Source organism: Tenrec ecaudatus, chromosome 2, assembly GCF_050624435.1.
Source record: "Tenrec ecaudatus isolate mTenEca1 chromosome 2, mTenEca1.hap1, whole genome shotgun sequence".
Taxonomy (NCBI): Eukaryota; Metazoa; Chordata; class Mammalia; order Afrosoricida; family Tenrecidae; genus Tenrec; species Tenrec ecaudatus.
In genome coordinates, this window is record NC_134531.1 from 3,010,835 (window position 1) to 3,139,067 (window position 128,233).

Consider the following 128,233-nt stretch of genomic DNA (forward strand, 5'->3'; position numbering starts at 1 on the left):
CCGGAGACCCCTGTTGGGCCCCATCCTCTGTGTTTGTAGAGACCTTTGTCCTTGCCTTTGTGGGCCAGTCATTTGCTGGAATCAGCGAGCACACCACGGGGGCTGAGAGCAGCGGGGCTGGCTGAGGGGCAGTGTCCCTCTGACCAGGACCCCGGGGTCAGTCGGGGGTGGCCGCTGGAGAGAAGCAGTAGTCCTGTGGGTTTCCACCCTCCCCACTCCCCCTGCCCTATAGCTGAGGGTGAGGAGCACATCGTGTGGGGCAGTGAGTCAGGGTTTGACCCAGCAGGACCACTCTCCCTGAACGACTTTGGCACACATTGGCCCGTGAAGGACACAGGATTCTTCAGAGGAGGCTGAGTGACCCCTGAGTGATCCATGGTTGCCAGGGACCTCAGTGACAGGAATGACCCTGTGGCGTGGGGTAGGCCTGCCCCAGGGGGTTCCCCTCCTCACCATCTTTAGGAAGCAGGGCCCCAGGTTTCCTCCCGGGCAGCCGCTGGGTGAGTCTGACCCCTGGCCCATTTGCGTGGCAGCCAAGGCCATGACCGTCCTTGGTACCACCTGGGCTCCTTGCCCAGCAGCTCCGTGGTCTTAAAGAAGCAAACGCCCTGCCGCTCAGGGGTACCCAGTCCCCACCTCCATCACCTAGAGGCTGAGGGGTGGGACTCGCCCCACCTGGAGGGGACCACAGGAGCACAACAAGGAGTCCTTGGGGCCCCACAGGGCCCCGCCTGCTGGCACATGGAGTCAGCTTCAGAACATGGACACGGCACCAGGGTCGTTCAGGCCACATCTCCTTCCGGGTGCTTTGTCACCACTGTCCACCCAGTCCTCCCCAGCGGCACCGCCACAGCTGCTGCTACTCTGGTGCAGAGTGTGCAGGGCAAGGCACCTCCCGGGGCTGGAGGGCACAGTCTGAGGGGACCCTTCGCCTGGGCTCTCCCTGCCAGCCCTGGTGTGAACCTCTGGCCTACAGGTCCTGCCCCCAGGGCATGGCTACACCTGCGCAACATACCTGGGGACCTTCTCCAGGTGAGCACAAGAAGGGAGTTCACCCTGCACCCACAACTGGACAAAGCTGTGTGAGATGCTGTGAGTTCGGCAGGAGCTGGGCTGGTCACTGCAGTCCCTCCAGTCCCTCTGGGCCTGAGACTTGTTGCACACAGCTCCTGGTGACAGCCCCACACTCCAAAGAGGCTCATGTCCTCATCCCAGGGGCCGCTGAGAACAGTCCTGGGTCACACTCAGCCCGCAAGTGGACGGATGCCTTGTCATAGGGGGCAAAGAGTATTAGGAAACAAGAGAGAGGGAGATAAAGGAGAAAGAAGAAGGGGGAGGGAGGACCCATCTCTGCTATGTCCTGGTCTCTTCCCAGAAGATTCCCGAACCATCAGCAGGGATGTGCTCACTCACTAATCTGACGGAACAGTTTCATGGACACCGAAGCCCCCTGCTTCCCCTCCTGAGCGCATCCTCCATCCCTGGCAGGGGTTACACCTTTGAAAAGTGGTGTGGATTCTGCAGGGGGTGATTCCGCGGGGCTGGGAGAGAGGCGGGCATCAGCCGGCCTGAGAAGCAGCCTCTGTTGGTGTGGCCACGAACGTGCAGTTGTTTCAGACAGGCTCACAGCGAAGCACAGCGAGCTTTCCCTGTCGGAGAACCCGGCACCAGCCCCAAAGTGGAATAGTCCTCGGATGGGGCAGTCCGTGACCATTTCGTCTGTGGGCACACAGTTTTCCAGCATAGCGGCACTCGAGCCCAAGTCTGTCTACCAAGGGGATGTTCTGTCTTCTCTCTCAGGTGGAGGAAGGCGGCCAATGCAGGCAGCCCATTTTTGGCCCTCGAGTCGACGCTGACTCACAGCGACCCTGTGGAAAGGTGTGGGGGCCCGGTATGTGGAGAAGCAGATCCAGTAACACTGTGTGTGTCTAAGAAAGAGCTTTCTATCAATAGGGCAGCGGACAGCGACCGAAGACTTCCTGGCCCAGATCAGCGCAAGTCCACAAGGCCAGAGCAAGCCAGGGCCGCTGCCATGCTCCTGCAGCTGCAGCCTGGAATGCACACTGCCACAGGAAGACCACAGACCGGTGGGCCGGAGGTCCTGTGGACCCAGGGTGGATGGAAACCTGGGGGGTGGGGGACACTGACAGTTCTTAGGGTCAGGCGGCCCAGACCACCCCTTCCCCCCTCTGGAGACAGGCAGGGTTCCAGCAGAGCGAGAGCAAGAGAGTAGGAGAGCAAGAGAGAGAGATTGTCTCCGTTCATCTTGCTATTTTGCAAAAGACCTATGATGTCAAGGAGGTTGTCATTAGGCTGCGACTTGATTGACAGGTTTGACTCCACCCCTAGCCAGGAGCGTCTAGTTTGACACCGGCCCTCACTACCACAGGCAGGGTAGCACTGTCCCCGTGTGTTTCCGAAAGGGCGACTGGACAGAAGTCAACATCCTCCTCTCTTCCTCCCACAAAGCAGCTGCTGGCTTCGAACTGCTGCCCTTGTAGTTAGCAGCCCAACACATAACTACTGTGCCACACAGCACAGCCCCCATGGCCAGCTTTGGCCGTTGTCAGCTCATGGTCAATCTATGGCCTCCTTCCTCTTTTGGTCACTGTAGGTGACCCTTCTGGCACCCGAAATCCCAGTGACACAGCTTCCAGCATCACAGCAACACACAAACCACCGCAGTACGACACACGGATAGACCGATGCAGTACTGGTGCGAGATCAATTAGCCCACACACAATGTTAATGACAGTTAATTAACTTTTATTAGCCAGCGGTCAAGGGCAGCTAGAGCCCAATTCACCTTTGACACGGAGTGCTTTCCGGTCAGTCCTGAGAGCTGAGGCCCCGTTCTGAAGCCGAGCTGTACTACTGCCATCTTCAACATGACGAGTCCCCGCGACTTGCCCCATGTCTTCAAATGTCCTGCCTGAGCATCCCAACAACCCAGTCGTGCTGAGTAAATTCTTACTGGGAGAGGCCCTACAGGCCTGGAGACACAGGCCTGGTGTTTCGAGGGCTGGACTCTTAGGGAGGCAGATTGGCACCGCTTTCTCCCTTGGGGTAGCTGGGGGCCTCGAACCACCAGCGAGAGCTTAACACCGAGCCCTGAACATTCAGTGCTGATGCAATAAGCCTCCGGGACTCTGTCAGATACACAGCTCACGTTAAAAATAGATTTGATTCCTTTACAACCTTTTAAAATTGTTCCAACAAGGATTCCAACAGGGCTTTCCAATGAATTGTTTAATTTGCATCCTGTCGAACAGGATCAGTGCTAGATAATATCCATACACCACCCTCCCTTCCTGCTACGGAGTTGATGCTGACTCACAGTGCAGAGCAGTGGTTCTCAACCTTCCTCAGGCCGCGACCCTTTCATACAGTTCCTCATGTTGTGGTGACCCCCCAATCATAAAATTATTTTCATTGCTACTTCATCACTGTAATTTTGCTACTCTTATGAATTGGGCGACCCCTGTGAAAGGGTCTTTCGACCCCCAAAGGGGTTGTGACCCACAAGTTGAAGACCGCTGTTATAGAGCAAGGGACAACTCTCCGTGAGTTTCAAGATTATAACACGTGATGAGCGTTGAAAGCCCCATCTTTCTCTTGAACAGGGGCTGGGGGTCTTGAACTGCTGACTTTGTTTGTTTGTTTGAAACCATTAATTTATCAAGGACAGTTGTGAGACATTTGAAGCGTTCATAAGAAACTGCATACACATCTTGCGGTGGAGTGATTACTGAATAAATGATTCTTGACAGACGTGTCGATATCGAGTCTAAACAGAAGGACAAAGGACAGTGCAGAATGACCCTGGACAAGATGGGTTGGTACAGTGGTTGCAACAGGAGACTCCAAGGGGGCCGTGGCTGGTGAGGGTAGAGTGGGGGAGGGAACGCTCTGCTCCGGTGTGTGCATCACTGCATCAGAGCCAGCCGGTGGCAGAGTGGGTGGTCAGTGGGAGTTCAGTGGTAGGATTTCCCTCCCTTGTGGGAGACCTGCGTTGGATTCTTGGCCAGCGGATCTCACCCACAAGCCACCACCTGTGGGGTCCAGTGAAGCTTACAGCCAGGAAAAACGCCCGGATGTCCGACTTCTCAAAACCAGCCCAAACCTGATCAATCACGAGGACTCCATCCATAATTGATCATGAGCGTGGCACAAGAGACCAGGGAACATTTCAACCCCTGGGCCATCGATTGCCAGGAGTCCGCGGCCCCTCGAAACAGGGAAACTGTCATAAGGAATGCATGCATTCCAGCGAAGTCTAAGCACGAATTCAAGTGGGAAAAGAATGCCCCTCACTCACCCTTGGCATTCATTTATGAGTTTAGGATCTCCTCCCCCTCCCCACCCACCGCGGGCTATGCTCAGCACAGTGTAATGCTCTCAGTGGGCTTATTTATTGATATCGCTCTGAACGCTATCCCTAGTCTGGAAAGAAGTTACTTTTAAAGCAAAGAAATAGCCTGAGGTATGAATGCCAGAAGCCCTCGGCAGTGTGCCAGGTCACCTCCCAACACTGAGAAGGTGAGGTAGTCACATAATTTCATGTTAGCTTGATATATAGAAGTGTAGGGGTGGAGTCTAGCCTGTCAATCAGGTCACAGCCTGATAGTACCTCTTTGTGGGTATGGCCTCCTCTTATCCAGGCCCCTGGGGACATCTCTCTCTCTGTGCCTTCATCTTCATGTTGGCTGATCCTGATGGTGGCCAAAGCCCTGGAGATGCGTCTACCACCATTGGATCCGCAAGACATTGCACCCACCGGCCTGTGATCTTCCTGCATTCTGCACTATTGCTTGTGACTGTGTGCGTCTGAAGAGGGCCTTTGGAGTAGTGTTGGGCTTGATCTGGACTGGGATGGGATGTTGCTTTCTTGGTCTACAATCACTTCTTGATATAAAGCGCTCTCTTACAGATATTTGAGTGTCACTGGATTTATTTCTTCCATCAACCTGGCCTCATGCAGAGGGTGACGGGAGGCCATGCCTCTGCAGGTAGGGGTGGTACCACGTGGCTATCTATTCAAGAAGCCCAAGACCTATACCTGTCCTAGCAGGCTGAGCTGTTTCCGTGACCCAATGGGAGAGAAGGGGACCACCCGTGGATGGAGCCACCAGTAGACCCCCTCTGACTATAGGCCAGGGATGTGAATCACCCTGCTCTCAGGCAGAGTCCACTGGGAAGCGGACTATCACCGGTGCAGGTAGGTTAAGGTGGCACAGCTTATCATCTGTTCTTCACTCTGGCCCACTTTAAATTTGTCCTGGTTTTGAATATTTCCTGATTTCTTCTCCAGTGGCGCAATTCTCCAGTTGTACTTTGTGATTGCTGTTGGGTTGTTGTTTGTTTTTGTATGTGAGATCCAGGTTAGGTTTCAGTGACTGGATTACTGGTCCCTTGGGGGTCTGTGTGGAAGTCACCTAATCTGGTGTCAATTTGAGGATTAAGAGTCTAGGGGTGGCGTTTAGCCTGTCGATCTGGAGGTAGCCAGTGAGACCTCTGTGTGGCCATGACCTTCTCCTGAGAATTCTGGGAAACCCACTATTCCTTCTTGGAGGCGGGAGACACTGTCTCACTCTGCTGACTTCCTGGGAGACATTGCAGCTGAGGAGACATATGGAACTACCCTAGTGCCCTGAGCCGGACAAGCCACATAGCTGCAATCCAACCTCTGAAGCCAGGCAAGCCACAGAGAGACCCCCTACCAGTGCTGAGAAGCTTACACCACCACTGGACCCAAAGACTTTCTACCCACTACCTTGTGATCGTCCTGCATTCGGTATCATTGCATGTGTTTCATGAGTCTGAAGAGGACTTTATAGATTGATATTGGGCATATGGGCTAAGATCAAACTTATGGCCTTGGACTGGATTGGGCTGGGATGTTTTCTTAATATTTAATTGCTCTTGTATATAAACCTCCCTTCTATACATATGTGTGTCCATGGATTTGTTTCTCTAGTCTACCCAGACTAACACAGTCTGGAAGGGGAGGTTGGGGGGAACTGGGGAGCTAATAGCAATGAGAATGAGAAAAAATAAAAGGATGATGTCCAAACATCCTCTGTGGCGATGATTGTACAGGGTTGAATGACTGCGTTGCACGATATGTGAATTATATGCCAAAAAACTGCTTAAAAATAACAAATAAAAATGGGAACAATGGCCCATCCGTTGGGAATCAGTCTGAGAAAGGGCCTGTGAGGGGCTGGGGGAAGGGTCCCCAGCATTCTCTGAGGCCTCTGAGGACTCGGCTGGAGCGGCAAGCCTCCGGGTGTCCTCGGGCGCGATGGCGGCACGCCTCCCCCAGGGGGCGCGAGGCACCACACTACTGGATCTCAGCAGCTCCTCGCCGACGGGAGAGGGCGGTCCTAGAACCAGCACGGTGACCATTGACAGGCGCCCCACAGCGCCGATATTGGGGACAAGCGCGTCCCCCAGCTGGGTGGCCCGCTGGAGGAGCCTCTCTGGTTGAATGTGACCCCAGCTGTGGGGGATGCTCTGGGAGTCAGCACCCTTGTTTCCAGGAATCACCCACTGCGGGGCATCTGCCCCTTGGCTCCCTTGGCTACATCCCATGCTGGTTTCCAGCCCCCCCCACCCGCCGCCCCACTAGAGAAAGACTGCTGAGAGCCAAAAGCCCTCTCTCTCCACTTAACGCCACGGCCATCCGTCGTGATGACTCCCCTTTATGTGACCCTGCAGGACAGAATAGAGCTGATGGCCCCATGTAGCCTGAGCCATTTTGGGAGTGGAAAGCCTTGTCTTTCTCAAGGGTACTTTTAGTTGATAATAGGACTCCCCCCCCCACCACATACTCCCCCCACCATGCTTCTGAGCTCAGGCCCACCCGTGATGAGGTGGTAGGCCAGAGTAGCACTGCTCCACCGGGCTTCTGAGACTGCTTATCTTCATGGGAGCAGACGGCCTCATCTTTCTCCCGAGGAGCTGCAGGTGGGTTCGATCCGCCAATCCTTCAGCTAGGAACCCAACACCCCACGGTGTTCGGGGCTCTAGGGACTGCTGTTGGTGGTAGGTTTGTGTTTGTTTTGCTTGTTTTTTCCCTCTGAAAGACTTTAATTTTTCAAGAGTTGTTTACGCCCTGCCATCAAATGGATTCTGACTCACCTCGACCCTACGGCCAGGATAGGACTGGCCCCGGGGTTTCCAAGACTGAAGTAACATTTGGGAGTAGAAAGCCCTGTCTTTCGCCCATAGAGAGACTGCGGGTGTCTGTCTCACTGTGGACCTGATGGTTCTCCGCCAAATGCATCATCCGTTTTAGGGTTAGAGAAACCATGCATCTGCGACAAAAATAGTTTCCACCTAAGCCTGGGCCTTCAGACCCAGTGTCCCTGGGCCAGGATGGTAAATCATCCCTGGCTTCGCCCTGCACTGTGCAGTCCTGTGTCTGACAAGTACACCACGCCACGTGCCCACCATGACGGTGCCACCCAGGAGTCCCCCTGCCCAGCAACAGTGCCTGGTCCCCCCCCCCCCCCCCGTTCATTCCAGACACACCAGTGTTCCTGGTGGCTTCATCTGTAATCTGCAGCAGTGGGGAGAGTGACAAGTCCATCATCAGTGAACGCATGAACACGTAGAGGGAGGTCTGTGCCCCAGGAAACGGTGCGGGGGCCACAGCTGACCACCTCTGGGTTCCCTCACCCCAGCCTCCAGCCTCCAGCCTTCCTTGCCGACTCTGACACCAACAGTCCCTCTCCTGCCTCGACGTCTCCGCAGCGTTTCCTAAGTCGGTGCAACAGCCACACAGAGCTCAGCAGTCATGATTCGGAGTTTCCAGGGGAGTCCTCAGATCACCCCGCGTGAACGGCAAGGCTGCAGTTGTTGGCCCACAGCAACACCTCTGGCCAGCCAGCACCCAGTTTCCTCTCTGGTCCTCAGACTCTCAGCCATGGTCCCTTGGCCTCAGGCTCTGAGGCCAGGAAGTTTGCCTGTTGCTCTGATCCCAGTCCCTTGGTGTCAGGGGTGACCCTCTGCTTTGTCCCCTGGTCTCAGAGCTGCCCCTCTGCTCTGTCCCCTGGTGTCAGCCCTGCCCCTCTGTCCCCGGGTCTGTGGCACCCTCTCTGGACTTGGTGCCTCTACTTTTGGCCTGTCACTGGAGACAGCCATCTGCAACATGTTATTTGATGGTCTCAGCCTGTGTCCCTCTGCTCTCACTTGGAAGGTGGCTCTACCTTATAACCTTGAAGGAGGGGGGAAAGGCTTGGTCACTAACATCGACCAATGCCCTCTCTTAGTTTTAAACATGACCTATTTGCATAGACCTTCCACCCCCAATCACTGGGTGGGAGTCACAAAGACATGGTTCAAAGGGTCACAGTGAGATGTTCCACCCCACCACACATATGGAGGAGACCCCTCCCTTGATTCTGACCATGGCTGTCTGTTCCCTGTGTAATAAAGTTAAATTTCTCCATAGGATTCTCTTAGTTGTATTCAACATGAAAAACACCACTGCGTCGGAGGTGGGATCTGAACCATCAGCCTTTGGGTAGATAGCTGATTTCACACAACTTTTCCTACCTGGAGACCTGAGTGGAGTCATTACTATTGGGACCGAAAATGGCCCTGAATAAGCGACAGCCTGGTGCTGGGCTGGTCTCCGATGGGGGCATGCCTGAGCTCTCAGTGCAGCCAGCGTGTGGAGGTCTCCCCTTGGTCATGGCCCTTCCGCCTTCCCAGGCATGACGGACTTCCCTATACTGGTCTCGCTCAATAACCTGTCCAAAATACACGAGACAAGTTCCCTCCATCTTTGCTTCGAAGGCCATGTGGACTGGACTTCATCCAACCCACGCTGGTTCACGTGTCCAGCAGCCCACGTGAGTCCACACTTTGGCCACACAACTGGTAGAATTCAATGTGTCCATATGTCTTGAGTCGTCCGTGTTCATCGTCAGGTTTAGCACGCAAGAGGTGCCTTTTAAGGTATGCAATTCAAGAGTCAACTATATATAAATAGTAATATCTATGCTGGATACGTGGTTATAATAGATGTTCTGTGTGTATCATTGTAATTTCCAATGGAAAACAGAGGGGAGTCCAGAAGGAGTGTGGGCACCAGGCTGTGAGGAGAGGGGAGCCAGGTCACAAGAGAAGAGGGGCAGGGAGGTCCTGTCCCTATCAGGGAGACCAGAAGCTCACGTTTCCACAGGCACACGGCTGGTCATGGGTGTCGGCTCACCTGTTAGCCCTTTCCAGAGAGGACTCTCAGGACCATGGACAGGGGCCTACGGCCCCCAGGGCAGCCCTGGCTCCTGAAGGCACAGCTCTCTGTCCCTCCAGGCTTTATTGTGGGGGGGAAGGGGAGGTGTGCACCCTGTGAGGGCCCCAGGGACAATCCCTGTCTTTGCACTGTCTCCTAACACTGTCCAGATGACGGGAAGGGTCCTCTGCCAGCAACCATCAGGCTCACCTTGGGGAGAAGGTCGGCGCCCTGTCAGACTGGGGAAGCAGGGAGGGGGGCACTGCCCTCAGGAGCCCTGGGCTCAGTGTGCAGAACGATGGGCCAGCACAACGCAGCCTGCTGTTTCCTCAGAGAGGACTTGGTGTCTCAGCCCCCTGCGGGGGGAGCAGTCTGGAGACCCATGGGCAGAGGGCCCCCATGGGGGTGGGAGCCTGGAGGGGCAAGGGGCTTCCTGAGGCTGTGTGTACCACCATGCTGTGGAACTGAAATAGGAAGCAGACACGAGGGGCACTGTCAGACACAGGCAGGTGTGAAGCACACTGAGATGCCCCTGCCCTGGTGAGCAAGAACGTTGGAAAGATCCTGTGACTGAGGGCCTTGGGGACGTGGTTAGAGACCGGCTTCCTGTCAGAGTTGCCCCATGAGATGAGCTCTCTGGGAGCCCCTGAAAGAGGAATTGGGGGAGGCTGTGGCAGGGCTGGGGGTCAGGGAGGAGAGAGTGCTGAGGTCCAGCTGAGAGAAAAGGAAGGTCCAACAGGAGAGGGGGTAGGGGGAGCAGGAGGTAGGGGAGCTGGGAGTGAAAGTGTAAGGCAGGGTCTCCAGATGGGCAGAGAACAGTGCCAGCTCTTGTCTGCAGAAGAGAGATGGATGCTAGGCCAGCCCATGGGGAGCTTACCGTCTTCACTCATAGGCATGGGGCGGGTTCTGAATCAAGGCCACCTTCTGGGACAGAGTGACCGCTATCCACAGGCTTTCCAGGAACGCGAGCCTCTTCAGAAACGGGCTGCCAGACTGCTCTCCCCGGAACAGCAGTGAGCAGGACCATCAGCCTGTGCTTAGCAGCCAGGGGCCCAGCTCAGGCGATACCTGTGCACAAGTAAAGCGGCTGCTGCTCGGCCGGGATGCCTGCTCCTGTGACCAGGCCTGATGGGCCTGTCTGCGCCGGGAGCTGCAGCAGCTGAGACCTGCAGACGGGACTGATGGGCATGTAGAGACAATACGGAGGACAGCCAGTTACAATTCCGTCAGCACCCACCCCAGTGACCCCGCTATATCACACTACAAACGGGTTGGTCGGTCTTCAACACTTTACTCTCAGGGAATCAGACCTCTGAGTCTTTCCTCAAAAGCAACTTCCTGGGGGATTGAACCTGGAGTCTTTACATAACAGCTGAGCCTGGGGTCATTGGTTCCAACCACTGACACCCAAATAGTGCAATCGTGCAATGACTTCCAGCCAGGCCAGCAACCACTCCCGCCCTCAAGCCACTCCCTCTCCCCTGGGCCTCTCCAGTCCTCCCTCCCTCCCCCTGTGCTCAGAAGGCACCCTCCTGGTCAGCACCACGGGGACATGGCCAACAGGCAGTGTTTGTCTCCAACGCACCATCTATTGGCACGAAAGCACCACATCATCTTCGCTTTCAGCTCCAGTCCTGGGAAGTCCCTCATCGTGTCTGACTCCTGAACCACACACAAAGGATGAGACTTCTTCTTCCTGTGCTTCCCCTTTGAGGATGACTGACAGGTGGGAAATGTAATAAATGCCACAACGCCAACTTCACAAGGGTTCCTTGATCGAAATGAGACAACACGCATGCAAACGAGCGAGAGCCCGGCTCCATGGCCAGAGCCCAGAGCTGGGTCCCCTTTGCCTTGCACTGCTCAGCGTCGGCACGTCGGTTCCAACACACATCAACTCAGAGGCCACACGATGAGAGCAGCCGTGCCTGTGTCACGTTGCCATCACGGTGACATCAGAGCCACGACTGGAGACACCGTGCTGAGGGTCTGCCTCCTCGAGGCTGGGCCTGTGCTGGACTGACGGGAATGAGCTCCCCGATGTGACAACAGGAAGAGAGAGCACTAGAGAGACAGGGAGAACCAGGGAAGGGAAAAGAAGTCGGGGCAAGGACAGGATGGCAGACTTGTCTGAAATGTGGGCACGGAGCTTGTCCTCGGGTCACTGACAGTCCTGTGCACTCCTGTGATCGTCACGTGTGGCTCCTGGGCGTCTGTGTGGAGTGTTTCTTGCAGGGTTGCAGTGAGGTTTCCAGCTGCTCTGTTCTTTCTGTGGTCAGACGCTGTCCCCATCTGCTTCTGCATCTCTCTTCACTCACGCTACCGCCCCTGCAATCCAGTCAGTTCCTTCAGGTCTGGCTGTGGCCCACCTGAATGTGTCTGCTTCCCTTGGCTTCTCTGTGGGTGCGTGTGTGTGTGTGTGTGTGTGTGTGTGTGTGTGTTTGAGGACATCCCAGTATTTTTTATCAGTAGTTCATTGAAAGAGACTCACAGGGGTAGTGTGGCCTTTTCCTAGTCAGAGTGACAGAAAGAGAGAGCGAGACAGTGAGAGAGCAAGAGCGAGAGCGAGAGCGAGAGAGAGAGAGGGAGAGAGAGAGAGAGAAGGTTTGGAGAAGCGTGAGAGAGAAAGAGTGAGAGGTCGAGAAGGGAGAGAGAGAGAGAGAGAGAGAGAGGCGGTTTGGAGAAGAGTGAGAGAGAAAGGGGGAAGGAGCTCTTGGTGCTGGCAGGGTTCTAAGCAATGTCACTGACGTGGGCGAGAGAAAGGTGAGCTTCCTGGAGCAGGGTGGGAGCGTAGGTGGAGTCAGGACCTGTGCCCAAAACACAGAGCGGGAGTTTACAACCGGATCCATGGGGGAGCGACCCCACCGGGCCGGGTCCTGGGGTGGCGGGATATACTTACCTTCTACTAGGCCTGCACATGAAGGACCTGGTTGAAGGACATGGGGAAGTGTCTCTTGGGGTTCTGGGATGGGTGGGTGTGGAGTGTATGGGGCACACACCTTCTGAGAGGCAGGTGTCTCTGGGAAGGCTCAGGGAGGGTGTAGCCGGCTGGGCACCTCTGAACGGGATGACCCAGGGGGAAGGTGTGGAGCATGAGTCATCCCAGCACAGGCTGCTGCTCTGTACAGCCTGGGGGGCAGAAGGGTGTCCAATTAGGCTGGTGACCAAGGACACAGTTCAGCAGGGACCAGCCTCAAGGAAGTGCTAGCTGGGAGGGGCAGGTATTGCTACCTTGAGGACTGTAGAGGTGGCAGAGAAAAATGCTTGTTAAGAAGGGCAGCAGAAGCAAACGCACTGACTAAAAGGTATCACAGAACAGTTCATGGTTTTGTGTGCAAGAAGGAGAAGCAGAAAAACAAACTAGCTGGGCGGTCTCCACGCTGCCCTGGGAGGGTCAGGCACAGGCACCACAGCGGGCAGAGGGCAGTTGGCAGCCGTGCCGAGCAGTGATTGGCTCTGCCCTTTTGCGTGCTTGGACAGGCAGGAATAGTTGCAGGTAGACTCCGGGAGAGGGGAAGGTGTCCAGTGGGGCTGAAAGATCTAAGAGCACAGAGGTCTTGTAATCTGGGAGGCAGGGTGGCTTGATAGATCTGGGGTTGGGGGAGCTCTTAGGAGTCTATTGGGAGGAAGCCAGGAGGAGGGCTCAGGGCAGGCACCTTCCTGGGGGCCGTGGGGGGCTCAGGGGTGAGTCATGAGCAGGCCAGGGGAAGGGGGTGGCTCTGAATGACCAGGAGGGGTCGAAGTGACACGTGGGCATTGTGGACCGAAGCATGGTAGAGAAGGCAGAAAACTATGTTCGTTGAAAAGCAGAAAAGGCAGGCTCCCAGTGATTGTAAAGACATGACAGGCAGACACCAGCACAAGATTTTGTTTTAGGGAAGAGGAAGTAAAAGAAACACAGGGCTGGGGCAGAACTCTGTGAATCTCCTGACCTCTTGATGGTCTGGATGCTGCATCTTACTCATTAACCTCTAGTTTTTGAGATTTCAAAACCAGATGGCTCACCTGGGTTTCCCCAGCTCAAGGGCTATAGGAGAGCATCATTCCCACCAGCCTCCATTCCCCAAACCCTCCATGTGGACTTGGGTCCTCTGGTCAGCAGCTGACCCCAACATGGGGACAGCACTCTGTCCAGTCCCTTATCACCTCCTCCCTCCCACTCAGTCCCCTTCCAGGTTCTCCCTCCTGCTTTCCCTTCAAGGCCTTGGCGGGGTCATGCCAACACATGGTCCAGCCAGGAGAGCACCTGTGTGGAGGGGCAGCCAACACCGCGTGTCTGTCACATTCCACGTATTCTGAAAATGCCATCATAGGTTCCCAGTGGGTGACCCTGGTTCTGACTCAGAATTCATGGCATCTTCCCCCACCCTCCCCTAAATGATGAGATTTCTCCGTGGGCTTGTTTCCTGTTTCCTTCTTCACCACGGAACTATCAGAAGTCCACCTCTGGAAATCTGAAAAAGCACTCCCTCCCATAAGCGTTGAGCCAGGACAGAGAACATCAGATGCGCGAGGTCACACCTTCCTTGTCCAGGAGGGGTCTCTCCCTGGACACGTTGCTGTGGTTAGGTGGCCTTCAGGAGGTTCCTGATCACATGGACCCCACACGCACACGGAACGGAATGTCCCCAGCCCTGCACGGTCGTCACAACCTTGCTGACTTTGAACAGATGGTTGCAGCCACTGTGTCAGTCCACCTCCTGGAGGGGCTCCTGGTTTTGCTCTCCCCTCCTTACCCACCTGATGTCCTCTCCAACCAAACCAACCCGCCAACAAGCCACCCCGCTGTCGCGCAGTCCTGTAGCCCCTGCCGGCCCTCCACAGCGTTCCTGAGACTCTCGGTCTCTCGAGGGGACAGCAGTCCCCTCCCCCCCGTCCTGTGGGGGAGCTCATGGGCTCTGGCTTGTCCACCCTGCAGCTGTGGGCCCACGATGTCCCCAGGCCTCTTTCTCCGGCTGGCTGACTGGGCCCAGAAGTTCGGTGTCTGAGGTGGAGGGCAGGGGGCAGCACACACAGGAGAGGGCCGGCCTGCCCTCACTGGGCCTTGGGGCAGGCCGGCTCCCTTCCTCCTGCCAATTGGGCAGGTTCCCTGCAGGCCGTGCCGAGCATCCCGGGCACACCCTTTGTGGCTGCAAACGTCCTGGGGAAGGGGGAGGGCCATCCCAACTGCCCGCCGGCCTTTCCATCCTCAGCCTTTCCCGTGGGCTCTGAACAGAAACGCAGGGTTCCTGAAGTGAGACATGTGCAGCGTGGGTGCATGGAGACTCGTGAGGTGGCAGGTCAAGCAAGGTAGGAGCTCAGGTGGCTCTACGGCTACACACGCGACCACCACTGTGTGGTGACTTGAACCCACGAGGGGCTCTCTGGAGAAGAGCAGAGGGGCTTCTGCTCCCACGAACACTGCTGTCCAGGAAACCCCACAGGCAGGTGCACCCTGTCCCGCAGGGCTGCCACGGTCAGAATCAGCTCAACCACCCCCAATGGTAGCCTGCACGCGCCCACCACATGGGGGGTGGGGGGGTGTCACGGACTCTTGCTCAGCCCCTGGCCACCATGGCTGTGTCCCTCCCACACTGCAAATCTAGTTCTTCCGGACTTGGGCTTATCAGAGCACCCGGGCCCCCACGGGCAGCCAACTGGGGCAGGCAATACCCCCACACCCCAGTCCCACAGCAGCAAAGCCGGCGCCCCAGGAGCAGCTCTGGCGGCAGGACATGGTGAGCCGCTCTCTCCATTCTCCAGGTATCAGGGTGGCCTGTCACCTCACGGAACATTGCGGCCTTCCTTCTGCTCTTGCTGTCCGTAGGTGTCAGCTCACAGGGACCTTGTGCTCCCAGCCGAACAAGATGCTGCCCTCACCTGCAACCTCTGCCTGAGCTGGCTGTGTCTGAACCACGGTTACGGCCAATGCACTCGCCCGTCTCATGCACCATCTCCCTGGACATGCTGGGCAGGAAGCCTGGCGCTCGGGCCTGTGAGTGCCAGATCACGTACCAAATACAGACCGTAATGCCAAGGAGCGTCCAGCTCAGGGAGACCATTGCACCTGAGACTTCGAGTGCCATATCTCAAAGGACAGGACCCAGGACAACTGGTGTGAGGAACAGCTATTGTGCTCGTCAGGTCTGGGCTCCGTGAAGAATGGGGGCCTGGGGCAAGGCTGTGCTTACACAATTGTCCCTGCTTGTTCTTACTGGTTCCGTTTCTATGAAGACACAGAAGCACTCTGGCCTTGGGCGAAGGCCGCCTACCAGTTAGCCTTGAGCACAGCCTCTGTGCCTGATGTTGACACCCACTGCTCCTGCCCGAGCCAGGGGCACCCCACGGTCAGTGACATGGATCACACATCTATCTCCCCATGACATGTCTCTGTGTTCACTCCAAACAGACGGAAACCCTCTCTACCCCCGCCCCCGAAATGACTGCTCTTCCTGGACCATGGCGGAAGCTATGAGCAAGAGGCCCACAGAGATTCCCTGGTGATTCAGGGCAGCCTTTGCAGACTTGCAGCCCCACAGAGCCAGAGTCTCATGGTTCTACAAAGGTCACCCTGACATGCGAGCAAGAGAACACTGAGCCAGCTCCTACCAGAGACAGGGGATTGACACAATCCACCCCTTCCTCCGGGCTCCTGGCTCAGCTGCTCCAGCAACCTGAGAAAGCAGCACCTACAGGATACAAGACGTCTTGTGTGCTAATTTGAAGTTTGTTTGTAATGGATGAAAGGTAAGTTGGAAATTTCTGGGTAAAGATTTCACGCTTGCTTGATCAAGGCTCAGTCCCATGCCTGCACAAACTGCTTTACCCAGAGTCCTGCTTTACTCAGGTTGCTGGAGCAGCTGAGCCAGGAGCCCGGAGGAAGGGGTAGATTGTGTCAACCCCCTGTCTCTGGTAGGAGCTGGCTCAGTGTTCTCTTGCTCGCATGTCAGGGTGACCTTTGTAGAACCATGAGACTCTGGCTCTGTGGGGCTGCAAGTCTGCAAAGGCTGCCCTGAATCACCAGGGAATCTCTGTGGGCCTCTTGCTCATAGCTTCCGCCATGGTCCAGGAAGAGCGGTCATTTCGGGGGCGGGGGTAGAGAGGGTTTCCGTCTGTTTGGAGTGAACACAGAGACATGTCATGGGGAGATAGATGTGTGATCCATGTCACTGACCGTGGGGTGCCCCTGGCTCGGGCGGGAGCAGTGGGTGTCAACATCAGGCACAGAGGCTGTGCTCAAGGCTAACTGGTAGGCGGCCTTCGCCCAAGGCCAGAGTGCTTCTGTGTCTTCATAGAAACGGAACCAGTAAGAACAAGCAGGGACAATTGTGTAAGCACAGCCTTGCCCCAGGCCCCCATTCTTCACGGAGCCCAGACCTGACGAGCACAATAGCTGTTCCTCACACCAGTTGTCCTGGGTCCTGTCCTTTGAGATATGGCACTCGAAGTCTCAGGTGCAATGGTCTCCCTGAGCTGGACGCTCCTTGGCATTACGGTCTGTATTTGGTACGTGATCTGGCACTCACAGGCCCGAGCGCCAGGCTTCCTGCCCAGCATGTCCAGGGAGATGGTGCATGAGACGGGCGAGTGCATTGGCCGTAACCGTGGTTCAGACACAGCCAGCTCAGGCAGAGGTTGCAGGTGAGGGCAGCATCTTGTTCGGCTGGGAGCACAAGGTCCCTGTGAGCTGACACCTACGGACAGCAAGAGCAGAAGGAAGGCCGCAATGTTCCGTGAGGTGACAGGCCACCCTGATACCTGGAGAATGGAGAGAGCGGCTCACCATGTCCTGCCGCCAGAGCTGCTCCTGGGGCGCCGGCTTTGCTGCTGTGGGACTGGGGTGTGGGGGTATTGCCTGCCCCAGTTGGCTGCCCGTGGGGGCCCGGGTGCTCTGATAAGCCCAAGTCCGGAAGAACTAGATTTGCAGTGTGGGAGGGACACAGCCATGGTGGCCAGGGGCTGAGCAAGAGTCCGTGACACCCCCCCACCCCCCATGTGGTGGGCGCGTGCAGGCTACCATTGGGGGTGGTTGAGCTGATTCTGACCGTGGCAGCCCTGCGGGACAGGGTGCACCTGCCTGTGGGGTTTCCTGGACAGCAGTGTTCGTGGGAGCAGAAGCCCCTCTGCTCTTCTCCAGAGAGCCCCTCGTGGGTTCAAGTCACCACACAGTGGTGGTCGCGTGTGTAGCCGTAGAGCCACCTGAGCTCCTACCTTGCTTGACCTGCCACCTCACGAGTCTCCATGCACCCACGCTGCACATGTCTCACTTCAGGAACCCTGCGTTTCTGTTCAGAGCCCACGGGAAAGGCTGAGGATGGAAAGGCCGGCGGGCAGTTGGGATGGCCCTCCCCCTTCCCCAGGACGTTTGCAGCCACAAAGGGTGTGCCCGGGATGCTCGGCACGGCCTGCAGGGAACCTGCCCAATTGGCAGGAGGAAGGGAGCCGGCCTGCCCCAAGGCCCAGTGAGGGCAGGCCGGCCCTCTCCTGTGTGTGCTGCCCCCTGCCCTCCACCTCAGACACCGAACTTCTGGGCCCAGTCAGCCAGCCGGAGAAAGAGGCCTGGGGACATCGTGGGCCCACAGCTGCAGGGTGGACAAGCCAGAGCCCATGAGCTCCCCCACAGGACGGGGGGGAGGGGACTGCTGTCCCCTCGAGAGACCGAGAGTCTCAGGAACGCTGTGGAGGGCCGGCAGGGGCTACAGGACTGCGCGACAGCGGGGTGGCTTGTTGGCGGGTTGGTTTGGTTGGAGAGGACATCAGGTGGGTAAGGAGGGGAGAGCAAAACCAGGAGCCCCTCCAGGAGGTGGACTGACACAGTGGCTGCAACCATCTGTTCAAAGTCAGCAAGGTTGTGACGACCGTGCAGGGCTGGGGACATTCCGTTCCGTGTGCGTGTGGGGTCCATGTGATCAGGAACCTCCTGAAGGCCACCTAACCACAGCAACGTGTCCAGGGAGAGACCCCTCCTGGACAAGGAAGGTGTGACCTCGCGCATCTGATGTTCTCTGTCCTGGCTCAACGCTTATGGGAGGGAGTGCTTTTTCAGATTTCCAGAGGTGGACTTCTGATAGTTCCGTGGTGAAGAAGGAAACAGGAAACAAGCCCACGGAGAAATCTCATCATTTAGGGGAGGGTGGGGGAAGATGCCATGAATTCTGAGTCAGAACCAGGGTCACCCACTGGGAACCTATGATGGCATTTTCAGAATACGTGGAATGTGACAGACACGCGGTGTTGGCTGCCCCTCCACACAGGTGCTCTCCTGGCTGGACCATGTGTTGGCATGACCCCGCCAAGGCCTTGAAGGGAAAGCAGGAGGGAGAACCTGGAAGGGGACTGAGTGGGAGGGAGGAGGTGATAAGGGACTGGACAGAGTGCTGTCCCCATGTTGGGGTCAGCTGCTGACCAGAGGACCCAAGTCCACATGGAGGGTTTGGGGAATGGAGGCTGGTGGGAATGATGCTCTCCTATAGCCCTTGAGCTGGGGAAACCCAGGTGAGCCATCTGGTTTTGAAATCTCAAAAACTAGAGGTTAATGAGTAAGATGCAGCATCCAGACCATCAAGAGGTCAGGAGATTCACAGAGTTCTGCCCCAGCCCTGTGTTTCTTTTACTTCCTCTTCCCTAAAACAAAATCTTGTGCTGGTGTCTGCCTGTCATGTCTTTACAATCACTGGGAGCCTGCCTTTTCTGCTTTTCAACGAACATAGTTTTCTGCCTTCTCTACCATGCTTCGGTCCACAATGCCCACGTGTCACTTCGACCCCTCCTGGTCATTCAGAGCCACCCCCTTCCCCTGGCCTGCTCATGACTCACCCCTGAGCCCCCCACGGCCCCCAGGAAGGTGCCTGCCCTGAGCCCTCCTCCTGGCTTCCTCCCAATAGACTCCTAAGAGCTCCCCCAACCCCAGATCTATCAAGCCACCCTGCCTCCCAGATTACAAGACCTCTGTGCTCTTAGATCTTTCAGCCCCACTGGACACCTTCCCCTCTCCCGGAGTCTACCTGCAACTATTCCTGCCTGTCCAAGCACGCAAAAGGGCAGAGCCAATCACTGCTCGGCACGGCTGCCAACTGCCCTCTGCCCGCTGTGGTGCCTGTGCCTGACCCTCCCAGGGCAGCGTGGAGACCGCCCAGCTAGTTTGTTTTTCTGCTTCTCCTTCTTGCACACAAAACCATGAACTGTTCTGTGATACCTTTTAGTCAGTGCGTTTGCTTCTGCTGCCCTTCTTAACAAGCATTTTTCTCTGCCACCTCTACAGTCCTCAAGGTAGCAATACCTGCCCCTCCCAGCTAGCACTTCCTTGAGGCTGGTCCCTGCTGAACTGTGTCCTTGGTCACCAGCCTAATTGGACACCCTTCTGCCCCCCAGGCTGTACAGAGCAGCAGCCTGTGCTGGGATGACTCATGCTCCACACCTTCCCCCTGGGTCATCCCGTTCAGAGGTGCCCAGCCGGCTACACCCTCCCTGAGCCTTCCCAGAGACACCTGCCTCTCAGAAGGTGTGTGCCCCATACACTCCACACCCACCCATCCCAGAACCCCAAGAGACACTTCCCCATGTCCTTCAACCAGGTCCTTCATGTGCAGGCCTAGTAGAAGGTAAGTATATCCCGCCACCCCAGGACCCGGCCCGGTGGGGTCGCTCCCCCATGGATCCGGTTGTAAACTCCCGCTCTGTGTTTTGGGCACAGGTCCTGACTCCACCTACGCTCCCACCCTGCTCCAGGAAGCTCACCTTTCTCTCGCCCACGTCAGTGACATTGCTTAGAACCCTGCCAGCACCAAGAGCTCCTTCCCCCTTTCTCTCTCACTCTTCTCCAAACCGCCTCTCTCTCTCTCTCTCTCTCTCTCCCTTCTCGACCTCTCACTCTTTCTCTCTCACGCTTCTCCAAACCTTCTCTCTCTCTCTCTCGCTCTCGCTCTCGCTCTTGCTCTCTCACTGTCTCGCTCTCTCTTTCTGTCACTCTGACTAGGAAAAGGCCACACTACCCCTGTGAGTCTCTTTCAATGAACTACTGATAAAAAATACTGGGATGTCCTCAAACACACACACACACACACACACACACGCACCCACAGAGAAGCCAAGGGAAGCAGACACATTCAGGTGGGCCACAGCCAGACCTGAAGGAACTGACTGGATTGCAGGGGCGGTAGCGTGAGTGAAGAGAGATGCAGAAGCAGATGGGGACAGCGTCTGACCACAGAAAGAACAGAGCAGCTGGAAACCTCACTGCAGCCCTGCAAGAAACACTCCACACAGACGCCCAGGAGCCACACGTGACGATCACAGGAGTGCACAGGACTGTCAGTGACCCGAGGACAAGCTCCGTGCCCACATTTCAGACAAGTCTGCCATCCTGTCCTTGCCCCGACTTCTTTTCCCTTCCCTGGTTCTCCCTGTCTCTCTAGTGCTCTCTCTTCCTGTTGTCACATCGGGGAGCTCATTCCCGTCAGTCCAGCACAGGCCCAGCCTCGAGGAGGCAGACCCTCAGCACGGTGTCTCCAGTCGTGGCTCTGATGTCACCGTGATGGCAACGTGACACAGGCACGGCTGCTCTCATCGTGTGGCCTCTGAGTTGATGTGTGTTGGAACCGACGTGCCGACGCTGAGCAGTGCAAGGCAAAGGGGACCCAGCTCTGGGCTCTGGCCATGGAGCCGGGCTCTCGCTCGTTTGCATGCGTGTTGTCTCATTTCGATCAAGGAACCCTTGTGAAGTTGGCGTTGTGGCATTTATTACATTTCCCACCTGTCAGTCATCCTCAAAGGGGAAGCACAGGAAGAAGAAGTCTCATCCTTTGTGTGTGGTTCAGGAGTCAGACACGATGAGGGACTTCCCAGGACTGGAGCTGAAAGCGAAGATGATGTGTTGCTTTCGTGCCAATAGATGGTGCGTTGGGGACAAACACTGCCTGTTGGCCATGTCCCCGTGGTGCTGACCAGGAGGGTGCCTTCTGAGCACAGGGGGAGGGAGGGAGGACTGGAGAGGCCCAGGGGAGAGGGAGTGGCTTGAGGGCGGGAGTGGTTGCTGGCCTGGCTGGAAGTCATTGCACGATTGCACTATTTGGGTGTCAGTGGTTGGAACCAATGACCCCAGGCTCAGCTGTTATGTAAAGACTCCAGGTTCAATCCCCCAGGAAGTTGCTTTTGAGGAAAGACTCAGAGGTCTGATTCCCTGAGAGTAAAGTGTTGAAGACCGACCGACCCGTTTGTAGTGTGATATAGCGGGGTCACTGGGGTGGGTGCTGACGGAATTGTAACTGGCTGTCCTCCGTATTGTCTCTACATGCCCATCAGTCCCGTCTGCAGGTCTCAGCTGCTGCAGCTCCCGGCGCAGACAGGCCCATCAGGCCTGGTCACAGGAGCAGGCATCCCGGCCGAGCAGCAGCCGCTTTACTTGTGCACAGGTATCGCCTGAGCTGGGCCCCTGGCTGCTAAGCACAGGCTGATGGTCCTGCTCACTGCTGTTCCGGGGAGAGCGGTCTGGCAGCCCGTTTCTGAAGAGGCTCGCGTTCCTGGAAAGCCTGTGGATAGCGGTCACTCTGTCCCAGAAGGTGGCCTTGATTCAGAACCCGCCCCATGCCTATGAGTGAAGACGGTAAGCTCCCCATGGCTGGCCTAGCACCCATCTCTCTTCTGCAGAGAAGAGCTGGCACTGTTCTCTGCCCATCTGGAGACCCTGCCTTACACTTTCACTCCCAGCTCCCCCACCTCCTGCTCCCCCTACCCCCTCTCCTGTTGGACCTTCCTTTTCTTTCAGCTGGACCTCAGCACTCCTCCCTGACCCCCAGCCCCGCCACAGCCTTCCCCACTTCCTCTTTCAGGGGCTCCCAGAGAGCTCATTTCATGGGGCAACTCTGACAGGAAGCCGGTCTCTAGCCACATCCCCAAGGCCCTCAGTCACAGGATCTTTCCAACGTTCTTGCTCACCAGGGCAGGGGCATCTCAGTGTGCTTCACACCTGCCTGTGTCTGACAGTGCCCCTCGTGTCTGCTTCCTATTTCAGGTCCACAGCATGGTGGTACACACAGCCTCAGGAAGCCCCTTGCCCATCCCGCCTCTCACCCCCATGCGGGTCCTCTGCCCATGGGTCTCGGGACTGCTCCCACCGCAGGGGGCTGAAACACCAAGCCCTCTCTGAGGAAAGCCCTGCCCTTCCTCCTCACAGAGCAAACAGCAGGCTGTGTTGTTGTGCTGGGCCCAGTAGTCTGCACACAGCACAGGGCTCCTGAGGGCAGTGCCCCCCTCCCTGCTTCCCCAGTCTGACAGGGCGCCGACCTTCTCTCCAAGGTGAGCCTGATGGTTGCTGGCAGAGGACCCTTCCAGTCATCTGGACAGTGTTAGGAGACAGTGCAAAGACAGGGATTGTCCCTGGGGCCCTCACAGGGTGCACACCTCCCCCTCCCCCCCAGCAACAAAGCCTGGAGGGACAGAGAGCTGTGCCTTCAGGAGCCAGGGTTGTCCTGGGGGCCGTGTGCCCTTGTCCGTTGTCCTGAGAGTCCTCTCTGGACAGGGCTAACAGGTGAGCCGACACCCGTGACCAGCCCGTGTGCCCGAGGAGACGTGAACTTCTGGTCTCCCTGATAGGGACAGGACCTCACTTCCCCTCTTCTCTTGTGACCCGGCTCCCCTCTCCTCACAGCCTGGGACCCATGCTCCTTCTGGGCTCTCCTCTGTTTCCACCGACATGTGGTAGAGTTTACCAGCACGTGTCTTGTAACCATCCGCATAAACACTGCTGTTTAGACACATATAAACATTCTCCTTGTTTCTTTTATCTCAAGCGAACAAGATAGGACATGTGTATTAACTGGCCTCCCGTCCCCTCTCCTTCCTGATTGAGTCAGTGCTGTTGCAGATCCTCATTGCAGGGACTTCACGCCAATCTAATCCTCCTGGGTGTATTCCAGCTACAGCCTGGGATCCCATGCCTCCCTCCCCCATCCCCACGCCCCCCGCCCCGTCTGCTGCAGGCCCTGCATCATGCACTAGCTAATCGCAGTGCTTCTGTTCTTCCCCCAAGGGCCCGGGCCATCCTGGTGCCCTTGTTCCTTGGGGCACTGTGACACTGACCCCACAGCCCACATTTGTGAGGGGGCTGTGCCCGGATGGTGCTGGTCCGAGAAGGCTTGGAGAGAGTGCTTCTTTGTAACTGCCACATGGTAGTGAATGTTCTACCCACTCAGCTAGAGCACGTTTCCCCCATGGTCTGAGGGGAGGCTAGCCGTGGCGGTGTGCTCTCCCGTGAGGTCATCAGTCCATCAGGAAGAGGTTTGTCTCCTCTGCACTGACATTTTGATAGAACTCACTCACACTCTCTCTATTCTTTCCCCATCATCTCCCCTGTGGAACTCAAGGACAAAGTTTGCAGCCTGTAAGCCAACGTCAAAGTAACTCTCTCTTCTTCTGCCTCTCTGCGTGACACCGGATTGTCCAGAGAAAGGAATCCAGCGACACTCATCTATGTACAAGAGAGCACTTCATATCAAAAAGGAATTATATATGAAGAAAGAGCCCCAGCCAAGTCCAACTCTCTAAGTCTGATACTAGTCCACCGGTCCTTCTTCAGACTCAGGCAGCCACCTGCAATGATGCAGGGTGCAGGAAGATCACAGGCCAGTGCTTGCGGAGATGTGTGGATCCAAGGTTGGTGGACACATGGCGGGCAGGTGGTACCTTCAGGGGAGCCACCAGAGTCCCAGTAGGCAGGAGGGCAGAGTGACAGAGAGAGGGGGAGGTTCCGGGGTTTCTTCTTAAATGGAGGCCACATCCCCAAAGGGAAAGCATTAGGCTGTGACCTCATTGACAGGCCTGACTCCACCCCAAGCCAGGGCTGTCTCTCCCTGCCATCGAGGCAGTGCTGGCTCATCATGACCCACCCCTGGAGATTTGGCCTAGTCTTTCTCCCCCTGAGCTGCTTGTGGTTCGAACTTTCTACCATGTGGCTCTAGGCCCCGCACATCCCCACCACATGCCCAGGCGCCCTTCATGAGGCTTGTCTAGTTGATTTAAAATCATGTCACTTCTGCGCGCTCCGACGGTGCTGTCACTCCCGAGTGGCTGTCCCGTGGTCCTGCTTTATTGCTGCTGTTCTAAGAGAACCCTCAGTTTACCTCCCACCGACCTTTGACCTTCAGACTTCTTCGAGCATTCTGTTGTTCTTAGGCAGGCTTGTTCTCTCGATGCAGTGATTTAGTCTTTCCTACACTGAGGCGTGACGGGTGTACAGCGAGCTACGTCCCTTTGAAGTGCGTGGTTCGATGGGCTTTGACACGTGTGTGCTCCTGGTCAAGACTGTGAAGGTCTCCCTCAAGTCCGTCCCGTGTCCTCATGACTGTTCTGTAAATCCTTCCTTCTCCATGTCCCCAGCCAACACGGCCCTGGCTGCAGTTCAGGAGGTGCTGCTTTGGGACGGGCCTCTTTCACTCAGCGGGGCTCTGAGACTCCCCAGTGTGATGGCTGGTGCCAACCCCCCCCCCCCCCCAGTTTCTTAGGGCGGGGAAGTATTCCATTTCCATAGACAGACCAGTGTCTATTTACTCAAGACAACTGGGTTGCTGCGAGTTTTAGACCAATAAAGCTGCCGTTAAACCATTTGCTTTTATTTCTCTTGGGCAAATAGCCTGGAGTGGCGTGGCACAACCTGTCGTGAACTATTTTGGAACCGGAACTGAGTGGCTCTGAGTGCACTTCCCACTCCCCTTCTCCCCAGCAGAGTAGGGCGGCCCCAGCGGGCTCCTCGGTGTTCTTGCTGGCGCATGGTGCCCTCATGATTTTGAGTCAGCTGGTCTAACCGCAGGCGGAGCAGTCATGTCTTGCAGGGCTTGATCAGCCTGGGCCTGGCCATCCTGAGCTCTTTCCCATGTCCCCATCACTCAATCGTCTGTGGGTCTGTCATACAGGGTGGCCTGGCTGTTGCTAAGATGCCTGAAGCTCTGCTGTTTGCATTTCACACAGCAGCCGAGCTGCCCTAAGTCACTGGTTCTCCACCTTCCTAATGCCGAGCCCCTTTAGTCATAGTGACCCCCAACCATAAAATTATATTCATTGCTACTTCATCACTGTCATTTTGCTACTCTTATGAATCTGGCGACCCCTGTGAAAGTGTCATTCGAACCCCCACCCCAAGGGGTCACGACCCTCAGACTGAGAACCGCTGTTCTAAGTGAACATGCTTGGGCGGGGCTCCCAGGCTGAGAACAGACTCCGGGGACGGAATGAGTTGTCCACTGCGGAGCGCATCCACAGCGTCCTCCGTGAAGATGGTCAAGACCATGAGAAAGACGGGAGAAGGAACATGCCGAGGGATGTCCGGAGAGACTCTGAAGCTTGCTTTTGCCCCTGGAGGAGCTCGGGTGGGTGGAAGGCGGGACAAAGTCCAACGGCGGAGCAGAAAATGTAGAGGGCAGCTGGAGGAGACGGAGCCGTGTCTCCATGAAACCTGTCGCAGAGGCCGCGGTCGGAAAACCCAAGAGGACGCACTCTCAGCATGGGGGAAACCGAAAGGGTTTTGAGTGGCAGACTGAGAGTCTGCATGCGTGTGTGTGTGTGTGGTGTGTGTGTGGGGGGGCACTGGATGACACAGGGAGCATCCGGGAGCATCTGAAGAAGATGGAGAGTACACAGAGCCACTGTGCCCCAAGGAGCCGGTCCCCAACAGCTGTGAGGGTGGGGCAGGACCAGGCAGTGTTGGTTTTGTTCTATTATCAAGGTTGCCACGTGTGGGAACCCGCTTGATGACGGCCTCTAACCACATTCTCCCCACCACTGCTGGGCCGCTCAGCAGAAGAGCCCATCATGGAGCTGACCATGCTCTGGTAGGGTCACATCCTGGGCGAACCCTGGCCGCCTGAGGTGACTCCCTGCTGAGAAGTTGTATCCCGCCCCACCCTGAATCAGAAGACCTCCTCCCCCTCTTCGGGCGGGGGACGGGGACCTGAGGCTATCTATCTATCTATCATCTATCTATCATCTATCTATCTATCTATCTATCTATCTATCTATCTATCTATCTATCTATCTATCTATCTATCTCTGTGTGTGTGCACGTGCGCCCAAGCAAGTGACAATTCTCAGCAGGGGGATGAAGAAGGCTGCTGTTGGGAGGCACAAAGACAGAGCAACCAGAATCATTCATTTCTTCACTGTTCATTTTATTCATCTCTGCATTATCCTGATTCACATTGATCCAAGGCAATTCGGGGAGCTGGTTTTTGGGGAGGGGGGTGCAGGGCAGAGTAGTACCCTTCTCTACTAGCCAGCGGGCCACAACAATTAGGTGGTACTGCACCCTGAGTTTCATCTCCGATCAACCCAGGTTTTGTGCAGTTGGGCTGCAGGCCCTGCCCGAAATTCACAGTGAAGGGGCTTCTTTGGGCACATAGCACCCAAACCCTTCCAGGCTTCCTTCAGTTCCCGCGTGTCCCAGAGGAAGGTAGGGGTGACCAGGAGTCTGGTTGTAGGGGTCCAAGCAATGGTCTGGACAGAAAGGGCGCCTGGCGGCACCTGTTAGTGCTGCAATGCCAGCAGACAAGCCAGCGGGTTTGGCCACTCCAGGAGTCTAACACCCATAGCCCTCGTCGCTGCTGGGTGCCACTGCGTGGCCTCTGGCTCATTGAGACCCTGCAGGGCAAAGTGGAACTACCCCCCAGGGGAGCGTTCTCCACCTCTCGGGGTCTCCACGAGTCGGGACACACGCCGTCATTGCCGTCACTTAGCCGGCGGCCAGTGCTCCTCTCCTGCCCAGTGTTTCTGGTCAGGGGAGAAAGGCATCCAGGACACTGTACCGACTCGGGCCCGGGGGAGGAGTGAGCTCCGGGCTTGGAGGCGCTCAGCCTCCTCTGGGCTCTGGATGGAGGGTGGAGTGGCCACCCAGGGCCTGGGAGCAGAGGCAGCTTCTTGCCTGCATGTCCCCTCCAGCACCGACATCTGCAGAGGAGATGCAGGGGGAACAGGGGCTGCGACCTGGGTGCCCCGTGTGCTTGGGGGAGGTGTTTCTTCCGTGGGCCTCTGGGGCGAGCCAGGACGCCACGTCCACGTGTTGGCAGCACTCTGACTGGTGTTCCTTCCAGGGTCCTTCGAGCAAGCCCAGGGTGTGAAAGTGTTTCAGGGCCTCTTTGCCCCAGGAAGGGACACATTGAAATCACCAACTGCGCAGCACACAGTCAGTCCTCATGGGATGCAGACCAGAGGGGGATGACCCAGGGGTGCTCTTGGGTCAGGGAGATGAGGCTGGATGTGGGTCTGCTGTCGGGGCAGCCTGTCCACAGTCAAGTCCCACGCACGTGGATTGCACTCCTTAGAACCAGCCCCTCACTGGGCTGTGTCCTCCGAGGGCCTGCCCGGGAATAGCACAGGTCCCTCTGAGCCCTGAGAGGTGGTGGTGGTTGCTGGGAACAGCCATGACTCTGGCCTTAACATACAGCTGATTCTGATGCACAGCACCTCCTGTAGGGCACAGTAGAACTGCCCCATGGGGCCCCCAGCTGTACATCTGTACTGGAGCAGGCAGCCCCGGTCTTCTGTGGAGTGCCTGGTGATGTCCAGGTGCCGGCCTTATAGATCATAAGACCAGGGCTCAGGTGGCTGGGAAGGGGGTGGGGAGAATCTACTGGTCCACAAGGCCACCCAACGGACTCATGAACATGGCTCTTGGGAACCTTAAGCCACCCCAGCCACATGAGATGGGGAGGAGTTCACAATCTGAGAAATAAGCTGCAGGAGTCACCAGGGCTGGCCGCCACCCCGGGACAGTGAATTCCTAGACAAATCTGGGAAGAGAGGGAGCATGAGGGAATCACAGGGGTCATATTCAGTTAGCACGGCTCCCACACAGGGGTCCTCCCAGCTCGCTGCAGGAACCCCGGAGGTGCTTGGCAAGGTGCTTAATAGATAAATGGAAATATGATCTTCCTGGACTTGGGGTAGTCTTTGAACTTCTTGAGGTACCACCTGGAAAGAGAGAAGGGCATCTGCAAAGGGCAACGACCTCATCACATAGCCAATGTGACAATGCTTGTGATTTATCAAACAGACCACGTGCATTCGCTCTGCCCCTTTCCTTCGACGGCGGGGAGCTCCGGTCTACTCTCATTAGAGAGGCGCACCGAGCTGCTGTGTGGCTAGGCCGCGACGACGACTATTTGGTATGACAGACCCATGGTGTGATTTTCTCTGTTTGGAGGGCAATTACATATATCTCATTAAGGAGTCCCCTGTCTTGGAAGAAGTACAGCCAGAGCACTCCTCAGGGAACTCTCGCACTTTGGACGCGTTGCCAGGGGAGACCAGTCCCTGGAGAAGGACACCATGCTCGGTAAAGTGAGGAAGGCCCTCGAGATGGGCAGACACAGTGGCTGCAGCAATGAGCTCTGCCACGGGAACAATGATGAGGATGGACCAGGACCAGCTGGTGCTTCCTTCTGTTGGGCACGGGGTCACTGTGGGTCAGAATGGACTCGATGGTGCCTCACAATGACCACAGCAGTTATGGAATGAGACCCAGAGGCCGTTGCTCCAGACACCATCTTCCTGTTGGCAGGCACAGGTACTGGGGTGGTAAGGAGCTGACCAATGCTCCAAGGAGAGAACATGCCTTGGGGGAAAGGGTGCTGAGAGGGTGTCCTGAAGATCTTCTGGGGGTGGAGGAGGTGGGGGTAAAGGGGGTGGAGGAGGTGGTGGTAAAGGGGGTGGAGGTGGTGGTGGTGGATGAGGTGGTGGTAAAGGGGGTGGAGGTGGTGGTGGTGGAGGTGGTGGTGGTAAAGGGGGTGGAGGATGTGGGGGTAAAGGGGGTGGAGGAGGTGGTGGTGGAGGAGGTGGTGGTAAAGGGGGTGGAGGTGGTGGTGGTGGAGGTGGTGGTGGTAAAGGGGGTGGAGGTGGTGGTGGTAGAGGAGGTGGTGGTAAAGGGGGTGGAGGAGGTGGTGGTGGAGGAGGTGGTGGTAAAGGGGGTGGAGGTGGTGGTGGTGGAGGTGGTGGTGGTAAAGGGGGTGGAGGTGGTGGTGGTGGAGGAGGTGGTGGTAAAGGGGGTGGAGGTGGTGGTGGTGGAGGAGGTGGTGGTAAAGGGGGTGGAGGAGGTGGTGGTGGTACAGGGGGTGGTGGTGGAGGTGGTGGTGGTAAAGGGGGTGGAGGTGGTGGTGGTGGAGGAGGTGGTGGTAAAGGGGGTGGAGGTGGTGGTGGTGGAGGAGGTGGTGGTAAAGGGGGTGGAGGAGGTGGTGGTGGTACAGGGGGTGGTGGTGGAGGTGGTGGTGGTAAAGGGGGTGGAGGAGGTGGTGGTGGTACAGGGGGTGGTGGTGGTGGTGGAGGTGGTGGTGGTAAAGGGGGTGGAGGAGGTGGTGGTGGTACAGGGGGTGGTGGTGGAGGTGGAGGGGGTGGTGGTAAAGGGGGTGGAGGAGGTGGTGGTGGTACAGGGGGTGGTGGTGGTGGAGGTGGAGGGGGTGGTGGTAAAGGGGGTGGAGGTGGTGGTAAAGGGGGTGGTGGTAAAGGTGTTGATGGAGGTGGTGGTGGTGGTAAAGTGGTAGTGGAGGTGGTGGTGGTTGATAGAGGTGGTGATTATGGTGGTAAAGGTGGTAGTGGCAGTCGTAGTGGTGGTGGTGGTAAAGGTGGAGGTGGTGTTGATGGAGGGGGTTGAAGTAGTAAAGGTAAAGGTGGAGGTAGTGGTATTAATAGAGGTGGTGGTATTGATGGAGGTGGAGCTGGTGTTGGTGGAGGTTGTGGTAAAGGTGGAGGTGGTGGTAGTGGTGATGGTGATGGAGGTGGAGGTGGTGGTGGTGATGGAGGTGGAGGTGGTAGTAAAGGTGGAGGTGGTGGTAGTGGTGGTGGTGATGGAGGTGGTGGTGGTGGTGGTGATGGAGGTGGAGGTGGTGGTGGTGATGGAGGTGGAGGTGGTAGTAAAGGTGGAGGTGGTGGTAGTGGTGGTGGTGATGGAGGTGGTAGTAAAGGTGGAGGTGGTGGTAGTGGTGGTGGTGATAGAGGTGGTGGTGGTGGTAAAAGTGAAGGTGGTGTTGATGGAGGTGGTGGCAAAGGTGGAGGTGGTATTGATGGAGGTGGAGGTAGAGGTGGTGGTGGTGGTGGTAAAGGTCGAGGTGGTGTTGATGGAGGTGGTGTTGGTGGAAGTGGTGGTGGTACAGGTGGAGGTGGCAGTGGTGGCGGTACAGGTGGAGGTGGCCTGGGATCTCCTGGCATCCTGTTTCAGCAGCCTGCAGCTAGGTGGGTCTGAAGTGGGCTCCAGCTCGTGTCGAACAAGGGACTTCCGTTGGACTGAGCCAGAACGCCTTCTGGCTATAAAACAAGTCTTTACACAAGGATGAGTGTCATTGGTTTCCTTTCTTTGGACAACCCAGCCTACCACGCTAACCCAGACAGAAAACATGTATTTCCTCAGGACCAGGCATCCCTGGTTGCACCTGGGTATTAAACTGCAAAGTTGGTGGTTTCGACCCAGCAGCCACCCCACGGGAGGATGAAGAGCCCGTCTACCCCGTCATGAGTTACAGGCTCAGAAGCCTTAGAAGGCTGTTGTGAGTCACAACTGACAGCACGGCAGTGGCTATTAAACAGGAATAAAATATTCTCTGTTGATAATTACATAGAGCCATTTTTCATTCACATCGTCACTGGATTCACACAGCCACCACAAGAAATCATGTCTTAAAAATGTCCTGGCAAACAAACCCTTCCTTGTCTCTATCTAACAGGTAAGCCTCATCTCTTTTAGGATTTTCAGTTTCGTTCAACATTTCCCGCCAGCTCTATCGGCAGTTGGCAGTGCCAGTAACAGCTGGGTGGTGGCTGCACAAGGTGGGCACACTGGCTGGGAAGGGACCTGGCTCTGCCACACAGAAGGTAGGCTCCTGTCTCCTCTGGATGCCCACTACAAGCTCCCTCCATCCCACCGCCCCTTCCAGCCCTCCCCATCCCCGACATCTCTCAGAGCTGGCTTTCTTTGCAGATACTTGCCCCCTTTGCACCTGCTTAGCTAACGCGTGCCTTACAGCAGAGGCGGGCTTACCGGTGGTGATGCTCAGCTCTGCGCAACAGAATGCAGAAGGTGAACAGGGCGAAGGCACTGCTCTGGATGGACCAGCCGGCTAGTGCAAAGCCTAGCCACTCCACGATCTCGCCAAAGTAGTTGGCTGCGGTCACATACTCAAACAGGCCTCCTGGGAGAAAGAGGGACCAGACCATTTACAATGAGACTGTGCCTGCCTAACAGGTGGCCCAGGGGAGGTGAGTGACTACAAGGGTAATTCCTTAGGGTGCCGGTGAAGGTGTCATATCAGCTTGGCTGGGCCAGGATTCTCAGTAGTTTGGCAGCTAAGGGGTAGTGGTTTCTGATGCTGAGGTCCAACATAATGTAATCATTGACATCATGAATCTGCCAGGGGCAGCCAACCAATGGAAAGAAAGTTTCCTTGGAGGTGCAGGGCTGCTTCCCAAACACGTGGATGCTGTGGAAAAGCTTGCTTGCTTCTTGCTGGGCCTAGACCCTGCATCTGGCTCATGGCCTGACTTCTGGTTCTTTGAGTTTGCACCATAGATCTGCTGTGTTGCCTAGTGCCAGATGACTAGATGGCCTTTTGTTCAGTTGTCCCTTCAGCCTGAGGCTTACTGCCTCACCTGCTGATCATGGGACCATAAGCCCCCTGCAGCTACGTGGGCCAGGAGAAGCCTACAGCTTGATATTTGATCAGGGACTTGGAACTTGCCCACCTCTACAACTGTGTGAGATATTTCCCTTTTATAAACCCCTCCCCCCCCCAACACACACACCCCTTCTCTAGAAAATCCAGTCTAAGATATGCTGTTGTTATGGTTAGAGGCCACCAAGTCCGTTCTGACCCATAATGATCTGATATACTATAGAGCACCATCCTCACCCTGTGTTGATGCATCTCTCAAGGGCCTTCCTCTCTTGCTTTCTTTCTTGTTGACCAAGCATGGTGTCCTTTTCTGGGGACTGTCCTGTCCTGATAATACAGTCCAAAGTACGTGAGACCAAGTCTTGTCATCCCACTTCCAAGGAGCATCCTGGTTCGATTTCTTCCAAGACAAGATTTGCTTGTGCATTTAGAAGGCTGTGGCAGTTACATACTCTGGCGTCAACTTGAGACTATTGAGAGTGAAGGGATGGAGTTGAGCCTGTCAATCAGGTCGCAGCTTGATGACCTCATTTGGAGGCGCTACAGAAATAAATAGCTGACTGAAGACCAGATGCACTGTCTCCCTGCTGTTGACAAGCCAGACGGAGCTACGCTGATAGAGACACAGCCCTGGAGGAGCCACGTGGAGACCCACGCCAGCACTGAGATGCTTCCACTGCCACTGGATCCACAAGACTTTCCACCCACCGGCCTGTGATCTTCCTGCATTCAAAGTCATCGCATGGCTGTGTAAGTCTAAAGAGGAATTTATGGACTAGTACAGATAGATGGGGTGATATCGGACTTATGGACTGGTCTGGGATGTTTTCTTAATCTTTGGTAGAAATCTTTGATCTTTGGTAGAAAGCTTTTTCTTATACCCATATGAGTGTCTAAGAGTTTGTTTCTCTCATTCACCCAGACTGACACAAAGGCCATGGCACTTTAAGTATTCTTCGGCAGTGCCATGTCTCAGATGCCTAGCTCCTCCTTCAGTCTTCCTTACTCAGTGTACACCTTTCACAGGCACAGGGACCACTGACAACACCACAGCCTGCGTCCGACACAGCTTGGTCCTCGAAGTGATGTCCTTGCTCTTTCCTGTGAAGAAGTCTTGTGTGGTGGATTTACCCACTGCAACATGCTATTTGATTCTTGACGGCTGCTTCCATGAGCATATGGTGTAGATCGAGCAAGATGAAAATCCTTGACCACTCCAGTCTTTTCTCCATCGGTCACCGTGTCACCGAGGACCTTTGGTTTCCGCTGAGTTGTAATCCATTCTGGAGGCCACCATCTTTGGTGTTCGCCAGCAAGTGCTTCAAGTCCTCCTCGCTTTCAGCAGGCACAGTTGTGTCCCCTGCACAAGGCGGGTTGTGAATCAGCCTTCCTCCAATCCCAATGCTGCGGGCTTCCTTAGATTGTCCAGCTTCTCTGTTTGCTCAGCCTGCAAGTATGGCCAGAGGATAGAACTCTGACACATACCTTTCCAGACTTTAAACCATGCGGCAGTCTCATATCTGGTCCAGACCACTGCCTTTTCTGTATCAGCATGATGAAGTGTTCCGGAGTTCCTGTTCCTCTCAAGGCTATCCATAGCTTCCTGTGCGCCACACAGCCGAATGCCTCGGCACACACAATGAAACGCAAGCAAGCATCTTCCTGGTGTTCTCTGCTTTGAGCCAAGAGCCATCTGACATCAGCCACGGCATTCCCCTGGCCTGTCCCACGTCCCTGTCTGAGTCTATTTGGTACTTCTGGCAGCTATTTGTCAATGCACTGCTACAGGAGTTGCTGAATGATCTTCAGCAAAATTCTACTTGCTTGTGACAGTGATCATCTTGCTAGATGATTTCCACATTCTGCAGGGCCACCTTTTTAGAGAAGGGGCATAAGTAAGGCTCCCTTCCAGCCTATTCTAGTCCAGGGTGCCGTCTTTCAAATTTCTTGGTGGGGACAAGTGAGTGCTTTCCAGCACTTCATCAGCTTCTTGAAACATTTTAATGAGCACCCTGCCAGTCCCCGGGACCCTGGTGGTGCGGGGGCTATGCGCTGGGCTGCCAATGGCAAGGTCCACAGTTCGAAACCACCAGCGGCTCTGTGGGCGAAAGCAGGGCTTTCTACTCCCCCGAAGTGTTACAGTCTCAGAAACTCGCAGGGGCAGTTTGGGTGACCATGAGTCAGCATCCCTCCGTGGGAGTGAGCTTTCACCTTCTTTTGCTTTTTGGTTTGGTCAACTGCTGCAGCTCTGCTTTGCACGAGTGCCTCTAGTGGAGCTTGGGCTTCTTCCTTCGGCCCCATTGGCTCCTGACCGCATACCAACACTTACGCTGGCTGAGTGTCACCCAATTCTTTCTGGGCACAGGGACTGTGTATCCCTTAGGTACTGTCGGGTCGGTTCTGATTCACAGCGACCCTACAGACAAAAGACTGAGACTCAGCTCCAGTCCTGCACCATCCTCACAGTCCTTACTTGCTATCTTTGAGGCCCCCTTTGGTAGCCACTGGGCCCATGCAGCTCATTGAAGGCCACGCTCTTTCTCGACGACTCTCTAGTTCACCAAGCCTGTGGCCCCTCTCCAGGGACTGGACTCTGCTGATAACAGCCTGGACAATGTGACACGGGGTCCCTTCCAAGGAGCACTCTGGAGGGACTTCTGAGACGGAGTTGTTTGTTCTTTTGGCTGTCCGTGGTGCTATCGATGTTCCTCACCAACATCACAATTTGTGAGTATCAGTTCTTGGGGCGGGGTGGGCGGGGGAGCTCCATGATCCTGCTTTCACAGGCAGATGGGGAGACTGAAAACACCATGGTTGGGTCAGGTGCACCTCAGATCTCAGGGTGACACATTGGTGGAGGCTTCTGGTGGACTTGTGAAGTCCCAAGTTCACAGGTGAAGTATCCACCTGAGGCCTCTCTTCCCTCATGTGGCTGCAGCGGCCTGGGGTCCCGCCTCCAGCTTTTGGCACGGTCACTGTGCACAGGTCGCCTCCTCTGTGCCCTGCTGGTGTCCTCATGTCCTGCCACCCTGCCTTTCCGAGGACACATGTCCTGCCATTCTTGGCCAGGCCCAGGGCCCTCTCTCCCTGCCACAGGAGGGAGCTGGGTTGGGAAGCCGGTGGGGACCACAGCCTGGTGGGTCCTCTGAGGTGGGGCTGTACCTTCCCTTTCACTAAATGTCTACCCAGAGGGCTCTTTCCACCCCACTCTCAGGCCTGCCTGGGACATGGGGGGGGGTCATCTGAGACTCCCGGCTTTCTCATCCTCCCCACCACAGGCAGCAGCAGTGGGCAGCACCACCAGGAACTCTGCAGGGGGTTTCTGCATGCCACAGTCTGCGCTGATGGGAGGGCTTGTGGGTGCTCAGTTCCTCTGTTTGGCTTCCCACTGTTCTCCTCGTCTGCTGCCCAGGACCGTGGGGGGAGGCCTCCAGCCAGGTGCTGCCCAGTGAGCACCAGCTCCCTCAGTGTTCAGCTTCACCGACTGGACTCCCCACTTGCAGGAGCTCTTAGCTTTATGGAGGATCCGGAAGGAGCAGTGGGTGAAACACAGAGCTGCCAACCTCTAGGCTGGTGGTTCAAACCCACCACCTGCTCTGCTGGGGAAGGAAGAGGCTGGTGCTCCTGTAACAGTGTCGTCTCGGACCCCTCGGCAGGACAGACGTCCTCCTTCGCCGTCCTTCGGGGTGACGGCGGCAGGCTGGGGCTCAGCTCCTGGCTCTTTCTCCCAGGGGCTCCTCACTCCTCCGCTGGTAGCACGTCAACCCTGCTCTGTTTTCTAGCACCTTTCCAGCCCTCGCTCTGAGATCAGTCTTTATATTATATATTGTATTATATTAGCCCCGTCTACCCTGGGACCCTTCAGGTCTCAGCAGGCTCCTCCTTGTGGGGGGGGAGAGAGAGGACACCCAAGTTCCCCGTGGCTTCTGTGCCTGCTCAGCGGGGCCGCTTCTCCTTGGAACCTGCCTTACCAGGATTCCTTGAGGCAGCAGGTGAAGGCAGCTTCCCCTGGGACCCCGGGGCCTGCCTCCTCCAGGGCCTGGGAGAGCAGCTGGGCCCACCGGGCATTCCTCACACCATTCAAGGGTGTGAAGCGTGGCCACATGGCACAGCGGGAGCAGCTGCCTTTCACCGAGTCCCCACAGGGGCTCCTGGACTTGTCCCAGGAGCCTAGATCTTGTCCCCTGGGGACCTTTTCTCTCCCTCGTCACAGCAAGAGAGTCTAAATGGTTTTGGAGAGAGGTCGTTCAGGGCTTCAGCCGTGCTCAGAGGGCCAGAAAAGGAGGCGATGGCTTCATCACCCTGCTTTCTGCTTCTCGCTCTCTTTGCCAGCAGAGCTGGGACAGGGCTTCCTGTTCTCCCTGATGACCCCCTGGGGACCCAGTGGATGAAGTGTTGGGCTGTTCACCTCAAGGTTGGCGGTTCAAATCCACCAGCCACCCCGTGGGAGAAAGACAAGGCAGTTGGCTCATGTAAAGGTGCCAAGCCTCGGACACCCACAGGGCAGCCCAGCTCTGCCCTGCCGAGTGGCTGTGAGTTGGAACGGAGGGCTTTCTGGCTGTCCCTTGGGCCAGGCCGGGTGAGATCCTTTGCTAAGTCTAGGAAACTTGAATGGCAGTGAGGGCCACAGTCACAGCAACTCTCCAGGAAACTCACGGCTGACCAACACCGGCCCCATCCCCGGCCCTGCCGCCAGTGGCACTCAGACCCCAGACACCATGCACGCCACTTGGAGACAGAAGCCTGTGCTCGTACGTACCCCTGGGTATTCTGTATCCAGTCTCCGTGGATTCCCTGAGGCTCCGTAGGATGTGGTCCGAGTGGATGTTGATGACCATGCCCACTAGCCACAGGCTAGAACCTGCAAGGAGACATGGGCTGGCTGGTCAGTGGCCTGTCTGGACAGGACAGGACATGCCCCCCATTCCCAACGGCAAAGGTGAGCCCAGCGTTGGGGCCAGCAGAGCTGACTGAAACCACCGGTGTATCCTTTCTCTGTCTCTGAAGAAACAGACGTGAAGCCGTGTCGAGCTTTGCGTCCCTGGGGTGTGTTACTCAGGGTACATTAGAGAAACAAATCCACAGAAACTCATGTATAAGAGAGTTTTATATAAAGGGTAAGTGCACATCTAGAAAACATCCCAACCCAGTGCTGCCCAAGCCCACAAGTCCAACACTAGCCCATATGTCCGATACCAATCTACAAAGTCTTCCTCCATCTCACAAAGCACACACTATGATACCAACTGCAGGAGGAAAGCTGAATCAGTGAACATATAAGCATCTCAGCACTGGCAGGGGTCTCCATGTGGCTGCTCCAGCACCCAGGGCTGCATCAGGGTAGGTCTATGTGGTTCTCCTCAAGGATGTCTTGCAGGAAGTGAGCCTTGCCAGCTGAAGCAGGGAACTGGCTAAGGCAGCTGCACCCTGGTTTGACCATCAGAAAGCAAGAGATCCGAGAACTAGAAAGGCGAGACTCACTGAGCCATTGATCCCTTCGACCTTCAATTAACTTCACGCGTGTTTATCGGCCAGGTTGGCACAATAAACTTTAACTATCTCATGGGGGTACTGGTAAGTCCTCTTACCCACCGGAAATCTCGACCTTATGTTGAAGGTGAATGTTGGGAGGGTGGCTGGGTAAATGGGAAGCCTGGTTCAGCAGGGTGGGGTGGGGTAAGGTGCCCATGGGGTTAATTGACTGGACACATCTCATGGCCCCTCAGGAACCAGAGGCTGCTGTCTCTGGACCCCTGGTATCCCTGGGACCTGTGTCCCCGGGGCTCTGGGGACTAGGGACTAAAAATGCTGGGCTGCCAATGGAAAGACTGGTGGTTAGAGCCCCTGCCCCCATGATCTGTGAGAGAGACATGACAGCCGTGGAAGTCCCCTGAGGCATTTCCACTCTGTCCGCTGGGGCTGCTCTGAGTCGGAAATGACCCTGCGACAATGGGGTTTGACTTGGTTTCTGGCACTATGTCTACCTCGTGGAGGAAGAGGGCAGAAATTCTAGCACCTGCCTCTCATTCTTAGCTGTCTCTGGAGAGAGACTGGAGAAAGGCGCCTGGCTTGGTAAAGTGGTGGGGCTCTGCAGAGGAAGAAGGGTGGATGAATACCGTGGCTGCAGCCATGGGCTCACACCTGAGTCCAGCTGTGGGATGGTGCAGGACTGGGTGGTGTCTGGTTCTGTTGTCCACAGGGCCGTTGTGGGTCTGGACCACCATCAAGAGACAAGGGAAGAGGAACGTCCGACCCTCGGACCACAGAAGGCCTGGGAAGTCATCCACACCAGCTCACATCACACGCTTCACCCAAGAGAAGCAGCTCCAGCCACCCCATCCTAGGGGTGGCCTCAGTGGATGCTTGGCCAGTGTGGCCTGAGTGCTGTTGTGAACATGTAAATGGCCCATGGAAGACAATCCCTTCCCCCAAGCCAGACGGACAAGTCAATCTTAGGATCCATGCAGGAGGGGCTTAGAAAAGAGGGTAGGTCCCTTCATTTGGAGAGGCCATCGGGAAGACTAACTGCAAGGGAAGAACATCCGACGGAAGACCATGGCGGGGGTGTGGGGCCCAGCAGCATGTCTGTGAGTGGGACTGGGCTGGACCAACTAGAAGCAATCGCATGGGCATGGGACCCCTGGCTGTGGGAGGTGCACAAATCCACTTGCCGAGAAGCAAGGAAGACAAGCCTCAGCCTCACTTTGGACAGGCTGCTCCTTCACCCTCCCTCCCAGCCATTGGAGAGGGTAGAGCTGCCCCTGTGGGTTTTCCGAGACTGTAACTCCTTACGGGAGTGAAAAGCCCGGTCTTTCTCCCGTGGACATGTCACCAGGAGGGCCAAACTGCTGGAGGAGGACATCGCGATGGGTAGAGCATCAGTGAAGATGAAGGTGACCCCCAGGTGGCATCATGGCCACAGCAATGGCCTCACATGTGCCACCACAACCAGGAGGACAGAGGTGGAGGACCAGGTGGTGTCCCGTCCTCTTACACAATGGGCGGTCACCATGAGTTGGAGCCGATAGAGGGCAGTCAACTAACGAGAGCAGCCAAAGACCCTTTGTAGGGTGGACAGCCCCCTCCTCCTGGGTCCCTCTGGTCCTTTGCTCACTGTCTTTGCAGACGTGTTTAGAAAGGCTCAGTGAGTGCCCATGGCTTCCTTCAGCCTTGGTCTCCTCCCGACTCTCCTACCAGCAAGCCCCGAGCACTTCTTCCGCCTTGGCCTAGCCCAGCTGCCCACCTGGTGGGGGCAGGGAAGGGGCTTGGCTCACCTGTGGGCCTCCCTAGCTGTCCCTCGGCACCCTGAACACAGCATCTCCCTTTCTCCCACATCCCCTTCGCCACACCAGGGAGTGCCAACCAGGAATGGGAAATTGCCAAAGTATTGTTTCATGAAGGGAACAACTCCGTTTTATACCAAGAGGTTGATTCGATGATTCAGAGATCTTCAATGATTTCCTTAAGGGAGGTATGTTTACCCGTGATGGTCAATTCACTGTCAAAGAGATGTACATCTTGGATGATTTTATTAATGGCTCCCCAGCCATCCTGTAGGCATTAAGTGATGCTTCTTAGGGAAGAACTGGGGTGCTGAGAACCTTCTGGTCTACAGGAAGGGTTTGAAGGTTTCTGCCTTCTGATTTCACTGATGGAAGCAGCTCCTAGGGCCAGGACAGCCCCAGCCAGGCTTTGAAAGAGACCTTACCAGACCTCACCCCACTCCCCCACTTCCCATGCACTCCCTGTACCTGCAGGGGGTAGGTGTGGCGTCTGACTGTGAGCCCAGGCTCTAAGACTTCCCATGTGCAGCCGGAGATGAAACCACATCCCTGGAATGCCACAGTCAGCTTCTCTCCCTCCTGGGAGACATGGTCCCTGTGCTGTTTAAGCCAGTAAGAAACCAACACAAACAAGTATTTCTGCTTCCCTCCATCAAATGCTGGATTAATTCCATTTGTATAAACCTTAAGAGCTTTGCAGAAAATCCTTAAGAGGATCCATTTCAGTTGGTATGGGAAGCTTTCTGTTAGACTTTTACTTTTTTTTTGCTTAGTTCTTTGTAGTATCACGGTGTCCGGTTCCAGTATAATGAGCTGCACTTCTGTACCGCTGGTCCTTAATACCTGAGGATTTGGACTCTGTGCAGGGTGGGGGTGGAGGGTGTGGTGGGAACAGAAGAAGCAATGAAGCAGTCTAAGCAGTACTGTAAAGGCAACGGGAAAGATGAACCAGTGACGGGAAATGCGCAGGGCCAATTCCAGCCTCTGCGGCGGGTTCACTGCCAGTTGGTATCGACTCTGTGGCAGCGAGCGTGACTGCTTGGTTTCACATTGGAGAAGCAGGTCGGGGTGAAGCTTCAAAAAACACAGGGCAACAGGAAATGAGAAGACAAGAGAATTTGGATCTCCTGAGGAGGTGGCATTGCCGCCCCGGTGCTTCCGCTGTTAGATTGGACAGTTAAGAGGTAAGGAGGCCAGCACTGGGCAGCTGGGTGCTAGACATGGAATTCTGGTTGTACTAGGGCTCGTGGGTCAGACCTCCCCTTGAGATTTTCACCCATGGAGCAATTCGAGGGCTCACGGTGATGCTCTAACTTCACCGTGTCTGCCTGCGTGCTCTCCACATCCCTTGCCACCCCTTCCTGTGCCTGAGATCCAAGACCCGCAGCATGCAGTCATTTCCCCAGAGTGCTGTCTACAGGTGACCATAACACAGGCTCCCCTCCCCATCACAGACTGTACACTTCCCCCACCCCTGCCCAGGGAGAGGGCAACCACACCTGCCACTCCCTGTTCCCCTCCCCCCAGGTCTGCTCTCGGTGTGCCAGTGTGGGTCATGATAATGAGACACTAATCTGCTGCCATCAGAGAGCTCCTGGGCTACTTATCCTTTGCAGAGTGCAGCTGCCCTGAGCATAGCCTACGGAGCCTGGCAGGAGTAAGCTGGGAAAAGGAGGGCAGTTGGGATAACGCACACCCAGTGGGCCCCAAATCCACTCAGCCAATCTAAGTCCCCTTTCCTGGGGGACAGCACTGTGAAGCCCAGATACCAGGATACCCTGCAGACCCCTGAAACCAAACCAAACCAAACCTTAGAAATCAGTCATTCTGAGACTGTGTTCCTTTTTGTAACTTTGAATCTAAGCCACCATACACCTGGTCCATTAACAAAACTCTAACATAACAAAACAGGAAAAGTCACTAGGAGCTAAAGTCTGAGGCCATGCCCAAACCAGTTTTCACCAGTTTGGGGCTTGACAAAGAGTCATTAAAAGACCATTCAAAGATCAGGTAATAGTAAGGCAGCAAAACAAGTCTTTCACCTAAGACACCAGCATGCTGAGTAAGACACTGCTATACTCCACCCCTCTACCCTCTAGGCTCCCTAGGGAGATGACAGGAAAAGACCCCACCCCCCACTCTCACTTGGCCACCTCTACCATCCCCATCTCCTCTGACCTGATTCACCAGAGGGACATTCTATCAAGATAATTAACTCAATCACAAGAAGACATCTCTCACTCACAGCCATACCAGACAGCAAATCAACCCCCTAGCCTGAATCTCAACCCCTCTGACACCAAACAAGACCACAAGGCAGCAAAACATCATTCGACCAAACACTGTCCCTACATAACACGCAGGATCAACAAGGGACCCTGGCAGATTTATTGTTCTCCTCCGTTACCCCAACCACGGTAACCTCTGGAACCTGTTCCCTTCACGTCAGCAACACACAACCTCCTTGAAACTCATCAAGTACAGCTGCAGCTTTCTAGGGAGGGAGCCAGCCCCCAGGGAGACAGAGAGACCACTTGAACTTGTGTCTTAGGTAGCTCCAGATAGTTGTTACACCTATTGCCTTAGCTTCTGAGTGGAAAACACAGGGCTCCTTTCCCTGCCACTGGAGTTGGACTCATCATGTCAGGGTTACTTGGCAACCTTCCCCACCCCTGGCAAGGTAGCCAGCAAACAGAGTTCCACTGACCCGGCCCAGAGCACCTTTGAACAGATGTTCCTCCTCACAGGGGCACTCACAATAGTAGCCCGAATGTACCTAAGGAGAGGAGAACTTGGAGTTTCACAACAACCTACTGTAAAGGGGTCTTCTGTTATAAACACAAACAGTTAAAGGTATGCACTCTCCCTTTCACAATCTTTAGGGTTGGTTTGGGATCCTGGTAGATTTAACATACCCATTAGGCACCCCAACCACCACATTGAGAACCTGCTTCCTATACCTCGACAGTGCTTGTTCTCCACCAACTTACCAGCTAAACACATATGCCCCATAACTCTCTGCGCCCAGGTCCCTGTGAACGCTGGTCTACCCATGTACGATCAGCCTGCCTGGTGCCACCCTTGCTGCTCGAGTACATAGAAGAAGCAGACTTTGAACTGCCACAGAAAGAAATCTTCAGTATGCTGCATAGAGTCATACAGGATATAAGGGAATTGATAGAGAACAGGGATTAAAGAAAAGAGAGGATAGAGTCCACTTACTGTAGGGAAATATAAGAGCTAAAAGAAAATGCAGCAGAAGCAAAGCAAATGGTAAAAGACTTTACCACCATTCTGGGAGAGGCGGAGAATCATACCAGTGACCTCAAAGATAACCAATAAGAATTCAACAAATGTGAAAGACAATCAAATAAGACAACGAAAGAAGCTGAAGAAAACCTAAGGACAAATGAACGATGCTATGTAGAGATACAATATTTGAACAATTGGGTTACTAGAGCAAGATCTACAGCCAAGATAGTGAGGGAATTCCTGGAAGAAAACGTCCCCAATATAATGAAGGAGAATCAGACAATAATCCATGAAGCAGAGAGGACACCAATTAGACTGAACCCCAAGAAGCACATACCAAAACATATTGTAGTCAAATTATCCAACTTTGAGGAAAAGGAGAAGAGCTGCTAGAGGGAAAAAAAATGCAGTCACCTCTAAGGGTAATCAGATAGGAATATGTTCAGATTTATCAGCAGAAATCATGAAGAAGAGGAGAGATGGGATAGCATCTTCCAAAAGCTGAAGGAGGGTAATGGTAACCCAAGAATCCTCTATCCTGCCCAACTCCCCATCAAAATAGAGAGGTAAGGGTTTCCAGATCAGGGAAAATTTAAAGGCTACACTAAAAACAAACAAACAACCCCCCTTCCCCCAAAAAACCCAGTACTACAAAAAATTACTTTCCAACTCAATTTGGTCAGATGATCAACATCCACAGAGCACAAGCACAAGACCACCACGTAGTGCAACACTATCCAGAAGTCAGAGCACTGAAAACAATGCATAACACGTCTTTGACCCAATGTGAGAAGAAGGCAAGAATGAATCTCCCCTACAAATATAACACATGGCAAAGGAGGGAGGGGGAAAATGTCCATCACAAAAGGTAAAGGGATGGTGGCAAAAATTCCACAGATGATGTAATAACTCTGAATGTTGATGGTCTGAATTCCACCATCAAACGACAAAGGCTAGCAGACTGGTTTAGGAAACAAAACAAAACAACACCCAGCAACCTGCTGTCTGCAAGAGACAGTCCTGAATCTCACAGACAAAAACAGGTTGAGGACCAAAGGTTGGCAGAAGGTATATCAAATGGCAATCTAACAAAAAGCAGGAAATGCAATTCTAATCTCTGACAAAATTGATTTCAAGGTTTAGGATATAACAAGCTACAAGGATGGGCATTATGTAATGCTTAAGAGATCAGTAGACCAAGAGGCACTGAGCATACTAAACACATACGCATCCAATGAGACCCATGAAAGACGTCAATTAAATCTTCCAAATGATGAAGAAAAGAAATCACAGGATCAATAACCATAGTAGGAGACTTCAATATACTGCTCTCCAAGGATAGATCAGTGTGAAAGAAGCTCAAGAAGGGGCCTACAGAACCAAACTCTACTTGACCTGAGAGTCATTTAGAGCTCTCCCCACAACTGCAAAAAAGAAATTCACATTCTTTTCACGTTCACATGGCATGCAGTCGAAAATAGACCACATGCTGGGACACAAGTCAAGTTCTCTGACCACTACACCATAAAGCTGGGAAACAACAAAATAAAAACAAACAAACAAAAAACAAGGGCAAATACTTGGAGGATGAATAACTTAGCTCTTCAAAAGTAGTGGGCATTGACAAAAATTAGGGATGAAATTTGTAAGTTTCTAAAAACCAATGAGAATGAGAATACAACATACCCAAACTTATTGGATACAGCAAAGGCAGTTATAAGAGGATGCATGATAGTGATAAAGGTGCACATGAAGATGGCAGAGAGACTTCTGGTGTATACCCTCTCATAAAAGCTTCAGCAGTTGGAACTGAGTCAACAGAACAATCCTTCTAATAGCAAAAGAAAATAAATGATAAAACTCAGGGTAGCGATAAATGAGTGGGAAAACAAAAAGTCAATGGAGAAAATCAACTCAGTAAAAAGCTGGCTCTTCAGCAAGGGGAGCAGAGCAAGCAAGTCCTGAGGGAATACCAAAAGGAGACTTTGGGGCCAGGTTGTGGCACCCCATCAGAGTCGACCATAAAACACTTTTTAAATTTAATCATTTTTATTGGGGGCTCCTACAATTCTTATTACAATCCATACATACATCCATTGTGTCAAGAACATATGTACATTTGTTGCCATCATCATTCTCAAAACATTTGCCTTCTACTTAATATCTGCTGCTCATTTTTTCCCTCCCTCCCCACTGTCCCCTACCTCATGAACCCTTCATAATTCATAAATTATTATTTTATCATATATTACACTGTCCAATGTCTCTCACCACCTTCTTCTCTGCTGTCCCTCCCTCAGGGAGGAGGCTATACGTAGATTCTTGTAATCAGTTGCCCCTTTCTACCCCACATTCTCTCCACCCTCCAGGCATCGCCACTCTCACTACTGGCCCTGAAGGAGTCATCTGTCCTGGATTCCCTGTGTTTCCAGTTGCTCTCTGTACCAATGTACATCCTCTGGTATAGCCAGATTTGTAAGGGAGAATTGGGATCATGATAGTGGGGGGGGGGGGGGGAGGAAGCATTTAAGAATGAGAGGAAAGTTATATGTTTCATCGTTGCTACCTTGCACCCCGACTGGTTCATCTCCTCCCCACAACTCTTCAGTAAGGGGGTGTCCGGTTGGCTACCAATGGGCTTTGAGTCTCCACTCTGCACTCACCCACATTTTCAATGATATGATTTTTTTGTTCCTTGATGCTTGATACCTGATCCCTTTGACAGCTCGTGGTCACACAGGCTGGTGTGTTTCTTCCATGTGGGCTTTGTTGCTTCTGAGCTAGATGGCCACTTGTTTATCTTCGAGCCTTGAAGACCCCAGCCACTATATCTTTTGATAGCTGGGCACCATCAGATTTTTTTCACCATATTTGCTTATGCACACGTTTGTCTTCATTGATCGTATCAGGGAGTTGGGCACCCATTGATATGATTTTTAGTTCTTTGATGTCTGATAACTGGTCCTTTCTGCACCATGTGATCAGACAGGCTGGTGTGCTTCTTCCACGTGGGCTTTGATGCTTCTCAGCTAGATGACCGCTTGTTTATCTTTAAGCCTTTAAGACCCCAGATGCTATATCTTTTGATAGCCTGGCACCGTCAGCTCAGAAAACTCTCTTAAAGGTCAATAAACAGAACTTGAACTATTTACAGGCTTTTCTTTTTTGTCACTGTTATTTTGTTGGTTTTTTATTTTCTTTTGTTGCTTTGTTTTGCTCTGTCTTGTTTTTTTGTGAATATTATTATCTCTGCAGGTCTATCTGGATAAGATAGGTGAAACAAAAAATCGGGAGGAGAAAACAACGGGACTAACAGTTCCAGTGGGACATGGGAGAGGGGGAGGCAGGGGAAAGAAAGTGAGTGGGTGTTAACAAACCCAGGGACAAGGGAACAACAAGTGATCCAAATCCGTGGTGAGGAGGGTGTAGGAGACCTGGTAGGGTGTGATCAAGGGTAATGTAACTGAGAGGACTTACTGAAACCCAAATGAAGGCTGAGCATGATAGTGGGACAAGAGGAAAGTAAAAGGAATTAGAGGAAAGAACTAGCAGGCAAAGGGCATTTATAGAGGTCTAAATATAGGCATGCACACATGTAAATATAATTATATACGATAATTGGAAAATCTAACTGAGAAGCAAAAAATCCCACATGGAACAAGCATACCAGCCTGTGTGATCATGACATGTCGATGGGATAATGTATCAGGTATCAAAGAACAAAAAATCATATCATTGTGAATGATGGGGAGGACGAGCCAGACAGGGTGGTGTAGTACTGATGAAACATACAACTTTCCTCTCGTGACTAAATGCTTCCTCCCCATCACTATCATGATCCCCATTCTACCTTACAAATTCGGCTAGACCATAGCATGTACACTGGTACAGATAAGAACTGGAAGCACAGGGAATTCAGGATAAATAAACCCCTCAGGACCAACAATGAGAGTAGCGATACCAGGAGGGTAAGGTGAAGGTGGGATAGAAAGGGGGAACCAATCATGATGATCTACCTATAACTCCCTCTCAGGGTGATGGACAACAGAAAAGTGGGCAAAGGGAGAAATCGGACAGTGTAAGACATGACAAAATTATAATTTTTTAATTATCAAGGGTTTGTGAAGGAGGTAGGAGGGAAGTGGGGTATAAAATTTAGGAGCTAATACCAAGGGCACAAGTAGAAAGCAAATGTTTTGAGAATGATGATGGAACAAATGTACAAATGTGCTTGATACAATGGATGGCTGTATGGATTGTGATAAGAGTTGTACGAGCCCCTAAAAAATGATTTTTTAAAAGAAGCTTGCTCTTTGAAAGGATTAACAGGAATGACAAACCGTTGGTAAACGTAACAAAAGGTAGGAAGGAGTAGATGTCAATATACAGGTTGAGAGATGAAACATGGAATATTAAAATGGACCCCAATGAAATTAAAAGACAGATCACAAAGGACTATATTCCAAGGAATACAACAACTTGGAAGAAATGGACAAATACCTGGAAAAACAAACCGTCCTCCAATGACCTCACACAGACGTTAAGAACTGGAACAGATCCATTGCAAAGAAGAAATAGATAAGGTCATCAAGGGATTGCCAACTGGAAAAAGCTCTGGCCCAGATGGCTTCCAGGAGAATCCTACCAAGCATTCAGGGAAGCTCTTCCATATCATAGAAAAAGAAGGTAAACTCCCAAACACATTCTATGAAACTAGTATAACACTGACACCCAAACTGGGCAAGAATCCCTCAAGAATAGAGAAGTACCCAGTCAATTGAATACAAAGCTATATAAATACTGTAATTCATCATGACCAAGTGGATTCATACCAGGGATGCAGGGATGGTGCAACACCCAAAAATCCATCCACATTATCCACAACATTGAGAAGAAAAAGGACAAAGAACTCATGATCATATCAATAGATGCAGAAGATGCATTCAACAACATTCAACACTCCTTCCTAATTAAGACACTTAAGAAGATAGGACTGGAAGGGAATTACTTCAATATAATTAAAGCTATATATGAAAATGCAACAGCCAGCATTACTATCAATGGAGAAAAGATGAAAACATTCCCATAGAAAAAGGAGACTGGACAAGGGTGACTCTTGTCCCCACTTTTATTCAACGTAGTCCTGGAGGTCCTAGCTGATAATATAAGGCATCAGAAGGATATCAAAGGTATATGTCGACATACCAGAGGGACTCCTCAGAAATCAGCCAAGAAGAGTCACTTAGAAGGAAATTCAACACCGCTGAATCTTAGGAGGAGCATCATAAAATTAAGTAGGCATAGATCCACAAGGTTTTCAGGGGCTAGGAGCGTTTGGATTACCACAGTGGAGGCCACCTAGGGCTTGATCTTAGCCCTGCTACTGTCTCAGCCAGAGCAGGGACCATTTGGAGTCTGCAGGGGCTTAATCTCAACCCAGATAAACCCTTGCAGCTCCATGACAGGGATCAGGGATCAGCTACATTGTTACTTTTGTTTCCCTCTCTTCTCTCCATCCCCTCACAGTCTCAGAGGGCTTACTTTTTCCATTTGTTTCTCCTCTTTGTCTCTTTCCTGTTCTCTCACACTCCACTGCTGACCTCCAGACCACTCCCCTTAACCTAGGGTATTTATGCCTGTGCCACACCCAGCTAGGTGAGCTCCACACTGTGGAGCTAGCCCGAGGCTGGAGAAAGCCCTGCCAACCTCCACTAGAGGATACTTTGTCCAACTTCTAACCGAGGAATTCCTGCTTGTGTGGCTGGGGGAGCTCCTATTTTTCTTTCCTCTGTAGTCCCACGTGACTGAGGGAACTTCCTCCCACCTACCTTAGTGCCTCATGAGGCCTAAGATAGCTGGACCAACACTCATCAATGTTCCAAGCTGCTGCAGGATCCTCTGTCAAACCTCTGCAACACCAAATCAGGCAATCCACCAGCCTTCTGTGCACTCACCTGAGAGGGAAGCCACAGGAGGATAAAGTAGTAGGTTAATTCCATAGTGAAATTATCTGTAGGCAGTTCAAAAAGCATTCCTACAAGTTTCCCAGAGAGAGCCAGTGCTCTTCAACTCCCTGGAAAATAGCACCTGGCTCCTCTAAAACAACGCAACACAAACAGCCATTAGCCCCAACAACCTCAATGAAAAAATGGGAGAAACAAAAGGCAATGGCAGAAGATGTCCTGAACATAATGACATGTATAGAAGAAGCAGACATTGAGCTGGCACAGAAAGAAATTTTCAGAATGCCACTTAGAGTCATACAGGATATGAGGGAAAGAATACAGAAAAAGGATGTAATGATGGAGGAGATAAGAGCCATAAACCAAAGGGAAATACAGGAGCTTAGGGAGGAGATAACAAAAACCAGTAGCAGAAACATGGACCTCGAGAATTGACTGGAGGAAGCAGAGAACCTCATCAATGACTTGAAGGGCAGCCAAGCAGACTTTAACAAATGCGAACAAAATTCTAATAAGATCATCAGAGAAGTTCAAGAAAACTTAAGAGCTATGTCTGATGCTATGAAGAGAAACAATGTTAGAATTATTGGCTTACCGGAGGAAGATACAACAAAGAAGTCATCTGCAACAATAGTGAGAGAATTATTGGAGGAAAACTTCCCCAGCTTAATGAATGAAAACCAGGCAATCATTCAGGATGCTGAAAGAACACCAGCCAGACTGAATCCCAAGAAGAAATCACCAAGGCACATAATAGTTAAACTATCCAACTTTGAGGAAAACAAGAAAAACACGAGAGCAGCTGGGGAAAAACAAGCAATCACATATAAAGGTTCCCAAATAAGAATGTGCTCAGACTTATCAGCAGAAACTATGAAGAAGAGGTGAGAGTGCAGTAACATATTCTGAAAATTGAAGGAAAACAATGCAAACCCAAGAATACTCTACCTAGCCAAATTATTGATCAAGATAGATGGAGAAGTAAGAGTCGTCCCAGACAAGAAAAAACTCAACGAATACGTAAGAAGAAATCCAGCCCTACAATAGATCCTTGCTGACCCAGTATCGGGAGAAGAACAACACTCACCAATCATAAATAAGAGACTGCCACATAGAACAACCTCACCCAGAGGGCAACAAAGAGAAAACAGACCCCAAGATAGCATTGGCTTAAGGATGCAAATAAATCAGGAATGATACACACACAAACACACATGCACAACATACTAATAAGAAAGGAAGGTAGGGAAACACCCAACACAAAAAGTATAAGATGACATCACAGAGTCCGCAGATTGAGATAATAACCCTGAATATCAATGGCCTGAACTCAGACATTAAAAGACTGAGGCTAGCAGACTGGCTTAGAAAACACAACCCAGCAATCTGCTGCCTACAGGAGACACATCTCAAGGCTACAGTCAAAAATAGGCTGAGAATCAAAGCTGGAGAAAGGTATACCAAACAAACAGCAATTCAAAAAAAGCAGGGGTTGCAATCCAAATCTCAGATAAAATTGATCTCAAAGTGCAAACCATAAAAAGAGTTAAGGAGGGACACTATGTAATGCGCAAGGGAATGGTAGACAAAGAACCGCTAAGCACTGTAAGCATATATTCCCCAAATGAGAGACTCACTGAAGATGTCATCCAAATACTCCAAAAGATGAAAAAAGAAGTCACAGCCTCAACAATTATAGTGGGTGACTTCAATACACCGCTCTCTAAGAATGATAGAGCCCAGAGAAAGAAACTCAACAAAGAGGCTAAAGATCTAACCACTACAATTAGGTAATTTGACCTGATATATATTTACAGTGCGTTTCATCCAAATATTCACATTCTTTTCAAGCCCGCATGACAAATAATCAAAGATAGACCACATGCTGGGGCATAAGGTGAATCTACATACATTTAAGCACATTGATATCATACAGACCTCTCTCTCTAACCACTGCCATAAGGCTGGAAATGAACAAAAGGAAGACGAAGAAAACAAGAGCAAGCAATTGGAGGATAAGTACCTCTCTATTGCAAAAGGAGTGCGTACTGGTACTGATCAGAGATGAAATTAGAAACCAATGAGAATGAGAACACAACGTACCAAAGCGTATGGGACACAACAAGGCAGTTATCAGAGGAAGTTTCATAGCAATACATTCACACCTGAGAAAGGAAGAGAGACTCATGATTGATATGCTGGCACAAAATTTACAACTAGAGCAGAGTCAGCAGGACAATCCTACTAATAGCAAAAGAAAAGAAATAATAAAAATCAAGGCTGAGATTCAGGAGAGGGAAAATAAGAAAACTATGGGAAAAATTAATTCTGCTAAAAGTTGGTTCTTTGAAAGAATAAACAAAATCGACAGACCGCTGGCAAACCTATCCAAAGAAAGGAGGGAACAAATTTCAATAGCAAGAATGAGGGATGAAAGAAGGGATATTACAACAGATCCTAATGTAATCAAAAGGATAATTACAAAGTACTATGAAGGCTTGTACTCCAAAGAATTCAACAACTTGGAAGACATGGACATATTATTGGGGAAAAAAAATCCTTCCCTGGACTGCCCCCAAAGGATGTCACGAATCTCAACAGACCCATAGCAACAGAAGAAATAGACAAGGCTATCAAGGATTTACAAAAAAAACAAAAAAATCCCCTGGACCAGATGTCTTCACTGAAGATTTCTAACAAGCATTTAGGGAAGAACTAACACCAATCCTACAAAAACTCTTCCAGAACATAGACAAGATGGAAAATGCCTGAACTCCTTCTATGAAGCTAGTATAACTGATACCCAAATCTGGGCAAGGATGCCACAAGAATTGAGAATTACAAACCTCTATCCCTAAAGAACATCGATGCCAAAATCCTTAACAAAATATTAGCCAACAGAATACAAAACTATATAAAACAAATAATTCACCATGACCAAGTGGGATTCATACCAGGGATGCAGGGATTGTTCAACATACCAAAGACCATTAGTATCGTATCATTTGCCACATTGATATGAAAAACTGTAAGAACCACATGATAATATCGATAGATGCAGAAAAGCATTCGACAACATCCAATACCAATTCCTGTTTAAGACACTTGAGAAGATATAAATGGAAGGAAAATTCCTCAAGACAATACAAGCTATATATGAAAAACCAACAGCCAATGTTGTAGTCAATGGGGAAAAGACAGGCACAATCCCACTGAAAAAGGGTACCAGACAAAGAAGCCCCTTGTCCCCACTCTTATTTGATATCATGCTGGAAGTTTTATCTAACAGTATAAGGCAAAGAAAAGACATCAAAGGTATTTGTCTGGGGAAGGAAGAGGTGAAACTATCTTTATTTGTATAGTATACGATTTTATATATGGAAAATCCCAAAAGCTCCACAAAAGGAGTACTGGAAGCAATAGAGGAATTTGGCAGAGTGGCAGGATACAAGATCAACAAACAGAAGTCCATCGGACTGTTATACACATTGGATAAGACCACAGAGGAGGAGATCAAAAAGATGGTACCCTTCACAATAGCCAAACACAAATAGAAATATCTAGGTACATACCTGACTGAAAAAACAAAAGATCTATATGGGGAAAACTACAGAACACTATTACAAGAAACCAAAGTGACCTCAACAAATGGAAGAAAATCCCATGCTCATGGATTGGAAGATTCAATATAGTAAAGATGTCAGTTCTGCCCAAGGCACTATATAAGTTTAATGCAATCCTAATACAATTACCCTCATCTTTCTTCAAAGAAATGGAAAAACTGATGACCAACTTCATATGGAGAGGGAAGATGCCCAGAATTAGCAGAGATCTCCTCAAGAAGAAGGACACAGTGGGAGGGCTTGCTTTACCTGACTTTGGCACATACCATACAGCCACAGTTGTCAAAACCGCACGGTATTGGTACAATGACAGAGACTCAGACCAATGGAAAAAAACTGAAAACCCAGAAATAAAACCATCAGCATGCAGGCAACTGATCTTTGATAAGGGTCCAAAAAGTATCTAAAGGGAGGCAGATGCTCTTTAACAAGTGGTGCTGGAAAAAATTGGATGTTTACCTGCAGAAAAATGAAGCAAAACCCTTATCTCACTCCATGCACAAGAATAAACTCAAGGTGGATCACAGACCTTGAAGTTAAACCCCAAACTATTAGGGCCATCAATGAGGGAACTGGGACAAACCTGAGAACTTTGGCACAGGGAATACACAGGCTGTCAGAAATAGGGAAGGACACAAACACAGAGGAGACACAACTTGACAAATGGGATATACTGAAGATAAAACACCTGTGTACATTGAAAGAATTTACCAAGAGAGTTCACGGACTGGGAAAGTATCTTTAGCAATGACACATCAGACAAAGGCCTTATTACTAAAATCTACAATGCTCTGCTAGCTTCCAAAAAGAAAAAAAACTAATTGCCCACTGAGGAGGTGGGCAAAGGACCTGAACAGAAATTTCACAGGGGCAGAAATCCGAATGGCCAACAAGCATATGAGAAAATGGTCCTGATCTTTAGCCATAAGAGAAATGCAGATGAAAACATCAATGAGGTACCACCTAACACCCTCAAAGATAGTCCAATTAAAAAAATCAGAAAGTAACAAGTGTTGGAGGAGCTGTTGGGAGACAGGAACTCCCATCCACTGCTGGTGGACCTATAAGTTTGTACAGCCACTCTGGAAATCGATCTGGCGATATCCAAAGCAGATGGAAATTGAGTTACCATACAACCCAGCAACCCCTCTACTGGGCATATACCCAGAAGAGGCAAGAAACAAACCAAGGCCAGACATCTGTGCTCCAATGTTCATTGTGGCATAGTTCACAATTGCAAGGAGTTGGAAACAACTCAAATTTCCATCAACTGAGGAGTGGATTAAAAAGCTGTGGTATATGCATGCAATGGAGTACTACACATCACTAATAAGCAGAGATGAATGTATGAAGCATATCACTGCATGGAACAAACTGGAGGAAATAATGCTAAGCGAAGGAAGCCAAGCACAAAAGGTCAAGTACAACATGAGTACACTGAGGTAAGCTTTTTAAAAAAATGCAAAGGGGGCATAAGGAAAAAGCTACTGTAGACAAACATACTGGGGTGAGGACCAGGTAGTATGACAGGGACCAGAACAAATACAGGGATACATATGGCAGCCAACTGAAAAGGAGGTGGGGAAAGGGAAAAAATAGATAAATGAAAAAAATAATAAAAAAGAAATGGGTAGCGGGGGCACAGGGCACTAATCCACCTAAGGGGAGGATATTATTTCTATTTCCACAGGGAAAAACAGACCAGACTTCAACCCAGTGCTCCAAGATGTGAATGCAATATGCCGGCATGGAGTAGGGAATCAGTGGAGAGGTCTGAGGGGCTTGCCCCAATCCCAACTCTGTGGATACTTGCCCTTTCCCCCAGAAGAATTTATTTTAGAGGACAGCACTGAATCTGCAGCTCGGGGTTGGGGGTTGGGGGAGGGACATATCTGATTGGAGCACACAGGAACAGATGAAGGGGGAGGAGGAGAGAGCGGAGCATATCCTGGCCCACCAGGCTTTCAGGATGATGTTCCCGCTCAGAGCAGCCAGTCCACAGAGAAGACCACATGGCCGGTCCCACTATGTGACACAACATCCCTCACTGACCCATAGCCCTACAGGGAATTGCGCTGGATCTGATCCCACCACACTGAGGCAAAACACTAAGGGGGTGCAACAGAACAGCAAGGGAACAGAGCAGCGAGTTCCCCAGGGAATGCTGAATGTGTACTTTGGTGCCAGGGCTTAGTGCCCCAAGAGACTGGATGGGAAAACCCTCCTAAAGGCCAACAAACAGTCCTTGAACTAACTACAAGCTTTTTTTAAATTGTTGTGATTTGTCATTGTTGTTTTGTTGTATATTGTTGCTTGGTTTTGCTCTGTCTTCTTTTTGTGCATGTTATTATCTCCACAGGTCTGTCTATATAAGATAGACTGGATGAACAATCTGGGGGAGAAAACAATGGGACCGACAGTTCCGGGGGGACATGGGCGAGGGGGATGTGGGGGGAAAGGTAGTGGTGTTAAGAAATCCAGGGACAAGGGAACAACATGTGGTCCAAATCGGTGGTGAGGAGGGTGTAGGAGGCCTGGTAGGGCATGACCAAGGGTAATGTAACTTAGAGGAATTACTGAAACCCAAATGAAGACTGAGCATGATAGTGGGACAAGGGGAAAGTCAAAGGAAATAGAGGAAAGAGCTAGGAGGCAAAGGGCATTTATAGAAGTCTAAAGAAAGGCATGTACAAATGTAAATATGTTTATATATGAGGATGGGGAAATAGATCTATGTGCATATATTTATAGGTTTAGTATTAAGGTAGCAGATGGACATTGGGCCTCCATTCAAGTACTCCTCATTTAAAGAATACTTTGTTCTATTAAATTGGCATTCTATGATGCTCACCTTCCTGACACAATCTCTGAAGAAAAAGCAGGTGAATAAGCAAATGTGGTGAAGAAAGCTGATGGTGTCCGGCTATCAAAAGATGTAGCATCTGGGGTCTGAAAGACTTGAAGATAAACAAGTGGCCATCTAGCTGAGAAGCAACAATGCCCACATGGAAGAAGCACACTAGCCTGGGTGATCATGAGGTGACAAAGGGATCATTTATCAGACATCAAAGACCCAAAAATCATATCATTGCATGCTCCCCTCCCCGAAACAATCGCTGAAGACAAATGGGTGCATAAGCAAATGTGGCGAAGAAAGCTGATGGTGCCCGGCTATCAAAAGATATAGCATCTGGGGTCTTAAAGGCTTGAAGGTAAACAAGTGGCCATCTGGCTCAGAAGCAACAAAGTCCACATGGAGGAAGCACACCAGACTGTGCGATCATGAGGTGTCGAAGGGATCAGGTATCAGGCATCATCAGAACAAAAAATCATATTATTGTGAATGAGATTGGGAGTGTGGAGTGGGGACCCAAAACCCATTTGTAGGTCACTGGACATCCCCTTATAGAAGGGTCTCGGGGAGGAGACGAGCCAGCCAGGGTGCGATGTAGCAAGGTTGAAACATAACAACTTCCCTCTAGTTCCTAAATGTTTCCTCCCCACTCACTATCATGATCCCAATTCTACTTTACAAATCTGGCTAGACCAGAGGATATACACTGGTACAGATAGGAACTGGAAACACAGGGAATCCAGGGCGGATGATCCCTGCAGGACCAGTGGTGGGAGTGGCGATACTGGGAAGGTGGGTTTGGAAAGGGGGAACTGATTACAAGGATCTACATATAACCTCCTCCCTGGGGGACAGACAACAGAAAAGTGGGTGAAGGAAGATGTCAGACAGTGCAAGATATGACAAAATAATAATTTGTAAATTATCAAGGGTTCATGATGGAGTGGGGAGTGGGGAGGAAGGGGAAAAATGAGGAACTGATGTTAGGGGCTTGGGTGGAGAGCAGATGTTTTGAGGATGATGAGGGCAATGAATGTACAAATGTGCTTCACACAATTGATGTATGTATGGACTGTGATAAGAATTGTGTGAGTCCCTAATACATTGATTAGAAAAAAAAGGAGGAAGAACAACACAAAGGTATCTGTCTGGGGAAAGAAGAAGTGAAATCATTGTTATTTGAAGATGTATATGATTTTATATATTGAGAACCCCTAAGGCTGGAAGTGCTGGAAGTGATCAAAGAATAAGATAGAGTGGCAGAATATAAGATCAACAATCCGAAGTCAGTTGGATTGCTATACACAACTAAGGGGATTACAGAAAAGGGATCAATAAGGTAGTGCACTTAGCAATAGTCAAGCATAAATTGAAATATCTAGGGATATACCTAACAAAAGCAACAAAAAACGCTGAAAGATCTGTACGAGGAAAATTACAGGACATTAGTCCAAGAAACCAAAAGGGACCTTCACAAATGGAAGATTATCCCATGCTCATGGAGTGGAAGACTTGATATTGTAGAGATGTTTATCCTACCTAAGGCACTATATAGGTTCCATGAAATCCTGATACAACTACCAGCAGCATTTTTCAAAGACTACCAACTTCCTATGGAAAGTGAAGAAGCACAGAATTGGCAAAGAACTCCTCAAGAAGAAGAATAAAGTTGGAGTGTTTGCATTACCTGACTTTAAAAGTTATTGTACAGCCACAGTTGTCAAAGCAGCATGTTACTGTTTTCATGACAGATATTCAGACCAATGGATAAGAACGACCATCCAGAAATGAAAACAGCAGAATCCAGACAATTGCTCTTCAATAAGGATCCCACCCCCAAATCAAATGGGAAGCAGATGCCCTCTTTAACAAACGGTACTGGGAAAAGTAGATATCAACCTGCAGAAGAATGAAGCAAGACCCCTATCTTACATCATACACAAGGACAAATTCAAGGTGAATCACAGACGTCTAGGTAAAACCTCAAACTAGCAGGATCATCAATGAAAAAAATTGGGGCAAAGCTAAGAACCTCAACACAGGGAATACCCGGGCTATCAGCAATAATGAAGGATACACACTCAGAGGAAGTTAAAATAGATGTGTGGGACATACTAAAGATAAAACACTTGTGTGCATCAAAAGACTTCATTAAGAGAGTAATCAGAGAGCTCACAGACTGGGAAAAGATATTTAGTGATGAGATATCAGACAAAGGTCTTATTACTAAAATCGACAGAACCCTGCAACCTTACAATAAGTAAAAAAAAAAAAAAAGCCAACTGTGGAGATGGGCAAAGACATGGATGGAAGACTCACCAAGGCGAACACCTGAATGGTCAATGAACATATGAGAAAAGGGTCCCGATCCTCAGCCACCTGGAGCAGGCAAATCAAAATGACCATGAGCTATGACCTGACCCCACACGGACAGGCCCTTTCAAAAAACCAGAAAGCAGCAAATGTCGGAGGGGGTGTGGTGAGATAGGCACTCTCCTTCACTGCTGGTGGTCTTATGTGTACAGCCACTGTGGAAAGCGATTTGGTGATACCTAAAACAGATGGAAACAGAGTTGCCTTTAGACCCAGCAATCCCACTAGTGGGCACACACCCACAAGAAATAAGAAACTGGCCACGGCAAGACATCTGTGCTCCAATGTTCATCGCTGCGCAGTTCATAATCGCAAAGAGTTGGAAGCAGTGAACATTTCCATCAATAGATGAAAGGATTTTAAAACTCTGTACATACACACAATGGAGTACTACAACTCACTAAAAAACAGTGCTGACAGATTAAACCCCTCAGGACCAATAATGAGAGTAGTGATACCAGGAGGGGAAGGGGAAGGTGGGGTGGAAAGGGGAAACCCATCACAAGGATCTACATATAACCTCCTCCCTGGGGACTGGACAACAGAAAAATGGGTGAACGGAGATGTTGGACCATGTAAAACATGACAAAATAATAATAATTTATAAATTATCAAAGGTGCGTGAGGAAGAGGTGAGGGGAGGGAGGAGGGAATGAGGAGCTAATACCAAGGGCTTAAGTAGAAAGCAAATGTTTTGAGAATGGTGATGACAACAAATGTGCAAATGTACTTAACCAACTGATGGATGTATGGATTGTGATAAGAGTTGGATGAGCCCTCAATAAAATGATTAAAAAAAACAGTGCTGAAATGATGAAGCACCTCATATGGTGGAAAGAGTTGGAGGATATCATGGTGAGTGAAGTTAGCCAAGCACAAAAGGCCAAGTACAGCATGCATCCACGGAGATCAGTTCAAATAGCAGAACCAACCCAGGGGAAAATGCACATATTGCACAGTTCCCCGGCTGAGGACCAGAGACTTGGGCAAGAGCCAGACCAAACCCAATGATGCATTCATCATACACACACGAAAGAAAAAAGATGCAGACAACACCTGTGTGGAATGGCATCCACCCCCCCTCCAATATGCCTTTACAGCCCACAGAGGGGTGGGGGAAGAAAAAAGATGGCAAGGGGGGGGGCCCAGGGCACTCATCCACCCAGGGGGAGGGTATTGTCTATGTCTCCACAGGAAAGGGAGAGGGAGAGCAGACCTCACTCCGGTGCGCCAAGCCATGAGGGTGATGTCCCTGCTTAGAGAAGCTCATGCGCAGAGGGGACAGCAGGTTGGCCTCAGCTCGAGGCATGGTGTCCCGTCCGTCAAGGACAGCGCGTCAGAGGGAAGCCCTGAAAATACAGTTCTGGGAGAGCAGCCAGTCTGATCCACCCACATGCGGAAAAACCAAGAGGGGAGGCGCATCAGACCAGCAATGGGAGCAAAGCCAGGAATTTCCTGAGGAATCCTGATTGTAGACTTCTGACTCGGGGGGTGGGTGGGTTGGGGGGCAGCGCTTGGTACCCCATCTTAACTGGTTGGGGTTTACTCACAGGGGGCCACACTGAAAGTCTAAAGGTGTTTAACAGAGTCGGGGTGGAACACTAGACTGCTTCATCCCTCACAGCAGGCAGAGCAATGGGGTCTTGTAGAAAGTTTGCCCCTCGGACACGAGTGCTGAGGACGAGAAGGGTCTAAGTTTGGTGAGTGGGCCCTGGGATAGGGGCCTCTGAAAGAAAAGGGGATTGGACTGATGGATGACGACAGGGCCTGCTTACGACATGACAGAGAAGCACTCATCTACTCTGGGTCAGGTCAGCAGTTAGGGTTGGAACTGTATGCATGCTCTCTCTTCTTTTGTTTTTCTTTTTGGTCTCAATCTCTATAAGATCGGCAGGGTAAGCAATCCTAAGGAGACAGCCACTGGACTGATGACTGGGGAGGGAAGTGGTGAGAATGACAGGGACAGGGGAAGAGCAAGGGACCTGAAATCGAAGGTGAGGAGGGAGGAGGGTTCCTGGTGGTGTTTGATCAATTGAAATGCACCTGAGAGGAATTGCTGAGAGATGAATGATGGGTGAACATGATAATGGGGCAGGAGGAAAGAAAAAAGAAAATGGGGATAGAACAAGAAAATAAAAATTATGTATTTAGGAATAAATATAGCTATGCATATATGTGAATATATCAAGATGGGTGTATTTGTGTGTGTGTACACACACACACACACACACACACACACACACACACACACACGAAGCTGATGGACTTTGGGCCTCTGCTTAAATCTTACCTCAGTACAAGAGCGATTTGTTCTAATAATGTGGCAGTGTATGACACTAACCTTCCCAACATGATCGCTGAAAACAAAATGTGTGCATAAGTAAATGTGAAGAAAGCTGAAGGTGCTTGGCTGTTAAAAGATATAGTGCCGGGGGTCTTAAAGATGTGAAGTTAAACAAGTGGCCATCTAGCAAGGAAGCAGCAAAGCCCACATGGAAGCACCCCAGCCTGTGTGATCATGAGGTGCTGACAGGAATAGGTACCAGAAGTTCAAAAACACGCAATCAGATGGGTGCGAAGGCAAAGTGGGAGACCAAGCCCAGACAGGACCTCACACAAGGGATGATACATCCAGGGTGAAGTATACCACTGCTGAAACATGTCACTATCCTCCAGTTCTTTAATATTTCCTCCCCTTACTCTTAAGGTCTTAGTTTCACCTCATGAATCGTGTTAGATCTGTGTATGTTCATTTGTATAATTAAGATCCTTCAATGCATGAAGTCAAAGAAATAGTACCGGGAAGAGGCAGGGGTGGGGGCTGGGGGTGAGGAAGGGGGAACTGAGAGTAATGACTGTATTACCCCACTCAAGGGGAACGAAGAGCAGAACTGTAGGTGAACGGACACATTGGATGGTGTGAGATACCGGGGAAAATAATAATTACAATAATATGTAATATAATAATATGGGTACTGGGGGGTAAAGAGGGGGGAAGGGAGGGGGATAAAGGGGAACAGATATCAAAGAGTTTAAGAAGAAAAAATGTTTTGAAACTGATGGTGGCAGCAGTTGTACAATTATGCTTGATCTAATTGAATTATAGATTGTTATAATCTCAATAAGAGATCCCCAAAATATTTTTTTTAAAGACAAAGGAATTTTTCCAGGAACTTTCTGAAGACACCTCACATTGTCTTAAAAGTCCCCTAGAGGTGACTGATATGCTAAGAGTGTGCGTAGACGTGTGCAGACATGATACTGTGTTATCTAAGGGCCTTGAGTGTCTGTGGATTCTGGTATCCGTGGGGGTCCTGGCACCAAGACGACCGAGGACATGGAGAAACTCCCTGCCTACCCAAAGAGTCCCTACGGGACAGGGTAAAACAGCCCCCTGTGGGTTTGTGAGCCTATAAATCTTTACAAGAGCAGAAAGCCTCAATCTCTTTCCCAAGGAGTGGCTGGTGGCTTCGAACTGCCAGCCTTGTGGTTAGCAGGCCAATGCTTCACCACTGCACCACCAGGGTTTCCTGCAGGATACCGAGGGGCGACTGCAATTTCTCATTTGTCTCCAAACAAAACCTACAGACACACAAGAGGAAGGGAAACAAAACCTGGGACCTCTCTGTTCCCGAAAAACCAGAAGACGCTGTCGCTGCCGGCTGCACATGGTCCCTGGGCAGGTGGTGTGGTGGTGGGTGCTTCTGGGCACCATGATGGCTCGCCGTGTGCCAGCCTGATCCCAGGGGCAAGGCCCTCTGTCCTGCGTGGGGACCACTCCTGGCCAGTGGCCTGACACCACACGCACACCTCAAGGACCCAAAACCCTGGCTGTCATTCATTGAAGCACCCCCCATCCCTAAAAAAGGCTCCCCCAGAAAAGATGGCTGTAACAATCGGGCACCAGGGTAGCATACACAAAGTCTGGATTGGGGATGGGGGTGGGTTCTCGCTGGTCTACTTCCATCAGCGCCCACTCCGCTGGCCACCAGCATCAGACCTTAGATGGGCCTTCCAGCTTCCTGGCCTCCTGCTCCTCATCTGCCAGGGGTCCTCGTCCTGCCCTGGGGGCCTGTGGGTTTGGCTGCTCACTGCCTGTGAGTGAACCCAATGCTTCTTGCCTCCGCTGACCTCGGGGACAGAGGGGAATGCCACGGTGACAGAGCAGGCCACCCCCGGGTCACCTGGACTCTGGGCAAGCAGCCACCTGGATTCACGTTTCCTGGCATCACAGGATCTGGAGCCAGAGCCTGTATGTCCTCAGCTGATCACATTGGATAGGGAACACTGACCCTCTTATCTTAGCAATTATCGGTACTTGGAGTCACTGCTCTTGGGACAGAATGTGATGGGTCACAGTGTTGTGTCATCAACAAAGTACACAGTGAGTACTGGACCTTCTCACGGTCCCAACTCTCCACGGCGAAGTAGGTGGTCTCCCTGACCCACCCAGTGAAACCCACGACCGTCCAGTCCACTTTCGGACTCACCGTGACCCAACGGGACAGGGCAGGATGGTCCCCGTTGGTCCCTGAGACAGTCACCCTTTACAGGAGCAGAGAGCCTCATCAGGAGAAGAGAGAAAAGACTGAAGGGGCCACAGAGCTCATCCTCCTAGTCCATAATCCATGCTCACGGAAGCAGCCATCAGGAGGTCAGGTGACGGGCATGGCATTCGGTACGTGTGCCGCACAGGACCTCTTACAAGGGTTTGGAGAGCAAGGATGTCCTTTTGAGAACGGAGGTGCGCCTGACCCTAGCCATGGGTCTGCCTCTGCAGATTCCAGCCTTGGTGACCCTGCTGGGCAGGCTGTGCTCTGGCCTCGAGGGTCATTAGGAGTCCACGTAACTGGATGCAGCAAACATGCTTTTTACGTGACATGGTGCACACTTTTAATGTGGCTGAGCTCCATAGTTAAAGTCACAGCGGCACCGTGGTGAAGTTCAGCGGCCATGCCAGAGAGCAGCGAGGCTGTCTGCGCCTGTCTAGGCGTGCATTCTTGGTTGAGACACTCCGGGGCGGCTCTGGGTTGAGTCTGACCCCGATGGCAGTGAGTTTTAGGGGATGGCGAACAGGCACATGTAACTCACGGCCGGTCTCCCTGTGTTTGGGCCCTCTGGGGATGGTTGGACCGACCCACCTGCCCCACCCCTGCAGCTTCTGGATGCCAGGACCGGGGCTTTCTTCCCAAATTCAGAGACGGACCATGAGGGTGTCCGGGATCCCCAGTGTCTCCACTCACCTGCCAGAAAGTGGGGCTGGGTGGTCCAGTGGTCAGGATACTCGGTGAGGCTCAGGTACCTGCTCTGCAGGTAGCCGTTGTAGATGCAGAACATGAAGGCCATGAGGAAGGTGGACAGCGGTGTGGGCTTGCCTCCTCGGATCAGCAGGGGGTAAATCAGGGTCCTGCGGGGAGATGAGACATGGGGGAAATGGAGGGGCGGCCTTTACAACATGGAGGGAGCCTTCCTGATGGCACCAGGGGGCAGGCTGACGAGCCCAGCCTGCAGGGTCCCCAGGACCCTTCTACGGGCAGTGCGACCCTGTCCTCCAGCTTCTCCATGAGTCGGGCCATGGGTGTGGGTGCTGACCAGTCTGGGGGGCCTGGGTTTTCAATCCCCTCACCTTGCACGGGGAACCCACATTGTCAGCAGAGGCTGTCAGAGGCCGAGTTGGGGGTGGGTGGGTGGGGTGACCCCTGTTTTGGTAAATACACCGAGGGTGGGGTGGGACAGGCACTGTGCCCATGAGCCTTGGGGCGTGGGCTGGCTGCTGTGTGTTTCCGGGAGGCCCCACGCTGTCCTAGGCGTGTCTGCAGACCAGGAGGGTGGATGTGGCCACGCCAGGTTGGGCTACAAACTGCACTGCTAACTACAAAGTCAGCAGACACCTCTGGCCGCTCTTCAAGAGAGAGGGGAGGCAGCCGGCTCCCGGAGATTCCCCACCTGCTGTCAGGGAGTTTATCTTGCTCAGATCCACCCCCAGTGCTCCTGGAAACAGCAGTCAGGGTGTGTTACGTTGGGTAAAGCTACTGTACAAGAGGTCTGCAGAGAGCATAGCAAGGCTGTGGCTGTGAGGACGGAGGTGTGCCCATCACAATACAGGATATTTTCTGTAATCTCATCGGCATGTGGGAGTTGGACACTGCGGGAGAAGACCAAAGAAGAACACATGCATTTGAACCACGGTGCTGGTGACGAACTGAAAGTACCACTGCTGCTGGACGGACCAACCGAGTCTGCCTTGGTACAAGTACAGCCAGAAGAAGCACCTCGAATGCTCCTTAGGGACAGGGACGGCCAGGCTTCGTCTCATGTACTCTGGACATGTTGTCAGGAGAGACCAGTCCCAGGAGGAGGGCATCATGCTTGGCAAACTAGTGTGGGAGCAGGAAAGAGGAAAGCCTTTGACGGGATGGATGGGCACCGTGGTTGCATCAGAACCCTTGTGGGGACGGCACTGGCCTGGGCCGTTTCCTTCTGCCGTGCACCGGCCTGGTTGTAGGTCAGAGCTGACTGGACCTGTGCACTCGACAGCAACAAGGCTTATTTCATTGTGTATGATGTCAAGGCAATGCATCTGATAACCGGGTGGCTCAAGAGAATGAAGAATTCCCTCAAAGAACTGACACTTTTAAAAGTTAGCAGAAGAACTCCAATGCCGTATGGCAGGATCTGGATCTTGGAGAAGGCTGTCCGTGGGTGGCAGTTAGGGAAGGCTGAGTCCTTTGAGAGGGAGGCCCTACTTGGACCTGTACCATTGGCAGGTCCCTGGTTGGGTTGGAGCCCATTGTTGCAGCCACAGTTCCAACCCATCTCTGGAGGCGCTTCCTCTTTTGCCCTGACCCTCTGTCTCCTTTGCTAAGTGTGATGTCCTTCTCCGGGACCGGTCCTTCCTGGCAACGTGTCTGACTTTCCGCTACCCTTTACTTCTGGAGAACACCCCTGGCCAGACCTCTTCCCAGGTGGAGTGGCTTGTTCTGGCAGTCCACAGCATGGTCAGTGCTCGTTGCCAGCACCGTTGTTCAAGTCCATCAACACTGCTTCGGTCTTCCTTATACCCTGGCCAGGTGCTGCATGTTCAGGTGATTGGAAAGATCACGGCTTGAGTCAAGTTCACTTTTGCCCTGAATGTGACAGCTTGACTTTTCACCGGGAGATTGGCCTGAGGCAGAGTGGGTTAGTTCTTGGACTGCTGCCTGCATGCAGGTTGCAGGAGCAGTGAGGGACCTCACCTGGCTCCCACCGAGGGCCCTTTCCCCGGAAGGGTCTGTCAAGAAGGTGGGGGCTGGAGCAGTGAGGGACCTCACCTGGCTCCCACCGAGGGCCCTTTCCCTGGAAGGGTCTGGCAAGAAGGTGGGAGGTAGATATCGATAAGGACTCACCTGTGAATCACTGCAAGCAGGCACCCCTGCATTGCCATCCTGCTGTGAGCGCTAGGAGCCCTCTGGGGAGCAGGAGGAGGGGGTCTCAGTTCTAATAAGAGCCAGGAGCAGAGCGCACCCTCTGGCCAGAGCATCTGGTTTGCCCCTGCCTGACCTTTGCACTGAACTGGGCCCACCACCCTGTGAGACTTGCCCCCCGAACTCTTGTTGAGTTCTGTGGGAGGCCGAGGTGGCCCGCAGAAGCCCGAGAAGTAAGGGGACGGGCTCGCGGGTGGAGGGGAGCTGGCTGTCGTCTGCCAGGAGCTGGATTTCTGGGACTCTGTTTCCCACTCCTTGGGGCTCGTTTGGTACGATGCTTACAAAAGACAGTATTACCCCGGATGTTGATTGTGGATCCAGGTAAAAGAAGACCCCTTGTGCGGAGGCCCCCCACCTGCACCGGTCATGGAGTCTGGCTCTGAAGGCACTGCCATTGAGGTTTGTGTGTTCGGTGTGACGAGTGTTCTGTGGGGGTGGGGGTGGGGAGACACTCCCAAGTGTTGTCTCTGTATAGCTATTCCCACACAGAAGGGTTTCCAGTGGCACCCACAGCACAGGACTACAGGTGCCCCATCAGCCCTGTGGCCCTTCGCCAGTCTGCAACACCAAGGACGTTGCCCCGGTTGAATGAACTTCTGAACTTTGAAGTGGGACTAGCAGGTGACAGTCAATAACATGGTACCCATAGAATTGAACAACAACTGCAGTACTTGCCAGGCACCATGGCAGACGAAACAGCCTGGCAGTCCCTCTCCTCCCTCCTGCCTGACAACCCTGCAGAGAAGTGCTCTGGCCAGGTGGACATGTCCAATGGTTTGGATTGGCTCTCGGCCACAACTTCCGGGACACAGTCAGCCTATCTTACTCCCTGGGTACCTCTGATGACAATGACCTGCAGGCAGGACAAGACGCCCAATCGCTGGAGGGCTTCCAAGTTGGAGAAAGAAGCAGTCCCAGATGCCGCAGTGGGTAGTGGTGCGGACCGAAAGCTCTGTGGCCTGAGACAATGCAGGAAGATGGGTCTGTTGAGATCCCAAGGGAGGGCCGAATCTCATCACAGAGCCCTTTCTTCTGAGAGGAAACGGAGACGGGGCTGCAAGGTCAGCTGCCAGGTGGCACCATCTGTTAGTGAGTCAGGTGCGGGGGTGGGGGTGGCTTGACAGATAATCGAGGACAGCCAAGGAGGCACATTCAGAGATGACACACTTGTTTAAGACCATTTGCTTGTGCATGATAGCATTTGGGTGAGGCCTTCCGGGGGTGGGAGGTGCAGCGTCCACTGCTAATAATAAAAATGGCCAGCGATCGAGTGGTCAGCCATGGCCCTTACTGAGGCTGTCGATGTTGCAGATGCTGCTCCTGCATGTTGTTTCTTTAAGGAGTCGGTGCCAACCCCACAGTGGCTGCCGCTAGCTGCCACTGCCTCGGCTCCAACATGGGGTCCACAAGTACAACGGAATGCCCTCGGTGGCGAGTTTGAATCCACTGTGGAGGTGACTGTGTCGCCCATCTCACAGGAGAGGGGTCTCCCTTGTTTTCACTGGCCCCCAGCCAGGATGTCCTTTTCTGGAGACTGGTCTTTTCCGAATGACATGTTCAAAGGAAGAGAGTCAAGGTCTTTCCATCCTTGCCTCTAAGGAGCCTTCTGGATCTATTTCTTCAGACTGACTTTTTGGTCCTACCCAGTGAACTTTGTCAACGCTGCCACACAAATGCACTGATTCTCTGGGTCTTCGTTGTTCACTGGTCAGCTTTTCCAATCACAGGCTGTTGCTGTTAGGGGCCGTGGTAATGAGAGAAAGAAACCCAGCAACATTCATCTCTGCATCAGAAAGAGCTTTATATCAAGAAGTAATTGTATATCAAGAAAACATCCCAGCTCAGTCCAACTCAAGTCCCTAAGTCTCTCCTCAGACTCACGCAGTCACAAGCAATGATGCTGAATGCAGGGAGATCACAGCCGGTGGGTGCAGTCTTGTGGATCCAATGGAGGTAGATGCATCTCCAGGGCTCTGGCAGGTCCCTGCGTGACTCATTAACAAGGTGACGGCAAGGTGGGCAGGGAGGTTCCCAGGGCCCTCCTTATAAGAAAGCCATGCCCACAAGGAGGCACCATCAGGCTGTGACCTGATTGACAGGCTTGACTCCACCCCTCCACTTCTATATATCAAGTTGACATGAAATTATGTACCACCTATAGGTGCCATCCGGTTCGTTCGGACCCATAGTGACTATACGCAGAGCAGATCAAAACACTGCCCCGGCCTTTGCCAGGCTCACGGATGCTCTGATGCTGAGCCCACTGTCACAGCCACTGTGTCCTTCTCCATTTCATTGAGGCCCTTCCTCTGTGTCGCCGCCCCTCCACTGTAGCAAGCACGATGTCCTCCTCCAGGGACTGGTCTCTCCCATCACCATGTCCAAAGGACATGAGACTAGGCCTCACCCTCCTGGCCTCTTAACAAGCGCTCTGGGTGCACTTCCTCCAACCCAGGTGGGCCTGAACTTTGAGTAGTCCATGGTGCTTCCATGTTCTTCTCCAGCACCACGGTTTACATGGGAGGCATGGGAAATATATGGCTTGGGCCAGGTCCACCTTATCTATCAAAATGATAGATTTGTCTTTTAAAAAAACTTTGAAGTCTGATAAAAATTGGCCCTTAAATATAACGCACCTAGCAGAAGAATGGGCTTCAGCCCCCGATTCAGGCTGTGCGGCGTTTGGGCTGTTTGCTGCTTGTCCAGAGCCAGTGCGGCTCAGAAAGCCCGGGGGCTCCCCCACACCCACTCCGTCTCACACAGGGACCCCAGGGATCGCCTCAACTCCGGCTGGGCCAGGGAACAGCCACCAACTAACAAGATTTACGGTGCTGGAATTGACCTAGCCACCAAGAAAACAACGTTCGTGGGCTCCTGGAGCCGCCTGGCAGCGGTTGAAACCAGATTCTGTAAAGCATCCTTCCCTGTCCATCCTGGGCTTCCTGTACTACTTGCTGAGAAATTTTATCTCATTGGGGCACTTTTATCCAGAGTCCTCACAAAATACGCCGCCTGAATGAGAGTGGGCACTCGCTTCTAGTGCTTCATCTTCCTGCAATTAAAACCACTGTTTTGGCGACCACTGGCCTCTACTCTTCCTGTTGAGGGGACAGAAGAGTAACAAGAATCAAAAGACACACGGAAACGAGGCCAATGGGACATTGGCTGCCCCCCACCGTCATCCCCACACCCCGAGAGCGGAAGAACCAGATGGTGCCCAGTCACCACTACCAACTGCTCAAGAAAGGACCGCCCAGAAGGTCCTGGACGGAGGGAGAAACGTGGCACAGAGCTCAGGATCATCCAAGAGACCAGGCTGACAAGTCCAATAAGACAAGTGGGTCCTCCAGACTTGTCACCCTCCAGTCTGGAGCGGCTTCAGTCAGCCCAGAGAGAGGGGGGGGGGGCGGGGCGCAGGGGGAGGTGACAGGAAGCACAGGGAGGGAGCGCAGGGGGAGCTGAGTCAGATGCACGTGAGCAGTGTGGATGTGTAGCAACTCCCACCTTGTTGCCAAGGAAGCGTTACAACAACAAATACGATGGTTTCATTTTAACAGCTGTCCACCGCAGGCCATGGCTTTAGCTGTAAAAAACACTCATGGCCACCGAGTTGGTTCTGACTCAGAGACTGTGGGGCAGTGTCGGTTTCAGGGACTGTCGCTCTTGACCCGGGTAGTGGGCCTTCTCTTCCTCCCTTGGAGTGGCTGGTGGGTTTGAGCTGCTGACAATGTGTCCCGGGAGCAGTTGCTCCCCCACAGTTAAACACAGGGCAGTCTTGGTGACTGGTGCCAGCCCTGGGTGTCCAGGAGGGCAGTGGAGAGGGAGAGTAGTAAGTACTGGGGCGGGGGGGGTGGCAGGTGGAGGGATGTGGAAGGCAATGATGAGGGTGCAGGGTCCCAGCCAGGGTCAAGGATAGAGAAGGCCCCTTGCCCTTGCTCAAACAAACAAGTCCCTGGAAGTCCTTTCTGAGTTAAAGAACACCCAAGTCTCTCCGTCTGCCCCCTTCCCACCCTCTCAGCCCCAGCACCCCCAGCTCCTCTCTAGGGTCTGCCTCCATCCCTGCACACCAGTCTTCCTTGCCCACAGTCCAAAAAGCATGGGGCATGTCCTCATCCCTCAGTGCCCCTGCTGAGTAGACACACACTCACACACCCTTTGCCAGCCTGGCACACAAACACCACACCCGCCCTGTGCCGCTCCCATCCCTATTGCTCCTGGCCCTGCTCTGTCCTTATCCCATCCTGCTGGCAACCCCTCCATCTGGCTGTGGCCCTCGGAGGTTCCAAGGGCAGCAGGCATGGCTGCCACCTTGGGGGATACCTGTCACCCTGGGGAGTAGCTCTCTGGTGGTGCTGGCAGGAGCCCTGCCTACTCTGCTGGCCAGCTGGCCCACCCATGGGGAACACAGAGGCACTTACTGCTATGGGTCGGATGACTGTTTAATAAATCAGTGGCTTGGGTAGAATGGAAACAGTTTCTTTCCTGCAGCAGTGTCCCTAGGGCTGGTGCCACCCCATGGTGGGCCTTCTGGGTGGGGCCTGGCCAGCACTATCTCAGAATCACCTTCGGACAGGGCAACAGATGTGCCCTCCCCCCATGCTCCCCAGTCACGACTTGGTGGCCTGGAACCCCATGGGCTATCTGCTCGGTGACAGGTGTGACTCAAACACAACAGTGCAAATGGTGAGCTCTCTCAGAGCAGGGAGTCATGGCCACTAGGTGAGGTTCGCTATGAGTCAGATGGGCACACTGGGCATGGGCTTGGTTTGGAGTTCTAAGTCCATCAGCGGGCGGCACCTTCCCAGGGGTTGTGCTCAGGCATGGCCCCCTGCAGGGCACCAACATCTTAGCAAGGGACTCTGCTCATTCAATGCCCACGCTGGTCCCATTGGCAGCTCCAGCCTTCTGCCAATTTTCCCAACATGAAAACTTTGGTGGGAGGCAGCTTAGTAACCCAGACACCACCACCCCCTCCCGCATGAGGGCTTGGGCTGGGGCTGGAAGAGCTTCAGGATCTATCTCCAGAGCTTGCTTTTAGTTAGCTAGACAGAAAGACAAATAGACTGACAGACAGGGGCTCTGGCATACAGAGGGTGCAGGACTAATAATCCATTGATCGATTAGTCGGTCAACCACAATGTGCCAGGATGGGCTCTGTGAGGCTGATGGTAACCCCTTCCTCTGTGAGCAAGTTTGTGGAGTGTGGGACTTGGCACTCCATCTATCTCCTGTGGAAAGGTGTATGTGGTGATCTATGCATGGTGTGTGTATGTGGGGGATGGGATGGGGAAGGATCACAGATTAGAGCCCGGTGGAGCCTGGCGTCCTGGCACTCACAGAGGATGATACCAGTCTCAGGCAGTGTTCGGGACACCAGAGATGCAACCTGTCCTTGAGGAGCCGTCTCCCCACCGGACCATCAGACCGCAAACACACACAATTCTTCCCACCTGTCTGTGAAGCAAATGTTTGAAGGGTCATGATCAAAGAGGTTAAGCAACACACACACACACACACACACACACACACACACACCCCACTGAGCATGTTAGGTAACCCACCTAGATCCTGGGACAAGCAGAAATGCCCCTCCTACGTCCTCGCTATTGGGAACTTGATCAAAGGGCTTGAACTTCTAATGGGTGACCTTTGTTCTTAAACCAAACTCACTGCCATCAAGTCGATTCCGATTCACAGTGACCCTGTTGGACTGGGTAGAACTGTCCTTGCGGGTTTTGTGAGATGGTAACTCTTTACTGGAGTAGAAAGCCTTGCCTGTCTCCCCTGGGGTAGCTGGTGCTTTAACCTGCTGATGCTGCCCTTAGCCGCCCTATGCATACATAACTCATGATGCTACCCAAATTCAAACATCTTACGGAGATGCCCTTCACCAAGTCGTCACAGGACAAAGACAAGACAGAACCATCCGGATGAGGGAGCCCATCAGTCTGAGGCCAAAATGGTGTCCAAGGGCCTCACAGCCCTGCAGCTACCTGAGAAAACTGTAGGAGAATCAGGAACAGCGGCAGGCATCGGTGGCACTATGGGAATGGGAAGGGCCTGTGGCCTGTGTATATGCACGAGTGCAGAATAGAAAGGGTGACAGGATTGGTCCTGAAGCCCTCTGGCCATCTGGCATCCCTCATGACCATGCCAGCCAGTGTCCTGAATTCATGAACGGCACACCTCACAAGCCCCGAGGAGCCGGCTGGCTGGGTGGGCGCCAGCAACCCCACTCAGCATTGGTCAGCAGGAACTTGATGGAGGCTGTGTCCAGATGGGAGACTCAGGAAGGATTGGGGGCTCCCGCTGTAAACCGTAGCCTTCCCCAGCCCAGGGCTCAGAATCCCAGCCCTCAGGAACATTGTCAAGCCATCTGTTTTCGCCGTGACAGAGCGGGAGCCCTGATCTGGGGTCCCGGACAGTAGAAGCCCCAAAAGTCATTTCCCAAGACCTTCATGGACCACAGGAAGGCTGCTTAGCAACATTGGTTCAGGTTTCGCTGAAGAAACACCATCCCACCCCCAGCCCAAGCACACGTGCAAAAAAAGCTGTCCAGTGGGGCAGCTGGGAGTCAGAACTGGATCATCACGTTATGTGGAAAGACTTGATACAGCCCAGGGCAGTGGTGTGACCTCGGCCCTCTGTGGGGATACACTCCACTGTGGATTTACAGAAAAGGCAGCACAACTTATGTATCGTTCAGTTCTGCCCAGAGGAGCCATGGTGCTGTGGCAGGTCAGCTCTGGGCTGCTGACCCAAGGGTTCCCCCACATGGGAGCAGACACCTGACCACCCACTCCCCAAACACCAAACTCACTGCCACCCAGGGGACTGGGGCTCATATGTACCTGAGGATGACAGCCTCAGGAAACCCCAGGGGCTAGTTCTAGTCTGGGGTGGGGAGGTCAGGTGGAGCATTGGGGGGGGGGCGGAGGCAATATTAGCAGACCTTTTGGAATCATCAAACTATCACTCTCCCCACCCCTTAGCTCTGGTGTTCCAGGGGCTACAGGAGAGGCCACAGGGGACCCTCACAGGGGGGCAGACAGGCTCAGAGAGGACAAGAGGGTGGAGCTGGTGGGTGAGGGATGGGGCACTGGAAGAGGGTATGGGATGGGAGTAGACTAGAGAAACTGCAGGGAAGGGCCTCAGAGGGACAGGGGACAGGAGGGGAAACTGGGGGTTCTCAGAAACAGGGAAGGGGTTATGGGGCTGTGGGGATGGAGCAGGGTAGTGGGTGATGGGTATGTGAGTCAGGGTGCAGGGTGCGGTTGGCTGGGACATGGTGCTGGGTGCAGGGCATTAAACCTGAGTCCTCAGCAGGGCAGGAGGTCAGTGAGACCCACAGCGTGACCATGCACTTCAAGGCACAGACCTCAGTGCAGGTCGGTGGAGTGCTGGGTTGTGCGGGAACTAGGGTGTGGGGGTCTGTGGGGACCGTGATCTGGCGCTGGCTGGGTGCTGGGCAGAGGTGGGCAGGTTATCAGGGGCCAGCCGGGGCCCTGATGGGCGGGGAGCTGGGTGCTGGGTCCGGGTGGCCTTTACCGTTGCGTGTAGTGGATGGCGAACATGGCCATCAGCAGGGCGTTGGGCTGGCGCAGCTGGTCTCCGAACCGGACCCACTCTAGCAGCGGCAGCAGCAGCGAGGGCATCTCCTGCAGCCCCCAGGCGAGCCGCGCCGGCAGTCCCCAGCGGATTTTCGGCGGACAGTAGCGGCCATAAGATGTTTCCAACTTCTGCAGTATCACGAAGGTAACGCAGGCAGAGACGCCCATCAGGACGCCCAGCGCGTCCAGCACCTGTGGCTCGCCGAGCTCCATAGCTGAAAACCAGCTCCATGCCCTACCACGGTTAATATAAGAACGCTGTCGCTGCCAGCTCCAGGCGCGTGCAGGAGGGCGCGGCCCGGCCTCCGCGTGGGCTGGAGGGCACGCCCTCGGTCCCGCCCACGGAGCCTGGCACCGCCCGTTGGATCGGTAAGTGGGAGCCGGGGCCGAAGGAGGTGCTGGGGGCGGGGCTGAAGGACTAGAGGGCGGGGTCTCAGGCTCAGAGAGGCAGCCACAGTGTGGAGCGGGGAGCTTTCAAGGCGGGGCCCTGGGGTCGGATGGGGTAAGGCGGCAGCGGAGCAGGGCTTGGGGACCCAAGTAGCAGCTCGGGGTCAGAGTCTAGGCTGTTAGATACCGTCGAGTCTGTAAGAATGAAACACCACCGGGCCCTGCGCCATGCTCACAATTGTTCCTATGCTTCAGCCTATTTTTGCAGCCACTGTGTCAATCCTTCTAAAGCGAGATCTCGGGTTCAGAAAAGCAAAGAGCGAGGGGGCGGGGCTGATTGACTAGAGGGCGGGGCCCGGGTGTCGCTACCTGGGGGCGGGGCTAACTGGATAGCGGTTAGGGCCTGGGGTCTTGAAGCGGCTAAGGGCTCAGGGGCGGGAACTCGGGCTCCAGTAGAGGCCGAGTGTTAGAGGGGGGGGCGTTGGGAGTCGGTCGTGAACCCTAAAATGCCGAAATGTTGGTGCGGGACAAAAGGGCCGAGAGGGCGGGGCGTCCATCTGGGAAAGGCGGCCGCGGGTCTGGACGAGGCCTTTGGGGCTGACCCTTGGGGGTCCGAGGCGGGCTATCGGGTTGAGATTGAGTCTTGAGGAGAGGCCTCGGCTGTCGGAGACCAGATCACAAGTTGCAGAGACGAGTTGTGGCTGGGCTCCGAGATTGGTCACCGTTTCGCAGGAGGGGCCTAGATGGAATGGGCGGGGCTTGGGGTGGGGGCGGCCCCTCCAGGCCGCGCATCGTTGGCCCGCCCTACATCCCGCTCCTCCTGGGTCCGCGCAGGCGCCCGAGCCAGGCTGTCCGCGGCGCTGCCTGAGCCCCTGCGGGAAGCCGGGGCGCTCCACGGGAAGCCTGCTCTCGTGACCGGGCGTAGGGCCGCTCTTCTCCGCCGGGCCGTCAGCGCTGCTCCGGGAGGACGGGGACGAGGCGCCTTTGGCTGGCTTCCTGCGAGCCCGGCAGGCCGTGGACGCCCCTGGCACTGGCATTGGAGGCCCCGTCCTTCCCGGAAGTCGGGTCTTGAGCGCGGCGGGCGACGCTTCCTGGACTCAGAGTGGCGCGGGTGCTGCGGGCGGCGTGGACAGCGATGGGGCGGCGGGCGCGCGGCCGGCGGCTTCAGCAGCAGCAGCAGCGGCCTGAGGGCGGCGAGGACGCCGCCGAGCGCGGCCGGAAGCGTAGCGCCGCGGTAGGGCCGGGCGGCGGGTGAAGGTGGCTCCCCAGGCCAGCGGGGTGCCTCGGCCGGCTTCTAGGGGTGACACTCCCTTCGTTTCCCAGGGCTGGGAAGGCGGCTACCCCGAGATCATCAAGGAGAACAAGCTGTTCGAGCACTACTACCAGGAGCTCAAGATCGTGCCCGAGGGCGAGTGGGAGCAGTTCATGGGCGCGCTCCGGGAGCCGCTCCCGGCCACGCTGCGCATCACCGGCTACAAGAGGTGCGCCGTGCCTCTCGGTCCCCTGGTTAGCGCTCTCGCGTGACCTGGAATCCAAGTCACTCTGGCCCGTGGCGACTCCACGCACCGCTTGGGGGCTTCAGTGCCCGTATCTTCCCAAGTGGATCTCCAGTCAACCAGCTCCTGGCCAGCATCAGGGCAGGAACACAGGCTTCCGAGGACTAACAGGTGGCTGGTTGGCACGTGCGATGCCAGGCCTAGGAATATGCGGCGCAGTGGTTACGAGTTGCGCTCTTGCAGTCAGTCGTTCGAGACGACCAGCTGCTCACTTCACTGGAGAAAGATGAGGCTTTCGACTCCTGTAAAAAGTTAACAGGCTGGAAACCCACAGGGGCAGTTCCACCCTGCCCTATAGGGTCGCTATGACTCAGAAGGCTGTCGATGGCAGTGGATTTCAATTTGATAAGAGAGAAGGCTGGAGGTCTCGTGTTGGGAGCATGTGGCAAGAAGACTAGGATAGTAACCATGGGTGGCTATGAGGGGAATGGAACCCCTGTCTGCTAACCACAAGGTTGGGGGTTCAAACCCACCAGCCTTTTGGAGAGAAAAAGACGAGACAGTCTGATCCAAGATTTACAGTCTGGGAAACCCTGGAGAGGGTCTCCGTGAGTCAGACTTGATTTGGTGGCAGGGATTTTGTGACACCTGCATGGTGGAAGTGAGAATTCTTCTGCTGAACCGAGTGCATGGCTAGTGGCCCCCAGAGGAAGAAATGAAGCGCAGGCGAGGGCTGAGGTCTGGGCTGCCTCACTCTTGTGACCGACCACATGGGTGGGGATTTGCAGCAGGACTCTCTCAGCTGATAACTGCCTCCGCGCCGGCAGAAGGATCTGGTAGTAATCTTTCTGGAAACCCCACAGAGCAGTTCTTATCACGTGGGGTCGCTGTGGTTCAGAATCAGCTCTTGGAAAACTCACAATAGCAATTAGCCGAGAGCTTCTGTAGAAAAGGCCTTTGCTAACCGTCTTTCTGAGGTGAGTTGCAAGTCAAGTGGAGCAGTCCGTCCAATGTAGGAGGCTGAGAAGCCCTGAACTCATTCTTCCCAGCCTCAGGTTTCCCGCAGGTGACTGTGGGCAGTCCTCCTCTTTGCCGTCCACTCACTTTACTGGAGAATACCCTTCCCTGGCCGGTTTCCTTCTGTCTTCTGCAGGTCGGGTTGTTTGTGCAGGAAGGAAGTCATTTTGGGTTTAACCATCACTGCCTACAATGAGGGGGCTGAAAATGGTTTCTGGGAAAGTGCCCTTGCTTGCCAATTGCATCTTTCTGAAGTCCCCTCGGGTGGCTCTTTTGAAGGAAAGCAGTAGAAAGGCAGAGAAAAGAAAGCCTCTCCACCGTGCTAAGTCGGTTTTAGTTTCAAAGCACTGGAAACGTGAAAGAGAGAGAAGGGTAAATAAACTTTTACATTCACTGCTCAGAAGGGTTTGAAATTTGCTTGTTCTTTCCATAGCCACGCAAAAGAGATTCTCCACTGCTTAAAGAACAAGTACTTCAAGGAGCTGGAGAACCTGGAGGTGGATGGCCAGAAGGTTGAGGTTCCACAGCCTCTGAGCTGGTAGGTACAGCGGTGCCCACTTGTCACTCGGGGAACAAAGAATAGGGTCCTCGGCTGGGAGTGTTTGCTCCGTGTACAGGTCCGATGAGTATGGTGAAAGGGTATGACCCTGACCCACACCTTTTCTACTTTTAAATCTTGTAGCATCCCTGCTCTCTTTCTTCGTGCGTTTACGGGCTCTGCGGGGGCCGAATGAGGTGCGTTCTTCACTGTGTTGTGATGCACACAGTCAAGTGCCTCTGCTGTTAGCTGCCATCGAGCCTGTTCTGACCCATAGCGACCTTGTGCACCAAAGAGGGTCCTGCACCAGAGCCCCTGGTTGCAGCCACTGTGTGCATCGTTCTCGCGGTGGGCCTGCCTCTTCCAATGCCTCTCCACTTTACCAAGCATGGTTCCTCCTCCAGGGACTGGTCATCTTACAAAGTATGTAAGATGAGATCTTGCCATCCTTGCTTTTAAGGAGCACGCTGACTGTAATTCTCCCTTAAGGGGTTGTCTGTCCTTGTAGCAGTCCATGGTGCTGTCTGTATTCTCTAGCACCATAATTCAAATGCATCGATCCTTCGTCAGTCTTCCTTATTCATGTCCAACTTTCACACGCATGGCAGACAGTGGCCGGTAGATAGTCAATAAAACACAAGTAAACGTCTTTCCGGTGTTCTCTGCTTTCAGTCAAGATCCATCCGATGTCAGAAATGATCTCTCTCTTTGCATGCCCTTTTCTGAATCTGGCTTGAATTTCTGACTTTCTGTGATGATTGGGTCTGGGTGCGTGTGTTCTTTTTTTGGTGTTTGCACTGAAGGGGCTTTCTCGTAGTCGATGTATGTTTCTGAGGTTTTTTAAAAGTTTTTTTCAGACTTTGAGGTGCGCAGGCGAGCTGGTGGTGGTTTTACTTTATCCTTGAAAGGTATGGCACATTTTCAAATAGTTCTTTTTCCTGAAAGACTAGGCTCTCTGGAGAGTATGACTCTTGGAAACAGCTGCATTGAATGTAAAATCTGTCGGTGCACAAAGGTGCAGGTGTCAAGCTGTGAAAGTCATGTGCTTCCTGGCTGCATTCTCCGTCTTGTGTATTCGAGGTTCCTAAGTGCTGTTGTTGGGAACAGTGGGAACCCACTTGGGTTCTGTCTCTACTGCGCATCTGAATTTGAAGTTGGCCATCCGGGTGGGCTGTGCAAGTGGTGTGATGGGGAGGGCGTGTATGGATGGCGTGTGTGGGGGCAAGCTCAGGACACTCACAGGCTGGTACCTGCATGCCACTGCTTCCCCTGAGAACCCTGCCCTGTAAGGGGACGGTCAAGTGGCCTGCCACAGCCAGGGCTTTCCTGTCCGGAGCTCTGGTCAACAAAGACGCCATCCATCCCGGCAGTCCCTGCTCAGTGCTGTGTGCTCCAAGCTGTCCACCCTGTGCCGGTGCTTTGGGCCTTGGGCACCCCTCTGCCTCCAGTGTCCATCCGTCAGGCCGTGCTGTGTGTTTACCCTGTACACCTCAAGCTTGCACCGACTCTCCCATTTCCCCCCTGGCCTGAGCTCCCAGGACAGCGGTAGCCGGGACTCCCAGGGCCGTGTTGGCAGTAGCAGGGTTGGGCATGGGGGCCTCTGCCCTGTGTACAAATGGTATGTGAGCTTCCTGCCCTTCTTGGCTAGGTATCCCGAGGAGCTGGCCTGGCACACAAACCTGAGTCGGAAGGTCCTGCGCAGGTCTCCGCAGTTGGAGAAGTTCCACCAGTTTCTGGTCAGCGAGACGGAGTCTGTGAGTGACAGCTCTCACTGTGTGTGCCCCTGGGCGTGGTGTGTGCGTGAGCGTGAGCGCTCCCTTGGGCGGTTCATGCCCTTGGTGTGTGTGGTAGCAGGTTCTAACTAGGTGTGTGTTGTGCATTGTCTTGAAAGTTAGTGAGGATGTCATCATCATCATGGTGTCAATTTGACTTTTTTTTATTCTTAACAATTTAAGAAAGGGGTCTGTTGATTGATCGTCACCCCATATGTGGGAAGTTTAATTTCAGGAAATCAAGAAAAGCGGGGCATACATGTATTTGGTGTCCTGTTGTTAAAACGAGAATTAGAATCTCAGTGAATTGAGGGTGTGGCCGGTCCTTGGGAGTGGTAAAATTGGGGTGATCAGGGTACCCCGCTGCCCAGCCACCCAGGATGTGGTGCCCTGGGTCCTTGGTGGGTCAGTGGCCAGGCCAGTGCTGGCACTGGCTGACTGGCTGTGAGCCCCAGGTTCCTTTCCTGACAAAGTGGCTGACCTGCAGCGGTGGTGCAGGGCTGTGAGTCAGCACAGCTGACAGGGTAGTCAGGGTTTTCCAACTGGGGCCTCACCCCTCAGAGCTAGGTGCCTGCCGGCCCCACCATGGGATGTGGCTCACCAGACCTTTCTTCTGGGCCCACTGAATCCGGACATCCCATAGACACCTGTTCTGCAGTCTGGAGACTCGTTCCCACTCCCTGCTGACAGACAGGTGGAGGCCGTTCCTGAAGGGCCTTGGTCGGGAGTTACCCCAGGTCCCTGACATGGAAGGCGAAGGGTCTCCCACCGAGTCACTCAGGCTCCAGGTGGTGCCGTCTGCCCATGCGTCCGAGAGGCTCGCAGAACAGTGGAAGGGGGAGATCATGGACCTTTCTCCCTAGTTTTTGGAAGTTCCCGCTGTCGTTGACGCAGTGTTCTGTGACAGCAGGCTTGCCCTGTCCCTCTGTGGTCCCCGTCCCCTTGTGCCCGAGTCCAGTGCTGCCCCTGCAGCAGCTCCATGGGCTGCGGGCTCTGCTCTCTCTCAGGGAAACATCAGTCGCCAGGAAGCCGTGAGCATGATCCCCCCACTGCTGCTGAGTGTCCAGCCCCATCACAAGGTACCCAGGGCAGGGCCAGCCACTGTCGTGGGCGGGGTGTGGGGAGGGTACAGTGTCGTACAGGTGGGGAGAGGCTGCTGTCCACGTGTGGCTGTTTCTTTCATTTTATTGAGAACTTTTATCTTAATAGCGCTCATGCCTCCACCCCCCAGGCATGAAAATGTACCCAGCCCCTTGCTGGCATGTCAGCTCAGACTCAGCGGCCCCCGTGTGGGCTTTCTGAGGCTGTGAGTTTTTGCCTCAGCCGATTGCCATGACTTTCTCCCAAGGGGCTGCTGGGGAAGCGGGCAGCCATAGGCCCTCTGAGAAGAGCCAGCTCATGTGCTGTGGTTCTCTCCTGCTCACAGATCCTGGACATGTGTGCAGCCCCTGGCTCCAAGACCACCCAGCTCATCGAGATGCTACATGCAGACCTGAACATCCCCTTCCCAGGTGGGCTCCAGGGGCGGGGGTGCTGGGGGCCCTGGTTCCCCCAGGTTCCAGGGGCCCCTTCTGGGCTCCTGGCATGTTCCCGAATACTCCCTGCCTTTGCGTGGATTCTGACCGCGTTTCTTCCCTGCTGCTGTCCCCATCTCCCTGCACAGAGGGCTTTGTCATCGCCAACGATGTGGACAACAAGCGCTGCTACCTGCTCGTCCACCAGGCCAAGAGACTGGGCAGCCCCTGCATCATGGTGGTCAACCACGATGCGGCCAGCATCCCCCGGCTGCAGATGGACGTGGATGGCCGCAAGGAGATGCTCTTCTACGACCGCATCCTGTGTGATGTCCCCTGCAGGTGTGTGTGTGTGTGTGTACACAAGACCAAGTAGGTGCACATCCTGTGCCATGTCCTGCCAGATCCAGGTCCGTTGGCAGGTGGCCTGGGTGTAGCAGTGGAGCTGGGAAAGCGGCACACAGCTGCAGGAATAGATGTTGAGACAGGGCTTAGTGGGTGTGTGCTGAGCGGGGTGAGAGAGTAGTGTGAACTGTCTGGGTGGCCCTGCCCGAGGTGGCTCTTGGCCTCGCTATACCAGTGGGCTTCAGAATGCTCGAGTGAAGCGGAGGCCCTTCCTCGAGAGTGCCGTGTGATCTGCTTGCTCTACGACAGGGGTTGGCAAACTTGAGATGGAAAAGGCAATCCTGTCCCTCACAGCAATTCAAAGACCACTCGAGAGTCATAAATACGTGTCCATGAATTAATGACGCCGCCCTTGTCTGCATCCTACCCCTCTCAGTTTGGCTGCAGCGGTGCGTGTACGTAACCGGAGAGCTGCCCGTGGCCGGGAGCCGCAGTTTGCTGATATAGCGTCCTCCTCGGCCTGCTGCTGGTGGTGCGGGGCTCAGTTCCAACTCCCAGGGCCCCTTGTGGTGCAGAGATGACTGCACTCGGGGTTCTCGGGTGCCCAAGGAGCCGGCATGGGGGTGGGCGGAGCACGGAGCACGATCCGAGGGTGCTGGTCTCGGCGGTGTGGGAAGCCGTTGGTGGTCTGGTGTGACTGGCTAGCCGGGTCGTCAGGAGTGGGAGGCAGGCATGGCAGTGAGGGCGTGGTGCGTGCTGGGGCAGCTGCCTTGAGCTCTTCTCCTGGGACCCAGCCCAGAGTTGGAGCTGATGCCTGCGTGGGAGGGAGTGACAGACCGACTGCTGGTGGCTGGCCGGTGGCAGAGAAGTGTGGCCTGGTTTTGCTTCCTGCTGGATAGCAGGATTAGACATCATGAGGGTGATGTCCTCACTTTTCCCAATGGCTGTTTGCCGTTTCACCTCGGCTAGGATACCGCCCCCTCCTCTCGCGTGGTCATTGAATGTGTTTGGCAAACGGAGCTGCGGGGCATCGCTTCAGGGAACGGCTCCAGGGGGTGGAGCACCTGCCACCCACCCTGTGTTGTGGGCAGGCTCCCAGCTGCTGGCCAAAGGCTGAGTGGTTGAGCCTGCCACCCATGCCCTGGGACGCAGTCCTGGCCACCTGCTCCCCTGCTCTCCCTGTGGGCACTGAGAGTGGGAGTCCGTGGCAAGCACAGGTCTGGTTTGCTCTGTGAGCCAGTCAGAGTGTGAAAGCAGGATTGGGCTCGCCTGTCCCTGGGGCGTGGTTGTGAGCTGGGTGGCTTAACTGCAGGATCAGCCGTTCAAAGCCACCAGCTGCTGCTGGAGAGAAAGATGGGACAGGGATGGCAGGGGCAGTTCTTTCTATCCAGAGTCAGGATAAGGTCTATGGCTGTGGGTTTACATCAAGGTCATGACCATGAGGTGAGACAGGCAGTCCCACAGAGGGCAGGGATTACACCTGGGAGGTTCGGGGACAGACAAAAGAGGAATTCTGCCTGTGTGGGAGGCAAGGAGCATGTCCTCTAATTAGAGTCCAGTTGTCCCCCTGCAGGAGAGACGGGAGTGGGGTCTCAGGGAAGGGCTGACGAGAAGCCAGCGCCGGGCCACTTGCCATGGGACGCTGCTTCTGAATGGAGATGTGTCCACGGCCATCCAGCTGGAATGTCCCCGTCATTGTTGTGCTTCACCCCTGGACGATCCGGACCCGGGCCTCCCTGCGCTCTGCGAGACCAGAGTGGAAGCTCAGGCTCTGCAGTCAGAGATGCTGTTATCTGGGCCCGAGGTGGCCAGTGCTGGTTCTGGCAGGGTCTGGAGTCTGCATGGAGAGGGAGGGTCTGCACGTGTCGTGACGAGGCCCGGGCCTGGGCGGGGACTTTGTGATGGTGTTGGCGTTGGAGCCGTGTGGGCCCGTGTCCTTGGGCTGGGTCACTTGGGTCTAAGTTGTCGGCCCCTTCCTTCCAGCGGGGATGGCACGATGCGGAAGAACATCGACGTGTGGAAGAAGTGGACCACCTTGAACAGCTTGCAGCTGCACGGGTAGGGCTGCCAAGGTGGGCGGGGCCCCCAGTGAGGCGTGATGAGAAGTGCTGCAGCTCGGGGAGTGTGTCTCAGCACATGCTCTGATGTGCCGTTCACGGAGATGGCCAGGCCTCCGGCACCGCACTCTGGTGGAGACAGACGGGGCCTTGCACTCCCCTCGGGTTAGCACCGTGGGAGCTCACGGGCAGTCTGTTCTCTGTGAGGTGGAGTAGGCTCGATGGCAGTGAGGTTTTGAAAGTTCCTTAGTTGATGTAGACTTCATGGGTGTTACTACCGTACTGCCCATGTGCTGCTGATGGAGCAAGCCTGCCAGTTAGCTCCGGGGCTCCAGCCCCCCTCATCAGCCAGACTCACCCCCACTGCTGTCGACTGGATTCAGACTGCGGTGTCGTGTGGGGCACATCCCACCAAAGTAACCAGCCTCGGCTTTTTCCTGTGAAGGGATTGGTGGGTTGGAACCCCTAACCTTGCAGCTAGCAGCCAATGCCTGACCTTGGTGCCACCAGATGACTGTCTTAAGTAACTTGTCTCTGCCCAGGCAGGCTCCTCGTGCTGAGTCTGTGCCTCTGTTCAGGGGCGGCCCCAGCCGGCTGCATGGTCGCAGGGGAAGTGCCTGCCTTGGTGGGACGGTTCTTAAAAGGTGGAGGAATGACCGTTTCCTACCGCAGCTCCCTGCTGTGACTGCCTGGCCTGGGTGGGCAGTCTCGCTGGGCTGGGCAGTGTCCCCTGCTGACCTCGGTCATTGTGTTGGCACCTCACAGCGCAGGGCACAGCTGACCAGAAGCATCATGTTGCCTGGCCTCCATGTGAGTGGGCTTGGCTCCCACTCGCAGCCCGCTCATGTCCCCCCCACGGGAAGTGGATGGCCTTGCTCCATTGGGTTGCTGGGGAAGTTGGAGCCACCAAGGGTGTCACCGTGGACGCCATTGGGGCTCCTTATCCAAATCACCCAGGAACTGCCAGTCGGGGTGTCTGGAGGCGCTGCGGCTTTGCCTTGGGCCCTCTCCATGTGTCTGCTGCTTTCTGGTGGGTGTGGCCTGGTGGCCTCAGCAGTGTCATCTGTGTGCTCTGCTCTGTACGCAGCCTGCAGCTGCGCATTGCCACGCGGGGCGCCGAGCAGCTGGCCCTGGGTGGACGGATGGTCTACTCCACCTGCTCGTTGAACCCCGTGGAGGACGAGGCCGTCGTGGCCGCGCTCCTGGAGAAGAGTGAAGGTAGGCATGGCCTGGCCGCCGTCCCGCGGAGCCCTGTCCCTGGAGTGCAGTGGAGAGGGTGTGCGTTAGAGGGGGTGGGCAGTTCAGGGACCTCTGCTTGCTTCCAGAACTCGGCAGGGAGCAGGGGCTTCTTCTGACTGCTTCTGTCTTCCCTGGTGCCACAAGGTAGGGATTAGGCTAGCTTCTGTCTTCCAGCCTTCTTCACCCATTTTGCCGCCAACCTTCCCTCCCTCGGCACTCTCCTCTGCTCTGTTCCAGTGACCACAAGAAACTCACAGGCAGCACTCGGGATGAGGGGTGGTCTTTTAGGGGAGGAAACAGGAGGCCACAAGTCAAGATAGAGGTACTGGTCCACACCAACACCTCCTCACCTAGCAGCCAGCCTCTCAGGCTGTGGTCACTTGACTTCTGCCTCTGTAGGCTGGGAAGCCAGCCTGCGGCCTTGCCTCATGTCTCATGAACTCAGCCAGGCTCCTCTGCTCTGTCTCATGGTCTTCCTGCCTTGTCCGGGGCCCTCTGCTCTGCCACGTGGTCTCAGTGCTGCAGCCCCTGGTCTTGGTCTCCCCCTTTGCACAGAGATCTTGAACGTGCTCCACTGGTAGCGCTTCCTCTGGGTCCCCTAGGAGTTCTCTCTGCTGCTGAGATGGCTCTCTTCAGAGGTGGCGGGCCTGGCTTTTGTGTGTCAACATGCTACACACCCAAAGAACAAAGGGTGTGACTTGGATTATGCCTGCCCTACTCAGATCAGCTTTCCGTCCATCTGAGTCCTGGCCAGTCCTGCACAGAGCTCACCCCCAGGTTCCCCAGCCTGATCCCAGGCCACCACCCATGGGGACGTTTGCTCAGTGCAGTACTACTACTACTACTACACACACACACACACACACACACACGACTACCCACGGCTACTGCCTCAGCCGGCCTGGTGGCTGTGCTCTGTATCCCTGGGGTTGCTTGTGGCTGGGTCCCAGAGTGGCCACTCACAGGGAGGGCCTTACCTGTCTGTGCTCTGCTTCCCAGGTGCCCTGGAGCTGGCGGACGTGTCCTCTGAGCTGCCAGGGTTGAAGTGGATGCCGGGACTCTCACACTGGAAGGTATGGTCCCTGCAGAGTTGTCCTTGTTAACTGGGGCCAAGCCTCTCGCGGCTGCTGGCTCAGGTCAAAGCCACACCTGACTTCGTCGTTCAGACTTAGTAACAGAGGGTGGGCTTCTGTCAGTTTCCCTGCAAATGGAAACGTTTTGGCCTTGGTTTTGCACCTAGCAGCCAATGTTGTGTGTTCTCTTACCTCTAAGGATAAGCCAGATGCGCAGCGACTGCATAGGACAGGGTGTACATCTGCTCCTGTGGGGTTTCCAGGGCTGCACATCTGTACAGAAACAGACTGCCTCCTCTTCCTCCCGCCAGAAACCAAACTCCCTGCCATCCAGTGGGGACCGACTCACAGCTGCCCTACGGGACAGGCCAGAACTGCCCCTGTGCGTTTCCAGGACTGTGTCTCTTTATGGGAGTCACAAGTTCCAGAGGTGTGGCCCCAGCTTTCCTTAGTGACGGAAATTCAAGTTGTACCTCTAGTAGGAGACCCCACTTTCTAGTGTTAAATCTGAAGCAACAAATAAGAATGGAAAATGATCTCTAGTTGTAAGGGGTCCCGGTGGCATTTCTAACCACAAGGTCAGCAGTTTGAAACCACTAGCTTCTCCTTGGGAGAAAAGTGAGGCTTTCTATTCCCATGAAGACTTACCTGCTCGGAAACTACCCTGTGCAATAGGGTCACTGCGAGTCAGGTGGACGCGCTGGCAGTGGAGTTTGGTCTTAGCAGTTGTACTGGTCAGTGGACACGAGGAGTCCAGCGTTTTCAGCAGTGTGTGCGTTTGGGTCATCTGTGAACAGTGTCTCAGGGTTATAAAAGTCTCCCAGCTCTGAAAGCATCAGCTCCCGGGTCCTGTGGGGTACTCTCGCCATGACTGTGGGTGGTCTCCCAGCTCTGTGGAGGTATGAGTCCACGTGTCTCATGGGAGCACTCCCACCACTGGCCTGTGCTTCCCTGATGCTCAGCTGACTGGTGGCCTCTGTTCCCTCCATCTCAGGTCATGACCAAGGACGGACAGTGGTTTGCAGATTGGGACGAGGTCCCACACAGCAGGCACACCCAAATCCGACCCACCATGTTCCCACCAAAGGACCCGGAAAAACTGCAGGCTCTGAATCTGCAACGGTGGTAAGCCAGGGGCAGGAGCAGGCTTCTCTGCTGTGGGGTGACCACCCGGCCTCGGGGCTGACCCCAGTGGAGCAGTGATCCCTCAGGCAGGTAAGCCCTGCTTCGTCCCCGGGAGCTGCCAGCCACACTCTGTGACTCCTGTGTGGGCGAGGGGAGCTGGAGGCCGTCCAGCCACACTGCCGCCACCCTGAGAGCACACTGTGGCTTCCTGTCGTCCTTAGCCTCAGAATCCTGCCCCATCACCAGAACACAGGGGGCTTCTTCGTAGCCGTGCTCGTCAAGACGTCCTCCATGCCCTGGAATAAGCGTCAGCCCAAGCCCAAGGTGCGCTTCCCTCCGAGGCCTGATCTCTACAGGGGGGTTGGGGTGCTGGGGCAGCATGGCTGTTGGGATTGGTGGGCAGGTTTGTCCAAAAGGCTATTTCATGGTCATCCATGTGGAAACCATTCACGAGGCATTTTACATGCTTTGTGTTTTCGCACGAAGCTTTCAGGCTCATGGGTCATCTGATTTCAAGGTCTCGCCTTGGCCTGTGCTTGGAGGCCTGCTGGGCAGCCCTTGGGGCAAGTGGTGACTCACCACATAATGGATTTCACCTGCCCTCCCCTGTGCCATGGACTCTGCTCCACTTTTAACCTGTGACTCTACCTGCAGCCTCTGCTCTGGGCCAGCATGGCAGGCGGGTCGTGGTGCTCACTGGGAGTCAGGGCTCTGGGGCAGCCTGTGGTGGGTGGGTGGGTGGGTGGCCCGTGTCCTTTGGGGGGTCGGGAGAGAAGGGATGAGTCAGTGTGGATCGGCTGCTCTCGCTTCCTGCAGGTGCTGGAGAGCTGTTTACAAGGTGACCGTGCCCCCTCACAGCCACTGGGTGAATCCGGTGAGTCTAGTCCCAGGGACTCCACCGAGATGGACGGCCAACCCCTTAGTGAGGTGGGCAACGGGGACGGAGTCCAGGGACTGGAGGGTGCAGAGAGCGAGGCCAACCGGAGAGACGGCGTGTGCGGGTGAGCGCCATGACATGGGGCGAGCTGTGATGGGTGGGGGTGGGGTGGGGGCATGAGATGTGTGGGGGGAGAGCTGGTGAGTGAGGTTCTGACACCCTCCTGTCCTGCCCCGTGGTGGCTATGCTGCCTGCTTGCTTGCTGGGCTAGAGGAGGATGGTCTTCAGGTGCAGTGGGGAAAGCACAGTGCCCTGGGGAGGAGAGGAGGTGGGTGCCTTAGGCGTCACCTTCGCCCATGCAGCGGGTTCTCTGGCCCTCCTCAGCCCTCCTCCGTCGAAGAAGATGAAGCTGTTTGGATTTAAGGAAGACCCGTTTGTGTTCATCCCCGACGACGACCCGTTGTTTCCCCCAATCCAGTAAGCAAGGCTCAGCCCTTGTCTAGCGCCCGAGGAAGGCCCCGGGCTGGGTGGGGAAGGAGGGGCATGGCTGCTGGTTTCTTGCCCCTTGGGGAGATGACCAGAGGGTCCATCCGAGTACCCCTAGCCCATCGCCGTCTGCACAGCGTCCCAGGTTGCCCCGTGTGCATGGAGGGGGCTCGGGAGGGGGCTGGGCAGCCGTGAGCAACTTTCTGTCTGCAGGAGCTTCTACGGGCTGGACTCGGCCTTCCCCAGGAAGAACCTGCTGACGCGCACGACGGAGGGGAAGAAGCGGCAACTGTACATGGTGTCCAAGGAGCTGCGCAGCGTGCTGCTGAACAACAGCGAGCGTGTGAAGGTATGCGCCGGCCCGTGAGTGGGCGGGGGCAGGGCAGCTCCACAGCCACTGACCTGTGTCTCCCCCCCGCCCCGGGCAGGTGATCAACACCGGCATCAAGGTCCTGTGTCGCAGCAACGGCGCCGAGGAGTTCGACTGCGCCTTCCGGCTGGCACAGGAGGTAGGAAACTCACATGTGACCTTGCTGTTGACAGCGTGGGCACGGTGTGGGGACACTGCCCTTGGCCCCGCCCCTGCCCTCAGGGCACAGTGTGGAGCCAGGGTGTGAGATGGCCCATCAGCCAGGACCTCCAGCCCTCCCTGTGCCAGCCCACCCACCCTGGCTCTGTGGTTCTGGCCCGTTCTCCCTGGTGAGGGTGCTGGGTGGTGGGGTTTCTGTTGTTCAGCAGCTCCCCTCCCCACCAGGGAATATACACGCTGTACCCGTTCATCAAGTCCAGGATTGTCACTGTGTCCTTGGAAGATGTGAAAACACTGCTGACACAGGAAAACCCATTTTTCAGGAAGTTCAGCAGTGAGACATACAGCCAAGCCAAGGACATGGGTATGTGGTGGGCGGCCTGGGCCAGACTCGAGTCGGCTCTGAGCGTGCTCCTGGCTGGGGGTGGACACCGTCTGGGTCAGAAGCACTCTTGGGGTCAGTGTTCTTTCTTCCTAGACTGCTGGGGGAGCGTGGGCTGCTGACCAGGGACACACCAGCTGCTCCCTTGAAGATCGTAGGGCCTGAGAGTCAGGATGGACTTGGTCACCCTGGGTCTCACACCCCTGAGGGCGCTGGCAGTGTAGCCAGTTAGTGCTGAGCTGCCCACACGGGTGCCCTGTAAAGAGTGTAGCCACAAAGGCCCTGTGTCCTGGAAACCCCTCCCCTTGGCACCATGGCAGCGGGTGTCTGGTTGGTTTTGGTTTGTGCTGCCCCTTGGTTCCCAGGGGTGCAGGTGTTTTGATGCCCGCCCGCCCCCCCCTCTGATGACCGGAAGCTGGGGGGCGCCAGTCCACCAGGAGCTATTTCAGAAGGACCTGGCACCTGGCTCTCGGTGGGAACTGGGGGTGCGGTTCTGCTCTGGGACCAGGCAGCCCACAGTGGGTGTGTCTGCTCTCCACCGGTGGCCGTTCGGGGCCCAAGTACCCAGGCCTTCTGCCCCAAGGGCACTGCAGGGTTTAGCTATGGCACTGGCCACCTGAGCAGAGGCTGCTGCTGGCTGTCCCCAGCCTCCCGCACAGCCTGCTGCTATGTGACCCCATTCTCACCTCTCTTTCAACCGGGTGGGCAGCGTTTCTGGCTCTGCGTTATACCAGCTTCAGGAATTGGCAGAGCCGTAGTTGGAGCATCATGGATCTTCCTGGGGCTTAACGAGAGGCCAGGACCCGTGAGGTCTGTCCCCTGTTGTGGCTCCTCGACACAAGCCGGTGTGGCACACAGACTGCTTCAGGCGAGGAGGGGCCTGGACTTGCCTCTCCTTTTATTCCAGCGGTCAGTGGCTGCAGGGTGACTCATGAGCCATGCTCGTAAGCCATTCTGCTGTGTCTGGGAACTGCAGCTGTTACTTACTGTTAAATTTGGCGGCTTACGCCAGGGTTTCTCTGCAGCCTTCTCATGGGGACTTGAGGCACTCCATAAGTCCTGGGTGGGTGCTGGCTCGCTGGCCCTCTTTCCACTGGCCTTGCTACCTCCCAGGTGCCCGGCTTGCTGCCGGCCTCTTTTCTGTCCAGGCCCTCGGGGGCCAAGGGCATGAGGCTTCCTGTTGTTCTCCTTCCCCAAAGTCTCTAACCAGCACCCCCTCAGAAAGCTCAGATGTGTCACAGTCCAGCCTGACCAACCCTGTCCGTTTCTCCTGCAGTGAAAGGGAGCGTCGTCCTGAAGTACGAACCAGATGCTGGGTAAGTGCCTGCGTGGGGACCTGGGGGGCGTTCATGTGAGCATGTGTGCCCACGGTGGAGAGGTGGCCAGCGAGCAGATGTTGTAAGGTGGGTGGGGATTCTCGGACGTTCCACTGAGGAAGTGTGTCTTTAGTAACCACATCTGTGAGGAGGTGACAGTGCAACAGGGCCGTGGTGTGGACGGGTGGGGGTGGGGGCAGGGGGCGGTTCTCCCGACGGGCTTAGAAGCCTTTGTGAGCAGCCCCTGGGAGCATTGAGGTGAGCATTTAGGGTCAAAAGGCCACTCAGGTGGGCCAGTCACCAGGAACCTTCCGTGTTCCGTTACTGGGAGAAGTGAGGGCACAGGGCTCAGCTTTGACGCGTCAGAAGTCAAGGTCTATGCATTGTCCTGCCCGATGAATGTACTGGGGGAGCTTTGCCGGTGTTACGTCCGGCCTCGTCCTAGGTGTTGGATGTGGAGTTGACCATGATGAAGGCCTCACTTGAATCCCTTTTCCTTGTAGGAAGCCCGGGACCCTTCAGTGCCCCATTGTCATGTGTGGGTGGCGAGGGAAGACCTCCTTCCGCACTTTTGTTCCCAAGAACGAGCGACTCCATTACCTCCGGATGATGGGGGTGGAGGTGCCGGGAGAAACGAGGAAAGAGGAGGTGGCCCCGGCCAGCAAGAACGCCACCCAAGCGGAGGCTGATGTGCAGGCAGAAGAGGCTGGCAGCCAAGGGGCCACAGGGGGCAGTGACATGGCCGGGGATGGCAGCTCCAATGGGGCAGCAGACGGTGACACGGCCGGGGATGGCTGTTCCAAAGGGGCAGCGGACGGTGACACGGCTGAGGGGGGAAGCACAGAGGGGGCAGCAGGAGGTGACATGGCTGAGGAAAGCTTACCCCAGTGAGGATAGTGGCCCCTAGGAAACTGTGCCTCGGTAGTGGGGGCGGGGCTCAGACCCCACCCAGAGCTGGCCAGGAGCTGAGCAGAGTGAGTGGACCAGGAAGACCAGACTGGGCAGCTCGCTGCTCTGTCCTTGGTGCTGCAGCTGCCTGCCGGGCCTGGGCCAGGCTGGGTGGCACGTCTTGCTGCTCAGAGACCTTCACCAGTAAAATCTTTTCTACAAATAAATACAATGAAACTGCCCCTACAGCAATCCCCAGGCCCGTTTTATCATGCCTAGGTTGACGGAGAGGCCCAGGGTTTTTCACACTTATTTATAGAAAGAACCTCTGCCCGGGTACACTCGGGAGACCACCCCATGTAGCACGCTGTGTGGCCAAACGTGCACAGGGGTCGCTGTCTGAGGTCTCAGGTGATGTCGGTGCCTTTGTGAGGAGGGGTCCAGGGAGGGCTGCTGGGGACTGGGACCCAGGGCTTTGCTTTGTGAAATGGGAGGTGTGGTCCTCAGAGCGGGTCAATAAAGAGCTATGAACTCTGATCTGAGTGCCCACTTGACTCTCCTCTCTCCTGCTGAGGCGACTAAGGAAGAAGCTGGCTTTTGACTAGAAGAGTCAGAATTAAATGTCCTTATAGAAAACCGAAGATTCTCATCCAAGTCTGTTCCCTCTCTCCATCTCCTGTGGGGATGTAAACTTACACCCCGTGTGCAAAGACGTGACTGTAACATACTAGCACTAGGCAGCAAACCAAGAGAGGCCTGCTGGGACTGGCCCCAATCCCAACTACATGATCCCGTGCCCAGAAGAATGCACTTTAGGGGACAGCACTGAAGTTGCAGTTCAGGGAGAGGGGCGAGTGATCAGAGTGCACACGAGCAAATGAATAGGGAAGGAGAGTGGAACACATTCTGGCCCAACAAGCCCCGATGACCATATTGCTCAGAGCACTGCACAGAGAGGACACGTTGGCCCTTACTGACACACAGCACTACAAGGGACAACACTGGAAGCACAGTGGGAATTGTGCTCAATCTGACCACCACACTGGGGAGAAACATTAAGGGTGTGCAACAGCAGTACGGGGAGCAAGCAGAGAGAGCAATGACCCACCCGAGGAATACCAGAAATAGATTGGGGCCAGGGCCTGGCACCCCATCAGACTCCACTGGAAAACAAATGGAAGAGAGAACAGCGGGACCGATGGTGGGGGTGGGGAAGGGTGGTGCCAACATGCTGGGACAGGGAAATACGTGATCTGAATTCAGTGGTGAGGGTGTAGGATGGCTGGTGGGGCTTGGATCAGTGTAGCTGAGAGGAATTACTGAAACCTGGATGAAGGCTGAACATGATAGTGTGACAAAAAGGAAGTAACGAGGCAAAAGACATGTCTAAATACAGGCATGTACATGTGTAAGTATATGATGGGAAAATAGATCAATGTGCATATATATTAAGTATTAAGGTAGATGGACTTTGGGCCTCTACTCAAGTACTCCCTTAATACAGAACACTTCTATTGACCTGGCATTCCATGATGCTCACCTTCCCAACACGATTGTTGAAGACAAAGCAGGCGCATAAAAAAATGATGAAAACTGATGGTGCCTGGCTGTTAAAAGATAAAGCATCTGGGGTCTTAAAGTCTTGAAGATAAACAAGCAGCCATCTAGCTGAGAAGCAAAAGAAGCCCACAAGCCTATGTGACCATGAGGTGTTGAAGGAATTATGCATCAAAAACCCAGAACAAAAAAACTCATTGATGTGAAGGGGTGGGGTCGGGACGCGGGGGGCAGAGTGGAGACCCCAAGTCCATCTGTAGACAATTGGGCATCCCCGTATAGAACAATCATAAGAAAAGCACCGACGAAACATAGAACTTTCCTCTAGTTCTTTAATGTTTCCCTCACCCCCACTGTCATGACCCCAATTCTACCTTAGAAATCTGGCTAGACCAGAGCATGCACACTGGTACAGATAAGAGCGCACAACATACGGAATCCAGGACAGATAAACCCCTCAAGGTCAATAATGAGTAGCAATACTACCAGGAGGGCAGGGGGAAGGTGGGTGGGTGGGGTGAGGGGGGAACTGATCACAATGATTGACATAACACACCTCACCCCTGGGGAGGGACAATTGAGTGGGTGAAGGGAGACAGCAGTCGGTATAAGAAAAAAAAATTTTTTCTAAATTATCAAGGGCTCATGAGGAGGGAGGGGAAAAAAAGCTGATACCAAGGGCTCAAGTAGAAAAAAAATATTTTAAAAAGGATGATGGTAACGTACAAATGTGCTCAACATGGTGGCTGTATGGATTGTGATAGCCACCAATAAAATTATTTACAAATTAAAAAAAAATCAGTTATTTTAAAGGACTCAAAAACCCCCAGATTCTGACTAGCGTGACCCTGTGGGACAGACTAGCACTGATCTGTGGTGCTTTTGCGGCTGAGAATCCACACAGGTGGCATCAAACCGCTTGCTTTCCGGTTGGCAGTGCGGTGCTTAACCCGCGGTGTCACCAGGGCTCCCTTCTGAGTGGGTAAGACCCACCAGGAGGTAGGCAGAATAGCAGGGGTACCTGTAGAGTTCCCTGTGGCCAGTGTCATCCTGATGGCCCACCAAGCCCCTCCGCAGGGAGGGAGCCACCTTCCAGGAGGGCACTGGGGAGGCAGAGGGAGTGGGGAGCAGGTGGAAGAAGCCCCTCAGTCCCTGTCAACAACCACAGTGCCCTCTCTGCTTTGGCCTTGTGGTGGCATTGCCCTTCCTGGGCCCTGGACCACGGCCTCGAGACTAGCTGAAGGCTCACTGGGACCCACATGCACACATGGGGTCTCATTTCCAGCCCCTGAGTTCTGGGCTCAGTTGCCACACAACAGCAGGTAACCGCCACAGCCACACCCTAAGCCACTCCCCACAGTCGTGGGCAAGGCCCCAAACGCCTCTGGGCGTCCATCTGCTCATGTGTACAAGTGTGGAGAGCGCAGCTGCTGCTGGGGTGCTCTGAGGACAATTGGGCAGTCTAAACGCTGCACACCAGATAGCCAGGCAGCCAGGTTGCAAAACAGATCCTGTTTTTTCTTGGGATGGAGTAAGACCTTTGGATGAGGCAGTGGGAGATGTGAACACAGCTGGACATGTTGGCCTGGCTCACAAGCTGCTGCCACGGTGGTGGCCTTCTGCACCAGCGTGTGTGGTCACTCATGAGCCTTCAGCCCTTTGGACCATATCACCTGTCGTAGGGGTCACATGCCATGTTGAATGCGGGTCTTACTGTCAGTGAGGGGACAGCTTGTGGCGACTTCACTTGCATGCCGAGGACATGCAGGGTTACCTAAAGGGCGGACATGCTCTGATTTCTTGCACAAATACTCACATCTTCACGGTGAGCCGTGTAGTCATTGGCAAAGAATACTGAATGTACCATGAACTGCCTAGAGAATGAACCTCGTCTTGGGAGAAATACAGCCAGGATGCCCTCCTGAAAGGCAAGGAGACAGCTCCTGGACTTTGGACACACTGTCAGGAGAGACCAGTCCACGGAGGACACCACGCTCGGTAAAGAGGAAGGCCCACCAGCAGACGACCGCAGAGGCTGCAACCATGGGCTCAAGCCCAGTGGTGACGATGGTGCCTGTGGGAGGTAGGGTTACTGTGCCAACCCAGCCAATGAACACGTGGGGTTTAATAAGGGTGCAGTTTAATTTGAGGGCAAAGAGATAAATCGCTCGGTGAGTCTCGCCTTTCTCCCTCTTGCTCTGATGATCGGGCCAGTGTGCTGCTACCTTAGCTAGTTCTCTGCCTCAACTTGTGAAGTACACTACCTGTGGGACACCCAACCTGTGGACCATGTCGCTGCAGTTTGAGGTTCCTTCGAGACCTGCTTTGCCACACTGCTGGTGTGTGCATCACTTGAGGCTGAAGACTGTCAGACCCTGTCACCTGGCTGACTGTTGGTGACCTGCCCTGCTGTTTGCTGCCTGTGGCTGAACTGCCTGTATCGCTCTACAGAGGACTCAGCTGTCTGCTTCCTTGACTTGTACCCAAAAGCCCTTGTGAGTTGAAGGATTGCCAGTGTATTAACTGTCTCACAGAGGTGAGTCGAACTGAGACATTTGTACTGCCCTGTGGACAAATTAGCTGTTTATTTCTTATGTTCTCTCTCTCTCTCTCATCATAAGTGTCCTGGTTTTGTTCCTCTAGAGAACCCTGTTTAACACAGCACAGGACCAGCAAAACTTTGTTCTGTTGTGTGTGGTTACTATGAGTTGAGCTGGCTCCATAGCAGCTGACAACAGCTTCACCGTGGACCACCAGAGGGACAGGCAGCCTCTCAGTGCAGCCAGATGCTCCTTAGAAGCCCGGATGGGGAGACTTCAGCCAGTTCACATTTGACCTGTCATCAGGAAGGACCAGCTGCTGGGAAAGGACATGCTTCTGGCTACAGCAGAGGACCAAGAACACCACAGGGAGCCCTGCATGAGATGGACGGCACAGCCACAGGATGGGCGTGAGGCTGCAATCATGCCGTGTGGCGCACGGCTGGGCCGGGTCCAGTCTCATCTTGTAGGATGAGCCAACGATGGAAGCTGACACTTGGGCCATCCGCAAAGCCAGGCTTTGGTATTGAAGACGACTTGAACGAGTGAGAGGAAAACTAGTCGAGGTTGGGACACACTGACTCCATCCAAAGTGGCCCAGCCCCGGAGGGACCTCCTACCGTTCCGGAAAGAAGAGCTGGAGCAGAGTGTGTTCTGTGGACCCAGGGTCCTTGTGCTGAGAACCTCACAGACTCAGGAGAAGACCGAGTCCAAGAACTCCCACGGATTCCAGGATCCGCAGAGATCTCCCACAGACGCCGAAGGAGATGAGGGACTTGCTCAGAAACGGAACCAAGAGAGAGGGGGCGAGCCTGCCGTTCTGGGGTTAGTGACCTAAATCAATCCAGACTTCCGGCCTCTCAAACTGGGCGGAAACAAAGGTCTGTTGATAAAGTCCCAAAGCAGAACAAAAGTTATCCAAACACCCGAGGACCAGTGTAAATTTGTTTTCTGATCGACCCAGAAACACTTGGTATCAGGAGAGCTGCTGTGTGCTTTCCAATGACATGAAATGCTATGGCTTGTTTCACCAGGCAAAGTTGGTGACAGCCAAAGAGCGCTGCCCCCAGCACGGCTTCTAAAGCCGCCCATGGCTCTTCAGCTGCGAGTGCCACCGGCCAGGCCTCCGAAGGGCCCAGAGGGTGCTGGTAGATGGCAGCTGGTGCTGACACACAGATGCAGCCCTGAGTCACGGATGCTCTTCCATGATGGACATCATGCCGGCTTGCACAGGGAGTGGGAGAGCATGGCTAGACCTTCCCTGGTAGGCATTGAGGCAGGATGGGCAGGGATGGGCACCAGCTTGGGGTTCTTGCCAGCAGGGGTTTTGGGAGCTCCTGGCAGGCCAGGGGAGCAGGCTGGTGGGGGCGGGGAGAGGGTGGTGGTCTGTGCTGTTGTGGGAGTGCAGGTAGAATGCGAAATTCTCAGCAGCTCTCCGGGTGGGCTCCTGCGAGATTGATCAGCCCTGGGACAGTTCAGGCCTGTGGGAGGTCAGGTGAAGGGGCAGCCAGCCGAGTCACAGACTTGGGCAGACCTTGGCATGCCACATGGGGGCAAGAGAGCCAGGCTGTCTCTCTCTCACCCTAGCCATGGAGGCAGGAAGACCCGCTGTGAATCATGAATCGGAGGGACACGATGAATCATGAATCGGAGGGACACGATGGCTGCAGCCTTGGCGGAAGAAGTTAGGCGAGGCTGCTCTTAAGCAAGGGCGGCAAGACTCCATCTTACAGACTTTGGCCATGCTGTCAGGAGAGATTAGCCTTTGGAGAAGGACGTCACGCTTGGTAAAGTGAAGGGGTGACCACGAAGAAGAAGACCCTCCAGGAGATGGGCGGACACTGTGGCTGCAGCCACGAGCTCTGGCACAGGAACAACGGGGCGGATGGCGCAGGACCGGGCAGTGTTTCGTTCTGCTGGGCACAGGGTCGCTATGGGTCAGAACGACTGTGACACCGAACACCACCACCACCACCAAGGGCTGCGGCAGGAACCGTGATGGTGTAGGGGTTCCACCGGGGGCTGCTAACTGTAAGGTCAGCAGTTCAAAACCACCAGCAGCTCTGCGGGAGAAAGAGAAGACTTTCTACTCTCACAAAGAGTTCACAGTCTCAGATGCCCACCGGAGCAGCGCTGCCTTGTCCTGTAGAGTCTCTCGGAGCCGGCATCGACTCCTGGCAGTGCGTGCAAGCTTTCGGAGCGATTGCAACAATTGCGAGGCAGGCGCCGTGCCAGGCGGCGCTCGTCCCTGGTGCCCACAGTAGCTATGGTCTGGAACCAGCTCGATGGCATCGGGTGTCAGGGGCAGCCCTGGGAGGAGAGTATGATGTTGAGCAGGTGACTTCCTGCAGCTGAGGGCAGTCCCCGAGTGCCACTCCCCAACCAGACCTGCAGGGCACCCACACCATGGCACCCAGGACGCCAGCTGAAGAGATCGGAGATCTGGGTAGAAGAATGTAAAACGACAACAGGAAGTACCACCTCCAGACTTCTTGGGGGTTCAATGGTTGTTAAGTGTCGCCCAGTCAGTTCTGACCCATAGCGACCCTCTGCACAACAGAACACACCCCTGCCAAGTCCTGCACCAGCCTCACCACGGTTCCCAGGCCTGAGCCCACCGTGGCAGCCATGACGTCCATCCATCTTCCTGAGGGCCGTCCTCTCTTCTGCTGCGCCTTTACTACGCACAGTGTCCTTCTCCATGTCGGCAGGTCTCTCTTGGAGACCTGTGTGTCACACAAAGTCTTGCCATCCTTGCTTCTAAGGAACATCCTGTCTTTAGATCTAAGATAGATTTGTTTCATCAGTCCATGGAACGTTCAAGATTTTTCACCGGACCAGAATACCAACACGTCTGTTTTTCTTGTCTTTCTTTTTCAAAGTCCAACTTTCCCAGGATAGGAGGCCACTGAAAATACCATGGTTTGGGTCAGAGGCACCTTAGTCCTCAAGGTAACAACGTGACACTCTCCCCACTCGACCGAGGTCTTGTGCAGCAGACTTACCCATCGCAACATGCCTTTCCATCCTAACTGCGGCTTCCGTTGTTTGTGGCTCCAAGCAAGATGAAATCATTGACAACTTCAATCTTTTCTCCATTTATCATAGTGTTGCCTGTTTGCCCAGTGGTGAGGATGTTGGTCTTCATTACATTGCGTTGTAATCCACACTGAAGGCTGCAATCTTTGATCTTCATCGCAAGTGCCTCAGGTCCGCCTCACATTGAGCAAGCAAGATTGCATCCTCATATCGCAGATTGTTAATAAACATTCCTCTAATTCTTTATGTCATCCAGCTTCTCTGATTGTTTGCTCAGCATACAGACCGAATAAGTGTGGTGAGAGGATATGACCTTTCCTGATTTTAAACCATGCGGTACTATTATTTCCGCACCTGCTTCTTCATGCATGTATAAGTCAACATGAGCACAATCAAGTGTTCTGTCATTCCCACTCTTTTCAAGGTCATCCATACTTTATGAAGGTCCACACAGTCAAATGCCCCGACATAGTCAATAAAACACAAGCACCTTCCTGCTATGCTCTGTTTTAAGATGAGATCCATCTGACATCAGCATTGATATCCCTTGTTCCACATCCTCTTTTGAATCTGGCCCAGACCTCTAGCTGCTCCCTTTTAATGTACTCCTACAACCCTTAGTGGATGGTCTTCAACAAATTCTATGTGCACGTGTCATCGATGACATTGTTCTATCATTGAGCAGTCTACTGGGTCACCTTTCTTTGGAATGGGCACAAATGTGGATCTCTTCCAGTCAGTTAACCGAGTAGCTGTCTTTCAAATTTCCTGGCCTGGATGAACGAGGGCTTCCAGTGCTTCATCCGCTTGTTGAAGCATTTCGACCGGTATTCCGTCAATTCCTGCAGCCATGCGTTTGGCTAATGCCTTCAACACGACTCGGACCTCCTTCAGACGCTTTGGTTCTTGCTCATGTGTTGTCTCCTGACACGGCTGGATGTTGACCTGTATCTGTTGGTACAGCCAGCCTGTGTCTTCTTTCCACCTTCTTTGGATGCTTCCAGTATCATTTGATATTTTGTCCCTCAGATCTTTCAAGAGGGCTCGAGGCTTGATTTTTTTCAATTGTATCAATTATATCTCCCTATCCAAACCCCCCCCCCCAAAACCCCCCCCCCCCAAACCAGGATGCCATCATAGCCCTTATCCCATGAAATCCCTACCTGGTGTGTGTGTACTCATCGCTTGTGATTTAACAAGTCCCACTACTGTGGGCTCTGCTCCCACTCACAGTGACCCCAGAAGGCAGAGTAGCAGGGACTCCATCTCTAAGTCTCTTTCCTGATGTTTGAAGGGAAGATTTTTTTGGTTAGCTGCCAGGTGCTTAACCCACGGTGCCACTTCCCCAAACCTAGAGCCGCAGGACCGTGACTGAGCTGACAGCGACTCTACAGAGTGTTTCCAGGGCCTGCCTATCCTTGCCAGCCCAGGGCTCACCAAGAGGTCCTCGGGCCTTTTAGTGGGTAGCATTTTCAATGCTCTCTTAGTCAATATGGTGAAGATGGTTGTTTTTTTTTCAATAAAAAAGTGTTTGCTTGTGCAAGAACACTTTGTTCTACTAATCCCGGCATTCCGTGATACCTTCACTGACACCATTGCCGAAGACAAAGTGGGTCAATAAGCACATGTGAAAAAAGCTGATGGTGTCTGGCTATCAAAAGATATAGGGTCTGGGGTCTTAAAGGCTTGAAGATAAACAAATGGCCATCTAGCTGAGAAGCAACAAAGCTCACATGGGAGAAGCACACCAGCCTGTGTGATCATGAAGTGTCGATGGGATCAGGTATCAGACATCAAAGACCCAGAACAAACAATCATAGAGATGTGAAGGGGGTGGTGGTGGAGTGGAGATTCAAAGCCCATCTGTAGACAATTGGACATCCCCTCACAGAAAGGTCACAGGAAGAGAAGAGCCAGTCAGGGTGCAGTATGGCACCAACAAAACACATAGCTTTCCTCTAGTTCTTTAATGTTTCTTCCTCCCCTCTCCCTCACTATCATGACCCCAATTCCTTACATGACCCCATGACCTTACAAATCTGGTTAAATCAGAACATGTACACTGGTACAGATAAGAGCTCAAAACACAGGAGACCCCAGGACAGAGAAACCCCTCAGGACCAATAATGAGAGTAACAATACCAGGAGGAGAAAGGGAAGGTGAGGGGTGTTGGTGGAGGGGGACCTGATTACAATGATCAACATATAACCCCCTCCCAGGGGGATGGAGAACAGAAAAGTGGGTGAAGGGAGACAGCAGTGGTGTACAAATGAAGAAAAAAAAAGATAAATTATCAAGGGTTAATGAGGGAGGGAGGATGGGGAAGGAGGGAGGGGAAAAATGAGGAGCTGATACCAAGGACTCAAGTAGAAAGAAAATGCTGATGGCAACAGGATGGATGGATGGATGGTGCTAAGAGGTCTAGGAGTCCCCAATAAAATGGTTTACATAAAATAAAAAGTGTGTGCAATAACGTTGGTCATGGTTCTCTGAGCCACCAGGGCTGTGTAGAACCTTCCTTTCTGGGGCAGCCCGCTGTTGCCCCCTCTGAGTGGACCCCTGCCCCCTGGGGAAGGTGGGGGGATAGAAAGCTCCCTCTGTCTCCCAGGAGCAACTTTTGAGTTTTCAGGGGTCCATTCTCCCCACTCTTTCCCTCTCTCCCTGCTCCAGCCCTTGGAGGAGGTCCGTCTGCTCAGTCTCTCTGGGGTACGCTTTTTGGTGGGGGAAGGGCGCTCTCTCACCCTCCCTCCTGGAGTGCGTGTTCTTCCCCCCATCTGGGTTCCGCTCTGCGCCCCAGGGATGCGGGTTCCTGTGGTTCCCGGGGCCACCGGCCTCCGCCGGGCAGCAGGGGGCAGCGCTGAGCCACTCGGCGGGTGGACACGGCGCTGTCTGCCTGCGGGAGGCTGCGGGGGGGGGGGAAGGGGCGGGGAGCCGCTGCCTCCTAAAAACGGCCTTGAATTCGGGGTGTTGCCAGTGCGGGGTGCGAGCATGGCGCGGGGTGGGGGTGGGTGTTTTATGGGTGGAGGGACTGGGCGGTACTGCCCTGGTCCAGGGCGCGCACGTGGGCCTGGCTGGTGTTAAGTCTCAGCTCCTCCCTCCCCCTGCGGATGATGGGGTGGACAGGGGCATAGCAGGGGTGGTGGGTGGGGGGACAACCATGGGGACACCCCCACTGGTGCCCAGCGCCACGTGCCCACACCCTCATACAGGAGTAGGGGCCGGCTCCTGAGGCGCAGTGCCTGCAGAGCGAGCCGCGTGAAAGCGTGCATTTTGAGCATGGGACCGGGGAATGACGGTTCCCAGGGAAGACCAGTCGTCCCCACCAAGCCTCCTACCCCCAGTTTCTTCCCTGTGCTTCCTGCCACAGCCAGGGTCCCCAAGGGGTGGACCCACTGAGTTGCCAGCCAGTCAAAATGAATCTGCAGTGACCCAAGCCCAGGTTTTGCGGCCCCTTGTCCACGCTGGAAACCGGGGAGCGGAGTGTGTCAGGCCGCCCGTGAGCGCCACACCTACGCTGGACCCTCAGCTCCCTGTGAGCCGCCATCCTGGCCCTGAGGGGTCAGGGTCCCTCCCTCAGCCTCCTGGCTTTTTATCAGCTCTGGAAATGCCCCCAGCCAAGCCCACCGGATGGCGAGATTTCAAAGTGAAGGGAGTGATATTAGAGACCAGTGTGGCAGTTAACTCGGGGTCCTTTTGCGAGAAGGTGGCCTGGGCCAGACCAGTGGGCCGGTGATCTCAGGTGGCCAGTGTCCCCAGGGGTCTCACTTCCCTCTCTCTAGACCGTGGTCCTGGCTTGCTGACCCTTCTTCCACTTGAGACACCTGTAAGTGTGGGTGGTCTTGAAGCCCCTTCACCAGACTGGAAAGAATTTTATACCAATTCAAACTCCAAACTCACTGCCTTCGAATTGTAGTCTTGGTGGCTCTATGGGACAGGGTAGAACTGCCCCTGTGGGTTTCTGAGTCTGTAACTCTGTTTAAAAAAAAAATCATTTTATTGGGAGCGCTTGCAGGTATTATAGCAATCTATAATTCAACTAGATTGAGCATAATTGTACAATTGCTGCCACCATCATTTTCAAAACATTTTCCCTCTTCTTGAACTCTTTAATATCATCACCCTTTTATCCTTCCTCCCCCCACCCTAGCCCCCAGGAACTCTTGTTATTATATTATGTATTATTATTATTAATTAATTTTCGCCCTATCTTACACCATCCAAAGTAGCTCTTCACCTACAATTCTGTTATTCGTTCTCCTCCAATGGGGTTATATAGTCATCCTTGCTATTTGCTCCCTTCCCCTTCCCACCCCCCTCTTCGAGCACCCTCAGGGAATCATGATTCCCGTTACTGTTTCAGAAGAGTTTATCTATCTTGAATCTCGTGCATGAACAATCTTAATTACACACATGAACATACAAGATTAATGAAGTAAAACTAAGACCATAATAGTAAGGGGAGGAAATATTAAAGAACTAGAGGAGAGTTGTGTGTTTCATCAGGGCTGTACTGCACCCTGGATATGTCATCTCTTCCATGTGGCCCTTCTGTGAGGGACTCTCCAAATATCTTGCAGGTGAGATTTGGGTCTCTACTTTGTCCACCCTCCTTCATTTCCATTTGATTGCTTGTTTTTGAACTTTGGATGCCTATTCCTGTTGAAACCACTGGCTGGGGTGCTTTGAGACTGTTGCTCTTTATGGGAGCAGAAAGCCCCATCTCTCCCCTCGGCGTGGCGGGTGGGTTTGCAGTCCAAAGCCCCCCACCATGCCACCTGGGGGCTCCTATAGCAGGGTGAGTCAAAAAGTACTGCCACTAGGGTTCCCATCACTTCTCTGTCCATTTGTCATAACCGTGGTGACTTCCATATTGCTGACAGCAGGGTCACCGGTGTTTCAAACAGCAGCAGGGCCACCCCAAGTGAACAGGTTTCCGCAGCACTGAAACCAGACTAAGAACAGACTATGAAGGAGGTATGGCGCCCGCGTCAGAGGAACTAGCTGCTGAAGACCCTGTGGACAGCAGGGAAACACGGTCAGCTACGGAGAGACCCCACGAACAGAAGCAGAACCGCGTCAGGGACGGTGCCAGCAGGTGAGCCCCTCAGGTCAGAAGGCCCTCAACCGATGACTGAGGAAGAGCTGCCGTCTCAACGCAGCATCCGCCATAATGCGGTGGGTGGAGGAAGCCTTTGGGACCTTCATTGGCTGATGGAAATGACTCAAAATGAGAAGAAATCAATTAAGAATTGGGACTTGGAAGGGCGAAACATGAATCTAAGAAAATTGGAACACAATAAAATGACATGGAATGCCTTCAGATTGATAGCCTAGGCATTAGTGAGCTGAAATAGACGGGTTGATATTGGTCTCTTTGAACGAGAAAACCACATGGCTTGCTATGCCAGGAATGACCCAGTCAAGACGAACGGTGTTGTATTCATCATCAGAACTGATATTCCAAGATCCTCTTGAAGTGCAGTGCTGCCTGGGATAGGATAACGTCCATCTGCATGCATGCAAGGAGATCCAATCATTCCAACTATTCATCAACTTTAGGTACCAACCACCAAGCTAGTGTCGAAGAACTCGAAGAATTCTACCGACGTGTCTTCAGCCTGAAGCCGATCCCACCTGCCATCAAGGTACGGTGATTGGGATGCAGAAATTTGAAGCAAAGTGGGAGGAGCAGTAGTTGGAAAATATGGTCGATGATCGAAATGAAGACGGAGATCACGTGATAGAATTGTGCAAGACCAACGACTTCTTCATAGCTAATACCACTTTTTCAAATACACGAAAGGCAACGATACAGGCGGTTTCTCCAGAGGGGACACACAGACGTTTGGGGTGACGGTAGAGTAATGTTACCTGGCAGGAATGGATTGGCTCTCCCCCACCCCCTGCCCCCACTCTCCAGATCACAGAAAACAGACTCATTTGAAGCGAGGGCTCCCTGTGAAGTGGAAAAAGTTTTCCTGTTTTTAAAAACCTCTTCATAATAGGTTCCCAAGATGGTCCTGTGTCCTTTCAGAAAATTGATCAGGATGACTTCTTTGCGGTCCCCAGAAGCAGTCACCTTCACCGTCTGTGCCAATCTCTCTGCCTTGAAGCGAACCGGCCCTGCAGACCCCTGGGAAGTCCCTGCTGGGACTGGACCCTGCTTTTGGAGGCACCCCAACAAGACTAGGCAAGCGCCTGAGGGAGAAACTTGTCTGCAGCCCCTGCTGACGGCAGTGTGCCGGAATGCCCCTCGTCCACAGAATTCCGTAGTGAAGGGACTGATCACCCGGCGGCACTGCCCTGTCCCACACACACCAGCTGCCTATCTCTGCTCCTCTTCTTGCAACGCACAGTTTCCCAAACTTGTCTGAGCCGCCGGCCTCTCCAGAGGGAAGCTTCACTCACCACCCTCTGACGGTTAAAACGTGTACGCACAGCCCATTGTCCAGGGTCAAGGGTCTGAAATAAGAGATAAAAAGTCACCACTGCCGAGTTGTGGCTGACTTGTAGTGACTCTATCTGACAGGCAGAACTGCCCCCTGTGGCTTTCCGAGGCTGTAACTCGTCACAGGAGTAGAAAGCCTTGTCTTTTTCGTGCGGAGCCGCAGGTGGTTTTGAACTCCTGACCTTCTGATTAGCAGCCCAGCTTGAAGCATTGCATTACTAGGACTCAAGTATAGGTATTTGCTTTTGCAGTCCCCCCACCCCCCGCCCTGCCTCCAGGATTGTTCCAGCACTACCCACCAGGGGCAGTATTGTCAACTCGGTGAAACAGGAGGGTTTAACTGACCCCAAACCAAACCGAGCTTGCTGTCATGGAGTCAACGCTGACTCCTATGGACCTGCTGTGGGTTCCAAGGCTGTCACTGTTAGTGGGAGCAGCAAGCCCGGTTTTCCTCCGGAGGAGTTGCTACTGGTGGTTTTGAACTGCTGACCATGTGGATTGCAGCCCAATTGTAATCACGAGGCCACAGACTACCCCTTTGCTTCTTGACACACCCATCTAACTTAGTTTAGTTTGTTTGACTTTTCACGATGGAACAAGTCAAGCACATAGAAGTCGGGGAGTGGGGGGCAGCACTGAGCGAATGGTACCACCAAAAGTTTGGGCCACTCTTGTTTACATTCTACACATACACACACACACACACACACACACACACACACCTCAAATCCTTTTACAGCAAACCCAAACGACTTTTACACACACACACACACACACACACACACACACACACACACACCCCTCAAATCCTTTTACAGCAAACCCAAACGACTTTTCCCCTCTCCTCTGCAGCTCTGCAGGAGAGGAGTTCACATGGTTCGGTCTCAGCTCGGCCCAAAGCTCTGCGTGAGGCCTTCTCACTTCTCACCCAAACCGGTCCTTTCAGCAGTCCACGGATCTTTCAATACTCTTCTGCAGCACCGCAATTCAAGTGCGCAGCGGAGGGTTTCTAGGGTCTCTGCAGCTGCAGGACCCCGTGATCTTGCTGTACTTCCCCACGAGACTGTGGGCTCTGTACGGGGCGTGTCTGCCTTGGGCACTGCTGGTCGTTTGCCCGGCATCTGCATTGGGAACATTCGGCAGGCCTTGCTGAGGAGCTCCAGTGCCCCAGACCAGCTGCTTCCACGCCGTTTGCACTAAGCCCTGCTCTCCCTGAATGTGCCCCCCTCGCTGCAGGCCTCCGGGTCTTGTTCCAATAAGCCAAACAGCCCTTCCACGCAGCCACCCCCAGTCTTCCTTCATCTTCTTAGAAGGGGTCCTCCAGTGATTCCCCAGCCCAGCGGTGCTCTGTGCTGTTACACTCGCCGGAGCAGGCCTGAGAACGCCTATGGTAGTCGGCCTGGTGGCTGATTCCCTTCAGAATCCCAAGTGGACATCACTGCCTGGCCCCTTGCCACGCACCAACCGTGTCTGAAGGCAGAAGCTGACTAGCAGAAATAACTACTTCCGAAGCCTGAATTCACTTGCTCGATCCAGTTCTGTGACGTTCAAGTGTGGGCAGCAGCTGGAACCTGCTTATTAAGCCAGCAGCATTGCCTGGAAGGCAAACCACAAGGCTCCCTTCTGGGGCGGGGGGAGTAGCCGCACCACCTTCCACCTTCTGAGTCTGCTCCCCCCGCCCCCTGCCAAGGTCTCAGAAACACCCTATCCACTCCAGAGACTGGATTTCCATGTTCTACCAACACCCCCCCACCCCATAATCCACTGCCCTTGAGTCAATTCTGATTCATAGAGACCCTACAGGACAGAGAAAACGGTTTCATCGAGTCTCAGAGGCTGTCCATTTTCATGGAAGCAGACAGCTGCCTCTTCCTCTTGAGGAGCCGCTAGTGGATTCAAACGATGACCTTAGTGTGGTGAACAGCCCAAAACTTCGCCCACGGGATCACAAGGGACCCTTTTTGTCCCAAAAACCCAAAGCCAAGCTTCCTGCCATCAAGTTGATGCTGACTCGTGTTGTTGGTAGGGGTCGGTTCCGACCCATCGTGACCCTGTGCACAGCAGAGAGAAGCACTGCACTCTCCTGCGCCAACCTCACAACTGTTCCTGTGCCTGAGCCCACTGACGCAGCAGCCACTGTGCCAGTCCCTCCTGAGAGAGAGAGAGAGAGAGGGAGAGAGAGAGAGAGAGAGAGAGAGAGAGAGAGAGAGAGAGAGAGAGAGAAAGAGAAAGAGAGAGAGAGAGTCTCCTTCCTCCAAGAAGAAAATAAAGGAGTTCCCAGAATCCTCAGGAGAAGGCCATGACCACACAGAGGCCTCATTGGCTATATCCTGATTGACAGACTAGACTCCACCCCTACACTCTCAATCCTCTCAAATTGACACCAGATTATGTAACTACCACAAAAGCACTGTCTTTCTCCCACAGAGCAGCTGGTGGTTTTGAACTGCTGACCTTCTGGATTGTGGCCCAATGGATAACCACTAGGTTATCCTGTTGTGACCCTATCAAGAACCTTTTATTAAACCTTAAACAGCACAAAGACAATTATCCTGAAGGAGGACAGCCATCAGCACATACCCAGTGCGTTTGCCCTCTATGAAGGAGAACCAGGGAAACCGGTACCAAGACCATGATTGGTGGCAGGTCACTTTGTCATTGTCACAGGTGGAACTATAGAAATGGGGCAAGGACTATGGTTGAGAGACATACACAATTGCAGTTATAAAAGTTTGTAGGTGGGGAACCGATTGCCATGATCGATGTATAACTCTCCCCACCCCAGGGAGCCGAACAACAGAAATGTGGGTGAAGGGAAACAGTGAAAACAATAATTTATAATTTACCAAGGGTTCACAAGGGTAGGTGGGCGGGTGAGGGAGGGAAAGAAAGGAGGAGCTGATACCAAGGGTTCAAGTAGAAAGAAAATGTTTGGAAATGATGATGGCAACAAATGTACAAATGTGCTTGATACAATTGATGCATGGATTGTTACAAGAGCTGTAAGAGCCCCCAATAAAATTATTTATGCAAATAAAAATGGTTATAGGACTGGGGGCTTTGATGACCTGCTGTGAAAGTTAAGATTTGGCAGGCACTTGACTGGGCCAGGGTTCTCAGTGGTTTGGCAGTAACTACCTAGCGACCCCCCTGACCTGACCTAACACAGTGTAATCGGGGTCCACCAGGTGTCAGCTTCAGTGGTTAATAGGTTCTGTGTCCACTTGGCTGGGCGAGGATTCTCAGTGGATGGATCTGCTGTGTGGGATCTGTAAGCAGTTACTCAAGCTGTGGTCCTGATGCTGTCGCTTCAGGGCACGGCCTACTTGATATCTAAGTAGATGGGATCCTGCAGCTGTTTCATTGATCTGTGGTTCTTGAGCCAATAGCCTGCTGGCCTTAAAGGCTATTGCCTATGGACTCTGGGGGCCATCAGAGCCTGCCGACCTTGGGTTTGTTCTACTCTGCCAGCCAGAGGCCTGATCTGCTGACATCATCGGCCTTCAGTTTTCCTGCTTCCTGGTCCAGAGGCACCAGCAGCTGCATAATCCAGGAAGCACGTTCAGTGTAAACTCTGACCCATGGACTTGAACTAGGCTGGACTTATCCTCTCCTACAACCGTGTGAGCCACTTTTATTGATATGAACTCCTCTTCTTTTATGTCAGCGTCACTAGAGAAGACAGCCTCTAACATGGGATACCAGACTCTGACTCGGTTTACAGCCTGGTGCAGTTAATTGCCTCAGTAGTGGGGGATCCTTCCATTATGAGTGGACGCTGTGGAAAAGCTTCACTTGTTCTGTGCTGGGCCAGCCAGGATCCTGCCTCTGGTCTTTAAAACCTTGGGTTGTTGGACTTGACGTGATGGTCTGCCATATTGCTTGCTGATCCTGAGAATCAGCAGCAGCCTGTCATTTTACCCGCTGATGGCAGATTTGTTCTCCTGTGCAGCCACACACAAGCCTGCCACCTGACCTCCCGATCTCAGGTTTGCCAGTTACAGCAACTGTGCACATCAGGAAAGCCTCCAGTCTGAAATTTGACCCTGGACTTGGGGATCTTGCCTCCTGCTATAGCTGCGTGAGCCACTTTCTCAATATAAGCATCTTTCTACAGATACAGAGATAAGTTCCGCTGCTTTTGTTTCTCTAGAGAACCTAGCTGAAGACACCAGGTCACTTAATTTAACCAATAGGGAACTTAACCTGGTTAATCCATTGGGCTCCTCCCATCCATTTAAAAAAATTAAATTTTACTGCAAGTAAGGTGAAAATTTACAGAGCAAATTGAATTTCCTTTTTTTAAATTGCTAAGTATTTTATTCCTAGTTGGAAAAGTCAGTGTATTCTTTATTTCACATGATTATTTCAGACATTATAAAGTGAAACAGAACTTATTATATCAGCAAATAATCTCATAATTTTCGAAGGAAAGATCTATTAAAATTTACTTTATTTAGCTTATTCTTTGAAAAATTGAAATAAAAACCAAAACAGCTTTTTGGGGACATGATCCACATTTCCCATAAAATTAAGTAGATCAATCAGATCAAGAAGAGTTGTACAATAATCACCACAATCAATTTTGGAACATTTTCTTCTTCTTTTTTGTGCAGTGAATCGCTTTATTTATTTATCAATCTATCTACTTATTTATTTATTGTTTTAAATCATTTTATTAGGGGCTCATACAACTCTGATCACAATCCATACATACATCAGTTGTGTAAAGCACATTTGTACATTCGTTGTCCTTATCATTCTCAAAACATTTGCTCTCCACCCAAGCCCCTGGCATCAGGTCCTCATTTTTCCCCCTCCCTCCCTTCTCCCCACTCCCTCATGAACCCTTGATAATTTATAAATTATTATTTTGTCATATCTTTCTCTGTCCGATGTCTCCCTTCACCCACTTTTCTGTTGTATGTCCCCTACGGAGGAGGTCACATATAGATCCTTGACATCGGTTCCCCTTTTCCAACACACCCTCCCTATGCCCTCCAAGTATCGCCACTCACACCACTGGTCCTGAGGGGATCATCCGCCCTGGATTCTCTGTGTTTCCAGTTCCTATCTGTACCAGTGTACATCCTCTGGTCTAGTCAGACTTGCAAGGTAGGATTCATATCATGACAGTGGGAGGGGTGAGGAAGCATTTAGGAACTAGGGGAAAGTTGTATTTTTCATCATTGCTACATCGCACCCTGACTGTCTCGTCTCCTCCCCAAGACCCTTCTGTAAGGGTATGTCCAGGGCCTACAAATGGGCTTTTGGTCTCCACTCCGCACTCCCCCACTCATTCACTATGGTAAGATTTTTTTGTTCTGATGATGCCTGATACCTGATCCCTTGACACCTTGTGATCACACAGGCTGGTGTGCTCCTTCCATGTGGGCTTTGTTGCTTCTGAGCTAGATGGCCGCTTGTTTACCTTCACACTTTTAAGACCCCAGACACTATATCTTTTGATAGCCAGTCACCATCAGCTTTCTTCACCACATTTAGTTGTTCACCCACTTTGTCTTCAGTGGTTGTGTTGGGAAGATGAGCATCATAGAATGCCAATTTAATAGAAAAAAGTATTCTTGCATTGAGGGAGTACTTGAGTGGAGGTCTAAGGTCCCTCTGCTACCTTAATATTAACCCTATAAATATATACACATAGATCTATTCCCCATCCTCATGCATAAATATATTTGCATATATACATGTCTTTATCTAGACCTCTATAAATGCCCTCTGCCTTCCAGCTCTTTCCTCTATTTCCTTTGACTTCCCTCCTGTCCACTATCATGCTCAGTTCCCACCAGGGTTTCAGCAATACCTCTTTGTTACATTACCCTTGATCACGCCCAACCAGGCCTCCACGCTCCTCACCACCGATTTGGATCACTTGTTGTTCCCTTGTCCCTGGGTTTATTAACACCACTACCTTTCCCCCCACCTTCCCGTCTCCCATGTCCCCATGGAACTATTGGTCTCATTGTTTTCTCCTCCAATTTTTCATCCAGCCTATCTTATTTAGACAGACCTGCAGAGATAATAACATGCACAGAAACAAGACAGAGCACAACCAAGCAACACTATACAACAAAATAACAACAAACTAATGACAAAAAACAAAACACAACTATAAAGAAAAGCTTGTAGTTAGTTCAAGGATTGATGGCCTTTAGGAATGTTTTCCAGCCCAGTCTGTTGGGGCACCACGCCCTGGTCCCAGAGTACACCATCAGCATTCCCTGGGGATCTCACCACTCCATTCCCTTGCTGTTCTGTTGCACCCCCGTAATGTTTTGCCTTGGTGTGGCAGGATCCGATCGGATGCAATTCTCACACTGTGTCTCTGGTGTTGTCCCTTGTAGAGCTATGTATGGGTCAGTGAGGGACATCATGTCTCATAGTGGGGCCGGCCATGTGGTCCTCTCTGTTGACTGACTGCTCTAATTGGGAATATTGACCTCCTGGCCCGGTGGGCCATGATGTGCTACTCTCTCCTCCACCCCCCCAACCTTCATCTGCTCCTGCGTGCTCCGATCAGATATGTCCCTCTTCCGGAGCTGTAGATTCAGTGTCGTCCTTTAAAATAAATTCTTCTGAGGGGAGGGGCAGGTGTCCACTTAGTAGTTGGGATTGAGGCTGGCCCCCAGGCCTCTCCACTGGTTCCCTACTCCATGCCGGCATTTTGCATTCACATCTCGGGTTGAAGTCTGGTCCCTGTTTCCCTGTGGAGACACAAACAATACCCTCCCCTTGGGTTGGTTAGTGCCCTGTACCCCCGCTAACCTTTTCTTTTTATTATTTTTTTCCCTTTCCCACCTCCTTTTTAGTTGTCTACCACGTGTATCCCTGAATTTGGTCTGGTCCCTGCCATATTACCTGGTCCTCACCCCAGGAATGTTTGTATACTGTAGCTTTTCCCCTATGCCCCTTTTGCCCCTTTTTGTTTTTTAAAGCTTACCTCAGCAGCCTTTCAAGTCTTTCTATATTTAAGTCAATGCTATCTTGAGGTCTGTTTTCTCTTTTTGCCCTCTGGGTGAGGTTGTTCTGTGTGGTGGTCTCTTATTTATGCTCGGTGAGTGTTGTTCTTCTGCCCATACTGTGTCGGCAAGGATCTTCTGTAGGGCTGGGTTTCTTCTAACGTATTCTTAGAGTTTTCCCTTGTCTGGGAAGACTCTTACTTCTCCATCTATCTTGATCGATAATTTGGCTGGGTAGAGTATTCTTGGGTTTGCATTGTTTTCCTTCAATTTTTGGAATATGTTACTCCAACTCTCGCCACTTCTTCATAGTTTCTGCTGATCGGTCTGAGCATATTCTTATTTGGGAACCTTTATATGTGATTGCTTGTTTTTCTCTAGCTGTTCTCATGATTTTCTCCTTTTCCTCAAAGTTGGATAATTTCACTGGTATGTGCCTTGGTAACTTTTTGGGATTCAGTTTAGCTGGTGTTCTTTCAGCCTCCTGAATGGTTGCCTGGTTTTCATTCATTAAGCTGGGGAAGCTTTCCTCCAAGAATTCTCTCACTATTGTAGCAGATGACTTCTTTGTTGTGTCTTCCTCCGGTAAGCCAATAATTTGAATGTTGTTCCGCTTCAAAGCATCAGACATAACTCTTAAGTTTTCTTCAGCTTCTCTGATGATCTTATTAGATTTTTGTTTGCGTTTGTTAAAGTCTGCTTGGCTGTCCTCCAAGTCACTGATGCGGTTCTCTGATTCCTCCAGTCACTTCTTGAGGTCCGTGAGTGTGCTAATGGTTTTTGTTATCTCCTCCCTAAGCTCCTGTATTTCCCTTTGGCTTATGGCTTTTACCTCTTCTATCATTTCATCCTTTTTCTGTATTGTTTACCTCATATCCTGTATGACTTCAAGTAGCATTCTGAACATTTCTTTCTGTGGCAGCTCAATGTCTGCTACTTCTATGCATGTCATTCTTTTCAGGACATCTTCTGCCATTGCCTTTTGTTTCTCCCGTGGAGTTGAAAGGGGTTAGTCCCTGCTCCAAGGCGGCAGCGGCAAGCTGTGACTGTGTTGAGAAAATGCCCCTGCACAGTCCTCTAAATCAAGGGGGGCACAGAGAGGAGCTGCCAGGGTTCAGTCCCTGCCCTGAGGTGGGTGGTGGCAAACTGTAGCTGTGTTGAGACCAAGCCGCCCTACAGGCTCCAAATGGTCCTGGCTCCGGCTGAGACAGTGGTGAGGTCAAGATTAAGCCCCAGCCAGCCTCCACTGAGGTAAGCCAAAAGCCCCCAGCCCCTCAAAACCCCATGGCCCTGTGCCTACTTATCTTTATGATGCTCCTCCTGCATTCCAGCAGTGTTGAATTTCCCTCTAAGCATCTCTCCTGGGCTGAATTCTGCAGGGTCCCTCTGGTATGTGTTACTCTGTCGCCATCTTGCCGGAAGTTCCCCAGAACATTCTCTTCTTTCTTGTACTCCTTGTTATAGGCAAATCAATTTCCCATCAAAAGTTCATATGCATTTTGTTTCATGACAGTACCCACAATGCAATGACACTCTCCCTCTTCCTCCTGTCCTATCCCTCCTGCCTTCTGGGCATTAGCCCTGGGAAAATGTCCCATTGATTGCTGCTCTACTTGTCTCCTGGGGCTGATTGTTCTAAGGACTGTGTACCTCACTGGTGCTGTGGTTCTCTGTCAGGCCTCTTGCTTGACTGAGAGTTGAACTCACAGGGGTGAGTTCAACCCCAGCGTAGGCTGATGAGTGGGCATAGTTTCAGTGACCCTATCTCTATCAGACCAGAGAGGCTGGTCTTTGTTCTAGGATTTTGAGTTCTCTCCATCTTGTCCTCCCATTCTCTCCAGGACGTCCATTGTAATTTGTTTCACACCTGTAAGCATCTCATCCTGGTTCTGGGGTTGTGGAAGCTGAGGTTCCTGTGGTCCATCAGAACCAGTTTTCCCCACCCTTGTTTTCTTCACACGTCTTGGGAGAGACCAGCAGTTGTACCGCTTGACTGCACGGCCCCAAAGTCAACAGATGATTAGAAATAATGGGTGTTTAGCATGGTGGCTGGACATAAAATCGATATACAAAGGTCAGTAGCCCAAAAAAATTACAATAGAAAAAAACAAACACACCCCAAACAATGAATGAACACATTCCAAATCTGAGAGTGCATTTGTAAAACCCATATGCACAAAAACATCACAGAAGGTAAAGTAAACAGGGGGCTCATGACTAGGGAGACGGAAGACCAGAAAGCTACAAATTCTTTCCCCAATGTGTCTAGACATGATGCAGTCCCAATCAGAATCACCGCAGGGTTCTCATGAGCCCAGAGGCTGAGAATAACTCCAAACCTTCTACAGAAGAACAGTAACGGGGAGTTTGTCTATCCGAGGAAGCCTTCAGAGTGTGGTGAGTTAAGCATTGGGCTCTTAATGGAAAGGTTGGCAGTTCGAATCCACCAGCCACTCTTGGGGAGAGAGACAAGGCGTCTGCTTCAGTAAAGATGCTAACTTTGGAAACCTTATGGGAAAGACATACTCTGTCACCATGAGTTGGACTTGACGGGACAGCACTGGGCTTGATTTGGGATTTTACCTGTCAGACATAGAGACTGGCCACACAACTGAAGTGATTAAGAAGGTGTGTCAGTCTGGGTGGACCAGAGAAACAAATCCAGTGGGGCTCATATGTGTATGAGGAAGAGCATTATAGACTAGAGCAATGGAATATTGAGAAAACATCCCATCCCAGTCCAGATCAAGTCCATAATTCCTTAAGTCCGATATTAGCCCATATGTCTGATACCAATCTCTAAAATCCTCTTCAGACTCATGCAACACATTCAAGGATGCCGAATGCAGGAAGATCACAGCCCAGTGGGTGGAAAGTCTTGTGGATGCAATGGCAGTGGAAGCATCTCAGAGCTGGCAGGGTCTCCACATGGCTCCTTCAGCTGCAAGGCTCTAGGGTAGCTCCATGTGTCTTCTCAACAGGAATGTCTCACAGGGAGTGAACCTGTGCCCTGCCTCCAACAAGCTACTTATCTCCTTAGCACCTGCAAATGAGGTCATCAAGCTGCGACCTGATTGACAGGCTACACTCCATCCATTCACTCTTAAGTCTCAAATAGATAACAGATGATGTAACTACCACAGATGGTGTGGTGTTGATTCAGAAGAACAACGACCAATGAGACAGAAATTAGAAACAGAAGCAGAACAGAGAAGAAGGATCACATTGTTGTTGATATGAGGTGCCCTTGATTGGTTCCGAACCATAGCGACCTTATACACAACAGAATGAAACACTGCTTGGTCCTGTGCCGTCCTTGCCGTTATTCCTATGCTTGAGCCCATTGTTGCAGCCGCAGTGTCCATCCCTCTCCTAGAGAACCCTCCACTTTACCACATACGATGTCCTTTCCAGGGACCGGTCTCTTCTGACAACATGTCCAAAGTCTGTAATGAGCACGAGGTGTAGGACAAAGATGAGATGCAAGGCCGTTAGTTGAAGGGGAGATGGGTTAGATGTGGAGGTGGAAAAGCTTGTTCTCACACATGAATAAAATAAACATGGGTAAATCAGCCGTACAGGACCTCTTTGGAGTCTTGACGAGCAAGGACGTTACTGTGAGGACTAAGGTGCCCTTGACCTGAGCCATATATGCATGTGAAAGTTGGACATTGAATAAGGAAGACTGAAGAAGAATTAACACGTTTGAATTGTGGTGCAGGTGAAAAACATTGAAAATATCACAGACTGTTAAAAGGACAAACGGGTCTGTCTGGGAAGGCGTACAGTCAGAATGCTCCTTCAAGGCAAGGCTGGAGAGCACTTGTCTCATGTGCTTTGGGCATGTTATCAAGCGAGACCAGCCCCTGGAGCAGGACAGCATGCTGGGTAAAGTAGAGGGGCAGGGAAAGAGGAAGGGCCTCAATGAGATGGACGGCCACCATGGCTGCAACAATGGGCTCAAACACAAGCACAATTGTGAGGATGGCGCACGGCAAGGGGGTGTCTTATCCTGTTGTAAACAGGGTCGCTCTGAGTTGGAGCCCACTTGATGGCACCCAGCAACGACCGCCGCCTCACACGCAGAGATCATTATCGTACTGGCCGCCAACAAGCTGCGCCCCTGTAGAAAGTTGTTTAAATGGCTGACCAGCGTGGCCCTTGGATGATGCGATCAATATCCAGATGGCCCCTGGCAGGAAAAAAGCTCGTCATCCCTGCTGTAGAGGTTTCCAAGATGAACTCGCTGTGGGAGAAGGCCACCTTATGGTTCTCCCTGGGAGCAGGGAGACTGCAGTCTAGAGAACCCCATGGTCCTTAGCAAAAGGTGAGTGATCGAAACACACCATCAGAACAATGACCTCTTAGTGTCCACCCCCCACCCCAAAAAGTGAGGTTGCTTATGTGAAACAACAACAAATGAGATGAGGGTTCCTGGGTTGGGGGCGTCCCAGATCGTTGTTCTAATATGATGTTCCACGCTTCCGTTCTACCTCCCACTTTGTTCTGCAGTGCTGGGGGTCTTAAAAACTTACAAGCCAAGGCACAGCAATAGGTGTCTCTGCGCCTGGAGCAACCAAGGAAGCAGGAGAGGCAAGAATTTGGAGGAGGATACGGCCTGCCTTCCCAGCTACCGTCTGTTGTGATGTTTCGATCAAAGATTCTACAGAAGAATCCCTGGGAAATGAAGAACAGAGTTTCAACTGCATACACACTTTAGACTCTCTGGAGCCATCAGAGCTGCTGCACTAACCCCTGAAATCACCGCACTGACACCGTTGTTAAACTTTCCGTCAAAACAGCCCCTTCTGTTTTCTTGAAGCCAAACCGAAGTTCATCGTCACTTGGCAAGAAGGTCTGCCTTGAGCATGGCGCTTCTTTAAGATCCATGTGATGGTAGATGGGGTCCGCCTGACATCGGCATCTCCAAAGATGTGGTGATGAGTGTGCGTGAACAGGGGCGAGCAGCTGGGAGAGGCGTGGGAAAGACTGGACAACTCACAGTGGGATCAGGGCCACTCAGTGGTTCATGGACAGACATAGGCTGGGCTGCGAATACTCTGGACAATATTTTTTTGTTAAATTAAAGAACAGTAACCACAACCACAATAAAGCCAGTGTGCCTGCATTGAGAAACAGAAATGTCAAAAGCCAGCATGTACGTTTCACAGAGCAGAGTGCAATATTCTGGGGCAACTTGGGCAGGAAACGGTCTCTTCAACGAGAGGCCACGGGATGCCCGAAGAAAGAAACGCGGAGACATCTGACGTCATCTGTGGACAGTGCTTGCTGCCCGCGCGGGATGAACGTCAAGACCATGCAAACCAACCGCCATGAGCTGAGTGGCAGAAAAGAGGTGCTGCCTCAAAGACAGGGCACAGATGGGAGCTGCGGAATCATGCCTGGCCACCCCGGCACACGGGCTGGTGAGGAAGAGCAGGGCACTGCTTGTGCGGTGCTGGTGGGAGAGGAAATGGGCCGTGATTCTGGAAAGCAATTTTGTGAATGTGGGCATTAGCCTTGCCTGTTGGTTGACGCTCTGCGGGCTTAGCGCTGAGTTGATTCCAGTTCACAGTCAGCCTGTAGCACAGAGTAGACCAGCCCCCTAAGAAGTGTGGGGTTTCCTAGGCTGCAGTCTCCTTGCTCCCAGGGAGAACCACGGGGCTGCCTGCTCCTACAGCGATATAGTCTTGGAAATGCTATTGCAGGGATGGCCAAGGGCCATTTAGATATTTATAACATCATCCAAGGACCATACTGGCCAAGTGGTTAATTAACTCACCCCTAAGTGATGGATGTGGAGCAAGGGATATCATTACTGACGTCAGATGGATCTTGGCTGAAAGCAAAGACTACCAGAAAGATGTTTACTTGTATTTCACTGACTAAGCAAATACATTAGACTCTGTGGTGGTAACAGACTGTGGCGAGCCTTGAGAAGATTGGGAATTCCAGAACACGTCACTGAGCTCATGTGAAAGTTGTAGATAGATCAAGAGGGAGTTGTGTGAACAGAACAAGGGAATACAGCCTGGTTTAAAATTTAAATGTATATATATATACACAGAAGCTGCCTTATAAGAAGAAGAATGTGGCATCAGGAGTGGACGAAGGCTTATTAGCAATGTGTCATAGGCAGATGACACCACCTTGCTTGCCGGAAGTGAGGAGGACTTGAAGCCCTTGCTGGTGGTGATGAAGGACTGCAGCCTGCAGGGTGGGTGATGGCTCCATTCAAGAAGACCGGAATCCTCACCTCCGGCCTCTAAGCAACACCATGGTCCGTAGAGAAAGGTGGAAGTTGTCAAGGATGTTGTCTTGTTTGGATCCACAATCGCTGCTTGTGGAAGCAGCAGTCAGGAGACCAAGTGGCAGGTTGCACAGGGTAAATCTGCTGGGCAAAAGCTCTTTAGAGCGTTGAAAAGTCAGGATGTTACTCTGAGGACTAAGGTGTGCCTGACCCAAACAATGGTCTTCTCCATGGTATCAGAGGCAGGTGAAAGTTGGACACTGGAAAAGGAAGGGCCAAGAAGAATCAGCGCATGTGGGTCAGAGGTGCTGAATGTACCGTGGACTGCTGAAAGGACACGCTGCTCTGTTTTGGAGGAGGTGTGGCCAGCGTGTCCCTTAGAGGCGAGGATGGTGAGACTTCCTCTCATGAACTCTGGACACGCTGTCAGGAGGGACCAGTCCTGGAGAAGGGCATCGTGCTCTGTAAGGTAGCGGGGCAGTGGAATGGAGGACGGCTGCCCAGGAGATGGACTGGCACAGTGGCTGCAACCATAGGCTCTAGCACAGAAACCACTATGATTCTGGGCAGGGTTGTTTTCTGTTGTGCGCGGGGCTGCTGTGGGCTGGAGCCGGCTCTGTGGCACCTCACAACTATTAACAAGAAGGAGGGAGAGCTGGGGCTGGTGTCCCTCTTGCCCATGTCTTTTCCTGAAGCAACTGGAATTGAGTAGAGCGCCTGCACGGTCAGTGTGCAGCCGTGGCTTGGGAAGAGGACATCACACTCGGGGAAATAGAGGGTCTGTGGGAAAGAGGCGGATTCTCAACAGGCTGCATGGACACAGCGCTGGGACCGTGGATGGAGCGTGGCCACAAAGGAGCGGCTCCCTCAAGAATGAAGAAGCCTGGCGACGATCCAGGTGTACACGATCCAGGTGTACACGCGCTCTTGGGGTTTTCTCAACTCCGATCAGAAGGAAGCAGATTCCCAGGCCTTGGGTCCTGCTGTGTGGGCTTGAACTGCCAAAGTTTGAGGTCAGAACCACATGCAATCGGTTTGCACCTGCGGGTGTTGTTGCGAGGGGCCGTCTGGGAGTGAGCCTGTGTGCGACAGAAAGGAACACTATCCCGGTGCAACACTGCTTGCTATGATTGGACTAGGGAGTGGTCAGATGTCTGGATTAACTCCTAAAAAATGGTTTTCGAGGAAAAAACAAAAAACCAAACTCACTGTCGTGGACTCGACGATTCCAATTCCCAGCAATGGCCGCATGTTCTATTTCAATTCCCTAACTTTTACTGGGAAGAGTTAACTTCTTGTCGTAGTCTTCAGTACTCCATAACGAGGCTTATCCTTTATATTTCTTCTCTATGTCGTAAAGAGATGACATTGCTGTTTTTAGAAAAAATCAGTCGATGAAGTGAATTGTGCCGTGACGAAAGATTTCCACTCAGCAGTGGACATCCTGGACGGAGCCCCCGACCCATGCCGGACTGGGCGAAGCTGGCCACAGTGCCTTAACCCAGGGAGTGAACGGACAGTAAGACCATTCTCCAACAAGCTCAACACAAAGAGGGTCGCAGCCCAGAGAAGCAGGAGCAAAGGCCACTGAGAGACAATTTACCAAGGGAGCGACTTCAAAGACGGCGCAGAAATGCACAGCGACCGGAACCCATTCATTCGTCATCGAAGAATCGCGAATGGAAACCACTGCCACTTGACACGACGGAGGCCATCACTTCACACCCACCGACTTGCGGACATTTGAAAGCTGGCGCGTGCCACCCGTGCCTGGGGGTGGGCCCCTCGTGCCCTGCTGGGCCAAGTGCAGGCTGCTCTTCACAGCTATCTGCTGCTGATGCTGCGACTGACTGAACAGCGTCCCGCCCCGCGCCCTCGTCTCCATCCTTGGTGCTGCGCTCACCGTGGCCCCCCAGCTTATGGAGAGCCCTCCTCCCCTCTCTGGCCCCCCACTGTAGCCGACATGGTGTTCCACTCCGGGACGAGTTCCCCCTGAGGATGCGCCCAAGAGGAGGCACTTCCGTCTCAGGTGGCGCTCCATGGTCCGTGGGGCTGGTCTTCACTGGCTAACTTCACAAGTAGATCAGTCTAGAGGCCCTCCAACATGGAAGGCCCAGCGGATGTGAGACCTGTCAACTCAACTCCCAGGCACGGAGTTGGTTTTGATTCAAAGCAATCTTCTAGGACAGAGAAGAACTGCTCCGGCTGGCTTTCTGAGACCGTAACTCTTTACAGGAGTAGACAGCCTCATCATTCCCTCGTGGGGCGGCGGGTGGTTTTGAACCACTGACCTTATACTTAGCAGCTCACTACGCCTCTGGGACTCCTTACCAGTGCTACAGCTTCCAGCAGTATAGTCTCACACATGCTCAAGGTGGCCTGCTGATCCTGGGAGCTGTCAGCAACCGGACGTCTCAACCGCTGACCTTGAATTCATTCACCTCCACAGCCACAAGCCTGCCACCTTCCTGCTGATCCTGGGCCCTTCAGTTGGGTGAGGCAGGGGCAGCCTTGAGCCTGGCATCTGCCCCATGGATGTATAACCCACCTGGACTCGGAACCTGCCTGCTTCTGCAACCAGGTGACGGACAAGTATGTTTTATATTATGTACATTACACATACACACAAACTCTTGAGACCCCAGTCTAAAACAGCTACGGGGGGGTACTGCTGTGGAAATACCTCAAAGGGGTGCCTTCGGCACTGCCCCTGTGGATTCCGGAGACTGGCACCTTCTATAGGAGTCCAGAGTCTTTACTTTCCCTCTCGGAGGGGCTGTTGGTTTTGGACTCCGACCTGTTACCCAGTCCACCCCTGCACCGCCTGGGCTCTCATCAATCCACGGGCTAGACTGGTGATGGGTGTTAACTTGGGTGAGATGGCAGACTGCAGTCTGCCGGAGGGAGAAGAGAAACCAAGGCGTGGGTGATGGGGATTGATGAGCAGTTGAAACCATTGACTATGGAGTTGGTGATCTACAATGTAACCCCCTGTCTAATTTACAATACCACCCCCCCACCCGATATACCCAGAAGCCTTAAGAAGTACCTGACTCAACTGATCTCTCCACTGAATGGGCCCCTTGGTGGTGACACATCGATGGGTGGGGCGTACTTTCCCCAGGCCCTCGACAGAGCTCCGTGCCATCTCGCCAACATGCCTCCCTCCAAACCTTCCAGGACAGTGAAGCAGTTGTGGGGACTTGTGTCCTCCATGCCAATTACCGAACAATGGTGACGGAAAGAGCCCGGGAGTAGACTGACATTGCATGGAAAGAGCCAGCTCTGCAGACTCACACTTCCACACAGAGCTACCTGCGGCGAAGGGGAGTCTGGGCAAGGTGGTCAGGGAGGGTAGAGGCGCTGGGATGGAACCAGGGCTCTGAGGGGGAGCTGACCTGCCACCTGGCAGGCCTGTGTTCTCCTTGTGTGGTCCCCATACACCTGGCAGGCCTGTGTTCTCCCCGTGTGGTCCCCATACACCTGGCAGGCCCATGTTCTCCTTGTGTGGTCCCCATACACCTGGCAGGCCGGTGTAGTCCCGTGTGGTCCCCATACACCTGGCAGGCCTGTGTTCTCCCCGTGTGGTCCCCATACACCTGGCAGGCCTGTGTTCTCCCCGTGTGATCCCCATACACCTGCCAGGCCTGTGTTCTCCTTGTGTGGTCCCCATACACCTGGCAGGCCTGTGTTCTCCTTGTGTGGTCCCAATACACCTGGCAGGCCTGTGTTCTCTCCGTGTGGTCCCCATACACCTGGCAGGCCGGTGTAGTCCCGTGTGGTCCCCATACACCTGGCAGGCCCATGTTCTCCTTGTGTGGTCCCCATACACCTGGCAGGCCGATGTAGTCCTGTGTGATCCCCATACACCTGGCAGGCCTGTGTTCTCCTTGTGTGGTCCCCATACACCTGGCAGGCCTGTGTTCTCCCCGTGTGGTCCCCATACACCTGGCAGGCCGGTGTAGTCCCGTGTGGTCCCCATCTGCATATACAAGGGCCAGCTCTCCTGGGTCTTCAAGCTCGCTGCAGGGGCAGCTTTGGGCAGTGAAGGAATGGCATGGAGCCTGCCTCTTTGAGGCTGTCAGGAGAGCTGAGGGGCAGCGAGGCTGGGGAAAGCGGGGGCCCACTCACATCCAGTGCTAGGAGGGAGCATTGTCTGAGTCCCTAGCTTAAGCCCCTTCTGTCCTTGCTCCCATCTGAAGGGGGTAACCCAGTTCTCTCGTGTCTCCTTACCTGGGTAGGGGTAGCGTTGGGAGACGTTAGGTGCCCATGGGTCTTTCTCCACTCGTGCTGACCTCAGGCACAACAGAACCTACACCACGCTCACAATTGCTCTGATGTCTGAGCCCCTTGATGCAGACACTGGGCCCATCCTTCTCCTGCAGCTTCTTTTCACTGCCCCTCTGCTTCACCAGGCACGATGTCCTGCTCCAGGGACTGGTCTCCCCTGACAACGTGTCCAGAGTACTTGAGATGATGAAGTCTCACCATCCTTGCCTCCAAGGAACATTCTGTCTGTATTTCACAACACACATCTGTTTGTTCTCGTGGCAGTCCATGGTACTTTCCATGTTTGTCACCAGCACCACAATTCACATGAATCGCTTCTTCCTTATTCAATGTCCAGTCATATTTCACATGCATCTGAGGTGATTGAAAATATAGGCTGGGGACCTTCAACTTCTGCAGTCACCTGTCAGTCTGTGCAGGGTAGCTTAAACAGAACAAAGGTGAGGATGGCGCAGGATCGGGCGGTGTTTTGTTCTGTTGTACACAGGCTGCCTGCAGGTCAGAAGTGATGGCACCTAACAACAACAACATCATCACCACCACCAGCATCAACAACATCATCATCATCAACATCAACAACAGCAGCAACAATATCACCAGCATCACCAACAGCAACCCCATGACCACCAAAAATATCATCAACAATAACATCACCACCACCACCACCACCAACATCATCATCATTGACAATGTCAACAACAGCAGCAACAAAAACAATATCACAACATCACCAACAGCAACCAAACCACCACCACCACCAATATCATCTTCATCATGGACAACATCATGAACAACAACATGAACAACAGCAACCCCACCACCACCATCACCACCAAGAACAACATCAACATCAACCTCATCATCATCAACATCAACAGCAGCAACAACATCAACAATACCAACACCAACAAAAGCAACACCATCAATACCAACAATATCATCATGAACATCAGCAACAACATCATCAGCCCCCAATAAAATGATTTAAAAAAACAAATCAAAACCAACATCATCATCATCATCATCAATGTCAACAACAACATCATCAGCAACATCACCAACATCATCACCACCACCACCACCACCATCAACAACATCAACATCAATACCACCACCATGATCAACAACAGCTTGTTACCATGGGGCTAGGGGCCATGCCAAGCATTTCCAATACCAGCAGCGTCATCCATGCTGGACAGAACTCAGCAAAACTTCCAGACTAAGGTAGACCAGAACATTTTCTTTGTTCTTCTTTACATGCTGCCCGGGTTGCTCGTACATATGTGGCAAGGAGGGAAAGACCACGGCTTGGGTCAGGCACCCCGTTTTCCTCAAAAGGTCAGACAGCTCTGCTCTTTCACACCCCACCCAAACCGTGAGGGCTCACCTGGTCACAGATTTCTAAGTGACCAGGTGGCCACTAGAAACTGGAGACAATCACTGTCAGGGCCTCCTCCGTGAATACCATGCCATCTGCTCCCAGCAGGTCAGCACCAGGAAAGGCCACTGAGTTAGTTTATTGTGACAACCTGGCTGATAAACACATGTGGGGTTAATTGAGGGGCAGAGAGATAGATGACTCAGGGAGCCTCGCCTTTTTAGTTTTCAGGTCTCTTGCTTTCTGATGGTCAGACCAGGGTAGAGCTGCCTTAGCCAGTTCCCTGTTTCAGCTGGCAAGGCTCACTTCCTGCAAGACATCCCTGAGAAGAAGCCACATGAACCTACCCTGATGTAGTCCTGGGTGCTGGAGCAGCCGCGTGGAGACCCCTGCCAGCGCTGAGATGCTTACACATTCACTGACTCAGCTTTCCTCCTGCAGTCAGCATCATTGCCTCTGTTTTGTGAGATGGAGGAGGACTTTGTGGATTGGTGTTGGAAATATGGGTTAATGTTGAACTTGTGGGCTTGGGCAGAACAAGGTTGGAATGTTTTCTTGATGCACACTTAACCTTTGTATAAAAATCTTTCTTATACACGAGTTTCTGTGGATTTGATTCTCTAAAGTGCCCAGAGTAACACAGTATGGCACGTTGGGAGTGGGGCACTGGAGAAACAAATAATAGGGTAGAGAGTAGATGTTCGTTTGACCTCTCCCTCATGGTAGTTTTTCTTGTCTAGCCAGAGGTCAGATAAAGCTACACTGTTTACTGGGTTGTTTTCTGGGGGGAATATGGGAAGTAGGAAAATAGAAAGCTTGTAAGTCCACTTGCTTTCAGCCATTATAATTTGATCTTTAGATGGGTTTAGGACAAAATGCCTCCTATGGGAAGCTGGCTCACAAGCTGTCCTAGAGGAGATGGAAAACACACCCGTGTGTCCCTGGTGCACTGTGGACCAGAGGTTCATAAAAGGACAGTTTCAGGACAGCAGGGCCCGGAGAGGTGTCCTTGAGGGACAGAGGACCCTGGCATCGTGAGGGCAGGTGGGCTCACTTGAGTCTGCTGCTTCCATAGCGGAGTGGACCACAGCCCCCATCCAGCCACGGCCAACCCCAAGGCCCATACATGCCACAGGACACGGACAACACCGGGGCCCAGAGAGTATGGGGGTGTGTGTCCCTCCCCTGCTGAGGCCTGCTGCCAAGCTGACGAGTGGCCGCACTCCTTGGCTGTCCTAGGAAAACAAAGGGAGACTGGTCCCTCAGACACGTTTCAGAACCAGAGACAAGAGTTGCCTGGTCCCACGATTGGTGGGGTGGTGGTGGGGGTGGGGAGGATGGGCGTGGGGATAGGGTAGGGTACAGCTTGTCATATGTGGCCCAGAGCTGAGTTATTTAGAGAAAGTTCCATAATGGGTTACGGTCTCAGAAACCCACAGGGACAGTTCTACCTGCCCTATAGGGTCATTATGGGTCAGGGCAAGCTTGATGGTAGGAAGTTACTTTGGTGCAGTGGTTATGCATTGTCTGCGATCTGCATGGTCAGCGGTTCTAAACCACCAGCAGCTCCGTGGAAGAAAGATTGGGCTTTCTACTCCCGTCCACAGTGACAGTCTCGGAAACCCACGGGGGGTGGGGGGATACTGTGAGTCGCCGTGACTGGTGGGGGCAGGCCAGTGCTCTGGAGGGTGTGTGGACCTTGCAGACAGCTTGCTGCTCACAGAGGCTGAGGCCAGAGGACCACGTGGCTGAGACGCTGACGGCCAGAGTGAGACCTGGATGCTGGATGCAGAGGGGCCACTGGGGACCAGGGACTATCCTTACTGTGACTGATCTGACTTATGGAAGCCTGGTCACTTCCCTAATGAGCCCCCTTCATCTTGAGCACCGTCCCCGAGTTGTGTGTGGTGTGTCTGTTTGTGTTGTATGTGTGTGTGTGCGTGTGAAGTCACTGAAGAGCCAGGCAGTCTCCCTGCTCCTCACCCAGCCCCTGGAGAAGACCAGGCTGTGTGTGTGTGTGTGTGTGTGTGTGTGTGTGTGTGTGTGTCCCCAGGGGCGGAGCGGGGGGCAGCAGGGAACGCTCTATTGTGGACACCTGGAGTGAGAAGAGTCCCCGGGTGGGGTCATTACTTAATGTGATCAGCTGCTGAGAGTCCACGAGTGAATTGTCCACGCAGCTGTACAGCAGAAGAAAGGCTGGACAACCTAACAGCATCAACAAGTCCCAGGCATCGAACACCCCACGGGGCCCAGTTCTACCATGACCCTGGGGAGGTCACCATGAGAGGGAGCCAGCCCACCCACGGCAGTGCTCTGGGCTCAGTGTGCTGTGAGGAGAAGGAGGGAAGAGGGCTGTGAGCAGCCCTCTGGGCTCTGGAGCCTCTGACAGGTGCTGCCCCCCTTGGACTGTGCCTGTCCCGACAGCTGCCAGGCCCCCAGGGACTTTGCTCCTCTGTGGCCCTTGGTGATGAGCCTGTAGGCTTTTCGGGGTCTCTTCCTGCCAAGCAAGATAAACCTTGGTGCCCACCCCATGGGCACCTCTCCTGTGCTCTGTCCTCCTGTGGTCCCACCAGTGGGGGATCAGTGAGGGGCACGGATGGCCCCAGTGGTGACTCAGCAAATGGCTGAGACGCAGGCACCTGAGTCTGAGATAAACCCCATGGAGGGGAGAGAGCTCCCCGAGGGGCAGGCACCCAGGGGAGGGGTCTGCGAAATTCCCTCCCGGAGTAGGGGAGGAGACGGGAAGGGAGACATGTTTAGAAAGGAGGGGAATCCTGGGGAAAACATCACCCTGCATATGGCAGAAACCCTAAAGGTGACCCCCTACCCCCAATAGAGGGCCCAGCCTGCGTCGTGTCCGTGTTGAGCCGAGGTGACTCACGTGTGTCAGGGTAGGACTGCCACGCGGCCTTCCAAGGCTGTGGCCTCTCAGAAGGGGCTCACCGAGCTGCTCCCGAGGGAGAGGTGGAAGGCCCTTGACTGGGTGGATGGACACGGTGACTGTCACCCTGCACTGAAATCTGACAACAGCGGAGGGCGGTGCAGGACCGGGCTGTGCTAGGCCCGTCGTATGTGGGTGAGAAGCCATCGGATGGGCCCGGATAACCACAGCATCCCTTTGATGCCTCTGGTGTGCTTGGATGGCCAGCATGTTGGCTTGGCCCTGAGACTCCCCAGTGGAACGTGGCACAGGCCACCATGACAATCCCCGGGATGCTTCCTAGTGGGAAGCAGTCAGGATGCCCAACAACACATTACACTGGCTAAGTCTGCTGCACAAGGCCTCTTGGGAGTGCTGAGATATGAGGGTGTCGCTCTGAGGACCGAGAGGGACCTGAACCAAGTGATGGTGTTTCCCATGGGCTCCTCTGCATGTGGACGTTGGGCATGAATATGGAGGCCTCGGCAGTACGGCTGTGGTGGCATGCTGGTGCCGGTGAAGAACACCGAGTACCAGGGACCGCTGAGGAAGCACAGAGAGGATGCTCTTCAGCGGCAAGCCTGGGGAGCCTTGGTGTGTAGTCCTTGGGACGAGACGAGACCCTGGAGAAGGACATCCAGTTGGTACGGCAGCGTGGCAGCGAGGAGAGGAAGGCCCTCAACGAGACGGACGGACACAGGCTGCAGCCATGGGCTCAGACGTCACAATCCTTGTGAAGACAGTGTAGGATGGGGCGGGGTCTCCTGTTGTACACGGGGCAACTGAGTAGGGGTCCCCGACTTAGCCTCACCTCCCGACAGCAGCAGACGCTACGTGATGTGCCACAGTGCTTCCATGTACTGACCACAGTGGCCTTAGGCACCACAGGTCATAGATGGCCTGCCAGTGCAGGCAGCGAGGCCAGCACGTGCAGAGGTACCCACAGGCCGCTGCAGGGCACAGTGGGCATGGGCTGCATGTCTTCCCCATGAGCGCACTGAATGACCTCTCCCCACAGGGAGCCTGTCTATTCATTGTAGGAAGCACGCCTTTGCTCCTCGGCCTGGGCTCTGCACCCCCTTTCCCTGCCTCTCCCCCCCCACCCCCCGCCAGGAGGCTAACCACAGCCTACGGTACATGGCACCAGAACCTGGAAGGTTCATGAGAGCCCCTGGCCCCTGATCCTGGGTCGGCAGGGGTGTAGAGCTGGCAGGGAGGGCCCCAGTAGGCGGCTCACAGCTCTGTGTCTCTGGTGGCCTCATGGTGTTCCTGATCAGCGACGGCCTGTAGATCTGAATTCAACTTCCAGGACTCGTCTGGCATGAAGCCTTCTGAAAGGACTGGCAGTGCCATGGCAGCCTCCACATAGGGTCTGGCTTCTCCTGGGCTCTGTGCCCTCCTCGAACTCTCTGCCTGCCAGATTCAGTTCGCCCAGCACACCTTGCTCCCACGTGCTGAAAAAGACCCCCTTTTATCTGGATGTGAATGTCGCTGTGAGATTCCCCAAACGTCGGCACTGTTTGCTCTGCTCTTCCAGGTCTTTCTAGGGTCTGGTGGGCTCAGGGGGAGGGGGGGTGGTGGAATAGGCGATAGGCATACTGCAGAGGCTGGCAGAATTGGACAGGAAAGGCTGTACCGTGGGGGAAGTAGGGCCTTAAAAAAAATCCCAAACCGACTGTGAATGAGTGGACCGCCCACTCCTAATGACCCTAGAAAGCCGGCAGAATGGCCCCATGGGTTTCTGAGACTAACTCTTTACGGGTGTAGGAAGCCTAAACTTTCTTCTTTGGAGTGCCTGGTGGTTTTGAACCTCTGACCTGTGGTGAGCAGTCCAACGCAGAACCACCAAGTCACCAGAGCCCCTCAGGGGAGGGCACTTACATGACTTTAAAGTCTTTGGAGGAAATAAAGTCTGGCTGGAGTCCCTCAGTGTCCCCAGGCCCGGGTAATGGCATGGTGGCCCTTGCACTGGGACACCTTGGATGTCTAGGGGCACCTTTGGGGGACACTGCCAGCTGGGAGGCCCTGTGCCCACACTGACCGTGTGGCAGGTACATGTGTGCTTCCGGGGGTAGGAAGACAGAGGATCAGAAGGCGAGATGGCACCTTGGCACAGGGACCTCTCAGGCCCCACCCCCGTTGTGGTTGTGCCTGTGACATTTAGGGAGGTGCCCCCTACCTGGCTCGCGTGGTCCTCCCCGTGCTGCAGGTGGGACGCACATGCTTGCCTTCTGGGGAGCAGCCCCCACTGCCATGTTGCCGTAGGAAGCTGCCCAGGAGAGGATGTTCGGACTTGGAGGTGGTGAGAGATTTATCCCTCCGGGGAGGGCCAGCTGGAGCACAGACCACGCCCTCAGTGTCCTCAGCTGCTGTCTCCTCTCCACACATGTCCTCCCCCACGCCCCTTGCCCCACCTCGCTGCAGCCCCTGGACCCCTGGACAATTCACACAGTACCCACAGGAGACACAATGCCATTTGCCACTTTGCTGTCTCCTGGCCAGCCTTCTTGGACCCTGCCAGGGTCCTGCAAGTCCCCCAGGGCACCCATCAAGGTCGATTGGCCTGGACCCCAAGGCCAAGGCCTAGAGGTTTGGTGATGATGCCAGCCACTGGAGCCCCACTGTGACCAGAGCCCGAGCTGGCTGCGATGGCCGGCCACCAGAGGCTGCCCCTCTGAGGAAGCACTGGCCACAGCCACGCTTCCAGCTGCGCCCCACTGCTTTGGAAACGGCGTTCTCCCCGATGGAAGTGGAACATGGTATTCCGTTGTCATGATGGAATCTGGTCTGTCTGTGCCCTCCAGTTTTAATAAGGCCCTTGGAGAAGCCGCTGAGGGTCCTGGGCAGGGGTGGGGGTGGGCGGGGAAACCCAGCCGGTGACCTCGTGGCTGTGGGACATCACTCAGTCCTAGCAGTCCCTGAGGCACAGCCTGTCGGATGCTGACACCCGTCCCATTGGTTTCAACAAACAGCAATGCAGGAACCCAACTTTGGAAAGAGTGTGTGGTGTACATGTAGGCGGATGCGTGTATGTGTGCATACATGTGGGTATGTGAGTACATGTGGGTGTGTAGATACATGTATGCATGTGGGTGGTGTATGTGTGTTCACGTGAGCTTGTATGTACATGTGGACGGGTGCCTGTAGGTGTATACATGCGTACACGTGTGTGCATGCATGCACGTGAGTATGTGTGTACAGATGCATGTATGTGCATACTTTGTGTGCACCTGTACACTTGTACATGTCGGCATGGGTACTGTGTGGACAGTGTACAGGTATGTGTACATGTAAAGGTACATCCATACACACATCCTTCTGGCGATTGGCTGTTGGTCAGAAGGTGATCCTTTGGACCCACTTCAGAGCATGGGCTTGGGCCCTGCTTCCAGACTTGCAGCCCCAGACACCCTGTGGGGCCGCTGTGCTCTGCCTTGGGGTCGCCCTGCCCGAGAATCGTCCCATGGCAACTACCACCCCAAGGGTGTGGGGTGGGGATGACATT

General features: G+C 53.2%; 2 protein-coding genes across 2 annotated transcripts; one reads left to right on the plus strand and one right to left on the minus strand.

Moving 5' to 3' along the window:
- Positions 1–26,378: 26,378 nt before the first annotated feature.
- On the minus strand, positions 26,379–72,578 carry SRD5A1 (steroid 5 alpha-reductase 1). The gene is made up of 5 exons (XM_075542975.1): positions 72,223–72,578; positions 62,455–62,618; positions 36,623–36,724; positions 31,233–31,383; positions 26,379–28,177 (listed from the first exon to the last, which is right to left on the minus strand). Exons 1-5 carry the CDS (start codon positions 72,495–72,497, stop codon positions 28,111–28,113), a joined length of 759 nt encoding a protein of 252 aa, XP_075399090.1. The 5' UTR covers positions 72,498–72,578; the 3' UTR covers positions 26,379–28,110.
- A 1,161-nt stretch (positions 72,579–73,739) lies between these two features.
- On the plus strand, positions 73,740–89,868 carry NSUN2 (NOP2/Sun RNA methyltransferase 2). Its single transcript, XM_075540851.1, has 19 exons — positions 73,740–73,905; positions 73,995–74,152; positions 75,618–75,722; positions 77,371–77,476; positions 78,502–78,573; positions 78,921–79,005; positions 79,158–79,350; positions 81,337–81,411; positions 82,498–82,628; positions 83,649–83,722; positions 84,717–84,847; positions 85,069–85,171; positions 85,664–85,848; positions 86,109–86,201; positions 86,424–86,559; positions 86,639–86,719; positions 86,965–87,103; positions 88,398–88,437; positions 88,941–89,868. The coding sequence occupies exons 1-19, from the start codon at positions 73,807–73,809 to the stop codon at positions 89,326–89,328; spliced, it is 2,394 nt and encodes a 797-aa protein (XP_075396966.1). The 5' UTR covers positions 73,740–73,806; the 3' UTR covers positions 89,329–89,868.
- The last annotated feature ends 38,365 nt before the right edge of the window (positions 89,869–128,233 follow it).

Excerpts from the sequence above, each read along its gene's own strand:
- SRD5A1 (XM_075542975.1), bottom strand. The coding sequence starts at position 72,497 with ATGGAGCTCGGCGAGCCACAGGTGCTGGACGCGCTGGGCGTCCTGATG. Across the intron at positions 62,619-72,222 it reads GCCATCCACTACACGCAACG|GACCCTGATTTACCCCCTGC; the intron begins GTAAAGGCCACC and ends ATCTCCCCGCAG. Across the intron at positions 36,725-62,454 it reads CCAGCCCCACTTTCTGGCAG|GTTCTAGCCTGTGGCTAGTG; the intron begins GTGAGTGGAGAC and ends GTCTCCTTGCAG.
- NSUN2 (XM_075540851.1), top strand. The coding sequence starts at position 73,807 with ATGGGGCGGCGGGCGCGCGGCCGGCGGCTTCAGCAGCAGCAGCAGCGG. Across the intron at positions 84,848-85,068 it reads GCTCTGAATCTGCAACGGTG|CCTCAGAATCCTGCCCCATC; the intron begins GTAAGCCAGGGG and ends TGTCGTCCTTAG. Across the intron at positions 86,202-86,423 it reads CCGTTGTTTCCCCCAATCCA|GAGCTTCTACGGGCTGGACT; the intron begins GTAAGCAAGGCT and ends TTCTGTCTGCAG.